Here is a 144,179-nt window from a genome sequence, read left to right as displayed (position 1 = left end):
GGAGAACTGGAGATGGTTTGCTGGGTTAGGAGGCGCAGCAAGAAGAAGGTGCAGAAGGTGTTATTGCAGAGCCTGGCTTATCTTCACAGCAACAGAGGCTGTTTGTAAAATCACCCTATCGGCATCAGCATACAGACAATTTAGAGGAGTCTCAAATATTCTGGTGAAAAAACCCCACCTTTAATTCATGTTCAGAAGGAGTTGCTCCACTGCTGATGTAAAGGATAGAATTTGCTGTCTTTGGGATGGAAATTGTGATGAAGGGCCTGGGGGACTATGTCTTCATCTTCACAAGGATTTTATGAGAGCCTGCTGATTCTCGCAGATGCTCCAGAAACGCTGACTGAAGATCTCTGCACCCTGCTTGGCTCTGTATCATTTCTGAGCAACTCATGAGAACTATGGCTCAGAGGACCATGCTGAGTGACTGATGGTTCAGACTCTCTTCTTAAATGTCCGGAGGTAGACTCTGTCTTTGCGTTGCTGAGATGTTTGCGGCAAACATGTAGAGTTGATCCTGCCAGGCACTGAACACACGGGATGGAGTCAGTAACGAATGTAAATACAGAACTGGTTCCTTTGACAAAATTATTTAAGGGCCTAACCCCACAATCAGACCCCTTTCTGGACTAAGCCAATGTACTCTGCTTTGGGTATCCCCCACCCAAAGATCTTACATGAAATATCAGTGCCCCTAACAAGCATGGTGTTTTTTTGGTCCAGGATATATGGGGGGAGATTTTGTAGGAGATGGCGGGGGTGTGGGGGTTCAGGGCAAGGAGATCAGAGGGATGAGAATTCTGGGTCCTTCTAAGCTTGAGGGGAACAATTAATTGAGAGCTCATCTTGAGAGAGGTCAAGTTGCTGTGCTGTAATCATCTTAGCAGGGCATCCTCCACAGCCAGGAGCCCATGAAAAATTAGATTGTCACTAGGGCACTCAGCAGAGGGGCAGGTCCCAGGGGCATGGGCCAGGTTTTTCTGATCACTCGTTACAGCCTATGCACCTTTCTTGAGGAGAAGGTACTAAAGTGCTATCCTGGTCTTATCCTTCATCCTTCCACATGTCCAGGATGAGCTACGCAAGTCATTTTAGGAATAGCTTTCATCTAGTGCTTTTCTGAGACAAGCAGTAGTAACAATTCTCATGGTATGCTGAAGTCCTCTGCCTATTAGTCAGGACATTTTCCCTTCATCATGAAAGTGCTAATTAATGCTAGCTGGGATAATCGTCTCTGTGAGAGCAGCGTGTCCTCAGTGACAGGTACGTGCCAAGCTGGGGCAGGATCAGCATTAGTCATCTTCCCTGACATCTCCTAGTGGTAGGAGTTGGATGCTGCCCAAGCCCTCCCTTGCCTCCTCTGCACAGGAGGGGAATCATAGAACAGTTTGGGTTGGAAGGGACCTTAAAGATCATCGAGTTCCAACCCCCTGCCCTGGGCAGGGACACCTCCCACTAGACCAGGCTGCTCAAAGCTCCATCCAGCCTGGCCTTGAACACTTCCAGGGATGGGGCATCCACAGCTTCTCTGGGCAACCTGTTCCAGTGCCTCACCACCCTCACAGTAAAGAATTTCTTCCTGATATTTAATCTAAATGCCACATCCCCTTCCAGGGCTGTGTCAACCCCCCCCAAACTTCCATACATCTCACTTGAACTCCTTTCAATCTGCTGTCCTAAAAGTTTAATAAAGGTAATGACAGTTGTCTGCCCCAGGCCACCCCTGTAAGCCGGCAAAGAGTGCTGTGATCTCGTAAATCAAGTTGTAAATTGCCTACATATCTCTCAGATTTTGTTAGTTTATTTGTTTCAGTTTTCCTCTGCAGCTCTCAGCTGGTGCCGGACTAGGGAGACCAGATCAGATCAGACCGACCACAGATTCAAGCCAGCATGGCAAATCTGGAAAAATTTCTCTTTTTTTTTTTTCTTCCCAATTTTGCAATACAGCAGCAGCAGCAAGTTAGCTTTTGAGCCAGCACCTCGCAGTCCCTTGTGACTATCACAGATACAAAAATCATGTGATGTTGCTTAGTAACACTCAGATGTGAGAACTGTACATGTCACAAGGACTGCACTGTATTTAATCAAAAGTAACAGATACTATATAAACACACCAAGTTCAGGGGCATCTGCTATTAATCCAACAGAGCAAGGGTAATAGTGCTACTCATAAATTTGAAATTCTCTACATATTAAATAGGAATTGCTGACAACATGGCACTTACCATACAATCTGTAAAAGTGGGGAAAAATACGATTTGCTGGCCATTGATAAATCAAAGAAATTAAACCTACGGAGTAAAATCAAGACACAGTGAAGGCAGTCTGTCAGAATCAAACAAAACAGCATCCAAATTAACCCGGGCAGGATCCAGACTCAGGCTATAGCCACAGATCAAAACATTCCTCTGCATATAAACATCCTGCCGTGGGGGCTGATCAACATCTCACATTAGTAATACTATATTCCCCAAGAAGGGCTTTCAAGGCACACATCAGCACAAAAGATGTGAAGTTCAAAGCCAACAATAAGAAAACAATTAGAAACAAACATCTACTCAAGGACTCCACCAAGAAGGGCAAGCTTTTTTATTAGCACAATAATCCCTGCAGTGGCAGAGGAGAGCACTCAGAGAAATCAGAGAAGAGACAAAATAGTCTGCAAAAATTAGAATAACAATATACTAGCGGACAGTATTTTATACTTGCAGAGGGGGGAAACAAAAACCAGAGAAAGGATAACACAGCAATAAATAAATAAAAAAATTCAGACTTTAACACCCCACCCCCAATGGGCTTCAATTTATCTTACATATTTTTATATTGCTCTTACCCCCAAATTGGAACACTTCACGGGTTTTAATGTATTTATGAACATGTAACCTTTCTGATAAAGGGATTATCCCTATTTTACATGCAGGGAAATGACATCTTACACAGGTATCCTGTGAGGAAGCAGTGAGTTGAATCTGTCCTTTCCAGTGTGAGGCCAATCTGGGATGGCTCTTCTTTTCCTAACTGTAGCTTTTCTCTAATCTCATGTCGTCACGCAGTATATATGTGTTTTAGGATGAAATGGATGTATAATGCTGTCTTATTCCATCAGGAAAATCTATTTCTTTCCGCTACAGATGAACCCGTCTGCATCTGCGCTTACACTTCAGGAATTCCTTTTCTCTACCCAGGCTTGCTTCAGCTCCCAGGCTTTTGCTGCAGCTGTTAGAGAGAACACCCCATAGTTACTGCGACGGCGCTAATCACAAAGTGTTAAAATAAACATTACTTCTTACATTAAAAGAAAACTATGCAATGGCCGTGCTGCTGGATCATGTTCTTTAGTCTTCCCTCTCTCTGTTTTCTGACAACTGCTCCATCAAGGGCTTTACCTGCACCATCCCAGCATTGCCCCCGTTACTGCTCTGGCTGCAGATACTTCAGACCGCTCTGGAATTAGCTTGTCTTTTCCAGTATTTACTGTTCTTGGGATTTTTTAGTTTGCTTCGCAAATGTAATCTTGGTGAACTGACACTGAGGAAGCACCAAGGACAGATGTTTGCTTAGAGGTTTCCTGTGCAGTAGTGCAATCCAGGAAGAGACACGAGGCCACTGAGGATGTCTCAACCACAGGTGAGACCTTCCTGGCAGGGAAACCCCAGAAAGTGGTTGCAGGAGGATATTTGCCCCATCTGAGCAGCAGCCCTGGAATCCTCCTACTAGTGCTTTTGCTGAAATGCAGCATCCACAGCACTTCTTTCAGATAGGGAAGGCAGTATGATCAGTCATCCCCAAATGTTCACTGTCTTTCCTATCAGCACTTTGATGTGCTGTGTCATAAAAGTGTTGAGGAACTTTGTCTATGATCTAGTAGAAGATTTTTACTGTTCAAAACTATTTGAACTATTGAGCCGGCAATGTGTGCTTGCAGCCCAGAAAGTCAATCACATCGTGGTCTGCATCAAAAGAAGTGAGGCCAGCAGGTCAAGGAAGGTGATTCTACCCCTCTACTCTGCTCTGGTGAGACCCCACCTGGAGTACTGCATGCAGCTCTGGGGCCCTCAGCACAAGAAGGACATGGACCTGCCGGAATGGATCCAGCAGAGGGCCACAAAGACTCTCGTGAGACCCCGCCTGGAGTACTGCGTCCAATTCTGGAGCCCCTACTACAAGAAAGATATGGACGTGCTGGAACGTGTCCAGAGAAGGGCCACGAGGATGATCAGAGGAATGGAGCACCTCTGCTACGAGGACAGGCTGAGAGAGTTGGGGTTGTTCAGCTTGGAGAAGAGAAGGCTCCAGGGAGATCTTATAGCGGCCTTCCAGTACCTAATGGGGGCCTACAGGAGAGATGGGGAGGGACCCTTACAGGAAAGAGGGGTAATGGTTTTAAACTGAAAGAGGGGAGATTTAGATTGGATATCAGTAAGAAATTCTTTACTGTGAGGGTGGTGAGGCACTGCCCAGGGCAGGGGTTTGGAAATAGATGATCTTTAATGTCCCTTCCAACCTGAACCATTCTATGATTCTATGATTCTATTTCTTCAGAAATATAAAGCAAGATGAATCTGAGTTAGAGGAGGAGGAGGAGGAGGAGGTATTTATACCAGAGGAATGAATCCTTGCAGCATTTTTCCTGCGTGAACACTATCCGTCACTGATGGCCAGCGTTACCTGCCGCTCTGCTGTCCTGTGCTCAACAGCCTGAGAGGAAAGGAAAGAATGGGTGGGGGAGGACCACGCTGCCCTTCATTTCACACCATAAGTTTTTTCTTAATTTCATTTGAGAAAATATAAATCTCTCTGGAGTGGGCTGTCAGCATGAGCTGGTTTGGGGAGGGGGGTTACAGAGAGATTGCCCTGGGGTAAAATCAACCTCCCCCTCCTGATTTGCTCAAATCTTTGGCAGCCCCTAGGAACGTAAACCAAGTAATTTTGTAACTGTGCCTTATTAAAAACAAGTTATAGAGAAAAAAAAGAAAAAGTTTTAAAAGTGAATAGGAGTGGTGATGAGTTCCAGACATGGTCCTGAGCGGCAGGTGGTTAACGGGAACCTTCCGAGGAGCTGCGCTTGGGAAGGTGCCCCAGGGACGGGCTCTGCAGTCGTATCTGTTAGCAATAATTTCTCCAGCAATTCTCTGAGCTTGTGAAATAAATATAGGGTCCAATAAAATAGATGGTGCTTGTATTTAATGATGACTGTGCTCAGAAAGAGCTTGCACTGAGTCAAGAGGGCCATAAGGTGAATGAAGAAAGTGGAATGTAACCTGAAGAATATTATGCAGCTATGAAGCTACATTTGGATCGATTAAATGGATAAGGAGAGGAAAAAATCAATGTGGGTCCTCCACTCTGGGATATGACTGTGAATGCATTACTCTTAATCCTCCAAGGACACTTGCCAAGCAAATTCCCATAAGGGCATTTCCATCTTTCACTAACTGCCCTCAAAATGAAGCCCATTCGATGAACTCAATCACAAGGCAAGATTTTCCAGGGAACCTAGATCCAAGAAAATCAGCCTGCTATAACTTCCAAGCACAAAGCACAGACATCAGCTCCGGCTGCAGGTCCTGCGTTCATTACCAGGGTTACTTGAGATGCTGGTTTCTGCACAGAGGTTGGGTGCTCCACCCGTTCTGAGAAAGAGTGGCCAATGAAAGGAACAGTGAATTTGGGACATTGTGAATGAAGCACGTTTCAATAATAGTGCTAACCAGCACCATATCCTTATGACACAAATGTTTAGACAACATCTGGTCTGCTAGAGTTCATTTCTATTAAGAAGAGAAAATGATCCTACCGTGAGGTTTTAATGTTGAACCATTCTGTTCACTCATTAAGGCTAATGAAACTCTGTTTCTCCAAAAGTAGAGAAACCAAATAGCAATCAGCCATTTCTTTGCTCTGAGTTTCAAGCCTCTGCCAGTTAAACCTCAGGCCTAGAGGTCTCCCTTTTAGCTTGTTCTGGGACCTATAACCTTCCACTTTTTTTTTCACTTTGCCATAAACCTTTGGGAAAGATAGCCAGTGACATTTCTGCATTAACATGCCATTTTGTTTTAGTGAGTTGTGCTACAGAAGCCACTGTTATTTCAGCTATTTGCGTTCATAATGGAGCGTAACTCTTCCTTGAAGGTATCATGAGAGGATGTCAGCAGTTTATACCCCATCCATAATGCTGATTCAATAGAAATGGCCAAAATACCTCTAAAGAATTAGCCATAAACTTTGTCATTAGTCAAGGTGGATTGCCAGGGACACTAACCCAGAAGAAGCACCCTAACAGTCACAGAAGTCAGTCACTCCATCACAAGTGACAGCAATACCTGATTAAGCAAAACTGGTGAAATATTTTAGAAGTCTCCTCAAGACAAGCCCAGTTCCAAGTTCTGCTACCCACAGGCTTCTGAACAGTAGATTTCAACTGAGATGAAGAGACAAATATTAGAGAATCCTCTTTTTTTTTTTTCATACCAGTAAATAAACCAATTTTTAAAAATTGGGGCAGTGCTAATTTTGTTTGTTTCTTTCTTTGAACTTTGTCCAAATGCAGTACCTTTCATTTTTAAGCTATTTTCATTGTTCTGTAATGATTTTGCCAGTGACGCTTGCTTCTCTTCTAATTTATAGAGCTGCTCCTGAGTGTTGGGATCATGGTAGACAATAAAATGGAAGCGTTAGCCTTCTTTTTCACTGTGCCCTCTCTTTTTCATCCAAGAGAAATTAAACTCTGTAAGGAAACCTGTAATTCTTTTTGCAGCCATTTTCAAATGCTGTATCTCATTCAATGTTTTCAGGTGGAATAATGATTCTTTAAGAGAATGCCCAATCTGTTTATGTGTTGTGAGGTTTTAATTGGACACCTTGAAGCAACTGCGATGAATCGCAGTGCACCGGCCGTTGCACGGGGGAGCAGCAGGTCTTGCAGCCAGGAGAATGCCAGTATGAGACCCACCTCCCGGGATGACAACGTGCTGTGTGGCTCCTGGAGAGCCACTGCAGACTGCCTGGGGCTGTAACACTTTATTTCGTCTGTAACAGATGAAATGTAAAGTTCCCTTTTGCAAGGAAGCCCTTATAACTCAGGTCTGGTTTATTCATTTGATGCTAAACTGCTCTGAAGGGTCAGTGCCTTATTGCTATGTGGAGCAGAGGAGGTCGGTGTGAAGGTCATGACTGGTTCACAAGGCTGTGTGATGGGGTTCATCAGGACCCACCAGCAACAGAGGCTCACACATGTGTCACTGCAGCACTGGCATGACACATGTCTACCAAGGGCATCGCCATCTCTGTGGGAGTGCTAACTGTTTGGCCACTTATGTTGACATATTGTTGGAAATTTAAAAGCAGATCATGCCCAAGGCAAGGTTCACCCCTGCAACAGAGCATCAGAGAGAGCCTTGAATTTGCAATAAACAAAGTCAGAGCTGCTGACCGGAAAAGCTTGTAGCATGCAGGCCTTCTCCAAACCTTTGGAGCTTGTGCCTTTTCCAGGTTGCCATGAAGCTCCTCGCAAATGCACCTGTGCCCACGTGTATGTCTGTGCTGCAGGTAAGAGCACGTGCCGGAGGCTACCCTTAGAGCAGCGCCACAAGTATACTTGAAGAAATGGTAAATAAGGGGATGGAAGAGTCCTGGAAAATGAATACAGGAGAATAGTACCTGGGAGAGGATGCAGAAAGGAAAACAGGGTTGTTCATATGAAGAAAACATGGTTTGGAGACAAAAGCACGAAAATGAGATGGAGTTGGAAGAGAGAGTGCAAATCTGCTGTGGGAAGCAATGGGGAGCTGGGAAAGGGCATGGACAGGCTGAGTATCTTTGTAACGTGCGGTAGTAAAGAAAGCCTGGCAACACCTCTCCTAGGAAATTAAACAGGCCTGGGAACATCCCCGAGCACTGCAACTTGACTGTCTGTACTAGCCCTAGCTGTTTATCGGGGATAGTTTGCAAATGGCTGCAGTTTTGGAGGCTAAGAGATCTACCTGTAGGCCACTCTGGGCCAGCTGGCCTTTCCTTCAGAGGACAGTCCTAGGCACATTTCACTGACCAGTACAGATACAGCCTTTTTGTTTGTGATTTTTAGATCACGTGCCATCTCAAGAGGTCCTGGGCATGGCTGAAGCGCCTGCAGAGGAGTGAAGCGTTGTCCTGCTTCATTAGGCTGGCAATGTAGAGCCTGGTCTCACAGCTCGTGTGAGGTGGGTTGTGTTGTGTTTGTCTGTAACACGAGGCCGGGTCTCACGGAGCAGGCAACGAAGCCCCAGTCGGAGCGTGCACAGCAGTTCTGGTCCTTGCTGCCCCTGCAGAGTGCTGGCTGGTGCGTGTGCGCAGTAGAAGCAGCATCAAAATGATGCTAGGTTGGCTCAGGGATTTTTCCAAAGAACAAGTCCTGCTCCAAAGGACTTAGATCTTACTGTTTAGAATAGGTTGAAGAAGTCAGGTTGGGAAACAGAGGGACAAAGGCTGCAAGATGCTGGATGGGATAATCAAAGCCCAACATGAAGGTGTGTTCCGAGGGATGAGCGGAGCCTCAGAAGAGCCCAGAGCCACTGAAGCATACACAGAAGAACAATCAAATATGCCAAAAGCTCCATGAGGTGAGAACAAGAATGTGAAGCTCACCAAAGACTCTGGAGGTTGCCAGCCTCAATGGTGCAGTGCTGACAAACAGTAACGTAGGGGATCAGGAAAGAACTGGTAGAGGCATAGGGGGACAGGTCTGGAAGAGCTAACAGATACATGGAAGAGAGATGGCAGGGTGTTCACCGCAGATGCTTTGTGAGAGGTCATCAGAGGCATTTTAAGAAGCAATGAGAAGATGCAAGAAAACATTTGTCTGATGATGTTGAAGAGGGAAGGCTTTCTCTGTAACAGCAGTTACCTGAAATAGCAGTGTGATACTGCAGAAACTATTCTGTCCCTCCCGTAACACATAGCCATCTGTTTATCCCTCCCTCCCTTCCTTCCTTCCTTCCTTCCTTCCTTCCTTCCTTCCTTCCTTCCTTCCTTCCTCCCTCCCTCCCTCCCTTCCCTTCCCTCCCTCCCTCCCTCCCTCCCTGCAAACACGTACAAACTGGAACGCTGCAGGTCTAAGGCAAGCAGATGGTTTGCAGGCAGAAAGAGATGTTCAAGCTGCCTGGCCCAGAGGCATCACTACACATCTATTCAGACCAGGGTCTATTTTGGGCCTGGCCCCCTCCTTGGCACAGTCCCGAGCTCCTCCTGTGACTCTGCCAAACTCTGAGCTGAGTCTCCTTTTTTTGACAGAACTGGCACATGTTGTTCTTCATTCACAATCTGTTTTTTAGAGACATTTTTACAGCAAATAGCCAAAGGAAACATTTTATTACATATCAAGACAGCCCAGAAATAGTGAAATGAAGGTGAGAAACGTGTTATCAGGAATTAAAATAATCATTAAAAAAAGATGTTTGAGAGCAGGTTAGCTCATGCCTTTGTGTTACTTTTTATGACTCCTACTATTGCATTGTCAGGTCCTGGCACAGCACCATGTCTGGAGCTCCAGCCTGTACTGCTGACTGCAAAATAAGCACTCGCTTTGGAATGCTTTTCTCATTTTGTAAATCATATTTCCCAAGAAAATCAATGAATAAGTGACCCAGACAGTTGGGTTTGCTCACTCCAATGGTGCTGCAAAGCCTGGGATGTCAAGGCCTGTCTGTGCCTGACGCCTGATGCTTCCACCATGCATTTGAACACTGGTTAAAAGGAGCAGGAACAAACCCACCTCCCCACAGCCTCCCAGCAAGGTGTGCAGGTGAGGGCTCCTCTCTAAGAAAGGCACCTGCCCTGCCGCCTGGTTTGAATGAGCCACAGCCGCTCAACTGCTGATCACAGAATCACAGAATGGCAGGGGTTGGAAGGGACCTCTGGAGATCATCTAGTCCAACCCCTCTGCCAGAGCAGGGTCACCTAGAGCAGGCTGGACAGAAATGCATTCAGGTGGGTTTTGAATATCTCCAGAGAAGGAGACTCCACCGCCTCTCTGGGCAGCCTGTTCCAGTGCTCTGCCACCCTCAGAGTAAAGCAGTTTTTCCTCATGTTGAGATGGAACTTTCTATGTTCCAGTTTGTGCCTGTTACCTCTTGTCCTCGTGTCCTTCAGGCACCACTGAAAAGAGTCTGGCACCATCCTCTTGACACCCACCCTTTAGATATTTATAATCATTGATGAGACCCCCTCTCAGTCTTCTTCAGGTTAAACAGTCCCAGGTCTCTCAGCCTTTCCTCATAAGAGAGGTGCTCCATTCCCCTGACCATCTTCATAGCCCTCCGCTGGACTCCCTCCCTGACCTTCTTGAACTGGGGATCCCAGAACTGTACGCAGTACTCCAGATGTGGCCTCACCAGGGCAGAATAGAAGGGGAGGATGATCCATATTTCCAGCACTGAGCTCTCCAGCAGCCCTGCAATAAACACAAAAACCGCTTCCACGTTCTTGTTCTTGAATATTTGCCACCAGTGGTTCCTGAAGTGGTTGCATATCTCCTGTCAGTCTGCACTGCTTCCGCGCCTCACAGATGCTCCTCTAAGTGCCTCTTGCCAATGACAGCTTTTCCTACAAGGGTAGCCATGGAGCAGAAGGGTTGTCCTGTGAGCCCAGGGGCTGTATCTGTGCTGGCACATGGGACATGCCCAGTGCTGGTGCTGAGGCCATCACTGAAACAACAGGATGCTTGCACTGAAATGGCTTATCGGGAATGCCTCCTGAACTGTGTCCAGTGACTGGGCATGGTGGGTTAGCTGTTCTGCTCCAAAACAATGCTGGGATTGTGCTATCAACAGGGCAGACAGCCTGGGGTGTTCCCAGGCACTCAGGTACAAACCAGGCTATCTAGCCAAGTGAAAGGGATGGCTGTGCAATGTCTTCCCTGAGTAATGGGGTAACCGGCCCCTCTGAATTTGTGTAGGGCTAAGGCTCTGGGTCTCTCAGAGCAGACCAGCTGCAGGTTTCCTAGTCTTGGCCATCCTGAAATTTTGCCCATCAGGAAACCGAAGATCTTCAATGAAGGTAAGAATGGGAAGGAGAGAGAAAATTTTCCCTCCCCAACTCATTCCTACTTACAGACCTTGTTCTGCAACAGAGCGCAGTGCTGGCATGGTGAAAGGAATCCTTCTCTTGGGAGGTTGTGTGGATGGATGGATGGACGGATAGATGGATGGATGGATGAAGGGATGGAGGACAAAGACCAAGTGAGAAAGAATATTTACAAAATATTTAAAGGCTGTAAATACAAACATAAAAGAAAGATAAAGACAACTAAAAGACTGTCTTCCTAGGACTATCTTTTTATTTACCCACCACAAGGCATACAGCAACACCTTCTAACTTAGGGACCCCTGCCCCAGTCTCAGCAGCTCTGGCCAGGCTCCTCTGAGGTCCCACAGAGAAATGCCCACTTCCAGCAGCCACATTACACATGGCATCCAGAGCAAGCACCGCACATTTGAATTTACTTGGGTTGGCTACTACAGACTAAACCTGTTTTTCTGGAGTCTCTCCAACCAGATTTCATGCCCACCTCTGTTAGGAGCGCATTTGGTCTTGGTGCCTGAGTAAAGCACATCTTGCAAGCATCCGGCAGATGACCTTTGGGGCCAGGAATGTAATGCTCCTGGGCTTTGTAGGCTGGCTAAAGCTTGTCATACACAGCCATGAGTTTCCTCTCACCGCTCTGTAGCAGCCACCAACACACTCAGTTTGCCCAGTCTGGCTTATGGGAGGAGGCATCTTCCTACCTGAGAACCCTCTTCTAACCACAGACCCCAGGTAACTTCCAGCTATGAACATGTAAACCAGTACCAAATAGGAGCGACTACTCTTAAAGTCATGGGAGCCATTTTGCATGTAACAGCAATTATTTTTAGCCTAAAGCTTATCTTCCCTACCCTTATATGCCCATAAATGTTGTTCTTCATAAATGCAGACACAGGCAAGTACTGGTTTTACACAGGCCTGTTTAACACATACATCAAGAGAACTAAAATCAAGGGCATGCTTTCACCTTCACATGTTTTGTGGGAAAGACTAACATAAAGTGAAGTGAGTACTTTGCAATGAGCACTGCATAGATCAAATACAACATGTTTTGTTACAGACTGACCTTGGCTAGACTGGAGTTTTTAAGAAGGTTTCAAATCTCAATGAACTGAAGAATTGCAAGGACAGCTGGAGAAATTTTAGCCTCTAATTTTCCCGAGAAGTGTCCCTATTAGGAATTCAAAGTTCACAGTTTTGCCCACGGACAGGGTGATGTATGTGGGAATTCATGTGGTATACGCTCTAGTTCATTAAAAGAGTAATAAAACCTAAATCTTTCTGCAGTTGTAAAAAACTATGTCTCACCTGAATCACCGCTGTAGAAGGTTGTGAATGTTTTCAACTGAATTATAATTGTAATATAAAATGTTATTAAATCAAAATAATTTGCAACCATGTTTGACACGTGTACACCAATACATCAGCATTACCATGCATGTCTTGAATTTCATCCATGTATTTCCTTTGCCTGTCTTTCATAGAATCATAGAATCATTTAGGTTGGAAAAGACCCTTGGGATCATTGAGTCCAACCATCAACCCCACTCTACAAAGTTCTTTCCTACACCATATCCCTTAACACCACATAGAAACGAGTCTTAAACACATCCAGGGATGGTGACTCCACCACCTCCCTGGGCAGCCTATTCCAGTGTCTGACCACTCTTTCCATGAAGAATTTGTTCCTAAGGTCCAGCCTAAACCTACCCTGCTGCAGCTTGAACCCATTCCCTCTTGTTCTATCGCTAATTACCTATGAGAAGAGACCAGCACCAACCTCTCTACCATGTCCTTAATGGGACAATGTCCTTAATGGGACAATGTCTTCTCTTTTTATTTCTATTATTAATTATTAAAAAAAAGAAATCTAAGAAAGTAAAAAGAAGTGTTTTGATTTCATGGGACTTTGCCTACTTACCTGCAGTTCTCCCACAGCAGAAGGAATACACACTCCTTTTTCTCTCTGTCTCATGGCTTTCAGCTTTGAATGACCGGGCTGCGTTTACTTGTGGTTGCAAGGAACCATGTCCCATCCTCCTCTCTTTCATAGCAGTTATGTGAATAATTTAATTGGTGGTGGCAGGACTATTCCAACAGGTAAGTGCTGGCCAGCACAACTTTTACATGACAATCTACAGAAAAATATCCTGTGCTCAGTAGCTGGATTAAACTGAACTCTCCTCATATAAGAAGTTATTAAATCATAAAATCAATTAATGACCTTATTTTCTAACTTTGGATATTACAATTATTGCTCCTATGAAACTACTCCAAACTGATAAAATAAATTTTAAAACATCTTTACTTGCATAATTCAAACCTGAACTGATTTTTTCTTAACTTCAAAATCTCATACATTTCTGGCTGGAAATCTTGCCAGACAAATCTCTTCTTTGAGTGTTTTTCTTTATTACTAACTTATAAATTTCAGAAGGTACGACAGTGTTTCTAAATGTTAACATAACCTTAACTCCAGGCTCCAACATGACATTAGAATATTTATTCCTGTGGAGAAAAGTAATATGGAAACATTAGAAAGAACCAACATAATGGCTAACTCCATGCTTGTGCAATTAAAAAAAAAAACCAAACCAAGAGAAGGTGAAGCATAAAATGCTTCTCTGTTTGCAACAGAAGCTGTCCCATACCTCAGCGAGCTTGCCTGTGGTGACACAGAGCCTTGCAGTCTTCCACAGAAGAAGTGCCATGGTGGTGGGCTACCATAATGGTCTGAAGCATCCCATATTGCCACCGAGTAGACCATGGTCAGAAGTAGACCAAGGTTTCTGTAGTTGACATGAACTACTACTGGGTGTAAGTAACCCAGGGCTGAGCTTTCCCTCAAACCCAAGAACCTGCCAATGCTTCAGACAGATGGTCGGACATGGGAGGACCTGAACCTGCCTGGTCCTTTGCAGCAGGCTGCGTCCGCGCTCCCATAGCCTCCGGATTGGGCAGATCTTGTGAGCAGGGACAACACATCATGACCCATCTTTGGGACCCAGCCAATTTTACCTAAAATTGGCATTTTACTGGGGGGCTGGGCAGAGATTGCCCCACTGCTGAGCTCTTCCATGGCCTTCCTTGGTGGCACATGAAGTGACTTGTACAATCTAGATCACAAACAAGATAAGGTGAAGCCGAGCACCAGCTAGACAGGTAGCCAGGAAGGGCCTGGCCATGGTTCAGGATCTGGGAAGAAGGTGGGGATGGTGGAGGCAGCAAAGGCAGACTAAGATTACAATAAGGCTTTGGTCAGTGTTGCTTTGAGGCAGGGCTTTTCCCTGGGGGAGCTCTTCCTCTCTCAGAGCTTTTGGGCAGAAAAGTCCCCCAGTTGACAGGGAAGATGGCAGCTTCCATGCTGGCACTGGGGCTGGATGTGGTGGTGGGGAATCAGGTGCCACTCCTGTACCAGATGTACTTCTTTGCACAGCAGGAACACATCAGGACAGAAATATGTCTGGATGCCTGCAAGTCAAGCCCAGAGCATCTGCTTGTTTATCTCAAACTCTGGATGTTTTTGTTCCTTCCTCTGACATACATGACCGCATCCACATCTTCCAATGCATGCAAGCATGTTGTACTCCCACTTTGTGCATTGCTCTACAGAAACATCAGGACTGGCGTTGCTGATTGGATGTTTAGGGCAGAGCTGCTGTGCTTTAGTGTTGTGTACTGAGGCGCTGTGCTTGGAAAAGACTGGGATGTGAGAAAAAAAAGGCATTGGCTGAATCCTGCAAACATCCCACTAATCATTCACAAGGCTGCCTGGCAGAAACCCATTAACAGCCTATAGTCTCATAAAAAAGGCAATTACTCTACATCTGTCTATATGCACAAGAGACAGAAAGAAGATCCAAGATGCATTTTGTCCTACAGAAGATGAAGATCTTACATTTTGTCTTTAGTCCTGGGAGATGCTGCTTCTGTCTCTGCCGTGGTCCTGAAGTGGTAAAGGCTTAGCTGATGCTTTCAGGATCAGGCAGGTCCTCTTTCACCCCAGGACTGGATTGCTGTTCTCACGCCTCTGCGTTCTCTAATGAATTTCTTTGTTTTTAGGAACATGTTTCTCAAGTGCCATCATGCTGGGTCTTAGCATGTGTTTGGGCATGCAGTGTAGCAACCACAGCGAAGCTGAACAAGCAGCTTGGCAGCAGAACAGGATCCCTAGGACTGCGTGCAGCAGGCATCCCTGAAAGAATGGGAACGAACCTCACGCTGGGTGAGTGGGAAAGTATTCAATTGCTGGGAAACAAGCTGAATTTAACGAATGAAAATTGCTCCTTCATTTGGATAGCACAGGCTGCCAGCTTCTCTCAGTATCCACCTGACAATCAAGTCCTGCACCCAACATCTGGCATGCCACGTGTTTTCCAGTTTCTTGACTTTTACCCCAGCCTTTGACAGTGCTTCTTGGAGACATCACTGGTTTCTCTAGCTTCTGTTTGGTGTTTCCCTCTGACTTGAAAGGTGGATGCCATTTCCAAACCTACTGCCACAGGCAGTTGACAAAAGCTGAGCCTCTCTCAGACAAGCATTACCTAATAGCTTCCATTTCTTATAGCTGCTATCTTAGGAGGTAAGGGTCTGGCATCAACGGCAGAGTCTTCTCTCAAGCTGTCTGAAATGTCTCAGCCCTCCTGAACTGTGCTCATGTTAAAACCTTTCACTTAAGAGGTTCATGCAGAACGATACTCTTGGAAAAATATGTCAAAGACAACCCCGTGATTTTTCCTACATCTTTTCCATGCATTTTCCTTCATTGTAGTGCTTCACCTATCTCCTCATACAATCCGCTGTAGATTAACGTTGAAATGGAAACTTGTATAACGTATTTCCTAACACAGAAAAAAGCAACTTACTTACATTGGTACTTGACATATCAATGTGTATATCATCCAGAGAAAACGTCAATAGTTGGGACCAGCAATTTCATCATAGGGAATGAAATTAAAGTGAGTAAATGTAATTGTAGCTAATTTCCATTCTCTGGAAGAACATGCTATTGAAGTTTGTTGTAGGTGAAAAAATAGCTTAAATTGTGAATGCTAACAGGCAGCAGATCATTGAGGGTGTGTGTGTGGGCACGTGACTGTCCAATATTGAACTTTTGAATGCTGAAGCAGAAACTTGCTACTTGCTAGCTGTGACTGGGATGGTTGGCTTGCAAATTTTGATAATACGTGAGCTAAAGAAAAGCAGCACGACCTGAATACTCCAGTTAATAAAGAGCTGTGAGACAGAGCCACCAGGTAGGAGGTTGAGGATGTGCCAGGTTTCTGCACATGGACCATTCGGGTTGGTAAAACCAGGGGCTTGGCGTTCTGGAGAGAAGAGCTGGTCCCAAAAAAGAAGGGTGTCTGGCCATAAGTGATCTCAGGAAGAAAAAAAACGGAGAGAAGATCCTAAAAGTGGGAGAAGATCCCAGAGGTTAGGAAGATGGGTGGAACAGAGGGCTGAGGGTGTCTGGGGACCTTGGCCAGGAGGGTGCACAGCAGGACCTGACCCAGCTTTCTGCCTGAGCATCGTGGGGCAGCCACGACCTGCCTGCGAGAGGGACGTGGGTGTGGGAGGTGATGACAGAGAGAAAGAGCTCAAATCGTGTCAGGTCTTAGATAAACCCCAGTGCCCAGATCCATTATGTGTTGTTCTTTACTATGTCTCAGTCCTGATAAAGCTGTAATTAAACCTTGAGAAGAGGAGAGAGGACTCCATAGATGAGTAATGTAAGGATGTTTCATTTAAACAGGCATCTGTGGAACAGAAAGGGGAGAATGTCTAACTGGACACTTTCTTTTATAAATAAATTTTGGGTTTTTTTTGAAATGGGAAACAGTTGGGCCAACAGCTGCCAGTTATTTGACTGCATAAGATTTGCAAAGTGGGATGAGCATATTTGGAATACATTTTTGCTACACTATTAAAAATATGTTGGCAGGGGAAGAGATGCTTAAAAGTACTTTTTAAAAGTGTACAGATATTGTTTTCTACATCTGAAAACATTCTTATCTTGAAAGAGTCCTGTCTGAATCTGAAGCAAGTTGTATGGCAAGCAAATAAAGGCAAAATGAAGAACGATAATCCTGTGTCATAGAAAATGTAGGTGTGTGAAGTACAGTTTCATTCTGACAGGTCAGAGAAACCGAGCTGCTCACACAAAATGAGGCACCCCTCTTTTCTTCTGGGCAGCTTTACAGTCAAAGAGTGTCTAGTTTGTATAAGATTATTACTCATTATTTTTGCATTGAGAAGACTTGGGAACACCATGTAAGAAGATTGGTAAGCCAGGTAATAAGATATTCCATGCCTCAGAAAACTCATAAACGTGGAAAAGGAGGCAACCAGGGTAGCTAGCCACAGCAAGCAGGAAGGATGCTGGCAATGACACAGTCACGGCTGGCATGATGAACGCCACGTGCATCTCCCAGGTCGGCACATTTCTTAAGTGCTCCGGAACATCATTCACAAGGTGGGTTGATAGTGCCTAAAGCTGTACATAGAATCATAGAATTGTCAGGGTTGGAAGGGACATTAAAGATCATCTAGTTCCAACTCCCCTGCCATGGGCAGCGACACCTCCCACTAGATCAGGTCTCTCAGACCATCCAGCCTGGTCTTAAAAAAATCCAGGGATGGGGCTTCCACCACCTCTCTGGGCAACCTGTTCCCCTGTCTCACCACCGTCATGGTGAAGAACTTCTTCCTAATGTCCAGTCTGAATCGACCCATCTCTAGTTGTAATTCATTACCTCTAGTCCTACCATTACCCAACATCCTAAAAAGTCCCTCACCAGCTTTCTTGTAGGCCCCCTTAAGATAGTGGTAGGCCACTATAAGGTCTCCTCAGAGCCTTCTCTTCTCCAGACTGAATAACCCAAATTCTCTCAGTCTGTCTTCATAGGAGAGGTGCTCCAGCCCTCTGATCATCCTCGTGGCCCTTCTCTGGACACGTTCCAGCATGTCCATATCTTTCTTGTAGTAGGGGCTCCAGAATTGGATGCAATACTCCAGGTGGGGTCTCACGAGAGTGGAGTAGAGGGGGAGAATCACCTCCCTCGACCTGCTGGCCACGCTTCTCCTGATGCAGCCCAGGACATGATTGCCTTTCTGGGCTGCTAGTGCACACTGACAGCTCATGTTGAGCCTCTCGTCCACCAGCACTCCCAAGTCCTTTTCTTCAGGGCTGCTCTCAAGCCAGTCACTGCCCAGCCTATATCGGTGCTTGGGATTGCCCCGACCCAGATGGAGGACCTTGCCCTTGGTCTTGTTGAACTTCATGAGGTTGGCATGGGCCCACCTCTCCAGCCTGTCAAGGTCCCTCTGGATGGCATCCCTTCCCTCCAGCATGTCAGCCGCCCCACACAGCTTGGTGTTGTTGGCAAACTTGGTGAGGGTGCACTCTATGCCACTGTCTATGTCACTGATGAAGATGTTAAACAAGACCGGTCCCAGTACTGATCCTTGAGGGACTCCACTTGTCACTGGCCTCCACTTGGACATGGATCCATTGACAGCCACCCTTTGGGTGTGGCCATCAAGCCAGTTCTTTATCAACTGAATTGTCAGTCCATCAAAGCCAGCTTTTATCAGCTTGGAGACCAGGATGTCATGTGGGACAGTGTCAAAGGCTTTGCTCAGGTCCAGGTAAATGATGTCAGTTGCTCTATGAAACATACACTATGAAAAGGAAGAGGCAGGGGAAAAGGGCTGAGGACCAGCCCATACTTAGCACGCACCCTGGCATGGTACTAACCTGTGACACTAGAGCTGTCCCCAACAATGTTTGGTGGCTCCTGGTGTGCACCTGGGACATGCTCACCCTGTGCACTCTGAGGAGCAGCTCAGCTAGAAACTGTGAGACCGAGGAGATGGGGGGCTGTGCAAGTGTAAACCTCTGGCAACACAAAGTACAAGCCCAGCAACCCACCCAGAGCACACCGGCTCTGCCGCCCGCAGCTGGAAGGAGCAACTGGGAGAGGTTTCACTATGGTTTGTAATAAGTAAACTTGAAGAAGTGCTCCGAGCTTGTGCCAATATTTGCCTTGTGCTGGATTACAGCATCTTTTTGCATGAACTCCCAATGCCTCAGCAGCAGTCAGCACGGCATCACTGAATTTTGGAAGGTGTCTGCAGAGCGACACACTCGTGCGCTGCTGTGCCATGCCACCCGTGCTTTTTGTCTCTTGGGCACACTGAGGGGTCTCAGGAGTTGCTGGGGCAAGTGTGAAGGTAGGTTTGTATAGCCTGGGTCAAAGCCTCAGTAATGCACAACTCCTATTTACGGTGTCTGGTCCAAGCCCTCCTTTTGCTGCAGTTAAGACAGTAAAATTGTTGCTTTAAAGTTATTATCACTCTGTTTTACTATCTGCCCAATGTTTTTTTCTGTTCTCCTCTTTAAGCAAGAGGGTTTATGTTTTTAAGTGAGGAAAACTAGATCTGAGCACCAGAAAGCTCAGTTAAACTTCCCCAGGTTTTGCGGTGGCTCAATCTGCTGTTGCATTAGTGACCCCAGACATCTGCACTTTTCCCCTTCTGCTGTTGATCAGAGGGGTTGGAAAGAAGCGTTACTTAAAATAAAGATCCTGCTGCTGGCTTTATGTGCCATTTAGTCTTGTCATTCTGGATTTTCAGATGGTAAAGTTGATCTACTCTTCACGTGCTGGAAGCCCCCCAGACACCCCCAGGAAGCTCCAGCTCCGCAGTGACGAGCTTAGGAATTTTTTCTGTTTTGGTCAATAATTTCTCCTCTCTCCTCCTCCACCATTTCCCACGGCAAGGCTTATGCCAGACACAAACAGCACCGCTTCTCAAATAACTCGACTCATAGAAGGAGGCGAGCTGTCTTTTATTTTATATCTTGCTCAAATAACTCATAATCTGAATGACTAATTTACCCTGTGCTTGGAGAAGGACAGGAAATATCAGGTTAATGCAAATAAACAGACAGATTTTGCAAAGCCAACCTTCTGGCGGGCTAGCGTTCTCCATTTGCATTAATGTCCTGTCTGCCCCCTTCTCTCACTCCCTACATCCAGTGTACCCAGAGTTTCTCTCCAGCCTCAAAATGTTTTTGCACAGCTATGTGCCAGAATGTGTCCTGTGGGTTGTGCTTCTCCTTATGACGCTGCTTAAGTGCTACCAAAGTGGTGCTCAGGCTCTGTGCTGGCCCTCTGGTTCCCCTGCCCCACTGCAGGGGACACCGGGCAAGTTTGCCAAGCATGTGCTCTCAGGAGCTTGGGAAACCAACATTGCTCACGCAGAGAGACCCTGCAAATCTGCTGCTACTCATAGATGCTTTAATAAGCTGGATGAATGGCTGATTAAAGCCTTTGGTTTGTTACTCTGCTCTGGTGGTGCCTTGGCTTGAAGAAAAGTGCCTCCAGCAGCTCCATGGGGAGCCCCGGCACGAAGGTGTCGCGTCCCGAAATGTCAGCAGGGAAATGAGCAACGATTTTTCTGGCTCTACAAAGATGGTTCTGCGTGTACTGCCTTGTATCACAGCAGGAATGGGCAGATGATAGACAGGGCTGGTGGGAAAAGCTATTTTCTCCTGAAGCTCACAAGGCCAGAGAAATCTCATGTCACTCCAGCCAGCTAGCGTCGTGCCAGCTCCTCAGATAAAAATCAGGTCCTTGATTGTGGGCTTTGAATAGCCCTTAAAAGGCATCACAAGATGTAAGAAGATTAAGGTGCTTCATAGCTTTCACTCGCTTGGAAAGCTCTTGGAGCTTTCTCTCTCCCATAAGCCATCCAGCATCCATGGTGGTATAACGTCTTCCCAGCAAGAAAATACATGGAGTATCTTGGAATCATTCCTTCTAACAAACACTGCTGTACATCTTCACAGCCAGATTTGACACCAGTATCTGCCCTGAAGGCAAGATCTAATTCCCCTTCACACTTTGAGCTCAAAAATTAACTGCCTCCTTGATGTTGGCTCCAGAGTGTATCATTCTGGTAAGCGATACTGGCTTTCTCTTTATGTAGTTTTATAGTAGAACGATTCTGTTGGATTCAGTATTGAACCTGAATTTACTTCCACTTTAGTGAGAGAAAAGCTGCCCCTTCATTTTTGAAAATGCAGCTTTTGTTTCTTGAGTTGGCACTGCATATAGTAATTAATGTTATCAGTCATTTTACCTATCCATCAACTGTACCTAGGTGTGCAGACACACACATCCATATTCAAGTGCGATGCGTTTAACCCAGTGCTTTTACCCGCATACCCCTGTGTGAGTAAAGCCCTGGTAGCATCCTTCCCTCCTCGCTGCCCCTCCCTCAGCACATGGGAAGGCTGTGCCACGGAACAATCATAGAATAGTTTGGGTTGGAAGGGACCTTTAAAGTCCAACCCCCTGCAATGAGCAGGGACATCTTCAATGAGATCAAGTTGCTCAGAGCCCTGTCCAACCTGGCCTTGAATATTTCCTGGGATGGGGCATCTACCACCTCTCTGGGCAACCTGTTCCAGTGTTTCACCACCCTCATTGTAAGAAATTTTTTCCTGATATCTAGTCTGAATCCTACCCTCTTTAGTTTGTCCACAACTCTCTCAGCCTTTCTTCATAGGAGAGGTGCTCCATTCCTCTGATCATCTTTGTGGCCCTCCTCTAGACCCATTCCAACAGGTCCATGTCTTTCCTGTGCTGAGGGCTTCAGAGCTGTATGGAGTACTCCAGATGAGGTTCCATGAAAGTGGAGTAGAGGGGCAGAGTTACCTCCCTTGACCTGCTGGCCACGCTTCTCTTGATGCAGCCCAGGACACGGTTGGCTTTCTGGGCTGTGAGCGCACATTGGTGGCTCATGTCCAGCTTTTCATTCACCAGTTCCCCTAAGTCCTCTTCGACAGAGCTGCTCTCAATCTCTTCATCCCTCAGCCTGTACTGATATCAGGGGTTGCCCTGACCCAGGTGCAGGATCCTGCACTTGGCCTTGTTGAATTTCATGAGGTTCACACAGGCCCAGTTCTTGAGCTTGTTCAGGTTGCTCTGGATGGCGTTGCATCCCTCAGGCGTGTCAACTGCACCACTCAGCTTGCTGTCATCTGTAAATTTGCTGAGGGTGCACTCGATCCCACTGTCTGCGTCATTGATGAAGATATTGAACAGTACTGGTCCCAAAACGGACCCCTGAGGGACATCACTTGTCACTGACCTCCATCTGGACATTGACCTATTGACCACTACCCTCTGGATGTGACCACCCAACCAATTCATAATGTGGTAACGAAGTGAGAATTTTGCTCTGAATGAAGACCCATTTTCTGGATGCTGTCCCCACCCCCAGCGGTGACTTGGGGACAGGCCAGAGGTGGACACGCTCTCCACTGCCTCTGAGGATGCCATGGGTAAAAGGCAATGGGACACGATACCTACTACAGGCACAGAGGTTGGTCCTTCACAGGGAGACTCTGACTGTGGAAGATGCTTGCGCATATATGTTTTAATTAGAGCTGGTAGTGTCTCCTGCTGATAAGTCACACCGTTTGTGGCCAGCACAACGGGGGCAATCCCAGGGTAACACTTCAAAGCAGTTTCTACCAGGATCTAGTTCTGTTTTAACACCCAAAAGGGTAAATTTTTTTTTTTAAAATATCGAAAAAAAATATGGTTCATATTTAAACAGGCAGGTGCGGTTCTCCCGAGGATTAAAACCATGCTAAAATGTGAAAGATGGTGACTGAAGTGACAGCTATGTCAAAGTGAAAACTGTGATTACAAAGATCGCTGGAGGTGGACTCAGACTCTGAGCATGGTCTGCCTGCTTCTTAAGGGTAACAAGGGACACTCCTTCCCAGAAAGATAGCAACTTAATTCACAACAGCTGATTTTTTCCCTATGGCAGTATTCTTGTCTTGGCAAAGCAAAATGAAGAAGAACTAAAATCCCACCACAGCGGCCACCCTGCCCCTGTGCTGTGCCGTTGAATGTATTGTAGCAGATGTCTCTGGTGCCCTCTTAGAACATAAGGACATGATTGTTTTCAGCAGAGCTGAATCCTTAATCGGAAGAAGAGAGCACAGCGCAGTGGCTGTGGGCTTCATGAGATGGACAGAGCCAGAAACAGACTGAAAAAAGGCAAATGCCACTCCCGTCTTCACAAAGGGCAAGGAGGAGGCTGCTGGGGATTGCAGGCTGGTCGGCCTCACTGCAGCTCCCAGGAAGGTTATGGAACAAATCCTGGAAGCCACATCCAGCATGTGAAGGAGAAGGTGGTGACATGGATCCACCCCGACTGGGCTTACCAGGAGCAAATTGTACCTGACCAAACTGATTGCTTTCTACAGTGAGATTTCTGTGGTCAAGAGGGACTTGTTAGAGATTTCAGAGAGAGTGGCAGAGCCCGCACAAAATTCAATAGAGACAAATGCAAAGTCCATAGCTGGGAGGGAATAACCCTCTTTCACAGTGGAGGTGGGGTCCACTGGCTGGAAAGTAGCTTTGCAGAGGAGGACCTTGGGATCCTGTGGACAAGAAGTTGAACATGAGCCCTTGTGTGCCCTTGCAGCAAAGAAGTCTAATGGCATCCTGGGCTGCATTAGGCAGAGCCTTGCCGGTGCATCGAGAGAGGTGATCCTTCACGTCTGTTCAGTCCCGATGAGACACATCTGGAGTGCTGGGTCCAGTTCTGGGCTCCCCAGCACAAGAGAGACATTGACACATATGAGTGAATCCAGAAGGGGCTACCAAGCTAGTGGGGGACTGGAGCACAAGGCTATGAGGAGATGCTGGGGGAGTTGGGCTTGTTCAGCCATCAGAAGAGAAGCTTGAGAGGGGCCTAACTGCATCATTAGCAACCTAATGGGGATTACAGAGAACATACAGCTGGACTTTTCTTGAAGGTGAACACAGAAAGACAAAAGGCAATGGAAACAAGTTGCAACACAAGTAATTTCTCCTGCATAAGGAGAAAATCTTCTGAGTGAGGACGAAGATGAGAACATGGGCCTAGAGAGGCTGTGACATCTCCATCCTTGGGGGGTTTGAAAACTCATCTAAGCAACCTGTTGTAACTTTCAAGTGGACCTTTCCTTGAGCAGGTGGTGGTGAACAAAGGTAAGAGATCTTCCCGCAAAGGGGAAAAAAAGTTTCAAGATTTTACCAGGAAGATACTACAGCAAATGGGTCCTATAGTTTATCAAATAGAGTGCTAATAATTTCACCTTTAATATTGTTTGTCTCCATATTCTCAGCAATGCAGAGATTGTTAGGGGTTTGTTGTGATTCACTTGGCTAATGTTGCCAACAGAAAGCAGAGCATAATGGTGTGACTATATGACATGGAGCTTCCTGGTTAACTCTCAATCCTGTTTTGTTTTTAAGGCAAATCCCATTTCTTTAAAAACATGTTCCTTTATTTACTCTTCTTTCCCCACCCGAGTTGGGTGACACAGGCTCCTGTGGAGTTCCACATGGTGTCTGTTGTCACTAATGGACAAAAATCAAATAACACAAAAGGAAGGGCCATTTCTGCTTTGCATTTGGCTTGACCTCTGGTTTCCTCAGCCATTAGCATAACTAATGTATGAAGGAAGGACACATGCACCCAGTGTACTGACTTCACACATGTCTGACACAACCAGGTTACCAGATTTGCCCTTGCATTCAGAGAGCGACTTGGCGATGTTGGCTTTGAAAACAGACATGGAAAACACAGATCTAGCTCTAGTACAGCTTGAAAAATCCCATATCGTGGGGACATTTTGTACTGATGTCAAGTCTGCTCAACATCAGTGCGGGGGCGTGAAGGCGACTGTGAAGCCTGTGGTTGCGAGCCGGGGCTGCGTACCCAGAGCGCGACGGGGAGCTGGGGAGCGAACCTCCTCCTCGGCTGCTGCAGCAGCATTTCTGCACTCCTGGGGCTTGCCGCCAGCCTGCTCTCAGCTGTGTCCTGCCGGCCTCCTGCCCGCACCTCCAAAATTAAATTGACAAATCACCAAAACTAAACATGTGCAGCTTGACTTGCCTGTATGGAAATAATTGAGCATCTGGATGAAGGAGTGCATTAACCCTCTGACGTCCAGGGGTGTCTGGAATTCTATCTCCTGCAGATGAAAATTTCCTGGGGATTCTTGGGCTGATCACGGTGCTGCTGGGCTCCAACCTATAGAGCTGAACAGGAGCTTGACTCTGGGCCATCAGTTAACCCAGCGCATCCTTTTATTCCAGTAACAGTTGAGCACAGTCTGTTTCCTATCGCACCCTGGCCAAAGCAGGAGGGACACTTAACTTTCAAGAAGGGCCAATTTAGCAAAGCTGAAAATATTTATCAGAAACATTGACTGTAAGGAAAACTGACCCAGACAAATGTGAGCAATGTGTGGAAGTTAAGACCATGTTATTATGTGGCATAAAACAGCGATCCAACAAACACATTAGACACCTATAGAGGTAGGTTAAAAAAAGCATTGTGGTGTAGAAAGGAAGAGAAAGAGAGAATAAATGAGGAAGGATGGAAGTCAATCTACCTAATTTAGACACCTGACTGTAGGCAAATACCAGACAAAGCTTCCCTTGGCAAATCCTTGAATCAACCTATTTCCCACTGCTGGCTCGGGGGGACCCTTAGGCACCTACTCCAGGAGGGTTTGTTCATTCACTGCAAACTAGGGGCCTCATCCGGGCACCCCACTGGCTCTCACTGCCAGAAAACCAGTAAATGTTTAAGAGGAAGGTTATAGCAGTGAAGATATAAGCAGCAAAGAGAACGACAAGAGAAGCAAAAAGAAGCAGTGAAGGATTGGTGTCCAGTAAGCACAACAAGGAGGATGCCCTACTGAGGCCCCTTCCCGCCTGAGTGGTCCTGTCATACTATGACCTTAAACTTAAAAACACTTCAGGGAGGACCTCAGTGCAGTGCTAGACCACTGGGACACATGATCAATAACAACACAGACAGGATGCACGTGCTTAATAAACACTTCTCCGTTTCATTTAGATGATGTTTAGCATTAGGTAGTGTTAAGGAGTTACTTTCTATCCACTGAAAGAGATGTTAAACAGTAACTGCTAGCCAATTAAAAATCACTGATCAGTATAGTTTATATCCAAAAGATTGTCTGAGGTGCGCTGGCACTGAGAGAGCAGATGTTACCCTTTAATAAATCTTGGACACTGGAGGAAGTTCCGGCACATGGCCAGAAGGATGAGGGTGATGCAGTGTTTAAGAGGGGGAAATAAACACCCGAAGTAAGACAGGCTTGCTAACACCACATACCCCTCACGCAAAATGATGAAATACCTGCCGCCTGCTTGCACTCTCCAAGCACGCAGTAAGGAATACAGAAATACCAGGGAAAATCACACAGGCAAAATAACTTCTGTCCAACATTGTTAGTCATAGCAGTCACCATTCCACAGAGCCAAGGCTCAGAAAACAGAGACCTGTGGGGCTGCCTGTATCGCACAGCGGTGCTCCTGGGGCAGTTTCGGGAGCCCCTGTGTCACCAGGAGCCATCCCCTTCCTTAGCAAAACAAGGGCGTAAGAAATGACTGCAGTTTTCTTTTAGGGATATGAGATGGATCCAAGGGGATTCCTAACTGTGTCAATCCTTTTCTTCTAGGACTCCACTTTAAGCAAAGGCCATGGCACAATACGACCTTAAAATAACGTTGATTTCACTTGTGTTTGTTAACATGTATTATTCCGTACTGGTAGTGCAACATTAGTTAAAATGGCCAAAGCTCAGTATTTTGGGTAATGTTCTTTCCTGGATGCCCCTGGTACTAGCTTCTTTACAAACAAATATTACATCGGTTGTTTCTTGACTGCTTTTGTGTACGGGTGCGTTTTCTGGGTGTTTGTATATTTGGATCCTATTTTGTTCTTTGTGTCCATTTTTAGAAAGCAAATATACTGTTTAAGCCAAATATTTCCATATTCTCAACAGAGACATTTTAATAGTGATTTGAACAACTTTCTCAAGAGAAAGAACAGTGTTGAGGCTGTTTTATGTTAGAACTTTCAAACACAGTTGTTTAACTTCTTTTAAGTGTCAGAAATTTATTCTTTAAATAAAGGAGAGTTACAAAACCCTAATGGGGACTAGACAAGTACTTAAGTGTACTGTTTAATTTTCACCTGTTTCCATTACGCGCATTGCAAGGAATCCGTGCAGGCTTTCCAGTAGCTGTGGTTTTTGTCTTGCGGTGCCACGCGCTGGTATGACACGGGCGTGAAGGCTCCAGATTGCAGAGGAGTTACCGTGATGTTTTCTAGAAGGACGACGTGTCTTGTAAATCACAGCATGTACTTAAAGATTGCAACTGTGCATTTCGGATGTCCTCAGTGGGTCGCCAAGTAGCAGCCAGCCAACAAAATAAAAAGCAGAAAGTGCCTTCAAAGAAAACGTATTGGGGTCTGGCCGACCTCTGTGCAGAAGCAGTTGTCCTTCCCTGCTATGCGCTCTCTCTCAGAGGGCTGCAGCCTTTTCATGGGTTGGGGTAACTCAATGTCCTCCAGTTTGTAATGGGCCCTCGGATGTGGCTTCATGAGCTGGAGCAGGTAAGACCACAGCATATGATGGGGACAGGCTTTTTGGACCTCGTCAACACACAATGCATTCTCTCGTGGCTAGGAGCAGTTCACAAATTCACTCTGTGCACCATTCAGTCCTAAAAGCTGTGAGATGTGGGACTGCTCTGGAGAGGCAGATACAAGATGGACCTCCCTGAAAAAGCAACTGCTCAGGGACCTGCCGGGACACCACTGCGAATGGTTCTCACCCTGGCTGCCCCACCAACAGCAAAGAGGGGTAGGGAGGACATCTACCAAGGAAGTCTAAAGTGATGAAACACCTAATTTCAAGTGTTCAAATTAAGTGCTTAAATTTAGGTGAGATGACTCTGGTCAACAGTACCCTTATTGCAAAATGCAGGGATTTAAAGATGTAAAGGACATTTTCGGCAATAAACCCCATAGGAAGTAACACTTCCCATACCACAGCTGAGGGCCAGAGCAGTGAGCTGGGCTGTCTGTAGGTCTTTGCTGGTCAGGGGTCCCACCTCCAGGCTGAAAGGCTTTTTCAGTGTCTTGGTGACTTCCAGCTCATTTTGCACAGCACGTTAATTTAAGAGCAGGTTCTCATACTTTTATTCTTATTGAGAAACATCACCCTTCACATGCAGCCCTGTAGAGTTACCTTAAATCATTTTTGTTGTCATCAGTCTCAGTAGGTTTATCAGAGACAGAGCTAATTCTCCTGTTTATATGCTACTTCCAGTTTTAATCTAGCGGATCTGCTGACATGAGCTGACATAGGATATGATTCTGTCCTTTGTGTATGTATATCTCCTGACTCTGCAGATGCATCAGTCTTGGAAGCTCCACATACCATTTGATTTTGCATTTTTCCATGTTATCAGTGAATTTTCTCTGGCTTTGGAAAAAAGGTACCAATCTTGATTCCTACTTCCACCCCATGGCTGCTGGGGCCCGCGGGCAGGAGGCATGCAGGTCCTGGAGAAGAGGCCAATGGCTACATGCTTGCTGTACCACCGTCTGCCTGATACAGACCAAGACCTCTTGACTTCTGTAGCACACCACAAACTCCTTCTCCCCCCTCTTGCCCCTTGAGAAGTCAAGAATGGGAAGCAACGAGAGACCCTGATGTTTTTTTCCTTTTTTTTCTTTCAATCCAGACAGTCTTGTCTGTGCTTGATAGGTTATTTTGAAAACACACTTCTGGCAAACAGTAGATTTGCCAGAAAGTGTGCCCTCACATCATCCGGTAATGAAGCATAAAGCTAAACTGAATTCACTAGAGGGTTTAACTTTGAAAAATATTTCTCTAGTTAGGGCTTCTGTAATCAGAGGGCAAGACGCCATGTCTCCTTCATCCTAGGGCTCATTGCATTCCTCTGAAATACCTGAAGTCTATAATTAGTGCTCCTTGCAGCCTGAGAGATTTGAACCCTGCCCAAAGGCAGCTGTCTGCAAAGCGTAAGGTAGGAGGCATTCAGGGGCATCCCGAGATGACGTGCTTGTTCTTGGTGTGGAACATATTTGACCAGTGCCGGGAGTAGAAAACCAAAAGCCCATGTCTCCTCTGAGCACCCTGCTCCAGCATGGAGCTGTTCTGGAGCTCCGAGGTGGGTTGGTGGGACGTGGCGCTCCCCCGACTTGGGTATCCTGTGGCCGTGGCTCCTTGTGAGGGGTGGGAGCCCTTCACTTCAAACCATAGCCTCCACTCCCAAGAGAGGGGCTGCCACGCTCTGCGAGATGTTCATCTCTCTGAACATATTTGCAGAGCCGTACCTTGCCTCTGCTGGCCAGCTGCACGGTAGAGGGGTTTCAGAGTTACCTCGCTGCGACCAGAGCGCTGCTCTTGAGCATTCACTCCTCAGTCCAAGCAGGAGAGACAGAGGCGGGGGAAGATGCATCCCTAGCTGGGGTGGGAAGAGCTGTACAAACACAAGCAGCGAGGAGTGGAGGAACAGAACTGGTGGCCCTCAACCCCTCAGTGATGGACAGGTGGGACCTCACTACTGGCCTTGGCGTTGAAGAAGTTTTCTCCTACTTACACGTGTGTCAGGGCTGCTTTATTTAATTCCTGAGGGCAGCTCAGGGGCAGGCAGCAGCTCTGGCTCAGGGTGGGCTCCTGACAGCCTGTTTGGTACCTCCTGCACCTTGTTTCTCTGCCCTACGCCTCTGAGCTACCTGCAGAAACCGCACCAGGGTGCAGAGCAGCCCCCACACGATGCCCTGCTCCACCTGGGATGCATGGGGAAAGCCGGCAGAGCTGCATTTCGTTAGCACCCTTCTCAGAGAAAAACTGCTCTCCATTCACCCGGCAAGGTTTAATGGGCAAAGCAATGACACCCGCGTGAAAAATAGCCGCTGGGACTACAGCGAGGTAAGCGCGGCTGGCTGCAGCGAGTCACTTCCCACACCTCTGCGACGCTGCTGACTTTAATGGAGAGCCCTCTGATTTATAGCCGTGTTGGCGGAACGAGACTCAGAGCTAACATGTCTTTATTTCTTCCCTTTGGTCTGCTCCGGGTGCAATCAGCGCTCGCCGCTGCGGTCGGTGCAGCAGAACCTCAGTCTGAGACGAACCTCAGCTCGGCGCTGGTGGTGACCAGCAGCGCCAGTTGATGTAACTCTTTCTATGGAAGCTGATTTTACCCCCTCAGCTCCCTACCCTGTTTCAAAAATATTCAAGAAAATATAAAACCTAAGGTGCTGGAATGGCAGAAAAATCTAGAAGCCAAAAAAAAAAAAAAAAGAATAAATGCCAGCTCTTCCAAGAGCTCACCCACAGCTGCCACCACCAAAAAAGAGGGCATTAAACCAAACATCTTCAGCAAAACCGTCATGCAGAACTGACCTAAGCAAGTGGCGTAAACTCCTGAGGAACCCGCCTAAAAGAAATTAAGCTCCAGCTCCAATAACCACATAAACTTTTCATAAGCAATTTAAAAAATGTTCCTTTTCCTTGTTTTGTGAAGATGACGAGCTATAAAGCTGTCTGCTACAGTAATTACTGAAAGATGGCCTGTTTTGTCTGATATAAAACAACACACAGAAACGGGGTGGAGGTGATGAAGTCACCCACAGTTGGCCACAAACACATCCCCCGTGTTGAACGAAGGAAGACTTGGGGATCCAGCAGCATCCCTTGCCTGGAGTCCGTGGGGACGGGTGGTTGCCAAAACGCCTAACAGTAAAAGAGCTCATTTCTCCCATGCTGTAACATAAACAGGAGTGCACAGGGCTCTAGGAGCTGAGAAATTGTCCCAGACCACACATTTTCCGTGTGCTGGATGACCCATAAGCTGCTTTGAGTGAAAACAAACATCAAGGTAGATGTGTTCTCACCAGAAAACAGCCAAGGAAGGAAGCACAGAACGCCCAGGAACAGCCCCATTTTGGTTATGATTTTCAGGTTTATTAAATCAAACGGGGTCCTACCACAGGCTCACTTTGCTCCTGCAGCACCCTCATCATGTGCATGTCATTAAAACTTACCAAGCAAAGATAAAACCTGATGCTGAGAAGCCCTTTTAGCATGTGTTTCATGTAACCATATCCCTGGGAATGCCTTTCCCTTTAGATCAAAGTCCTGCCTTGACCTGTCGAGGTGAATAATGAGGGGCAGGGAAGTATTTTTAACTCTGCATCGGGAGCTGCAGGCGCATCCCAGAAGGGAGATGCGGGGTAGCAGCGGCACTGCTCTATAAAAGGGGCAGCCAAAACAGCCTGGCCTTGTGCTCGTGGCGCTGGGGGCAGTGACCTGGCTCTGCAGAACCCCCCTCAGCCCACTCCCCAGACAGGGACAATGCTGCGGGGAGTGAAAGGGATGTTAATTTTCAGATGGGGAGCCGATGCAAGGCCAAAGTCAGAGGGCACTGGGGAGGTGATGTACATTGGATGGGGTGTGGGCACGCTTCCCCTGGCAGAGGTGGTGGCGTGGGGTCCCGCCTCTACCGGAGTCTGGGAGTCAACCGCCTATGCAGCTGGTAGCCAGCAGTGACCCCCTCCTGGCACGGCAAAAACGGGGACCTAAGGCCAAACTTCCAATTTCATATTTAAACATCTGAATACATGACCCGGCAAAGTTCCTTTGGAGCTGCCTGTTACTCAGCATCCCGGAAAACCAGATTTAAGTGCTGTTAGTATGAATTATGAAATTACTGTGAATTTAAGGGCCTAATTCTTGGCACCCAAGTTATGAAAATCTAAGTTTTCTGATCTAATCCATCATGGAGAATTCTCCTTTTCAGCCTTTGCCAGCTTTCTTTCCCAGTGTGGCTACATCTGAACAATGTCATATATTTCATTTTAATTTGTGAGACGCTTTGGGGGGCTAAATGTTACTTGCTATTAATATGGAACTGAAATGCCAGGAGCATTTTTAAACCAAATATTATGAATAGGAAAAGGGAAAATGGGGAGTGAGGGAGAGAGAGAGTGGAGACATGGCATTTTGAGCAAAGCAAAAATGGAAACAGTGGAGTATATATAGTTTGTACTGTACTTATTATTAATTGGACAAATGAAATGAACTGCAGACGCGCTTCCCAAGGAGCCCACTGTGTGAGTCTAAGAGCGCTTTACAAGTACACGCGTTTCTCATCCCCCGACATCCTGGAGATTTGGGGATCGGTTGATTTACAGCCTCTGACTCAAGATAATTCTCTTTCATGGGCTTTATTTCAGTAATACGGGTAGCACTAAATTCAGTCTAGTCATAAATCCTGTGCTGGTAATTCAGTTATAAGTGACAGTGCTTTGTCAGCGCTCTCTGCGCGCCCTCCCCAGGGCCCCCACGCCATCCCGCACCTCCAGCCCCCTCTGCCATCACCACCTCCCTCCTATGCAAAAACAAAGGTCCTGGGGAGGGACCCCGGCCCGCCGGAACAGGGAGGACACTGCTGCACTCACGACTCAGCTATGTTTTAGTGGAGAAATGTTTAATTACAATATCGTTCTCACTTAGCACGAGAAACAAAGTCCCTTAGGTGGGAGCGATGTCCTGAGCACGGCCCTCCAGCTGCCCCTGCCGGAGCGGGAGACAGCAATTTTTTTCCAAGGGACCTGGCTGTGGAACACGTTGTAGAAGGAGATTAAGTGAATTAAAAGCTGTTCTGCCTTTAGGAAAAGCTGCAACACCTTCCTTACCATCGAAACACCACTCATCTAGCCCCAGGCGCAATTCTTCCAGCACCTTGTCAGAACAGTCGCCGTGGAAAATAATGACAAAGCAAAAGACTATGGCCAAAAGAGGGATCCCAGGCAGAGAGCATATCCTGAAGATATGTCAAGGACTCCATGAGGTCTGTCCACCTTTCATGCTTCATTTCACACGAAAGACGCTCAGCTGCGGCAGTGGTGGAGGGCAGCGGGAGGCACGGATGTATTCAAGCAGTTTTGAAGGAAACAGCGATGTAAAATGGGACAAAGTGACAGGGGCTCCTTCAGATGCCCAGTCACTGACGAAAGTGTCTCATCTAACATGGGCCACCCAAAATGTACACCTCGCGCCTCCTGCTCCGCCGTGGTCGGTGTGGTACCGCAGGCTCCCCTGGGGCAGAGAGGGGTTGCTCTTGGGAGATGCCGCGCTCCCTCCGGCACCAGATGGTTAGCTTGGAAATGTATCTTTAAATTTATTACCTTGCCGTTAATTAATTAATTAAAGTTGCCTTTACTAAAGAGGCAGCTAACTTTTTGACATTAGATAGCAGTTCACATTAGATGAGATGAATCTCTCCCTTGCTGTGTTTAGCTCAGATAAGGATACTGCAACCCCTAAAGAGTTAATATTTACAGTAAGCTGAGAATGAGGGCTTCCAAGACAACAATCACTGCAAAAGTTTTAAGCACAGTCATACAAAGGAACGGAGCCATAAATAGAGCGGCAGACTTTCCCATTTGTGGCTGGGGATAATCTTTTTTTTTTGGTCTTAAAAAAAAAAAGGAAAGACCAACACGCAACAAATTTCTTCTCTTTGATGAGATGTGAGATTACATTCCTTTTAACTTCAAATTTTATGATATGCTGCCACGGCAAAGGGGTGATGAATCTTCTGTGTACAAACTGTTCCCAGCTGTTGATAAAACCGTGATCGCCAGCAGCTTGCCCCGGCCGAGCGCTGTACACAGCCCCTGCAGCCAGATTTAGAGGAAAGGAGCTGCTGCTTTTGTCCAACTGGGGAGGATGGTTTTACTGATGGGCTTTGCTGGGGCACGCAGAGAACTAACTGAATTTAACCCAATCTACTAGTTTTCTGGAGCTTAGTTGGGGTTCACCTAATTTTTAAGGCTTAATAGTTCACACTTAATAGTTCACACATTTCTTTGAACATTCTTCCTTCATGTTCTCCTTTGAAGTTGCATGAGTACAACCAAAGTTATTCTCTGCAGCCCTCGCTCCTGGTGGCTGCTCTTTCCTGGGGTAACACAGAAGATGGGTTTTGTAGCCCCTTGTTTGATGCAGCTGATGGAGAAGGAAGAGTGGGATGACCTTTTTCATTGCACTCCTCTGTTGTAGGGGCTTGGTGAAGGAGCTGTGGTGGGTGAGACAGAGCAGTGACACCACTGGGGACAATGGGCAGTGCTGGCTGGTCGGTTTTCCAGGGTCTGGCATGGAGAGAAACAGCATAATTGCTGACACCCTATTGCTGGCACCCTACAAAAACTTGCACCTCTGCCTGCTCTCACGCAGGGCAGTGCCAAGAAACGTCACAATTGCTTTGCACAGAAGAAGCTTCTCAGGCTGAAAGGGCATCCGTGTCCACAGGGGACAGGACAAGAAGCTCTGATGCCTTGAAAGGCATCAGGGGCAGTTTGGGCTAGACGTGCAGGGCCAGTTTCTAATAGCACAGGCAGGGAGCAGTGGAGATGCTGCCTGAAGACGCACTGGCTTGTCCATTGCTGGAAACTTTTAATTAAACAGGCCAGAGGAACATATTGGGAGCAGCAGTTTCTCTCCTAGGGCAGTGGGACTGACTAGGAGGCAGCAGAGACCACAGATGCCCAGAAAATATATCTCCATAAAATACATCACATGGTCCAGAAAACAATGTTTTTAGGGTCACTAATGCATCTTTCTTCTCCACTGAGGCCATTGCAGCTGTGGGTAATAACTGTGTCTACCTAAGTAAATGACTATGCTTGATTTTATTAAGAATTGCAGAACTGGGAGGACAATGTGAGATGTAAGGGGCTGTAGTGTCTTCAGTTTAACTCCTCCCTTAAATTGCACCAGAACACATTTATGCTGTTAACATCAACCAAAAAAGCCAAATTATTTATTGCTCTTTGAGTCTTTCTGCCAACAGTAAGACCACATTTCTTTTCCACCCTTTTGGAGCGATACTCTCTTCACTTTTAGCTCTCAAGTTTTACCGGTCGTAGCTATTTTTCCAGACTGTCCAGGCCTTTCACAGATGTCTATAGGCAGGTCACACACATTTCAATGACTTGAGACTTGCCTACCGAGGGATAACTGCTGGAGATGTTTATTTTAAAGTAATAGAAGGCTGAAATTCTGCAAAACATATTAGGAGCTCAAAAAAGACGAACACATAGTACTGCCATAAACTGGTTCCTCCCATTAGTGGGAAACCAAAGCAGGCTGTATGTTGAAGTTTCTATACTACTTTTTTAATATTTTTGAACAGCAATCATATTTGCAAAACACCTTTTGCTTGCAGTTCACTAACAGCAACAAAAGGTGCGTGTGTTGTGGGTTAATTGTGTATTCTGGCCACCCTGCAGTGGACCTGACATCTCCATTGTTGGGTGCTGGGGATCTTTGACTTCTCCGTTTTGATAAATGCTTTCTGACAGGGGAAATCTGAAGTCGGTGTGTCAGAAATTCGTCCCCTGGGACTCTTCTGAGGAACAGTGGCAGAGCGGGGAGTCCAAAGTGTGTCTAAGTGATTGCTGACTGATGAAATTTATTCAGAGCTCTCCAGCCTGGAAAAGAGGTTAGACATGTCATGAGAACAAGCTGTTCAGTTCTTACCCAGCTTTTGGCCTGGCCAGTAATAATATAAAAACTCTGTCTTACTGTATATAACCTTATCTAGTCAACCTGCCAAGGCATGTGTGCTGTGCTCATCACCATGGTATTAGAGTGCTTCGGCTCAGAAAAGAGTTGTGGTGGTGTCACCAGGAGAGCCTCAGCGTGCAGGGCAGGACATATAGGAAGAGATCATAATATCTTTTATTAGATCAACAGACAGAGCTGGCAAAGTGTGCTCCCAGCCCATCCCTGGCTCAGAGCTGAAAGGGGGCTGGGGTCTTCCCATCTCTTCTCTTGGTTACATCCTCTGCTCTCCTGGATACCTTTTTCTGACTGTCCGACAGATCACTATAGTCAGACTAAACCCAAACCAGTCATTCTGGACCTTCATCAGCTCCTTCTGGTGTGGCAGTCCTAAAGAAAGCTCTGGTTTCCTCAAAGCTTGTGTTCTCCAACTATGTCCATCCATCTAAACAAGGTATTAGCTCTCCCTTCATTTGCCTCAGAGGGGAAAGCCACTCCAGGCCAGAGAGGAAACCAGGGCAGAGAGAGCAATGGGAAATTAAAGTCACAATATACAGTAATATTCTATTCAGTGTCTAGACCTGGTACACTGTGATTTCATCCCCTGCCTCTACTTGCAGATCTCTTGACCTTGCACAGAGCAGCAGGCAGCTCTTCACAACCTGACGGAGGCTTAACCTTGCCGGTGGGTAAATTCAGGGTTTGCTGGAGCACTCAATGCAGCCCAGAGTCCCACCGGCTTCATCAGCCCACACTGCAGAAGTGGCTTCGGAGCACGTGTGGGTCTGGGGCAAACCCTACCACGCACCCGCACGCTCCCGGATGGGCAGCAGCCCCGTGTGGGCTCCGGGATGTGCCGGAGGGATGGGAAAGGCACAGACATCCCATCCCGCCTGTCCCCAGGAGAGCTGGCTCCTGCCTGCAGGCAGCAGTGACAGCTGAGTGTCTCCGTGAGTCATCCCACCGAGCACCCAGATCCCTGGGAGCTTGCACTGGCAGTAATAGAGGGCTTTATTTCAGTAACCGGGTTGTGCAAGTAATTCCTCTAAGAATTCCTCTTTTCTCCTTGTCAGTTTTCAGGGTGTTTATTTTTTCTCTCTCAGCTGTTCCTTAGACTTTATCCACACAGTTTTCCCTACTGATTCAGACATGGATGCTAGGACGAGCCATTAGGAGATCAGCAGGAGCTTTCATTTTGCTACAGCTGTATTCACATAAATGCGGTGACAAAGCACAGGGCTGTAGTGCACTGCAGTTACGCTGCTCTGCAAAGCAGACGCCTGCGCTAGTCTCTGCCAGCACAGCCCTATCAGAGAGTCTCACCCCAGACCGACGGAGCTGAGATACTAATGACAACTCATATACAGCCTGCGCAGGCAGGACAGTGCTGTCACAAGCATAGATTATTTGATCCGGGCGGAACGGGTAGCAAAGACAGGAGAGAGTATAGATCCACCTGCTGCAGGTCTGGAGTGTAGACTGCTAGCAGTGCACTACTGCTTTTTACACTGGCCTGGCGAGAAAGTGATCCCCTTTTGAATGAATTTGCTTACAGCACTATGAAATTACAGTTATTCCAGGAATACTGCCCTGAGCTCACGCTCCCCAGGTGACACGACGGAGAAATGCCTGCGGGACCATACCAGCACCCACCACTTGGGGAGCAGAATCCAGCCCAAAGCGTTTGGGAAGCTCCAGCATGGCACAAACACCTCTGCCAGCAGCAGAAGTTACTGGAAGGACTCTGATTCCTACGTAAACGCACATGAAATTTCATACTTGTGTATATCTGATGGCAATACCTTTATTTACTGCAGTGGGTATTGCATGCCTTGCTGGTTCCTGTTATTCCGCCAGAGGTCTGAGTTCTGTTTATCAGCATTTCAGGCCAGAAAAAAAAATGTTTGTTTTTCTGTTTCTTTATCCAGTCTGTCTGTTTCTTTAAGCATCTGTTTCCCAATTGTACCCCTCTCGTTCTGCACTGGGAACTGGCTCAAAACTAGGTAGGAGGTTTGATAGATACATTACATCCAGATCTCTCATTGCAGAAAAAAAAATTGAATTGGGGCTTGAAGGTGTGAGCTGCCTCTAATCAAAACAGTGTTTAGAGGAGATATGGCCAAATTCTGGCAGTGCCTGTATCTGGGAGAGGAAGGATGGCTCTGGTGCAGCTGTGGGAGCTGTGCAAGATGGGTTCACTTCCCTCTTACACGTGGGTTTTGTAGCCTTAGGAGAATGCTTTGCCTCAGTGACCCTATCCCCATCAAACGTTGGTGGGTGGGTTTTAGCATCAAACACTCATTGCCGAGATACTGCAAGACTTCATTCATCATTGCTGGCAAAGTGCTTGGAGTAGACAGCGCACCAGGAATGCGTAGATGCATCTTGAGGTCGGCCGATGTTTTAGGCAGAGAAGGTAAACTGCATCGCTCTTGGTACAGCCCCTGGTGTGCACTAAGTCCTCCTGCTTCCCCATCCACCTCGCTACAGCCAGGCAGGCCAAGATTCAGTGCAATTCTTTATGGACTGCCAAAGAAACAAATTATTATGCACTGCAAAATGAAACTGGCATTTTAAATCTAAAACACATGACATCAGCATTACATGTGGAACCAGATACCATCAAATCACACGCCACCTCATAAATATTCAGGCTGGTGGGGCAAAAGAAATGAGAGGTAGATTGCCGGCCAACAATGCTCCCCGGGGTCCACTGCTTCGTAAAAGGCTTTTGAGCAATATGAGGAGCGTACATACAGTCCGCTTTGAATAACCCACAAGGAGCTGACCCTACGGCACTTGCAGGTTTGCTTGGGAGGCTGCAAGAAGGGGCCTTTTTGCATCAGAGCACTGGGGTGGGGGGGATAAAGCCAAGAAGCCAGTGGCAGGAACAGAAGTAATATAAAGAGCAAAGTCATTTGAAATCCCGGAGTGTGTTGCTGTTCAGCAACCTGCCGGTGCGTGCGGAACTGTGTGAAGGACTCTCTTTGCTACCCCTTCCCCAGAGCATCCTTCAGAGCACAGAGGGGCTGCTCAGCTTGTCCCAAAAAGCAACACCTGTGGAACGTGCTGGAGGAGGACAGGCCTTCACGTTCGCCTCGCCAAGGGCCCAGGAAGCTCATGCAGTAGTTGGAAGTTATGGTTTGGTTTCCCAGAATCAGCCCCCAGCGCAACCCCTCCCTCCAAAGCAACTTCTTGGTATTTGAAAGCTAACCTGAATAAACTTAGCATCTGATTAAAATAAAGCTCACCGATTTTTCTTTCTTTTTGGTGGCATTGGAAAAATCTTCGTTTTCAGAGAAAGAACTCATCCAGACTTCAAAATAGCTTGGTACATGAGAAATGCGATTCTCTCATTATGTCTCTGCACAACCTCCGTGAGAAACTCTATTTAACTCACATTTACATAATTCTAAGAATAGACTACTCCGCTCTTAGTATTCGTCCATCCTTAATTTATTATGGGTTCACCAAATATTTGCCCTTTCTTTCTGAATGTAAAAAGGATATGAATTCAGACAAGTCTTAAAGCATAACTCGATGCTAAGCTTATGGAAGATTTGGAAAGCATACTTATTATAAGGCACTTAAAAATGGCTCCTAAGGGTGGTGTAGGAGGGTCTTCCAGCATTTCTGTAGTAACCCGTATGCTGGAAGCAATATACTGTAGTTATAATAACTGCTTCCTAATTTTTATGCTTTACTTGTAAAGGACTGTTCCCCAAACTCAGAGAAGACAAAGAGAGAGGGGACGAATTAGGGTTTTCTTTAGTCCTGCAAGATCTCTATCGATCGCTGCCACGAGCCGTGGAAGGGAACGATCCCCCTCCAGTGCTCCTGGTCACCAAAGAGAGGTATGGACGACGTGCGTTCCCACTGGATGGGGACGAGAGGGGCAGGGTGCCGCAGCTGGGGGACCTGACTGCAGAGACCTGGCAGAGTTGTCATATCCATGGCACTCCCACGCTGTTTTTGGCTCCAAAGGGGAAAGCAGGGAAGCTTTGAGGGAGCTTTCCAAACAACGGAGCTGTGTAGCCTCTGCAGCCCGACATCTTCACGCAGGGTAAACAGTGTGTTTCCAACAGCTCGGACATTGGATGGCGAGCAGAGCTGGGCAAAAGTGTGGTTTGAGCTAAAATTTAGTGCCAGAAAAAATGTTTGATTTCACCTTGAATGACCTTGCAGACACTTCTGCTGTCTGTGTGTGTGGCTAGAGGACAAGGAGTGGTGGTACCTGATTCTGTAGTGGTGGGCAGGAGATCCCTGTATGAAGCCAGGCTCTGCTTGGATAGGACCTTTATGTGGGTTTGAGGGACACGCTTACCTGTAGAGTTAAATAAATAGCGTATGCAGCTGCACTGTGGGCTGCAGGGGAAGCCAGGGCGGAGACAATCCTCCTGGCATTGCCCACAAACCAAGGTCCTCAGGGGTGTTTCACCAGAACCAGAAAGGGGTGTCACACACAGCAGAAGATGCCTCAGCTGGAAACACTGGAAGAATGAAGGGTGGTTGTGGTGGCCCAGAGGGGACTGCTGCTGGCCCTGGGCTGGGGTGTGCTGCGTGTTTGCCGTGTCCTGCACAGCCACGGCCAGGAGAAGGGCGGATTTCATTTCGCTTCTTATAAACAGCAAATTCCCAACTACAAGGATTATCTGGAAAACGCAGCCCTGCAAAGGGTCAAACACCAGGAGGCGGGAACAAGAACCCGTTATTCATAACTTTTATGATATTTAGGGCCAGCCGGTGGCTGGGCGGCAGACCCGCCGTGTTTGGACAGCTGGGGCTGGGAGCACCCCCGGCCCCGGGGGGATTCAGCCCCACCGCAACAGCCGCCTCTCCCGTTCTAAAAGTGCACTCTCATTCATCATTAATAAAAATAAGGTGATTAAGGTGCACAGCAACAAACGAGAGAAAAGCAAGCAATGAACTCACTACTAGAAATCATTGCAAGGCAAAAAATTAAGCTCTCTTCATTTACATTTTACCTTTTGGTTCACATTTAGTTGGCTTACAAGTGCGGGAAGGGTCTCTGTCTTCTTCCCGCCTCCTGGTATCATTTTTTAAAAGAAAATGTTTTTCCCTCTGCTACAACCCTACAACAAACCTCTGAAGAGGAAGAGCGATTGTAAATACAAAGAGGTAATTAGATGGCTGCCAAGAGATAGAGGCCTGTGTGAATGCACAAGCTCGGGGCGAGGGGGGGTGGGGGGAAGTAGCAAAGAATAACAGAGACTTTTACTTCTGCCTTGTTTTCTTTTATGCCGAGCTACGGTTTTATTTGTAGCAAGGGAGAGTATGCAATTTCCAGACAGAGACATGGTAATTTTTAAATTGACAGTGCCCTTGTGAGTACTCAGTTGTATTTCTAACAAATACATTTAGCACAGATCAAGAGAATGGAGGTGAATCTTTTATAAATATGGGTTTTGCTGTTCCCACAGACCTCTGGCTTTTATCCTTTTCCCGCAGATTGAAGGACGGAGAGTTAGTGGCCTATTTTCCCCTCCCTGCTGGTAGGACAGAAACCAAAACAGAAATTTTATTTAAAGAAAAATACTAAATGGAACAGAATAATATATAGTAAATTGCCATCACATTTAACAAGCGCAGAGAGGATTACAGAGGTTAATAAGGACATATTTTAGAGTGCCTGCTTATCCTGAGCTCCACTCGCAGTCAGTTGATTAATTCAAGTGGGAAGAGCACGGCCTGTTATGATTACAGACGATTAGAAGAAGCAACAGGAGAAATGCAAGAAACAACAAGATATATGCTGTGCTACAATGGTTCTGTTTACCCTACTGCTCTATTGCTTGCTCTTGACAGTGCTTTCCAGCACTTATTTCTTAGGCCACATCTACAAACTTGCTTAACCATGGTTTAGACCCAGGCTTTCCCCTTTTCCCTGCCCGTGGGCACTCAGAGGCTGCTCAGTTCAGTTCAGGGAGGCTGTGAGCATATGATTTATGGCAGCTCCCCAGGTTGTCGCCTACTTGCTCGGGCACCGAAGCAGATGAGCTGCAGCTCATCAGGGGCAAGCAGAACATTTGGTGAGAGGACCCGTGCCCCAGAAGTGTCGTTCCTACAGGAGCAGCTTTGGGTGAAGCCACTGGCAGCGTTCATACCACGGCATGTAGCTTGCTGGGGAAGGGATCCACCCGTCTGAGCGCGGGTGATCCCCACCGGCGTCACGGTGCTGACCGGGCTGTCGGCAGCTCAAGCCAGGACCTGGCTAACCCTGCCCTTGGCTGGCCCAAGGGTTGGGTAAGGTACAGGGACAATGGCCTGCAAAATATTCCCACTTGGAACAAGGGTAGAGAAGCTTTCATGGCGCTCGGGAAACATGTCTGCATTACTGATGGTGCTAAGGGAGCACACAGCTGAAGGCCGGTGCCTGCACGCTGTCACTGGGGAAGCTGTAATTCATGACCCTGAGTATAGACGCCATTATAATGCAAAGGGACATCATCAGTCTACCCCTCCGCACACACACACGCACACCGTCTCTATTTCCAATGACTTCTGAAACAGAGAGTGTCTCTGAAAATTCAGGCGCGGGGTGAGGCGGTGGCTTCATGCTATGGCTGAACCAGTGGAACCTGATGATGAAAGGGACAGCCCGGCCCTCTGTCCCCATCCCAGCCTGTTCCTTGCTGTGGGAGAGGGGAATGAGGAGGAGCGGAGGAGGGAGAACTGTTAGGCTATTAACAGCTGCCAGGTTTTCTATTTAAGCACATCCACAGCTTGGTAACACGGCATGGTGGGTGCTACTAGAAATAAAGTCCACATCCGTCTGTGGCAAAATTTACTGCAATACTTGTAATATTTCCATTTAGCAGTGATGACATCACACATAGGTGGTATGGAAAATGTGCTTTTTTTCCTAAACTATTCCATTGCACATTGGTCCACGGAGTGCCTGACCATTTAATACTGGTGGGAGAAGACTGCAAGTTTCACTCAGAATCTCCTTACTTTTTAAGCTACTACTAGGTTCTTAATTAAAAACATCTGATGTTCAATTGTCACTGGTCCAAGTGACCTACCCACCCACCTTTATTGAAGACTTAAATTGTTCAGATCTCCTTCAAGATTTGTTTTCATTTATAGACTCATAGAATAGTTTGGGTTGGAAAGGACCTTTAAAGGTCATCTAGTCCACCCCCCCTGCAATGACCAGGGACACCTTCAACTAGATCAGGCTGCTCGGAGCCCCGTCCAACCTGACCTTGAATGTGTCTACAACCTCTCCGTTCTGTTTTTCACACAAGTCTTTCTTGCAGAGGATGATGCAAGCACAGGGTGAGCCCTTCTCTGGACATCTCTGCCTGAAGCACAGGGGAGTTTTTCTCTTTTTGTTGTCAGATAGAACAATTTAAATGGATCTTAGTTTGAGGTAAGGGATCCTAATTAGATCTTGATCTTCAGGATGGGTCCTTAGCCAGCTCCAGGAACTTGCCTCTCCTGTTCTAACTAGCACGGGATATATGTATATATAAAATATATATATATATATTTTATATATAGATATATGATATATTTTTATATATATATAAAGATATATATCTGTATAATATACATGATATATAATTACTATATTTTATATATTATACATTATTATATATTATAATATATTCTATATATAGAATATATTATAATATATAAAATATCTATAATATCTATTATATATAGATGATATATATGAAGTATATATCTATATATAATACAGATATTTTATAAATTTTTATATTTTTATATAATATATATTCTATATGAATAATACATATAAAATATGTATATAATAAAATAAATATATATAATGTATATTTATATATATTTTATAAATTTTTATATATAAATTTATAATATATATTTTATAGAGAGATATATAAATTTTATATATCTCTCTATATAATATCTATATTCATATATAGATATATATTTTTATATATATTATATATATATAATAAATTTTTTTATATATATATATCTATATAATATATACATCCATATGTATATATCTCTCCCTATATATATATACCCTAACAGGCAAAATTCTTCTAAATTAAAGAATGTTTATTGTTATTTTTGCCTGATTTCTTTTAATAAAAAGGATTTTTAAAGTATAAGATGTTGGTCTAGTAGTGCTTTGCCGTTGACTTCAGTGGGGAAAACAAAGTACCTGGCATTTGGCAGCTTCAACAGGTGTTTTCCAGGTGTAAAAGCTTCTCAGAAGTGACAACGGCAATCGCCTGTCTTACAAGATTTTTACTTTCTTCATCAAGTGATGAGGTTGCTCATCACCTCCGTGTCTCAGTGCACCAGACGCTTTCTGGATGGAAGTTTCACATTGGGATAGCTACAAGACAAATCTCAAAATCAACTCTAGCAACGCGTGATTCATCCCAAAGCATCTCATCAGTGAAATGAATGATGAGGCACAACTGGTACAAAAGAGCTCTCTGCGTGGTTACATGTTGCCTAGAAAGAGCACAATTTCCAAAACAGTCGTGGACCTTAAAACTCCGGAGTGCTGGTGTTTCTCAGACATGCTAAACTAATTACAAATATGATAGCCCTTGCTTCTTCTCTTGATTTAGCTTCAACACTGACCTTCCCTTAAGAATAGGATACCATGCGTAGTAAGGGTGAACATTTTAATTCAGGGTGCACTGCTCAGGGAAGAGCCATGATTTTGAAATCCTGTCATTTGGTTAACATTGCAGCAAATTATGAGCTAATATCCGTTGTTAATGACCAATTAATCACCAAGAAAAATCAATCAAAAGGAATTTAAACTTCTATGCTAATTTTCAAACCCCAGTTGGGTTGTGCTATTCAAAAATCAGCATGTTGCTCAGCTCCAGAGCTGGACGAAGACACCTGGGAAATGGCACGAGCTTTTTGGAGTTGGCTGCTGTGAGTGTTTTAAAACTTTCAGATTCAACTCTCTGTAATTTTGGTAGCCAAGAAGCAGTCACACTTCAAACTGTGATCATTTGTCTGAATCTGAATGCACAACAAGCATCCTAGATGTAACAACCAATTCCCCAAAACTGTCACATTTTTTCTCAGAAAAGCCTTACCAGTGAGCATACCTGTTATTGAGCCACAACCCTCAGCTCCAAAATGAGTTCAAAGCATCATTATTGAGGCCTGTTTTGATAATAATTATTCACATTTTGGCAGTGGAACATTGCACCTTGTCAGCCCAATCATCGAGACCGATGGTGGCTGAACAAGTGGCAGTCCCAGACAGACGGGTTTCCGTCCTTGCAGCTTCCAAACTTGTGTCTAATAGTTGTTTCTGCAAATTGCATCCCTTCAAATTTCCATCCATCCCATCTCTCATCCTGGCCTACCAGAGGGTTCCTCAGTTTCTGTGGCTTCTATTTTCTTCAATAGCTTCCCAACACCCACATCAAGGTTCACGATGTGACTCTTCAAGTTTGCCAGAGACCTCCAAAAATATTCTGTGACTGATGGAATAATCCTAATTATCCATGAAAAAACAGGTCTTCGGTCTGAGATCCTGTGGGGACAAGTTAGACTGTTTGTTTCTAGGATTATTTCAACAAATCAATCAATCCGCAATCTTTAAATTAAGACTCCTGAACTGTCAAAGTATCTACTTTGTACATTTGCTGATATGTGAAGCCATGATTTCCTTAGTGAACCAGACCACCTCCACCACTCCCAATGGGCATGAACCCGTCAAACAGACTTTGCACCTAAAATATTTTGAGGGAGACTGGTATACTTGGTCATCCACCAGAGATATGGTGAAGCAAAAAGATCCCAAGGATCATTTCAGCCAAAATCAGCTATCTGCTCAGTAAATGCACAGCCCTTTCCCTGCTGGTTGCATTTGGTGACTGCTTTTGGGTAAGTGGTACCCCGGCTGCCCAGCACGTTGGGTGGTGTGGGAAAGAGGGAGGCCCGCCAGGACAGGATAGGGCCATTGGAAGAGAGACCAGTGTCCCTTTCTTGCCCCATTTCTTCTTCCCAAAGTAGGTGTCCAGAGGCTGCCTTCACCTTGAGCCAGTACAGTGCTGTAGGTGCTGCACAGCTACAGTCCTACCAATGTAGGTGTGGGTTTGTTACCTTGCTCTTATTACTCTGGTTTTGGCCACTGGGTATTGGGACTGCTGTGGAAGATAAGTGTTATGATCCATTTTTATCTGAAGTGGCTCACAATCTCTTCACTTTTGGCTGGCACGCTGCAAATCAATCGAATCAATTGAATATTCAGAGCTGAGTGGTCTCTGCTCAGGCCAATGGTTGCTTTACCCATCCATGGGCAGAGGTCAAGTAGGTAGGATCATTTTTCTTATGTCCTATGACATTTATGACATTTTTATGTCCTATGTCATTTCAGACATTTTCTTATGTCCTGTGACTTGTATTCTTTTTGCTACTGCACAAGGCTGCTTTAGCTCTCTTGGTCTGCCTTTCCCTCTGAATTACCGGAGTACATGCAAGCAGCCTGACTATCAGAAAAGACAGATCACTGCAAAATTGATGAAAACGAGACGTGAGTCAGACCGACTGATTTGATTTAGCCTGCTTATCGCAGTGACTTCTCCTTTGGGCCTTACTTTAGATGTGACTCATGTTGTACCTGTTCTTGCAAAAAGCCTGCCTTGAAAATATTTTTATTGGGTATCTCAAGTAATTGGCAGATTTCTGTTAATATTGTGTCCTGCGAGTGCCAGCTGACCTTTGCAAACACAGTTCAGAGCAGGTAGAGAGGAAAAAGAGAATTCTGATTAAATTTGCCAGAGATGAAATACATGACACCAGCTGACGCAAAACTACCGCTGTGCCTGACCAGCTCCATGTTGTGCTTCTCCTTGTGAGGACACCTTGTGCTGTAGAAACACAGCCTTTCACAAGGTGGGCATTTTGGCAGTTAACAAATGCTTGATTAAGATGAGCTACTACATAATTAATTATAAGCCTCAAATTAAATGACCGGGGAATTGATTCAGGTCAGGAGCTGTGAAGCTAAATGAAAGTTACTGGGGTTACGAGCACTGATCTGCAGTGGAAACTGTTCAGCGCAGGAGGCTGGAAATCAGCTTGGTGTATGAGATCCGAACATAGCACATCTCAAATCAACACGGTTTCCAGGTGAACATAACTGAAATTTCAAAATGTGATGATGAAGGTGATCCGCAAGCGGTAACCATTGGCGTCCAGTGAACTGAGCTTCTGCACTGATGTCCCTGGAGCAACGCTGATTGCTGTTGCATGAAGATCTGATGCCCTGCCCTGCTGTAATCTTCATCATCCTATTTTACACTCTCAGTTGGCGTTTCGCAAGTCCTTCAGCCTTATGAAACGACGATAAGCTGTGAATGCCTGGTTGCAGGCACCACACCCGAGGGTCACCGTGCCGCTTGCTGCATGGCACAGTGCAGGGCACGGCCGCTGGCCATCTGCTTGCACTCGTTACGGGCAGGTTCTTCTTTTGCAAGGGTCTGAATTTAATAAAGGAGAGCAGGAGAATAGAATATCTGGTCTCATAGTTGGTAATCCATTGGCCATCCAGAAAACGATGAGAAGTTGAAAGCGGTTCAATAAGCAGATCTTACCACACAGTGTTCTGCGTGGCTGGAAGACTAGTTTTATTTTCCATAACCATTTCCCCCAAGTGTCCCCAGCCTTCCAACATCTCAGTTGTTTAGGAATCATAACATGCGAGTTGCTAGGGTAACCAAAATCTGCCTGACCCCCTATATCCAGCTGCCTGGGAGACTCCATGTTCCAGGACGTAGATCAGTCCTGGAAAGAAACCTTGGCCAGATGTGCCATGGTTTCCCCGTCACAGGCTCTAGCAAGGTGCTCGCAGTGAGCTGAGAGCCGTGCATGCAGAATGCGAGGAGGAGCACGACATTGTGGTTTCTGGCCAGGGTGAGTCTATGGGACAGCAGCATTTAACATTTGCACTCCTCCACACCACAAAAAGGCATGCTGGCTCTTTCCAAATGGTCATGAGCCCACAGCATGAAGGTCTCCCTCTCCTGGGTAGCACCTTGTCACCTTGTCTTTTGTTTAGGGTGATGGCTGGCAAGCACATCCCCTACAGGGAAGAGTAAGCAGGACCTGCCCAGCTTTCTGAAAAGCCTCTGGGGGAGCAGCTGATACGTGCATCCCATCAGCTCAATCCACTGTAATTTCTGCAGGGTGCTGGCTTTGGCCACTGTTTCTTTTTATTCCTGCTTTTGAATCCATTCAAGTTTTAGAACCCATAAATGTGATTTTTGGTCTGGACTCTGGCTGCTGTGCTAAGGATGCATGCTCAAGGTTGAACTGAACTATTGCAGCACTCACTGATTGGAGGGGGTGATACTCTTGACAATATTTGGTATCATTTCACTGTTTAAAATTGCACAAGTCTCTGCTACACACCTTAGGAGATGTGTCCTTGGAGACGCTGAAGACTAAACCAGGTACACCAACAAGCTGTGTACTACGTAAGTCATCACACTGTGGAAGAGGACAGGAGACAGCCTACCAGATTTCCTCCCATGAGGTCACTGCGCCGTCCCTCTGGAAGTTTTATTGCAGCTCAGACAAACCTGCAGGAAAGGACCTTCACTGCGCTGCTGCCCGGCACCTCTCTGGTGGTGGTGGTGGTGGTGGTGGAACCACCTTGTGGTGGTTTCAATAGATAGGGGTTTTGGCCCATCCTCTTTGAGAGCTCTTCTGGACTCAGCGTGGACCTCCAGCTCTTTGCCCTGCCTCCATCACGGGGCCTGACCTCCATGCTGTCCTCCACATACTTTCCTGTTTCAGCAAGGAAGTGTTAGCCTCATATGAGAGATGGGAACACAAATGCTGGATCATTTGCACAAGACACTGAAAAATGTCTCGTAGGTAGGGAACTGAGTGCAGGGAAATCCTCAAGTACAACCAAAATCACTGGACCCTTCTTCTCTCAGCTTCTGATCAGTGCTCAGAAATGAGACTTCTGCAAACTCAGTAGGAAAAGGCATTAACCATTGGCTTCTCTGAAGTCTCTCAGAGCTTTATTTAAGATTTCATTGGAACCATGGGCTTATTCATCAAGATCAGTATTAACCAGTACTTCTGCATATAATGGATCCCAAAGCATAGTTAGGTGTATCATCTACAGTCATTGCATAATTTTCTTAATTTATGTTTGGTTTCTAAAGCACAGATGGATTTGTGAAAAGAGAGTCCTACACAGTCCCTACCTAGGAGGTATGATGCCAGGTGGCACTGCTGACCCTGCAGCACACCCATGTCACCTACTTAACCTTATAATGTATATCTCCAGATACATCACACGTCATGTCAGACCCCTGTCCTATTATTCTGCCCCAAAACCATTGCTGTTTCATTACTGGTAGGCTGAATGCTCACATAAATTTGGCAGATAGCGGCTAGCCTTTTTTCCTGACAGATGCAAAACTAGTTGCACATGTCCTCTCACCACAAAGCGTGGCCCATCTTACAAATACAAAAGCAAGTAGATGAATTTTATCCCAGGAACATATATTTTTTTAATCTCTGTAATCCTTCCTACCATGAGCTGCTAAACTATAAGGCACAATGAATAGAAAGTTTAATTTTGGGGGGCAGAGGGCATGAGCTGCTCCCCTGGTGTCGGACTGGACCCTGGTGGTTTTCGGGACCCCTTTCCTGGTTGTTCTTTCATGCATGTTTTGAGCTGTAAATTCTGATTTGGTGATTGCATGTTGGAAAGTTTCAGCCTGTCCCCTGAAGATACTGTGCCCAAAATCTTCTTCTCTCTCTGATTTTCAGAATTGATGTCATCCTGGTCCCTCTTAATTAATCTGATTGCTAGTGCTGTGCTACTGCTTTCGCAGTTATGCCTATAACGGCTATTAGAAGTGTGATGAATCATTTGTATTTTCCTGGAAATGTACTTGAATCTTCTGCAGAATTGTCTCCAGTCCATCTTCTCACTTCCTGTCCAAAACACAGCATATGTCTCTGCTGTGCTCCGTGGCTGGAAAATGTTTCTGAGTTCAGGACTGAGCTGCTCCGAGCAGAAATTCTCAGAGTTGTTATAACAAGATGTTCTTTCGAAAAATAGTCATTTCCCCCACTTCCTCCAAAAAGACGCAGTGATAACAGGAAAAATGTGAGTTCCTTGCTCTGGATGTTTGTCCTGCAGGAGCATTTCAGCAGGCTGAGGGCCCACTGCAGCAGGTATTGTGTAAGCACGGTGCAGATGGTCCTAATCCAAAGCGCTTACAAGCTAATTGCCGTGTCTCTGTACTCATTAGCGTGTGGGCACTTTTCCCAGTACGTGGTGCAGGGCTGTGCGTACGTCTGGCCAGCTGATCCAGCTAACCACACGGGTACTTCTCTGCTCTGCTCTCTGACCGCAGCCGCTCGCCATGCTGGGCTGGAGCTGCCAACCCCCAGAGCTGTCTTCACAGCTCCTCCACCGCCCCCGCGCCGCCTCCTGCATGGGGACCTGTGAATCCTCACCATCCCCAACTTCTGCTGTGATGCTCGTCAAACCAGTCTTCCTGGGACTGGGCAGGCAACGTGGCCATGGGGACGGCCCCTGCTGTGCTTGTCTGACCTTGTTGTCAACAGCAAGAGACACTTGAGAACTTACCTAACGGCGTGCAGACTGGCCAGGGCAATGCTCTCTCCTGTTATTTCCCCTAAAAACATGCACGTTACTGTAAGCAGTGCTAGCAGTAAATGATAAATGAGCCTGTGTTTACCTAAAAGGCCAGTTCTATGCCCATTACAGATGGAGAATAGGTTCTCAAGATCCACTTTCCCTCCTTTTGTGGCTTCCTCCTGCTACGAGGGCTGCCCTGTTTATCTCTTGCTTTTTCATACTTCTAATTTACTTTCTCAGAAAAAGATCTGCAAGTAGTTAAACGGTGCTAATATATATCCACCAAGGGGTGCTGTAAAGTTTTTAAATGGTGATTGGGTGTTTGGCAGGCAGAAGGCGAATTGCTCTGTCTTTCCATGATCTCACACATCACATAAGGGTGAACAAGGGATTTTCTAAAGTGCAAAGTCCCAGTGCTGCTGTCATTCCGCAAATGCTGGAGTCATACATCGAACAGCTCCTATTTTTATTGGAAATATTTCACTACAGTAAAAGAGGGTTGAAAACCAGAATACCATCCAGTTTCTCAGCCCCAGAGGTGGTGTTCTCCAGGTCAGGGTTGAGTGGCTCTGGAGGATGCTACGGTTGGGGAAGTTTGCACTGCTGTGCTGGGTGGATATGATTAGCACCAAGGTCTTATATTTTCCCTTTTTAGTGAGATGTGTTACGCCCTGCAGGGATGGAAGCTGTCACTCTTCAGTGCCTTCATTCCGGTACTTTAAGAAAAAAAATCACACTAATAATATATAGGAATAAATAACCTCTCTGTGTTGCATAGACCAGAAAGACCATAGAATCATAGAATGGTTTGGGTTGGAAGGGACCTTAAAGATCATCTAGTTCCAAACCCCTGCCATGGGCAGGGACACCTCCCACTAGACCAGGCTGCTCAAAGCCCCATCCAGCCTGGCCTTGAACACTTCCAGGGATGGGGCATCCACAGCTTCTGATACTGCCACACAGATTGTCATGTCCTTGCTGTCACCTGTGCTACTAAGTATCACATGCACATCAAGCAAACAGGAAAATGCGATACGTGGTGATCTTTCACGTGCTTTCTGCTCTTAGCTGCTTCCATGCCGAGGGATTTCTCTTCCTTTTTAACCTGCACTGAAATAAACTAGCAAGGAGTTGGGATAGAGTGGCTGTATTTCAGCGGTTGTGGCTGGAACAGCTTTATGTTTATGCTGAGCGTATGTTTACATTAATCACAATGACGTGTAAGACTCATACCTACAAGGAATCACATCCAAATTAGTCCCATGCATAGGAAGCCGAGGGAATTACTCATTGTGCGTAGGGATAAATGTCTCCAGCAGGACCTTGGCTGGCAGGCCGCAGGGTGCGTCGCAGGTGCAGGCTGCGTGGTGATGCTGATCCAGGGCATCCCGTCCCTCCGCGGACCCTGCTGGAGCTCCTGCGATGTGGTTTTGCTGCCCAGAGAACAACCTGAAAGGGCTCCCCCACTGCCAAGGCCAAAGAAGAGCTTTCTGCTGCTTCCAGAAAGCTCTGTCTTGGGTGCACACCCAGTAGCCCATTTGCTCCAGCTTTATTATTGGCATGGAGTTACACCTGCTTCACCAGTTGCTGAGCTGGAGCTGCACAGAGCAGCACCACGAGCCCGGGAAGCTTCCTGAGAAACCTTTGCTTGCTGCAGAGGGGAGAGGGTGAGAAGGGGGAACGTCACATCAGATGTTATTTCCTGAAGGTTTACCTAAGAGTGATTTCTTGGAAGGAGGGGAAAAAAAAGAACTTGTTTTGTCTTTTTTTTTTTTTTTTTTTTTTTTGGAAATGTAATCTGGTACATAATGTTCCAAGTTACCAGTGCCTCATATTGTGTGTTGCTTCATCCACTCTAAATATCATCTCTTTCTGCAGTCTGGCTTGACATATTCCTCTTAGATTATCTCATTTTGCTGTGTACAGATACATCTGTGGCTTTACCCAAAATTACAAAGGAAATATCATGAAAATGGGTTATTCAAGCAAGAGCAACCAGAAACTAAAGTTTTTCTTTAGTGTCTAAGCACAGATTTCCCCATAAGTACCTTTGGTATTAGAAAGCCAGTTTGTTCAAACTAAATATTAAATGTGGGTCACGATTCATCAAAAGACATTCTCAGCTTTTGGTGCACGGCTGTTCCTATAGGTGTCCAGTGAAATACATCGGGATGTGCTGAAAAACCTATTGAAAACATCCAGAACTTGGGGGTGAGTGCCTTTTGTGCCCTTGCTACTTGAGTCTAAAATAAAGGCAACATAGATCACAGCTTTTAGCTTCGAAAATGGGTTGCTGCATAGCTACCTTTAGCAGGCAGGGTGCGGAAAGCCGTGAAAGCCTGGATGCGCAGCTGCAGTGGACGGCAGCTACAGTAGTCCCACACTATACAGCCTGTAGTATCACCGACACATCCTGCCAAACCCCACGCTGCAGCGTTTCCAAGGAGATATTACATCACGTTAGCGTCTCGTAGGAGTTTGAAACCTGCTCCATCTGACTTGTTATTTAATATTTCCATTAATAGAGGCTTTGTGAAACTACCTATTTCTGGTCAAATTTCTCTCAGGTCAGAGACCAATAACTGCCCTAGCACATGGATGGGAGTTTTGGTGTTTACACATTAAAGGATGCAAAAACACCTGGGAGAAAGTGGAGAAGAGAACTTCAAAATGTTTTGAGGTCGGAGAGGCAACTTGTAGTGAAAGTCCTGAGCCAACTCCTTGGTTTGAGAGGGACAGGAATGAGAGCAGAGACAGTCAGAAAAATCAGGGAAACGAGTTTGTTCTCCAAGTACTTTCCATCAAAAATGGAAATGTTTTGTGAAGGCAGCACTTTGCTCATCATCGGTTTTGGAGGGAAAATGGATAAAACGTTGACTTTTGCTGTATGAAGTTCAGTTTTTATTTTCTCAACAGTGGCATCACATTGAATGGTGATGAGCACAGAATATACAAGGGATGTGCCCAGGCAGGTTAGAGAAGCAAATTCATCTCCTGAGCCCACGGGAGAGAGACGAGTGGCGCGGCAGAGCTCACCTTCACGCTCTGAGATGCTAATTCATTTTCCCACCTTTCCTTATCCTCCAGAAAACGTGACTGTGTCAATAACAGTTTCACTGGTGGGGCAGTAATGAAATCCTTACTTTGGCCTGGATTTTGACCTCGAACCTCAGAGCTCCTCTTATCCGTTGTTACATTACCCCCCTGGGGAGCAGTCTGGCACACAAGAGGTAATCAGCTAAATTTGCAGCCAGAGACACTTAATTTTAAAGCTTTCTAATTATAAGGATAGTTAATGATTTTTTAAGGCCAGGTCAGAGAAACACCCGTCAGGGATGGGCTGTATGTCTTTCAGCCTGTTTCCACGCCTCCTGGTTGGGTTGGGTGGATGCAGCCAGCTTGGCTCTGGACGCAGCGTCCTGCCCCACCAGCTGTGCTGTGTAAGCCTTTTTCTGATGAGGAAGGTGGGGAGGGTCTCCAGGTATGAGAATGTTAAAAGCAAAGGTAATCTCGCATTGTGAACAACAGAGATGAATTTCTTCCCATCCATGCCAGAACAACTTGCGTGTCACTCCGTTGACTTTAATTGTACTCTTACTTCACCCTGGAGAGCAGGACTGGGTCACAGACAGTGACCGCACCTGGAGTACTGTGTCCAGTTCTGGGGTCCCCGGTTCAAGAAGGACAGAGCTGAGATGCCTTCATGCAGCTCCTCTCTGTGCTAAGGAACTGAGCACCATCTTAATTTAGATGCTGATTTGCTGGAGAGGGTACAGCAAAGGGCTACCAAGATGATTAGGGGATTGGAACACCTCCCTTATGAAGAAAGGCTGAGGGATTTGGGTCTCTTCAGTCTGGAAAAAAGACGACTGAGGGGGGATCTCATCAACGCTTATAAATACTTAAAGGGTGGGTGTCAGGAGGATGGGGCCAGGCTCTTTTCAGTGGTGCCCAGTGACGGGAGAAGAGGTAACGGGAACAAATTTGAACATAGGAAGTTCCACCTAAACATGAGAAGGAACTTCTTTGCTTTGAGGGTGGCAGAGCACTGGAACAGGCTGCCCAGAGAGGTCGTGGAGTCTCCTTCTCTGGAGACATTCGAAACCCGCCTGGACGCGTTCCTGTGCAACCTGCTCTGGGTGACCCTGCTCTGGCAGGGGGTTGGACTAGATGATGTCCAGAGGTCCCTTCCAACCCCTACCATTCTGTGATTCTGTTATTCTGTGACTGCAGAATTTGACTGCCTTTAGTAAACCCTTTGGACTGCATGCTTGTGTCTTCCAGCCTTGCGAGAGGCTCTTGTGTGAATTACCGTCACTCTCCAATGAGCAATCTAGGTCATACCTGATAAATGTGTTTACTGGATTAGTGGGTGAGGGGGAAACAGTAGGCATGGTTCATCCAGCTGCCAGGGGGGCATTTAATACCACACTGCATGACAGACTGATTTGCAAGGTCAGAAAGAATAGCATAGAATAGGCAGAAAAATACTGAAAGGGATTAAAAAATGGCTTAAGGGCAGAGAAAAGGCAATGTCATTAATGGGGAAAATTTTAAGTGAGTTATCTTTGTTATTGGACCCCTTTTTTTTTGCTGTCAGACCCCTTGAGGAAAGTACTGGGAAAATAAAGAAGGGGGAGAATGGTCTAGCCTGGGAGGACAGCAAAGGACGCAAACACAGAGCTGAGATGCCTTCACGCAGCTCCTCTCTGTGCTAAGGAACTGAGCACCATCTTAATTTAGATGCTGATTTGGCCCAGAAAGCAGAAGCTGATGAGAAGAGGAGTCAGTTTGCTTCTGTGGGATACCAAGGTCCTGCTCGCACACGGGGAGCCACAGAAGAACTGAGGTCTTTCCTCTTCACTCTCACATCTTCTCCCCAGGGCTTTCCTGCTGTTTGAAAAAGACACTTAAGCCCTTGGTTTCAATTCATCCAATAAATAAATCTTCCTTCCAACAATGCCCAAAGGCTTGTCTTTGCCACCTGTGTGGCCAGGCCGGCCAGCGCTGAAGTGCAGAAGAGTTTGGGAAGACCCTACAGAATGACCCTACACAGCTCCAGCTCCTCTACTTTGTCAGAGCCTTTGAAAAATTGGTTGTCATCTGCCACTTCGAACATACCCGGGCTGTAGCCCTCTTCGAGGAGTTCTGAGACCTTCTTGGCTTGAGAAAAAACACAGGCAAAAAGGTGAAAATGTAGATTCCCTGCAGTGCCATCTTGCCTCATTATTACCTTTCCTGACATCACTTTCAGATCGACTTCTGCATGAAATGGTTAGGAGGCCTAATGTGGCTTTTGGAAATTTAGGGCTCTTTTTCTTTCTGCTTCTTCCTACTTTTTAGGTTTAACACATTTTCTTTTTTCAGCTATACGCTAAGTAACATTAAACTGTAATGAGAGAGAATAATTTAAAAAATAACTTAAAACAGAAAAGAGTTATAAAAATAACAAATCCTGTGGGTAGCATCCAAAAGACTTTCTATCATGCTGACTGATTAGAAGGCTCATTTAATTGTCTGTATGCAAATTTCATGTCACCAATTCCTGACATTCAGAAATCTTGAGATTTTAAAATGTAAAGGTTCACATCACTTTTATTTCACTTTCAGCTGATTTTGGGACCTGCAGGCTCCATTGTTTCGATGTAAGGACTTTTTTCCTGAAAAGCTGAGGAAAAGGTGCATTTTTAATTCTTAAAAGCAAGCTGAGATTTGCTCACGTTCACTAGGTTTCAAGAACTGTGGTCCTAAAATATTGCAAGTGTTTGGCATGCCACAAAGGCTACAAGGAGCTATAGGAGTTGTTTGTTTTCAACATAAAGAAAATACACAGATTTCAGTTTCAAAAACTCCCTTTTCCAGTATTAACACATTTCCACCAGGAATTGGACTGACTGGCTCCCACTTGGCCAGCATTGTGAAGTGGACAGAGCTTGGTAGGAACAACAGGACACACAACACGATTTTTTAAGGGCTGCATCCTGGAGGATTTAACATCTTGGTTTCACAGTCTCCTGAAATGACTGGAAAGGGTCTCACTGCCCTCCCCTGATTCAGGTCCGCCCATCACTGCTTGTCATACACTCCAGGAAGGTGCCCCATTTCTTTACAGTAGACTTTTAGGTACTCAGAGGGTGTTGCCACCTCCATCCCTGTCCATGTCTCCTGTGAGCATTTCCTGCAAACCTGGGCTGGACTCTGTTGGCTTCTACTCAGATGGGGTCAGGAGATGGACCCTGGGGAGAGCTGGGTTTCCTGGGGCAGATGACGCAAGACACACGGTGCTGGCAGAGCTGCAGCGTGGGAGCTGGACCCCCACCATAGCGCTGGTTCCTGGGGCAGAGGCCTGAAGCTCTGTGTGGACGTTGCCTTCAGGGAAAGGGATTTCAGGAGCACCGTTGCTGCAGTGTGCATTTGTGGAGACCAGATCTGCCCAGGGTCAATATCTCGAGTATTATGCAGAATTGGGAGCCAACCAGTTTATCTCCTAGTTTTTTCCCCTGTAGCTGAAGACATGCGCGTTAGCCCAGGGTGAAGAGTGGTTGACAGAAGCAGTCCCAGTAGCAGTTAACTGGGACTTTCTTTAAGTCCATAGCCAAACTTTCTTTAAAAGTTTATTATCCCCTTTTCAGAGGGTTTACTTAAGGCAGGGTCCTCCTTGACCAGACAGGTGGTGTCTGAAAGCTTGAGAGCCATGTAAAAGTGACTCAAGAGGGATAGAGCTGGTACCAACCATGGCTGGTATCAACCCTGGTACCAAACACGGCTGTGGCCATAACTGAGTTTTGTGTATACCAGCATTGATTAAAAATGGCGCTCAGGCCAGGCTCCCCTTGATAAAGAGCAGCCAGATGGATGCTATAAATCAGTTGGAAAACCCTGGGCCAAACTCCATGCTCAGACTGATTCAAACAGCTCCTTTTAATGTCACAAATGCGATTTGTCCAAACGGAATCCAGAGCAGAATTTGGCCTTTCATGTTTGTTTAGATTAAGAAATTTGGACAGTAAAAGCCCGTTTATATTCTGGCTAGCAGGCTGGGTATTACAGCGCTCGAATAGTGGGAAGCCCAGACAGATGGCTACATGAATCACAGCGAGGCAGGTCTGATTATCTTGATATTTTCCACGCGATAAAGTGGAGGGACGTGGTGCCATATGGTGGAATATGGCTGAGGGACCCTCGGCAGCTGGGCGGGATGTAAGCACTTTCCAAGGCAAGTGGCAGAGCGAAACACCCGCTCCGGCGATGAGGGGGAGGGATGAGGACGGGGTGGCTCTCTGGGACAGCCAGCCATGCTGAGCCACTGGAGCAGCAGCATCCTGATGGGAGGATGGGAGAATAAAATGGGACAGGTTGGTCAGGTCTGCCAGGGCAAAAGCACCTCAGGATGCGGGGAAACTGGGAAGGGAAAGGTAAATATGTGAGGGTGAAGAAGGGAAGCCAAAGGCTTCTGTGGGGCTGAGTGTCTACAGAAAGTGCAAAGGGAACAGGAGAGCGGCCCTGCCCGTGGGGAACAGGTCTGCTCTCTGTTTTGAAAAGGCTGCTGTTGTTTTGCTGGACCTCACAGTTATTTCTCACAGGCTACCCTGGAATAGAAACAGCCTATGGTTTGCTGCTCTGTCTTATCCTGAGAACTGCAAAAAAAAAAGGAAATTGCATAAAAGAACTGGATTTCCACAGACGTCTAAGAGATGTTTTTCAAAGTGAACTCATGCACAGAGATCATTTAGAGCCACTTCACTTTCATAATCTGTTGACTGGGGTGACTGGTCCAAGGCTTTCCATTTTGCGTGTGGGAAATCTATTTGCAGAATATCACATTTTAGAAAAATATGCTAGCTGAAAGAAAGGAAATTTACTCTTCTGAGGTAATCAAAGGATACAATGGGTTTATCCTTTTGAAGCCGAATGATAAGAGCTTTCCAGAAGATAGTGGCCAGGGCCAGCGGTGCACCAGGGCTGTGGGTGCCGATGGTGTGGAGAGCATTGAAAAGGTGCCACAGCGCCACGGGAGCCACCAGAAATAGCTCTGCCCTCACATCGGCACTGAATCCAGAACACAGCCCTAAAAAACGCATTCAGCAGTTAAAAAAGATTTTAGCAGCAGCTCCTTGGTTAACCAAGGGAGCAAGGGGCTGGTCTCCAGGGCCTGGGCAACCAAGAGGAGTGGTGGGGGCATGTGGTGCAGAGAGATGTGCAATGCCCATCGCAGTGTTTGCCAGAGACCAGCGTTTGCCAGAGAGGATGGTTTGGGGTTTTTTTGCAGGGTCTGGCAGGAAAATCTCACATGTTTAAATTGGGGAAGTGTTGTAGATGTTGTTTGGGTCTGGTCAGGGAAATGAGGAATGAGTTTTCTTTTGTTTGGGTTCTGCGGTTTGCTTGCTGAAGCCTATGGCTGGCTGTATATTTAGCAGACCTCAAAAATACGGTTAGATACATCATCAAGCAAGTGGAAAAGTACCGGGGAGAAAGCACGCGAGGGCTGTCTGCGAGACGCCACGTGGGCAGGCTGGACTGCAGAGCGGGGGCACTGAAGCTCATGCCCCACAGCGCTGGATCCAGACGGGGACACGAACCCCACGGGACGGAGCGTGTGAGCCCCGGTGACGTTGTGTCGGTGGCCGTCCGCCCCCAGGCCCTCCACTGCCAGGAGCCAGCCCAGCCTGGCAGGACAAACTGGAAAGGCAGTGCTGGAAACCACTTTAAGGGGCAGAGTATCTATAACTTGAGCTGTAAGAAAACAACAGAGTAGATGACCCTAGCTAGAAGTAACTGGGACAAACAGTTTCAAACCAGGTGCCTAACTTACAGTCACGTGTAATCCGGCATGCAGGTAGCTGCTCTGATTTATTGTCATTAACTGACGTTCAGCAGCACAATTCCAGAGCGAAGCCATAATTTCCACCTTTTTTACAACTGTAGACCTCTCTGTAAAGGCTGCTGGGAGTACACGCGCAGACAGTGTGGCGACAACTTTTAATGTTTTCAGAGTGGAGTTACATGTTGCCGTTTCATTCTAAGAATAGGAGAGGACTGTACCTTATTGCTGTAAAGTCATTACCCCAGAAAAGGCCTGATTGCCTCCTGTGTGCTGAGGAAATAGCAAATGTCTCCTTTTTTGCTGTTAGAAGATCAGATGGACAAATTGCACAACAGAGGAACTGGGCCCTTTGCATGGAGAAGTAGCTGCGTGCAGTAAGTGACGGCCTTTTGAGTCAGCAGACGTCTTTGTCAAGAAGTATGGGGAACATTTTCAGGGACGTACAAGTGCCAGCGCTTGGCTAGCCTCTTACCAGAGGCAGTTAATAAGAGCAGCCCAAGGGAATGGAAGTGGTGAGGAGCAACCTTGTTATGCTCCCCAGGTGCGGCTTGTGTCACGGCGCACCGTGTGAAAGGTAGGAACGATTAACCTTGGTTGTCAAAAAAGCAGGATTTAGGGTGACGAAAGGGAATTGATATCAGATTTAGTGTCTGAGGCATTTCGCAGAATGACTCTGGCAATTTGTTAGCCAGATCAACATATGATTTCTTACCTGGAGAGGAAATGTTCATCTCTGCTCGACATGCCAGTGTGAGGATGGATGTTAGCCGAGACAAGAAAAAGGACCAGTTTGCCACATCTGGCCTCCTTTTCCAAATGTCTTCACTCTCAGTAGTTTATAGCTTCCATCTCCTCTGTGTAATTCAGAAATATCTCCAGATAAGCCCCAAATTCAGAGGCCAAGCCATGAAATCCTGTGCCAGCAGTGACCCAGCACGCAGCAGACTCGGGAACCGGTCGGTGGCTGGTCCTCTGCTGCTGCCATGGCCAGCAAAGGCACAGCAAGAGGTGCAGGTCTCCTACCTGACCTCCTCTGAGCTCAGGGACAGGCGTTTGAGGGATTTCGGCACACTCCCAGCTCACGGGGTCTCACGCAAACCAGCTGCCTGGCCAGGCTGCGCAAAGCCGAGCTCTGGGCAGCCAGGCTAAAATGGTTTCTTGGAAAGCGATGCGGACTTGCCACTTCGCTGAAGTTGCTGCGACTGCACTACAATGCCACGTGTGCTGCAAGCAAGCGGCAGTTACCTGGATTCAAAGCAGAGGTCACTGTCTTTACTGCCAGGGATCCTCCCTGGCCATGAGTCATGCAGTAAATAATAACATCCATCCATCCTGCGAGTCCAGCGTGCAAAGCACAGCTTCTGAGGTTTGATTTTTAAGATGCTTGCCTTTACCCAGGGACTGCAGTAGCCATTTCCTGGTGGGGCTGCTCTCCTGCTCATGCTGACTGGTGTGCTGGACTCATCTCAAACCTGTGGAGAGAAAGTTGTGTGGGTTTATGAAGATCACATTGTTTGGATGGTGTGATGGCTGGTGGATAGTTTTGATGGACATCTCCTGTCTCTGCAGGCTGCCGGAGGGCTCAATGCATGCTCTCTTCATGGCTGGAAGCTGAGACCACCCGTTTGGCTCCTGTTGCAGCTGCCCATGGTGCAGTTGAGCAGGAGGAACATGAGAGGGCTTGCTGGGAGAGTGGGTTGGGAGCTTGCACACTGGGGCCATGCTGCCTCGTGGGCAGCCAGAGCCCTCAGCTGAAAACTGCAGGATGAAACCAGAGCAGGCGGAGGGCAGGAAAGTAATGAGACCATGTAGGCAGGTGTCTGTGCACATGAATGTGCGAGGGGCTGAGGAAGGTGCAGAGCCAGAAAAGTATGCAAGCAAACCCCCCAGCACATGCAGAAAGGATTACAGTGCCTTTGATTTGCCCAAAAGGAGATCCTCCTGTTGTGTCATGGAGAAAAGAAACATGTTGTAACTGTCTTATGGCGATTGAGGTAAAAATTTGTCCATCTGCCACTGTAATGATCCAGAAAGCTTGAGCTGATCTGTGTTCTGACAGATGAAGAGAAGCGAGATGAGAAATGCCTGAACACACCATGCTGAGGAGCAATCACACCTAGAAAGGACAAGGGAAGTGGTCCTGTCTTTTCTCGTGGTGGGAAGTGGGAAGCTCACTATGGACAAGCGCACACAGAGAAGTTATTTGCAAACAGCTTGCCTGTGGATGACAACAACCACAAAAACCTGGAAAATATGTGTTTCTTTAGTCTTCCACACAAATATCACCTATTTTCTTTTCTGCATTTGCATATTCATCTCATGTTCTTTCACTCACCATTTCAGTACATAGGAAAGACATCACCACCACCACCAAGTATTAGACCCCACTGCCAAAATTCTTGGGTTTTACATAAGAAGCTAGATAGTCAATAATAATCACCTTCTGCAAAGCAAGTTTAAGCAGCAGAAAGCTTGTGGAAGGGGTTTGAATTTACTTTTTTGCTTGAGACACAATCTTGGATAATAAAAGCAAGTTTCTAGAGTACTGTTTTTACAGAAATAGGTTTTTGTTTGTTATCTTGTGAGATTATTTACCTCAACAGCCATCACTGAGATGAGAAGGGGCTGACTCACAGCATCCCTTGTCCGGGCTGTTCCTGCAGGTCTCCAGGGACGGGGACTGCAGCGTCGCTGGGAATGGTGCAAAATGACAACTGGGACTCATGACTATTGAAACGCTTGTGCGATACCTTAGCAGAATACTTGATATTTCGGTTCTTTCTGAAGATTAGCCAAGACAAGCCATCAGAAGGTCCATGCATTTTTGCAGCTTCTACCTATGTAGCTGAATTTTATGAATTAAACTGTATTTTATTAAGTTTCTTAACTAAAGTGATCTTCAGAATCCAAAACATTTTAAACCTTGACCTGCTTGGGCTGGTTTTTTTTGTTTTAAATAATGTGTTTAGTGAGTTAGATTTCCTTCAGACTTGAGCCTGATTCTCCTCAGTTACTTCCCCTCCCTTGACATCACCCCTTCATTTCATAGAATCACAGAATGGTTTGGGTTGGAAGGGAGCTTAAAGATCATCTAGTTCCAACCCCCTGCCATGGGCAGGGACACCTCCCACTAGACCAGGCTGCTCAAAGCCCCATCCAGCCTGGCCTTGAACACTTCCAGGGATGGGGCATCCACAACTGCTCTGAGCAACCTGTTCCTGTGCCTCACCACCCCCACAGGAAAGAATTTCTTTCTAATATCCAATCTAAATCTCCCCTCTTTCAGTTTGAAGACGTTACCCCTTGTCCTATCGCCCCAATCCCTGACAAAGAGTCCCTCCCCATCCTTCCTGTAAGCCTCCCTGTAAGCCCCGGCTTGGTACCACAGGTTTCCCATTCTGCTGCTTCTGACTGCAGCCCTGTGAGCTGAACTCACTTATCGGAGTGTTACCGTTTCAGAACAGAAAACAGTTTTGAGATAATTTAGAGGCTGACTCAGCAGTTTTCCACAGGATAACTTTATTTAGAGGTGGGATTCGAATTACCCATCCCCGAGGTTCTGAAAAGTCTCTCACAGGTGACTCACTCCACGTCCCAGTGAAGCCCAAAGCCTGCCTATCCAGGCACGTGGGATGGTGATCAGTGTGAAATTCGGTCTCTCTGCAAGTGCAACGAACTCAGTTGAAAATATTTCTGGCTAAACTTACAAAAGTGCTGAATTGCAGACAGCTGCTGTCCTTGCCCACAGGATGACTGATGTAAAATATTGGTTTAGCACAGGCTTGTCTCTAGTGAAAATCCCACAATGCCGAAAAGAAACAGTTTCTGTCCCAATGTTTGGTGTGATTATTGCTGCGGTGCCGTACAGCGCGGCTCTCACCTCGCCTTGTCAAGTGGATGCCACAAACTCTAAATCAAGTAACATTATCTCTGACATCTTGGCTGTTATAGTACCAGATCAAAAGATTTATATCTTGCTCAACATAAAGTTGTTACAGCTTGTCTCCGCTGAGGAAAAAGTCACAAACGGAATTTGACGTCATTAAAAAAAATTCAAACCCTGTTTATTATGGTGATTTAATTCAACCTATCTCCTGTCCTTACCGCCAGCTGCTCAGAGATGCCTACTCAGCTTTCAGCTAGCGAAATAAATCTCTCTAGCAAGTCCCACCAGTGTTTTCATGTTATCAAGGCAAAAATAGAGACTCTATTTGAAGAAATTCAACTTCAGACATATCAGAAATACGAGCCACCCCCTTCCAAACAACCAGTTCATTTTTATGTTACATACTGAACACACGTCTTTCATCTCCTCAAACACGTTTGTAAGATTTCCAAAGACAAAACGTGTATACATACATTAACCCCCCCAACTTTCATAGATATATGAAAATATAATTCATTTACTTACCCCTGTCAGTTCTCTATTATGTATATATGAGTTTATTTCCAAGCCTGCTCTCCTTGCAGTCAGTAGTAAATTATGCAGAAGTAGCCAAGTATACCCAAAGTGATCAAAAACTCTGCAGAGGGAAAATTTTGGGGTTGAGATAACATATTTAAACCTCAGAAACTTCCATGCGTATGTACTTTGCATTTTCAGAAATGTACATATACCTAAAAGAGGATCAGAGGTCTATAAAGGTTAACATTGAAAATATATTTGACAAACTTGGACTAGTCTTTGTCAACATCCAAATATTTCCCAATTGTTACCTTTTTTCTACTTGCTGGGAATCTTGGAGAATAATTTAAAAAAAATGGAAATAAATAGAAAAGGTGAAAGAAACCGGGGCAGCAAATCTCTCCCACATCTCCCCCTCCCCGCCCTAAGCACGGTGTTTTCAAATTGGCCAAGATTTGGTTTACTGATTAAACCAATTTAGCTCTCTGCTAAATTGTGGTAAACTGTGGCGTGGTGGTAAACCACAGCTCTGCGTATAGAAAGCTCTTGAAACCATTACTGCGTTGGCATCGCTTGTGCATTTTACGAGTATTAGATCTGCGACGCAAGTTATGAGAGCAATCTTCTTTGGTTTGCGAAAGTAATAAACATCTGGGGAAAAGGATGACCTTCTCACTGAGAATTAATGATAAAATAAACAAACAGCCTAAACCACATGGAAAATAGCATAGCTCCCTTGAAAATGTGCTCTGCGTTATAGGAAATGTGTATATGCATAAAAAATGGTTGGTCAGGTATGAAACAAATGTGTCTCTCCCCCTCCCCTCCACGTTAATGTAATATTAAGATTGAAAATATAGTCATGAAAAATCAAGAGGGCAGCGGAATTGTGTGCAATAAGCCACGCGTTTCTAAATAAAAGATCTTGCCAGACAGTCTTGATTACATTTTATGATGGAGTTTTACCATTGCTGGACAAAGGCAATGACGTAAAGGAAATATTCTGGGATTTTAGTAAAGCAAATGATAGGGTATCTCACACCAAAGAATAATAATCAAAACTGGCCTGGAAATGAACATTGTCACATGGATTGAAAGCTGGCTGGAGAGCTACAAACAAAGTGCTATGAAGGATAACAAAACATCTAGTAGAGAAGCCTCACGAGGGACCAGAGAGGCCGGCCTTTGATTCATTCTTACAGGAAAACTGGGTCCAACAGCTAAGACCGGGGGTTGCCAACCTGCAGACTGGGGCGATATCCTGCCCAGGACAAATTATCTGGCCTACAGCCTGCTTTCTGCTGCCAGCTGTCCTCAAAGTCCTCCAGGCACAGGCAGGATGTGAGCACCTCTGAGAACAAATGACTAATGCTAGCAGCTACTCAGAAAGATGAACAAACAATAAATTGGGATGAAACAAGGGAAAATATATTTTCTTTTTACACCTGGGAAAATATTCCTTGCTGTAGGTAACCGCAGAAAACAAAGAGGAAGAGGTGATTATGCCGAAAGAAAACTTTAACTTTGAAATCAAGTGAAACCAAAGTTCTCAGAGGTTTTTGGATACCAACATCCGTGTCATCCCTCACATGGCGCAGCTAAGACACCAGTGACTTTATACGAGCCACAATTATTCTACTGAGTTGCACTTCATTTTTTGTTTTATAATTATCACCGTCCTGTGAGGTTTTGTAGAGTATTATGAGAATATGAGCTTTTACTCCAATAACTCTTTGGTACCACTCGGAAATGAACATTGCAACTTTACCGGTCAATATGAAGATGGGCACTGCAGCTGATATAATGCTACAGTCTGGGACCTGTAAATTTGCAATGCTTTCTGCAGGGAGCTGAGTGGCATTTGAGCCAAGAAAGCTCCTGGTTGGGATGATGTCCACTTGACATCAGTAACAACTAGTAGACAAAATGATACCCACTCCACATCGATCAACATATAGACCAGAAAGAAAATCAGTTTTAAAATGGAAATCCTTCCACGATGTCATTTAGGTATTAATTTAGCAGCAGGATACTATTATTCCCTAACATGGCATTTATTTTACCACCATAGTTTATAGTATTCAAAGCCCTGAGTAAAAGAAAGAGCTTTCTCTGATCAGTGCAACTTTGCAGTGCTTTCAGTGCAACTCTCTGGAAGGGTAAATCATTGTTATTCCCATTGTTATGCACATTATTCATTAGCTAATGCTCATATGCCAATTACACATCAATTCATATATGCCAATTAAGCAATAAAGCAACCAAAGGAGCGGGCTGGCAAGACAAGCTCACCTTTGTTCCTGTAGTCTCTGACAGGGAGCTCAAATAAAAACCTTTTTGGGTTGGGTTAGGCAGCAGACGGAGGCATAGCTGAGGCAGTTGTCATAGAATCATAGAATGTGTTGGGTTGGAAGGGACCTTTAAAGGTCATCTAGTCCAACCCCCCTGCCGTAAGCAGGGACATCTTCAACTAGATCAGGTTGCTCAGAGCCTCATCAAGCCTGGCCTTGAATGTCTCCAGGGATGGGGCCTCCGCCACCCCTCCGGGCAACCTGTTCCAGTGTCTCACCACCCTCATTGTAAAGAACTTCTTCCTAATGTCTAATCTAAACCTACCCTGCTCTAGTTTAAAACCACTGCCCCTTGTCCTATCGCTACATGCCCTTGCAAACAGCCCCTCCCCAGCTTTCTTGTAGGTCCCCTTCAGGTACTGGAAGAACGCTATAAGGTCTCCCCGGATCCTGCCCTTCTCCAGGCTGAACAACTCCAACTCTCTCAGCCTGTCTTCATAGGAGAGGTGCTCCAGCCCTCTGATCATCTTTGTGGCCCTCCTCTGGACCCACTCCAACAGGTCCATGTCCTTCTTGTGCTGAGGGCTCCGGAGCTGGACGCAGTCCTCCCTGTGGGGTCTCACGAGAGCAGAGTAGAGGGGGAGAATCACCTCTCTGGATCTGCTGGCCACGGTCCTTTTGATGCAGCCCAGGATGCGGTTGGCCTTCTGGGCTGCAAGCACACATTGTTGGCTCATGTCCAGCTTTTCATCCACCAGTACCCTCAAGTCCTTCTCCGCAGGGCTGCTCTCTATCACTTCATCCCCCAGTCTGTATTGATAACGAGGATTGTCCCAACCCAAGCGTAGGACCTTGCACTTGGCCTTGTTGAACTTCATAAGTTTTGCTTGGGCCCACCTCTCTGTCTTGTCCAGGTCCCTCTTACTTCCCTCACCAAGTGCGGTTTGGTCTATAGTGAGCAGCGACTGCTCCAAAACCCAGGCTGCGACACCCCAAATTTTAGGGGATGGAGGCAAGCGGAGGTGGGGATGGGGTCTGCTGGTACCGTGGGGTGGCCATGGCGGGCTGGGGGGTGAGACACCACCATCAGCTCTCTGTTTTCAGAGGGTTTGAAAGGGTGGAGAGGCAGGCAGGGTCTACAATAGTCTGGCATATCTTGGTTCTTCAGCAGGTTAATGAGTCTGCAGGTGACCTTGATCTGCTGCATGGTGTGAGGAGATGGGGTTTAAGTGGTGGGCTTTTATGTTACAATTTACAGAGTGGACATTAAGAGGTCAAGACTGAGGAGGCACAGGAGCGGCTCCTGCGCCCTGCAAACCACCACATCAGCTAGTGAAACACCCACCAAATTTCCCCACAGAGAGCTGCAAGGCTGCAGCACAGCTTTGCATCCGCGCTCCGGCCTCCTCCTGCTCACCCAGAGCTGGAAAAGGGGTCTTCAATGAAAGGCATCTTTCATGTGATGTGAGGAGTCTTTCACACCGCTGGAGCGGTGGAAAGGGGCTGGCAGCAGATGGGAAGCAGCACGGCTCCTGTGTTTTGGGACCAGGGCGGTAGAGCAGCCAGGGCGCTGGAATTTGCAGCGTAAACTCTTCACAAGATGTGATGGGGGATTTTTTATTATCCTGCCAATAGAAACTTTTGAACTGAAGAGAACGGGAAAGTGCTTGCACTGATGTAATTCCGAGGGTTTCCACTGATAACACGGGAGGTATGTGAACGTCCATCAGGCGCAGTCCTGGCCCCGGCTCCTTCTCAAACACGGTGCTATGCTCAAGTCTTCATTAACGTCAGATTATAAACCCCTGTTACAGAAATGCGATTTATGAGCATCTTGCGTGTGAAGGCAGAGGTGGACGTTTCCTGGCCCAGTTTTAATGGGTTTGCATTCAGGTGAAGGAGAAGGAACGGTAAACGAGGAAAGGCCTGGGCTGCTGATGATGTCCTGTGTGAAATAACCTTCATCTGGCAGCTTTTTACTTTTCCTCATCGATCCAGTGAGGTAATTGTAAAATTATGGCATCCAAATAACATTGCAAAGCATTAAATAAAGCATAAGGCCAGAATATATTGTAGAATAAGTGGATAATGTGACATCAGTGTCAGTTCAACCTTTTGAAACTAGCAGAAAAGTTCCGAGGACATAAAAATATGTGCCATTATGTCATACTGCAAAGCACTAAAAATCCTGCAAAACCTAAACTGTACATTTATACGCATTTTAATTTCAGTTCATTGAAATAGGTTTTTTGCTGCCTTGGTTACCAAAATTGGCCTGGTAAGCACATGACTCGGCCAAACCCCATAATTCACTCATTTTTCTTGACAGGCCTCTCAGGATCAACAGTTTCCACTGACCTGAAAGTCTTCAAGCCAACAGCAAACCTCTTTAGTGCAGAATTAAGCCGTGAACCTTGAACGGCAGCATGATAGTCCTGTGATTACTATTTCAGGTTTCTTTTTAATAAATGCGCAGTGCTCTTCCTGACACTAATTTTAGCCTGTTTTTTTTATTTTTGTGGCCAAGTACACATCCTCACAGCCAACTATGTTTTGATAACTGCAAATACATAAGATGTGAAGCTGGTAGGCTTGCATGTCGGACTGAGAAGGTGGTCCCCAGGCATCTAATTCTAATTATCTATGCTATGTGTTTTATTTTCTCTCCCAGTGGCCTATATCGCAATTATTTTAAAATAATTGTAAGGTGTTCTTGTAGCTATATTGCTGATGCTATACTTTATGGTCACCAGCTATCCAACCCCACGCCTGGGGGTCTTCCAGAAGGAAAGCCCCCCTGAGAACGAGATCGTCTCAGTGCAATATTTAAAGGCATCTGGTAAAAAAAATAAATCATGTTCCTTTAAGAAAAAAGCATAGCTTTCACTGAAGTCATTTGAACATGCCTCACATTAATTAGTTTTTTTCCACACTGTACCCTCGTAACAGTTATAATTAATGCATACACAATATTTATGTTGCTATTTTTAGATTGCGGGAAGATCCAGTTGTTCCTTTGCCAAGCTGATGCTGCTCCCTGCTCGCCGGGGGGGCCAGGCAAAGTGGTCAGCAGCCATCCCATCCTCTCCATCCAGGTCACCAACCCTCCATGTGCCCGCAACGATCTCCGTGACAGCAACCCAGCCAAGGCCACGCGGCTGCTGGGCAGACACGCAGGGCTGTGCCCGTGATGTCCCTGCCGCCCCCTTCTCCGCTCTTGCTGCACATGGAGTTTCTTGACCCATCAGCACTGCGGCTGCCAGCTCTGTGTCCCCTCCGCCCTTGCATCTCCTTACCACCCCTTCAGGTCCTCTCCGTGCTGCTCTTCTGCCCAAATTCCTCAGCACTCATGGCAATGAACTTTTTCCACCATCCCAAAGAAATTTTTTGTCTGAAATAGGTTAACTATTTTTTTCCAGATTATTTTTTCCCTACTTTGCGACTGAAAAAGTTTAAATTTTAACAAAGTTTACAAAAAACAATTTTTGTTTTTAAGGGTCTAGGAGTTATTACAGTAACCTTTTTTTTTTTTTTTCTCAAGCTTTAATCCTAAAATAATTCAAGCCCAAAATTATCCTATGGCTTAGGTTTCCATCCAAATGTACGCACTTCAGTAGCAATCACCTTTCTGTTAATTTAAAAGCAATAACCATTTAGCTTTGCTTGATAAGCAGGGCCCGCATCGTGCTGATTCAGGAGAAATGCTGGGTCACAGCTTTCATATTGAGAAATAAGTGTGATAGGAATATCTGCTGGAATCTTATCTAAACTTACACTATCCAAATATTTTAATAGCTCTACGTATATTTTCTGGCTTACAGCAGTTAGAATGTAATTTAGGAAATGTGAGACTAATACATTTTTCCTTGCTAAATCGCTTTCCGCGTCATGGGGAATAACAAATGTTTTTGTAAAATATTAAGGATGGACGGCCAACCTCCCCATACCCTCTCCCCACAGCTACACCTTTCTTCAGCTAATAAAAAAGCAATGAAATGTTTGTTTTGAAGGTGGGGTGTGAAAGGAAGAGAAACATGTGCACATCATCCTTACAAACAAAACATATCCCCCTTTGGAAATTATGATTTAGAAAGGAAATGTACCAAATGGAAAGAATTCAGAGAACAAGACTGATTGGAGGACCAGGAATCATCAACTGCAAGGGGAAGCTGAAGGATTTGGTATTGTTTAGTCTAGAAAAGAGAATTGTGGGGACATAGTGTCCAAATATGTAGAAGGTAGCTTTAAGGAGGAAAGAATAAACTCTTTTCATATCCCCTGGGCTTAGGACAAGTTGTCACAGGCTTAACTGAGGAGGAGGTGGTTTCAGTCAGGCGTCAGGGAAAATAGTTCCCGAGTGTGGGGACGATGCAGAGATAGGATCACAAGGGAGGTCATGCATCCCCATCACTGCTCATTTCTAAGAACAGGTAATCCAGGAGGCCTTTAGGAAAGACATAGGTAACACTGCTTGATGACGAGGTGAGGTGATCTTCCGAGGTACTTCCTAGATCTGTTTCTTACAATTACCGTGCTGGAGTCAGTAACAGCTTGGATACACCGCAAAACCATCACTTTTTCTCTTAAAACATTAGGATGCTGGAAGTAGTGCTTGAGAGGTGGAGTGGTGGTGGTGGAGCCTGGCAGGGACCGTGGGCGCTCCTTGACCCAGCTCTCAGTGGCCGCCGCTTCCCAGCAATTAAACCATCTTGCAAAAAGCCAAACTCCATTTGGAGGTCGACAGTCCTCATTGTCCACATCAGCCAGAAGATTCATGAATTTCAGCCCTTGTATAACAGACCATTTAACCTGTAAACCGCTAGCTGTGTGGTTAGAGGCTGGGACAGGCAGGAGAGCCAAGTCCTTGCTCGATGGAGTGCAGTGAAGTCTGGGCTCCCACCTTGGCTTACAGAAGCTGAAGATAAGTGCACCAGGTTATACTGAGTAACTCAACACTGTGTACAAGAAAAATAGAGCTGTTTTCTCTTGGAGACCCAGTCAGCGGGAGGATGTTGAGCTCACTTTTTATTCATCTGAGTCAGTTTTGAAAGCGTCCCACTCTTGCAGTGAAAAATTTTGCAGTGTGTTATGAAAGGACAACGAAAAATCTTGGCCATGATTTTTTTAATGTCTGTCATTCACAGCTTGACAGTCCCACAAGTTGTTAGGAAAAGAGAGCTCTCTATGGCGAACGGAAAATAGTAAATCCAGGGAGGGATCAGAAGTGCAATACAATCCATCAGTGTGTTAAAAACACAAACTGACAAAAAATATGGCCCTCTGGGTTCTTAAACACACTCGTAGTAAAAACTGTCTAGGTTGTGAATTAGAGACAGCGAAAGCGATGCCTGAAATGAATCCAGAGCGAGGATGATAATGTGATAACTTTTACGGATGAGCGCATGTTACACTCGAAAGGGTTCCCTGTTCATGGGAGCTTCCTTCATGTTTCCTAAAGAGCCAATGTCAACAGGCCACTTTCTGCTTGCAATAAATTTAAGTCCCATCAGCCACAAAACAAAGATGCTCTATTCTTAACACAGCCCCAATAACTTCCCATTCTAGTTACTATAAACGTTCCTGCTATGAATGTATAATTCTCACTGGGCACATATATGCCAACCTGACTCACGTTACCTCATTTATCACTCTGTGCCTCAACCCACTGAAACGGGAATTCGGCTGTCTACGTGGCCAACGCTTTGTGGAGCTCCAGGGAGTCTGTCAGCGCAACACCTGGCTGTAACACAAAAAACATTACAGGTTATTTATGATCTGTATGCTGATAACCATGCTTCTCAACCGCAATTTTGGGACAAGCATCTGAAAACACCCTCTCATCAAATTTTAGGTGATAGGGTGGGTGTCTTTTCTGAAGAATATGTTGATGAATAGAAACCAGCTCCGGTGTGGAGCATCACTGTGAGTGCTGTGGACTGTGGGTTTTCCAGGAGTCAAGTAGTGTGATGGGTACAGTGAGATCCAAGGAAGCTCAAGCTTGCACAGAAGAGATGTGTGTCCTGCACATTCCTGAACACTTGGTAGATGATTCCTAAAGTCTACCTCTCTTCTCTTAATGGCACCTCCACCTTATACTCAGGATTATGCTGCAGATTCAGTTCTGTGCATTTCCATCACTACCCACCTACTTGAGAGCAAAGTTAAACAGCTCCAGGCGCAAGTGCTCAGATTTAGTTCAGAAATCTTGCTCACAAAGGGAAGAGATTAGGCCTTATCTTAAATTAAATTCTATCCTTTCATGTCTAATACTTAGCTCCTATGTGAGGTCCCTTGTGGATGAATATCCAGTTACTGACTTTAAACTTTGCCTTGCAATTTGCAATTGAAAGGTTGAACTCTGGACAATGACCGTAAGAAAATCTTCAGCGAAGAGAAACCAAAAATAAACAATCTTCTGAGCGCATTAATGTGAACAAAAGAAATAATGCATAAAAATCAGAAGTAAGCTATAGGAAAAACAGAGAAAATGTGAATGGTAGGAAAACATGAATGTTGCTTGCTTATGGTCGGTGTTGATATCAGGTCATATGCACGTTGAGGTGCTTACACCAGCCGCATTTGCTCACAAGCATCGTACTGGCTTAACTACACTGATTATAAAATCAAGCTTAATTAAATCAGAGCAATGTTTGCATGCAGGAAGCATGCAGCCCTTCAAAGGCAAAACTTCCCTTTGATGCGCTGGACTGAATTTCACACAGCATATGTAATAAGGCTGACAGGGATAATAAGAATTGGTAGGATCCTTGGTAGGTTCCTCTGTAAGGCTGGGTCGTGAAAGTCTGCCCTCATATCTGGGCGGCAGGTGGGGCCATGGGAAGATGGCTCGAGCTGGCCAGAGCGGTGATACATGTGGAGAACCCAATGCTCAGATGCTCCCAGCACTTGCACTGCCCCAGTTTCTACAGCAGTGTTGTCAGCTGGGGTCCCCGTTCCATGTGGACACTCGTCCCTGCTGCTGGAAACACGCCACATGCTGCAAACCCGGACTCCACATTCACCCGGGGCCACCCTGTATTTCTGGGATAGAGAGAGCACGTCAATCTTTGTTTATTTGACAAGCTTTGGCAGAACTACCCAAGTGAGGTGTTTCTCAGCGCTTACGGAGTCTCTGAGGCAGAGCATCTGGCACAAAAGGCCCCACAAACCTTAGAGTGTGGGAAGGGACAGAATTGGGTATTTCCTGTTAATGTGAACCTATCTGCGCAAAGCATTAATAACTGCGGTGGCCTGAATCCCAGGACATTTCTGAATTCTGCTTAGCAACTACTCACACAGCGTTTAACAATTTTATTAGCAAGCTGCTATCAAAACAGAAGGGCAGGGGTCGGTACCTGGGCTTTCTTCTGCCATGGAGCGTGGAGGATGCTCTCAGCTTACTACAACCTTTTTGGCAAGGAGCAGCAGCAAATACTGTGAAGATAAGCAATGAAGGATTCACACGGTACGATAAATACCTGCCAGTAGAGCTCCTGTGTTGAGTTCCAGCATCCCTTCCATCCATCCTGTTCTTCTCCAACCTTCCCTTTCAACTCAGCTTTTCCCCATCTGAGTAGCTCCAATCTGTCCAGGCTATGGCCCTATTTTTAGCTGCTCGCAGTGTCATGAGCAGCATGAGATTCTAGGTACGGGGATATTAAACCAGAAAGTCATTGCATCAGATCTCATTGAAATACAGCTTCCTCTGGAGTTTCCAATTTGTATCTACTGCTTGGCTCTAATGGCATGAGGCACTAGCGAGGTTCATAAAATTAGTGTTCAGGCAAATGTACCCTTTTGGGGCAGATTTGGTAGAATTGCATTTATTCAGTGGAAGTTCAGCACAGCTCACTCATTTCTAGCCTCGCATAGTTCCTCGGATATCATGATTTTCTTGGAAGGGAATGTCTGCTAGTGCTAACGTGTTTGGAAAGCTCATAAAAACTGGAGGTAGCTGCAGCCTGTGCATCCAGCGTTTGCTAACAGTTCGCTGTGGGCTTCCCTAATGTGGCAGATTTACAGGGGTCATATTTCCATCTGGATGGGTTCGTCCATGAATAATTCTCCTCTGTCTTGTGCACAAATGTGATTTTCCTACAACACCCATATATTTCTCTGTCCCAATCCCCCCTCCATCTCCCCAGTATTTTTCTTCACACAACACTGTGGTCAAGGCAACAGCAAGAAAATCTTTCTACGAAGGCTCATGTTATTTTCTGAGCCTTGTGCATCTTTTCTTAGGGCAGGGCTCAAGCAGGATTTTAGCGGGCGGTGCTGATAGTTGGGGCAGTTTAAGGATGGTTTGGTGTGATTATATACCTGGGCTTTTCATTGTTCAGACCGACATGGGTCAGAAATACCCAGGCTGATGTCAAAACCCAGGTGGTGTTGGTGTTGTGACAGAGCGTCCCTGCTCTGCGCTGCGGGGTGGCAGGGAATGGGGTGGTTTGGGCAGCAGCAGCCCCGTCCCCGTGGCTGGCTCTGCAAAAGCCCATGCAGGAATTTCTGCATCCCTGGTCAAACAGCGAGGGAGAGCTGGTGGTTTTCCCTTTGGGAATCTGTGCACAGAGGCAGGCAGCAGTCGGGCAGAGGGTGCACTGGGGATGCTGCAGTCTCGTCCTGTCCCCAGCCTCCATCGCACCACCCATTTTCAAGGGTCTCTCAAAATCCAAACTAAAACCAATAAACAAAGTCCTGATCTGCCAGAAAGAAACTGCTGGTTAAGCTCCGAACAGTCCTTTGGGAAAACCTATTTTTCCTGTTTCCCGTTTTTTGGCAGTTCCTAGCGAGTTCGCTTATTTATTTTTACCCTTCTGAGATTAATCACCGTAAGGCGTGGGACCCGCTCGCTGCCAGCTCCAGCCCAGAGGTCTTTTTACAGGCAGGGTGCTCCAGGCTGCCTGTACATTGCTGCTGCACCCGCGTTCCTCCCTCCCTGCCGCCATCCTTCTGCTGCCTCCCAGTCACTCCTGTCAGCTCGCATCTCCAGCGCTAACCTTCCTGTCCGCTTTTCTGGCGGAGCAGGTTAAGGAACGGTACGGGAAAGTTAGCACCAGGAAAGCACTGCCACTAACAAAAACTTGATGGCTGTAATTTTGCATATGCAAACATATTTGTGCCACGCAGAGAAGAAAGCTTCTGCCATCTTGCTCACCAAATTGCAAGCTTTAAATCTATTTATCTCAGTGAGTAGGTGAAAGAGTCAGTATTCAATGAAGAGTGTAGGAAATGTGCTCATGGTAGTAGATAAAAGAACACCTCTAAGCATGTGCGAGCATTTCGGAAAGTTTATGTAACGTTTCCTTTGCAAAATAAACATATACTTACCGCCCCATTTCCAAAATGTCACCAAGAATATCATCACTTGCAAATGTTTCTGGGGAGGAGGCTTGCCAAATTGCTAAATATATTCCAGGCTTCGAATAGACATTTGGTACCGCTTCCTTTCTACCTGGATAAATCCTTTTCTTAAACCCTCTCACAGGAGCTCAGAGACCTGCCTGGGAATGGCAGCCCACCGGGTCGGGTGCCGTGCAGGAGTCACCGGAGACTCACACCCCCATTTTATAGTGGTCGCCGTGCCAGGGGAAGCCGACGACTCTGCTTTTTCTCCACTTGCCGCAGGATCGGCGCCATGGTGGAAGGAGAGGAAACAGGGATACAACCAAGGGGATGGGAGCGGAGGGATGGGAGACCCTGTGAGGGCAGAGGGGGAAGGTCCACACGGCGTGCAGGGACGGTGGCTCGCCACCTGGCCTGACACGTTGCCTGCACCAAGGATCTTGGGTGCAAAAATTAGCTGACATCATGGCTTTTGAAGACTTGTGCTTTAAAATTTCGGAAGGTTTTTTTTATACGCTGGTTTGCTTTAGTGATGTGTGTCCATCTGTCTGTAAACTACTGCAGATACCAAGAATGCCTCATTTCAAGGTTTCTACACTTCAGCTGAAAGACCACACAAATTCAATGAACAGGAAATGGTGCAATTCACGACACATTAACATACATAATGCATACAAACCTCTGCCCTAACCTTTCATTTCTGTTTCTCAAGGCTATCACGGGCAGCCTGGTGGGCTTTCTGAGATAGGACACACAGGCACGGTGTTATCCAATAGCCATCTCCTGGGGGCCTCACGGTCATAGATGAAGGAAAAGTGGAAAAGTTAACAGTCGGACCCAGGAAACCCCAGTGCTTCTGCATGAGGAGGCAGAAACACATACTGCATCCCAAGCTTTAATATTTCATCTTTCCTTTACTTACACTTAAATGATTCCGCTGACTTGCAGAAATGAGGGTGCAAGGAGAGGGCAGGTGCCCACATCAATCTCAACAAAGAGATCACTGAAGCACTATCACATGGACATGCTGGGCCTAAATCATCTATCAAGGTGGCCACATAGCACGGAACCAAATATCATAATTTTACTGCTATTCCAGTCATACATGGCAAGAGCAGCTGCCACCAAGTCATGGAAACAGCACACACATTTCTGCACCCAGGAGGACCAGCCTGGGTTCTCCCGATGAAAAGTAACCTTATAAAAGCTGGATCAATTCCCAATCCAGTTCATCACAGGCATGTTGAAACTCTTCTTCTGGCAGAAGAAAAGCGGCAGGTACGAGAAGATGCATATGAGATAGCAGGATCTCTCTTTTTCTGCTTTTTTTGGTGATCAACACGGGAGAAATTGCATGTAGAGCCCGTGACAGCTGGAAAGGCTGGAGATAAAAATATCCCTCGCAACGTGTAGAAAGACAGGATTAAAAAGAACCTCCTGGGCGATCAGGAGTAGCCTTGCTGTTGAACACACCGTATTTAATGAGGGTATACAATAATGTATGAACACGAGAGCCATGCCAAACCACTGCCAGAGCTCTGCCTTGTGCTCCTGGCTGGCGGGGCTCCTCCACAACCTGCTCTTCCTACCATCAGTGCGATGATCAGCGCGCTGTCTTCCCATCCCCAGCCGACATTTATTTATAGGCAATTCACACCCGCTTGTTCCCGAGCCAACGCCATCCCTTAGCTCAGCTAGTGCTGCCTCCTCCTCCTTACCGCTCGCGGTTTTCTGGAGCGCGATGGCATCCCCTCGGCCACCCCTGGGCTGCCCCGGGGGGCTGGCAGCCTGTGTGGCCACGGTCACCTCCTGGTGGGACCCCGGCACCGGCACCCACACCCACCCATCCTCGGATGGGGACTATCCCTCGGGAGGGCTCTGGAGGGGACAGTGTCTTGCATTGACCTGCCTTCTGCGGGCAGGTCGGGCGGGGGGGCAGGATAATTCTGAGACTCCGCAGCACCCCCCCATTCCTGGGACACCCCAACACCCCCCCACCGCTGAGACCCCGCAGCATCCCCCCACTCCCGGGACCCCGCAACCCCCCCACCGCCGGGGCCCAGGGGCTCCCCGCTGCCGCCGTGTTTCCCCCTCCCTTGTGTCCCCCCCGCCGCCACCGCGGGTCCCGCCGAGCGCTGCCCCTCCTCGGCCCCGCAGCGCGCGCAGGCGCAGGCCGAGGGCGCGCGCCCCCTCCCCAGCACGAGCCCATCCTTCCCCCCCCTCGGGCTCCGCAACTACCTCGTTGGCGCATGCGCGTCGCCTTCCCCCCCACCCCCGCGCACAGAGCCGGGGCGCGAATCTGGCAGTGGGGGCGTGGCGTGGTCTGCTGCGGGGGCGTGGCCGGCGGGCGGGGGGCGTGGCCGAGGGGGGCGTGGCGCGGCGCGGCGCGCCCTGTCCATGGTGCGGGCGGCGGCGGCGGCGGCGGCGGCGGGGTGGGTGTCCCCGCGGCGGGAGGGCGACGGCGCGGGGCTGCATGGACGTGATGTCCCCGCAACAGGAGCACCTCGGCCCGGGCCGCTCGTCCTCGGTGAGCGGCGAGAGCAGGGTCTTCGCCGCCGCCGACAACAAGAAGGTGAGGCCGCCCCTACGGAAGACCCCCACGGGAAAGCGCCTCACGGCACACCCGACCCCCGGTCCCGGAGCCACCCCCGCGGGTCAGCGCGTCCCAAACGGGGCTCGTCGCCCTAGGTCCTGCGCCGCAGCGGGCCGGGCGACATGCCGCCACCGGGGCCGGGGGGAGCCGTCGTGGGAGCTTGGGGGGGTCGTCGGGAAGGGCTTGGTCCCCGGATGCCCCAGAGCTCAGGGGGCTCTGCCGGGTGGATAACCCCGGGGACCTAAGGGGGGTTGCTGCACGGATGTCCCGGGAGCAAAGGGAGCCTGGATGTCCATGGGTAGGTAAGGAGCCGGTGTCCTGGGGAGGCACGGAAGGGTTTGCCGGGGGGTGTTCACTGGAGCCAAGGGGCTTTGCTGCATGGATTTCCCGGTGAGCTGGGGAAGGGGGGGGGGATTGCTGCATGGAGGTGCTGGGGAGACCTATGGGGAGGCTTTGCTGGATGGATGTCTGGAGGTTTTGTATCGGAGAGAGATGGGGGGAGGTTTGCAGAATGATCATCCAGGGGAGCTCAGGGGGATCTGCTGCCCGTGTGTCCAGGGGGAGCCAGGGGAGGGTTTGCTGGAGCTGGGGGGGTTTGCTGGCTACCCTCGCACGTGCTTTGTACAAGAGAAATGTAAGAGCAGCTTCCCAAGGAAGCGCCTTGTGCTCGCTAAGTATATCACAATTGATAGCCAAAGAGCATCATCCCAAACTGGTTGTAAGATCTGTTTGATGTCTCAAATTGCTTTTCAGCATCTGACACGATCAAGTGCAAAATGTTCACTTCTGCATGCAGACAAGCACTTGTTTCTGCCTTCTATTTTGCTGTAACGAGCGGGCTGTAATAACCACATTTTTCCCACTGTGTAAAACAGGAACTCTTTTTTTCTTCTTGGTTCATCAAGTGCTGTAGTGTTTTTTCTATCCAAAGTCGAGCCGGTACCTCCCTGCCGTACCAATTTTGCCTGACAGTGACATGTAAATGTATGCGCTGCCTTGTCTTTAGAGGTGCACAGTACTAGTGACTGCCAAACAGGCTGGCAGGATTAGAACAACTGGCCAGGTTACAGTGTCCTTTACTAAATCTGTCCACCTGGTGACATGAATTGAGGATGCGTGGTAGTACAGGCTGAGCTTGTGTCCAGTCCTGTGGCTGAGCGGTGGCTGGGGCTTTGCTGGCTATGGCACAACGGTGCAGAGAAGAATCATGGTCCCTCTCCTCCCGCCAAAGCGTCTCTTCAGGCTGGGGAACGACACTTTTCATTTCCATGGGATGTGTCTGTGTGTGCTGTGTCCCACCAAGGCACATAGCACTCCAGCCTGACCTCAGCCCTGGGGACCTCTTCTCATGGCACCCGCTGCCAATGGTGAAATGGTTGTATGGAGAGTGTTTGGCCAAGATTTCCACCACGCTTTGCTGCAGTTAATACCTGATCGGTTTCTGAAGAGGGAGTGTGATACACCTACGCAAAGTGGTGGAGTACCTTCTGCTGCCTAGCTGGACAAAGTGATGGTTACTCACCTTCTCCAAGTATTGCCATCTAAATTGAGGTGGCTAAATGTGCAGCTTTGCTTTTTCTTCTATCATTTCTTTCATTTTTGCTGAAGACAGAGTACCACGTACCTTCCAGCCTGGCAGAGCCCTGATGCCAGGCACCCGCATGAAATGAGAAGGAATGCTCAAGTACTGTGAAGATGAACATTTTTTTCTTACAAGTCCTACTTCATGATTCAGCTTTCTGAGGACAAATATTAATGGTAGCACTTGTGTTTCCCATTCCTGCTCCAAAGAGCCCACAGTCGAAGGAACACAGACCTTGTTTTTGCCAGCACGGACAAGGGAGCAGGGATATTACTTTTTAAGGATCTTGGCAGCCCTTTTGGAATTCCTCAGCGTGGAGGCACATGCGATGGGGGTACAGATGGACATGCTCCTGTGGAGGAGCGGCTTGAGACTTGAGACCCTGGCTGGGCCACGCAGCACATGGCAGCTCCACACACCGTGCGCAGCTAGCACAGGCAGCCACCGACATCCATCCAACCACTCAGCTGCTCGTCCACCATCCTGGTGCTCCCTTGAGACTACTAGCACCCCATCTCTTTGTGTCTGTCTGGGGAAGAAGATGCCTACCTTTATGCTTGTGCAGCAGTGGGCTAATCCTAATTGTGCCTGAAGCTGGATCTCAGTGACAGTCTGACTGTTTTTTTTTACTACTTGGGTCCTATGGACTCTCTCTATACCTCTGTTTTGCCTTCCACTCAGAGCCCAAGCATCATATTTTTTTACAATACAGAAAGTCTTTCTTACTACCGGGGAGATGCCACTGCTTGTATTGGTTGCATACAGTTAAATGGAAGAATGTGTTGTCAAGAAACCAATTTTGATACTGGTGACGCAGCATGTCAAGTTGAACAATTTTGTTACAAATACGTATTTAACATCAACGATTTTACTTTCTGGCACAAATACCCCCAAATAGGGATGCTAAGTGACCACTGAACATTTCTTCCTTTTTATTATCACAACTATACCTCTCTCAAATTAAATTTATTTAGGTGAGATTTGCTACATTGTTCTGTGGTTGTCTGAACTCCTACTTCATCTTCCACTTGGCTGAAGGATCACATGCGTGACCACATCATAGGACCAGGAGACAGAAATTGTCTAGGACCTTTTTTCATGTATTTTGTGTGACCGTTTAAACTATTTTCCTGGAAACATTTCCTTTTCTTTTCTTGACATGGAAAGTGGTTTGAACTGCTAACCTGCCTCCCAGACACTGGGAGGTTCTCTCCGTTAAATGCTTACAAGGCATTCAAGACACCCTGATAAAAGGTGACTTTGCAGTGCAGTGTTTTAGTTAATGCTTTGGGGAAATTCTGGACCAGATTCCCTCCTTACTGGACTTACCGGAGTCACTGGACTATGTGTGGTTGACCTACAGAGAAGTTTTGTACTGACTGTTTAGTTTAGTAACCAATAGCAGTAAATTGATGCAACTCTGAAGTGGATTGAAGTAACATGAGTAAGAGTGATTATACTGATAGAGCTTATTTCTACAAATTTATCAAAATAAACTATGCAGCAGAGACATCTTTTATGCCCGTGTAACTGTGTCAGCAGTAGCAGCTGTGGTCATTTAACCATATTTATAAGTTCCTGGTGTTTCACTTTTCTCTTTTCTTAGAGGGGCTAGATTCCAACCAACCCTGAATATTTTACACAAGACAATATTTGGTAACATAAGAATTCACTCTTAGGATTTTTTGCTGCCTCCTTGAAGATTTCAAGTGACTACTTATAATTTTTTTGAGGCTCAGCAATTTTTTTATGTTTACTCATACAATGTGCAAAAAGTTAACCATTTTGCACGCTAAGCAAAATAGTATTTATGGTTTGAGACTTAAAATATGTTGTTCTATCACCATAAAATGTGTTTCTTTGTGATTCTGATCACATACACAGCAACAGTTTACTGGTGGGCAAAGGGGAGTTGTAGTTTTCCCCAAAAGTGTATTAAATAGATAAAATTCAAGCGAATTAATGGCATTGGAAGAGTAAAGGTAGTCATACATGTTCTTCAGCCCTTCATCTGTCTTTCTCTGCAAAGATGAATCAAGTATGTATTTGTCATTGTACCTGATGATACCTTGATCTCATGTCCTTATATATATATATGTTTTTTAACATAAAGCTCCTTAAGGAAGAGATTTCTTCTTCCTGCGAGTCTCTGTGCTCTCTACTATGATCCTGGCTGAGGATCTGGGGGCTTGCTGTCAAAATCACAGCTGGTAATGCTAGGCATCTTGGCTGTCCAGGAACACTTATGGCACTGTTTAGTGAAGTGATGGACAATTCCTCTCATCCTGCAGACATATCCTGTAGCAAATTTATCTTTCATGAGGACTGAAAAAGCCCCTATTTTAATGAAGTCATCCACGTAGTTGGTCCTTAGGTTGAAATCACCTTGGCAGGCTGTGCTGGTGTATGGTAACTTAGTGTAGTGATGTGCCTCCTGATACTGCTTTAATTACAAACTAGCTTTAGCAATCCTTTCACTGTTTGTCCATGAGATAAATTGAAAATTATGCATAAAACAATGTGTTCTAGTTCTCAAGTTTCATAGTCTTGGGTGGTTTTTTTTGTCGCTCATGGTGGCAGTAGGAAAGAGAGGGACTTGGCATGTCATGTGGGATCTAATATCCCAGGACTGCATATATCAAATCATTGCCTGTTTACTTAATGCTGCTTGAAGTATCCATGTGGAATGGGGGGTAAACTCCTCCCCCTGTCATCTGCAAACTGCTCCTATGAAAGCCTTGCTGTACAGACACTGAGGCGGAATCATGGCCGTGTGTTAACCTTCCCGCTTTGTGTTTGGCTTGAAGGGAAACTTTGGGCTTCATCAAAACCACCACAACCAGAGTCGCTGGTCTGAGCACTGTGGGTGCAGTGCAGCTGACAGTAGGACCCATGGGCTAAATATGTTATTCTCCCCTCCTCCACATTTTTCGTAGTCTGCCGCATCTCCGTATTTTGATGTAAATGGGTGAGATCATTTGAACACCTCGGTATCAGTGCTTCCAAAGATTAGTATCCTTTGGGAGGTAGTTGGTAGAACATCTTTTGCTTGTAGTTGCTTTTGTCAGTTTTTCTTTCTACTCTGAGATGGCCTTTAGTGTCCGTTTTTGCTGTGCTCTCTAGCAGCTGCTGTTCCGTGGTGATGTGCTTTTACTTCCACTGTGTCGATAGCTCTTTCTTCTTGTGTCCCTGTGATTGTTTTCTCCCTGGTTATCCGTCCAAAAATGGCTTTCTTTTTAGGAAGGTCCTTGTAAGTAAAAGTATTCTGCCAGCATAAACAAAAGCACATACTTAGGTCACCTGCTCTGCCTTTATGGTAAATGGGCTCTCCATGGGACCTAGACATCTCTGCTGCCTGAGCCAGCAGCTCAAATGCACTCATCTCCTCACCCTGTTTATAAGGGCTCAGGATTGTTATAGGTCAGCATAGGGCCATTTCTTGCTTTACTAAAGTGTAAAAGATTCTTGTTACTTTTGGTATTTTTAGACAACCCTATGCTGTAAGTCTAACAAATACTGGATTATGGCATGTAGGAAAAAATGATTTATTGCCTCTCGTAAGTAGCCCAGTGATGGAGGGGGAAGAGCCATGCCCAATTGTCCTGGAAAATTAACTGCTAGGTGCTGAGGATTGTTTTGATTTTTTGATTGTCGGGCAGTTAGTTGAACTTTGCCTTACGGTTTTTGGTAAAGGCTTGTCTTCTGTGCTTTGGTTCGTATCTCTGGTTCAAACCAGAAATGTATGCCACAGATAGGGTTTGTTGCTCAGACAACTAGAACAGAGTTTGCATGAGTGAAATCTCTCATGATTGTTAACTTAGATTGGGCTTTGTTAAAATCAGACTTCTTTTTACGAGAAAAATAAAGCAGTGAGAGGGAGAGCTTAGCCACTTGAGTGCAATCCTCAGCTCAAGGTATTGGCACATCTGAGTGTTGTCCCTGTCACCCAGTTAAATGTCCCAGGCACACGTCCCAGCCTTGACCCACTTCTGGACCCAGCCTGTAGATCAGGAGCCTGAAATCCTTTCATCTCTGGGGAGGCTTTTACAAGGGTATCTGCACATTGCTGAGGAGGCATTTCTGCCACCCTCACCTGTCAGTCAGGAACTGAATACATTTTTCAACTATTTCATATACGAATCTCTTAAATAGGCATCAGGTAATATAATATTCTCATCCTAAGCTCAGACCACTCTCTGAGAAGTCAATTGTTCCCTGTGTTACTGAGCTCACAAATTTGTCTGTTCCCTGTCCTTTGCAAGATAGCAGGGAGAGAATTGAGCTGATTAACTCAGTTTTCTTGGGCACCTTAGTTTTCTTTTACCATCAGTGAAGGAAATCAGCACTTCTAGGACAAGATGAACTGTGCGCTAAACATGTTGTTTTCTCTCTGTTGCATATAAAAGGAGCAGAGGGCAAACAGCTCAGGTGTGCATGTCTGAGGTTGGGCGAGAGGAATCCTCCCGCACGTGTCTGACCATCATCTCGGGTCAGGCACCAAAACCTGGCGGCGTGGGCAGTGTGCTCCCGGGGATTCGTGGCACAGCCCCTGCCTTAGCCCACCTGCTGCCGGCTCTCACCTCCTACACCTTTGCAGCAGCTGCAGGCGGGTATCGGCTTATTGCACAGGTTTTCACTTCTCTGGGTACTTGTAAAATACTACAAAAACTGTATATCTGTTACTTAAGTTACTTGTCGTCACAAAAGAAATGGATTTAAAAAAGAAACATATTTAAAAGAAAGAGATTTAGGTTAGATATTGGGAAGAAATTCTTTACTGTGAGGGTGGTGAGACACTGGAACAGGTTGCCCAGAGAAGCTGTGGATGCCCCATCCCTGGAGGTGTTCAAGGCCAGGCTGGATGGGGCTTTGAGCAGCCTGGTCTAGTGGGAGGTGTCCCTGCCCATGGCAGGGGGTTGGAACTAGATGATCTTTAATGTCCCTTCCAACCCGAGCCATTCTATGATTCTATGAATAGTATTTCAGTGAAAATGAATTTTTTCACACATTCTTTATTTAATCTATTCTCTGCCATTCTTTTTCTAAGCTTGATATAGTTAAAAGTGATACACACAAAGTACAAGAGAGCGCTTCATCTTTGATTCCCTTTTTTTGAGGACATCATGCAAATGCTGCTGTATGTTGCCCTTTTTCACAGAATGGGAATTAATATTTTAGCTTGGCAATATTAATTTACATAAATTCCATTATCCACCTAAACTGCGAGTCAAAATTAGCTGAATACTGGCAGTCAGGAATAAATTTTTCCTTCAACCAATGACTTGTGAGATACTGCTGAAAGTTTTACTGTAATCCTGCAATCCATAGGGGTTATGATTTCTGAGGAGAGACAGCATATTTTCAGTGATGGTTTGCAAGGTTACTGTCCTTGGCATGGTGGGCTGATCTGCTCATAAACCACCTACCATCACAGTTTACAAAATAGTTTTTCAGAGTGTGTGTCTGATCATTATCTGGTGTAAATGAATTCTTTTGAAATCTGTAGCCCTATGACTGTTTATACCAGATGAGAAACTAGCCAAATACTAACACGTACCACCAGTCCAACAACTGAAAAAGCAAAACTTTTTGTCTCTGTTAAAAAAGCAGTCAAGACAACCACCACCAGAAATGCAGAAAGTATGAAGTTAAACCTGAATCGGAGGTGAGGGGGGCGGGAACTGAAGCTTTTGAACGTGGGGAAGGCAAAAATAACTCTAGTTTGTCCTGACTGATACGAAATTATCATCTTTGCATCTGGCACACTGTAAACATTCATTATGGGTACTGATTTTATGATACATTTCACATGGGTGTGACTCAGCCAGCAAGTACGAGGATGTCTCTCTCTGTGTTGACCTTTCTAATATTTACATGAAAAAAATGGAGGTTTTGATGTGGGACACATGTTGAGAAATGCTTCTCCGTGTCCCATGCTTAAATAATTGGTCATTGCATCTCCTTTTGCTCCCAAACATCTGCTCTGGCTACAGCTGTCCAGGATGTATCTCCGCATTGCCAGGGTGACATCTTTGCACGTGTAAACACAGTGAAACTGAGGAGAGCCGGCATCTGTGCCCAACTTAGCCAAAAATGAACTTGTTCTCTTCCTTCTCAAAGTAAATCAATTCTAGTTATCATGATGGTCACTTATTTTATTTTCTCAAACTCTGTACGTAGCAAAATAAAAACAAACCCTCCCTTTCTGTCCGTAGTCAATGTCTCTGTGTAATGTTTTTATTTGCATGCAGCTGACCTGACTCACTTCACTGTTGCTGTGAAAATTTTCCTTTTCCAAATCTCATCAGTGGTCTTTTTATGTTTTAAGGCTCTTTTATTTTTGTTAAGCTTTGCTTAGTAGCTGTGTTAAAAGGTTGCCTGGAGAGGCTGTGGAATCTTATCCTCGGAGATAACACAGACCTGGACTGGGGGCGGTCTGGAGCAGCCTGGTCCGACGGGTCCTGCTCTCAGCAGGTCCAGAGAGGCTGGACCAGAGGCCTTCTGGGATCCCCTCCAGCCTGAGTTATTCTGTGACTCTCTGCCAGTCATTTGAGCTCTTACTAAACTTGCTGTACTCCTAATCTTTACTTTGGCCCTCAGATATTTAAGTCAAGACAGGAATCTCGCTGCCACAGGCACTATTCAGTGCTGCTCACCCAAGCATGAAAAAAATTGCCATAGTTGAGGGAGATTTTAAAATGCTGCATTTTTTTCAGTGGCTTCCTTTTCAGGCCTGAAAAGCCAAGGGATCTAAGATAACCAAACCTCCACTGCATTCACAGGGGCCGAGATGCTCTAGTTTTAACCACCCCGTGAAAGCCACCTGCCCAATAATCGGACTTGCAGTAGATTTCCAATTGAGAGTTGATGTTTTATATAGAGTCCTACAAAATGTAGCTTTTCTTCTGTATTATGTTAGACTGCATTGTGATACAGGTCTCTTTTTGCCTTCATATTTGTAGATATGCTGCTTTTTAAAATGCTAACAGCTTCTCAGATTTGCTAGCAGTAAGACAAACTGATTCCATTTGCTAGAAAAATTTAGCAAAGTATTTTCTTTCTTTTTTGTTCAAACCTAGCAAAAATGGGCATCTAGGTTGTTAGTAATCTATTAAATTATTATCCAGTTATTTTCTGATGAGATAGAAGACATCTAAAAGTTCACCGGCTTAATTTATCAGTCTTGAGAAGGTTATTTTTTGATGAAAGACAGAGGGAGGAGGGGATATTTTTTAAAGGTGAATTGAAATTACACATTTGAATTTATAACAATTGCTGCACAATAGCTGTAACTGAGTATCTGACAAAACAAACAAGCGTGCTCTACATAAATAAAGGGGGAACCAAAAAAATGACACAATAACAAATGCGCTGCAATGAGTAGGAGAAATAACACTTGTCAAAAGCAAGTAAAGCACGTAGTACTGTAGATTTTAATTTCTCTGAGGGGAGCACGCTGTGCACCTGCTCAAACAAAATGTGTGCCACATGCAGCACTTGCATTGGCAGAAGAATCAGTTGTTCCCTAACATATCTGTTCCTGGTACTCAGTGGTTATTTTTAGTATAAGGAAAGAAAGTCTTGTTTTGCGATTAACTGAGAACAGAGACATCATGGCTGGCAAAGGTTCACCTGTTTGTGGGCTCTCAGTGGTGTAAGGGACCGCGCCAGCATTGGAAACTGTCCTGTCAGGGTCTCAGGAGGAGTTCAACCCTGGCCCTTTTGTTCATCAGTTTATTCTGAAAAATATTTGAGCTAAATAAGGTTACAACTACCCTTCTGGTGGAGGGTGAGTGAGAGGAGAGGTCATGCACCTTGGCAGCAGGCTGCACAACCGGTTCTAGAGAGCAGCTCCAAAGTTAGGGCCAGGACTCCTTAGTCCTGCTTCTGGCTGCAGGAGGGAGAGGGTACAGTGGAGAATACATTTCTGTTCGGGGAAACGTGCAGTTTTGTTTCCTGCGGCTGCTTTTGAAAATTTCTGCCTCTGGGGAAAGCGGTGTTGTTTAGTTGCTCAGTATTTTTACTGTAGTGTTCAACTTCACTCCATGGGAATCCATGCTCCCTTGGTAGCTACTGACATTTTCATCTCTTCCCTATGCTTTGTTCTTTTTTTTTTCCTGCTGCATACTCTGTCTTTGAGTGTCTCCTTTTTCCCATTCCCTTCCTAGTTCTGTGCTAAGAACTGCCCTGCCTCTCACTTCCTTATTTTGTCCCATACCTAATCAGGAATGACAAGAAATGTCATTATTGACTACTGAGAGACAAGACGTAATGCTCCAGCTAAATTAGTAGGAAAGGAAAATGCCCTCATCTCTAAAGATTTGGAAAAAAAAGGGTGGCCCAGTGCAGTGTGTAGGGTTAGGTGGGTAGAATCCAAACCTTAACTTATGGTAAATGTCCAGTCTGACACAGAAATGTATCAAGCATTTGCAATCTGAACCACGATGTGAATATTTGATAAATTTAAAGTGCAATAGATTATTAAGGCACACAAAGTAGTTGAGGACAAGCTCTAGGTGTTTACTTCATGGGTGCAGTGTACCTCAGGTATCTGTGTATAGACACTAATTATCAGCTTTTCTTTATCACTCTCTTTCTGGTCGCTCCTCTTTTTCTCAATATGTGGTACTTTACAACCGTTTTTCCCCCTCCAGGGTTGCTGATGGCAGTAACTCAGCCTTTTTCCCATGTGGAGTCTGGCTGTGACAATTCTGTATGCATGCAGATATTGTTCTCAGTCTCACCTATGATTTCATTTTGTTTCTCTTTCCAAACAGAAAATGAAGAGTTTGGCCCAAAGACGCCAGTCTGCACCATCTTTGATCTTTGTCAAAGCACTTAACAGATCTCGATCGGTCTCGAGGTGAGTCAGTGAGTTTTTCCTGTTTTCTGCCTTGTACACTTAAGCAGCACTGGGCATAACTCAGGAGTGGTTACTGTGGGATTGTACAATTTAATTTGAGCTAAGCTTCTGTCATGGACTGCTGCATGGTAGAGGCACTCTGGGGCTCTGGAAGCACCTGCAGGTTTAGGACAATGCTGTGGGCCAGGATCTGGTGGTCACAGTCTTCTCCCGTCCAGCATTAGCAGCTTGTGGGGCTGTGTATGTGGGTGTGCGTGGGTGTGAAGCATTCAACGTTTTTTGTCTTCATCTTCTGCCAGGATCAGCCGTTCCTCCTCCCTCCCTACACCAATGTAAAGCTACCACAGAAATGGGAGTTTCTATGGAGTTGGTCCCCTGTCCAGCCCCAGCCCTGACCTGCCATTTGAACCACTCTGCATACATAACTTTTGTCTTCCTGCACTACAGTTCATTGGACTTTAAACTTACAAAACATAAGTGTTTATCGAGAAGTGAACCATCTGGTAGGCTGTTAATGCTTCCAGCTGTGCAGAGCTCTTTACGAAGAAACATTATTGAGGGAAATTAAAGGATGGCTTTGTAAGGAATATTTTTTCCTACTCTGTGGTGTGTTAAGTAATCAGTATGTGAGCTTCGGAAAGTTCTTTGTGTTTGATCTAACTAATACCTGGTTTCATATTTGTCATCATGCAGAATTCCACAGTATTTCAGAAATCTGTGAAAGTATTCTGTGAAAACATCAGAGTTGCAAAATAGGAAAGGAAAACGAGTTGAAACTACTTGCAGGTCTTTTTGCTGGCTATGAGATAAAAGAGGAAACTTAGAAATGAATTCCTAGAGGCGTTTGCACCTTTTTGTGTAGTCTAGTGGCATGAGCCTAGGACTGAGAGCCAGCAGCATGTGTTCTGGTTCTGTCTGTAAAATTTCTTCTGTGGCCTCTCTCCGACTTTGTTTCCAGGTCTTTAAAATACGAAGAACGGGTATTTTGCAACCCCTTCATGAAAATACTGAAATTGCTTAGATTGTCTGTACTACCATATTTATTCTTCATTTACTATTATTTCTTCATTGTATTTGTCGCTATGTTCATAATTGTGGTACCATCTTTTGGGCATAGCTGGGCATATTCATAACTGAGGTTGTGAAATTAGAGACGGACTATGGAGAGTAGCAATAACTGGAGAGTACAGGGCGCAAAAGATGCGCTCTCTCAGCCCTTGGACAGTAGGGTTTCTTGCAGTTCATACACCTATGTCTCCATAATGTCTTCCCTTCAAGCTGTCTTAAGATTTGCTCCTTGATATTAAGAGGATAAACTATATTTGATGCTTATATTTCAGTCGTCTGTTATTTGCCTGCTGGGTTCAGACATGAACATTTTTCTTCAATTATACTTTTTTTTTGTTTGTTTTATTGCCTGCTCCATAAGTATCAGAAATTGGACATAGCTGGAGAGCCACTGAGTGGGATACACACTTAGTAGGTACATTCTCACCTGTAAATATGTCTTCCTTGTATAGCCCGGATCGGAATTATTTCCAGACTGAGTGTGTGGAAAGACTTTTTTTGGGAAGGCCAGTTGGCAGAAACTTTGTGGTGGAGAGGACCGAAGAAGGGGAAACGTTGCCGTGTTCTGCAGCAAGGGCAATGCTTTGCCTACCCGACGGGCCCTGATGCTTTCACAGTTGGTGGATGGATGCTGCCTCAGTCATGTCTGTCCCCTGCCTGTGGCATGCAACAGTTTATCTGCTTCTGTTGTTTTGAACTGAAGTCTGTGGCCGTAGTGAGAGGTACCGTGTGAAGTCTGAGGACCCCGGAACCAGAGCAGGTGATTTTGTAGCTTCAAAGTCTAGCAGTTAGAGGGTAACACTTTGGATGGTGTTTATTATTGTTCACGGGAGCAGTAATTCTCACCCGTGCCCGACTTCCTTGTTTGGCTGTGCGAGACACATTCCTCTTCATCACCAAACTGATGGATGAGTTTGAACTTTCCACTCAGTTTGTTGTGTAAATGCTTAACTCTTGTGAAGTGCTTTCTCTTCAGGTGAGCTGAAGAGCACCAAAATGACTTCTCATGTTTTCTAATCTCCTCCAAATGTTTTATCTCAGACCTGTCTCAGCTCTTAGTTCCCCTTCTCGTAGACACAGCCAGCCTGCAAAATCCATTATTCTCCTCTGGCAGTGAACCTTAATACTGGGACTCCATAACACTTACTTGTTAATGGTTGATTAATGACTTGTAGATAATAAAGCTCCTATCTGAAGTTAGCAAACATCTGTGAGGGATTTATATGAATCCTCTCACCTCAGCAGCTGGCTCACCTCAGCATTTGTTGAAATTAATGAGCAAGTGCAAAGTTTAAAAGGGCAGGAAATACTTAAAAGCACAAGTCAGTTTGTATTTTTATACCACTTTATATGTCAGGTGTCCTTGGTTTATATACAGGGCACTTTCATAAAATGTGATGGCACCCATTTTGGACAGACTTACTTTGGGGCATTTTAAAGTTTATTGATGGTATTTATTCAAAGAAACCACTGTGACATCTGGAGATGGCTGTTCAGCATTCAGATGATTAAGGGTTTTTAATGGTAGTGGTGTTGTGGCTCTGATGGCACAAGGATGCAAGTAAGGCAAGATGATCTAGCTGGAAAAAGCTTGTTTGTGCCATTGTCCTCTTCTTCAGTCCTGAAAGAGATGCAAATCTGAAATTCTTATGTGCTTAAAAGCTTGTCTTCTTTTTCCCCAGCTATATCATTTGGTTTAATGAAAGTTAATCCTTCCTTACAAATCTTGCCTTGCCATGTCAGTCATATAAAAGGAGTTACAAGATACTTGGCCTACAGAAGACTTGGGATGGCTGTATGGCACGGTGTTGTACAGATGTGCAACCACGCTGTAATCCCTGCCTCACTCAACCGTAACTGCAGGCAGCGGAGGAACGTAGTAAATAGTACAGGTATTATAGTGGAATTTGGGCCCTTACTTCCAAGAGATGAAAATATGCAGACTATTCATTGCCTCCTGTTCTTGTTTCTCTTCCTTTTTTCTGTGCGGTTTCTCTTTCCTCACAAAATAGTGATGAGTAGGCATGTAAGGACTGCTTCACATCATCAGATGTCCTCTTTGGAAGCACTTTGAGCAAAGTTATTCTAGAAATACATTGGAAAAGTAAGCTTTTGATGTTTTTCTTGGCTGATACTCACATGCAGGAAAAATAAGTTTGATTGTTAACTCCATTAATGTGTATGAAAACAGCAAAGGATTCAGGTTAGTTATATTTGGCCCTGGACCTGTTCCGTGGTTGTAATTTTCCTCTTACTTTTTCTTGGTGTCCTTTAATGAAAACTGCACAGCTTACTTAATGATATACCTCCATGCAACACAAATTATGGGTTTGAAACAGAAATGTCTGAGGCCTGGATTTAAGCATCAGGTCTTGTCATCTCAAAATAATTGATATAGAATAATAAAGACTTGTTTCAAGCCAAATTTTCAGCCTTTGTTCTGCTGCCCCTCAAAACAATTTTTGCATGTGACAAAGCCCAAACTCCCAAGTTTCTCTTCTGCGTTGGCGGACTTCTGCTCGCATCTCGGCTACTTCACAGGGACAGCCAAATCCTGTGTTGCCATCGCTGGCAGCTTCTCCTTTCCTAATGCACGCCTCACCAGATCTTTGGAAGTGATATTTTTACATGCTTAAACTTATTAATATAATTTCAAAATTTCTGAGTCTTCATGACCATTTATAGATATGTGTATCTACACACTAAAGGTGCTAAAATATTGGTAATAAAATGACTCTTTCTTACAGTGTCAAGCATGTTTATGATGTTATTTTGGTGTAAGCTAGAAGCAGGGGCTGTTTTAAAAAAATTAAGCATAAATTTAAAAAGGTTTTATGAACAAATCTTTAAAGAACCTGAAAAGGAAGGACCTAAAAACTCACCCCCACCCAATTTTATTATGTGGCTTTTATAGTTGAAGAAGTTAAAGGTAAAATATGAGGATTTCACAAGTTTCCAAGGTGGTTTTTCCCTTTTGTACATTTAAGCAGTGTTGTGCCATTCACCGAGAGGCTGCTCTTCCTTCTCCCAACACACAGTAAGTGATTCTGGCATGTTATCTTCCAGGGGTCCCGTGCCAAATGCTAAATATCCCAGATAACGAAGATCATATGTGTAATCTAGTAATACATTCCACTTGGCACTAGTCAAATACAGAGTGTTCCCGAAGTCTTGGACATCATGTTTTCAGGGTTTTAGTCAGAAGATATGTGGATGATCCAAGCTATGTGACTAGATGAAGACAAAAATAGAGACTTTTAATAAATGTAAATTGCCAGAAGGCCTTAACTGTCTCTTTTTCACAGGGAAGATGAGTATTTGGTGTTTCAGGCGAATCCGATTGCAGGGAGGAAAGGAATGAAAGTTCATTGCAAGTAACTAACTTGTTAAGTAGGTGTTTCGGTTGTAATCGTTTTGCTCATTCTTCACTCGTTTCCATGGTAGCGAATAATTTCACCTAGCAAAATAATCTCTGCGAGGCGCGTTTGGTTGGTGAAGCTCAGCACTTCAGCACATCGAAGCCGGGGAGCCTGCCACCCTGTCTCACCCCACAGCCATTTTATTTGTCGGCTGTCACAGGACCAGGCCTTTATGGGCAGTTGAGGGCTGTCCCCTCAGCCACCATGTGCCACCCCGGGCACCATGACAGCATTTGCTGGAGTGTGGAGGGGGAGATGGCACCCACCGGGCTGAGGCCACCTCGCTACCGGGGTGCCTGTCCCCATCAGCCACCACAGAACCATGCTGCGCAGAGGAGCGGAACCCTTGGCCAGGGCCACCACAGCCTGGCCCATCGATGGTGCCATTGCTGGTGGCATGTGGGGCATGGCCTAGGGTCACCCCGCCGCAGGGCACAGCACTGGGATGGTATGAGACAGATGACGCCTCGTGGCTAAACCTGAAGGGGCCGCCACATTGTGCGTGTGTGTGTGGCCATTTTTGTGTGTGCCTTACACCTATGGTCAGGGTGGGGTTTTGCCTGCGAAGCAGTTACACACCACCAATGGTGGTGGTGTGGGGAGAGATGGGCTCCAGGCCAGGACGGGGCCAGGTACTGCCCCAGGCTCCTTCCATTCCGTTATGCAGGTATCGCAGTTTGTGTGGGAGGGGGTTCCCTTGAAGGCCGCAAAAGGGAGGTGAGGGGGGAGGATAATGGAGTAACAAGGTAACTGTAAGATTTACAGTGTTTGAGGCAGATACGGCTGCCGGGCGAGCCAAGGCCCTGCTGTGGCCCTCACCCGCTGCCCCATGGCTTGTGAGAGGCCGACTCGGGTGGCGGGGGGGCGGATAGCTAAAACGCTAGGCATGCACGGGCACAACTGAAACAACATCTCTAAAGCCTCCCCCAGTGCCCTCGGCCACCCAAATGGTGTGGTCACAAGAGATGAGCGCTCTTAAATGCCTTCATTCACCTTAAGAAGGGGCATGCCGTGGAAGGGAGCCCTTGCAAGGCAGTCTTTCTGAAGCCGCAGGGCTTGTGGGTTTTTTGGGAAGGGCAAGGGCTGTCGCTATTGTCTGAGTGGTTCCCCCAGGTGAAAATCAAAGTGGCAGCACCCTGGGGGCAGCCCTGTGTCCTCCACTCTTCATCTTACAGGCCTTCGTCTCAGAGACCCCAAAACACTCAAGAATACAGAAAAGCCATTTTATGAAAGAAAGGGAGAAAAAGGGCAAAATCCCACAAAACAGAGTTTCCCAATGTGAGGGATTAAGTATGGGCACCGCTCGCTTTATCTTGACTTGTGGTATTTCATAGCTTTTTCCATAAAGCTCCAGCTCCGGGAGTCATGTGATTATAAAAATCACAGTTTCATTAGAAATGAAGTTTCTGGTCATCAGGATGGAGGGAAAATGCTGGTCCTAAAGACCCAGTCAACAAAGCAAATGAAAAGTTCTTTGCTTCTGGGTTTAATTTCTAGATATAATTTAGCCTCCACACATCTGGTCAGGATTTTATCTGAGATTTTCCATTTCGTAAGAAGTTCTGATGTTGTAACATTTTATGCTTAATCTGAAGGGACAGAAATTTGAGAGAATTTCCCCAAATTTCTCCACTCACTATGTCACGTTTCCTTATGTACGATAAGGAAGCATGAATTATTTTTTTTTAAACCATTATTTTGTTTCAAATTGTTCTTCCTTTTTAATGGGATTGCACATAATTAAAATAACTTGTGATGGTATTGTACAAGTTGTAATTTTAATAGTATTTTTAATTCATGCTTGATTTAAGCTAATTATGACACTGGAGTATTGTTTCCTTAAACCACGTGCTTGAACGCAAAAGTTATTTTTACATAGTAATAGCTGGGGATAAAATTTTATTAACTGTTAACAAGGAACAAAGTGAACTTTCTGAGGCCTCAAATGGCCTTTTAACTAAGAGATTGGCATTCCTGTCCCCCTGCTGTGCTTATTCTGTTTGTTTTGTGTGTGAGCATGTGTGTGTATATGTGCATATGTTTGTTTTCGATAAAACCCATCAGTTCTTCATTTATGACATACAAACTGGCTTATAGCGGTGTTTGTACATCTGGAGATGGAAATGAGCTGCGGCTCTCAGAGATATGCTGCCTTTTTTATTAAAAGAAAAGGACTAGAGGTAAAAAGGAGGAAGGCTTGGAAGGGGGTTTTGGAGGGATTGGAGTTTAAATGAGGGAATAATTTTATAATAAATGACTAATAGTTTAACACTAGCGCTGTAAGCCGATTCCCCTTTGGATAGAGTTGTGACAGTTTTAAGGCAAGACAGTGAGGGGCACTGCTCATCGGGATGAGCGCAGGGCCCTGCTTGTCCAGATGTCTCACTGTCCACATGCGCTTTTGGCTGTGGCCCATTTTGGGGGCTTTTTGGATTAGGCCTTGAGGTCTGGCAGAATGCAGCTGTTGTCCAGCCATTGTGTATCCCTGATTTTAGACAATAAAATCTCTGCCAAATGACAGTCTGGCCAAGCAGTTTGGGCAGCGGCATACCTGAGGAAATCACAGACTGACTCGCTCAGACTGCTTTGCGGTCATTTATCTTGTGTAAACAAGCAGAAAGCCTCTAATGATGTGCAGGCTGATGTGCAGCCTCTGGTGCTCTCACTTCTTACATGGGCCAGCATTAAATACGCATTGAACTCACCTCCTGGGTGATACAGCATCGCTTCTCCTGGTCTGGTTCCTTCCTCATGGTGCACAATACTGCTGGTGAGGAATTTTTAATCACATCACGGGAGTAACAGTCTGTCTTTAGAGTCCTTCTGTGCACATGTCTTAAGTGTTTCAGTACTGGGGGCTAGATCCAATAAAGGATAATTAGCCTCAAGGCCAAGACATGGGAATAATTTAGGTACCTGAATCTAAAACCATGACTTAAAAAACATCATCTCAGTGGCTGCCTGACCTCCCAAGTGCCTCTGCTCTTTAGGCACTCTCCTACTGACCAAAGAGCTTCCCAAACACCTCAAGTTGTGCTTTTCCACATCCCAGTACGGCATGACTGTTGGCAGCACTGTGCAGGTCTGTGTTAAAGAACTAAACACTGCTTTGTGAGATGCTCACGGGAAGCTCCATCCACTAGTCCACAGACCCTATTTAACCTGCCTGGGCAAGGCCCTCACAAAAGCAGTTGCAAATGTTGATGTCTTTTAAACCTCTGTCCAAGTCCCCTTTTCTGGAGTCTTTTTTAATAATTGTTTAGGGCAGTGGTTGCCGAACATGCAATATCAGGGCTGACGTGGGAAGAAGCCTGGCTCATTGGATATTTGGCAGGAAGAGACTATGCAACCAAGGTTTGTGCCATCTAGCAAGCTCAGTGTCAGCTATGCTAGGTGTTTCTAGCATGCTCCTTAAGCAAGTCCCCACAGACCACCACTGCTCTTTGTGAAACTGCTGGCCTCAAAGTTGGTGTGCTTTCGATGGATCACCCAGGTTCAGCTCTTTGCCTCCTTCGGCAATTCATATTCTGCTTCCCAGAAGAGGCATGTAACTACTAAAGCAGAGGGTAGTTGGAGTGAGTGGAGGCTTTCCATCTCCCTCCCACAGTTGAAGGTGGGCCACTATGGAGAAGGACACACAGTGTTCCTGGGACCAAAAATCTTGTGTTCACAGGAGCAAGCCTGGCTCTGTACATGAATGGTAAAAGCACTTACCTGGGAGGCGAAAGGCCTACATCTGTTCCCAGGATTGTTTTTGCATATCACGCACTGACACATCCGTGTTCAGCCTGTCCTGTCCCCTAGCTGAAAGTGGTTGTAAGTACTGAGATGAGCGTGCTGGTTTGGACCTTCATGCAGTGCACAGACTGCATTCAATGGGAGTAGGTATCTCAGTACATCTAGGTGCCTCCTTGGTCTTCATGGCAGCATTATTCAGAAAATGCAGAAAAGAATGGTAAAGACCTGAATGAATAAGCAGAGCTGAGGTGTTTTCATCCACCTTCCTTCCCTCTGCATTTTTTTCTGGTAGTGAAACTGCATCCAGTATTTTGCAGGGCATCTCATTTGTTAGCGCTCCTCCGGAAACACGTTGGGTTGCTGAGCCCCTCCGACCAGGCATCCTCACGCTCATTCCTCTCAGTTCTGCTGTCCAAGAGCAGGACACGTTTCCTGGTGAGTGGTGTGTCAAGTGTGACATGCATTTCTACAAGGAGGTCACTAACCAGACACGGGCAAGCTCTTCTGGTATATCAAAGGCTCAAATAAACATGGGGAAAATTGTCATCATGGGAAAGGCTCTTGTGTTTCTCCCTTCTCCAGGCTGCCGTTCCTTGCAGGTAACTGGCCTGTGCCCGCTTCTCCCTTATGTAAAGTAATTACCATCAGGTGCAGGGATGTGGGGGATCCTCTAACGGCTTTTATCCCCCACTCAGATCGCTGGTGGAATAGAAACCTCTGACAAACCTGCTGGAGTAGCTATGTGAAAAACTCATTGACTATGTAGGCAGTTAGTTACAGGACAGCAAACAGGTGCATGTGGCTGTGTCCAATTTGTCTGCTGGCTGTTCAGAAGGAATCTGGGTCATTACAGTTGCAATAGCTGGCAGTGGCGGGCGTATCAAGTAATCTCTTCACTGTAATAGGATAATTCCTTTGCTGTAGTACTAGTATCAAAATATGGTTTAAAGCCCTTGAGGCAAACCAAAGCCAGATTTGTTCCTGTTACATCTGGGACAGGTGCAGTGAAGTGACAATCCCGTCTTCCATGCGACACCCGCATTGGTTGTCCCTCACAGGGAAGTGGTCCTTAAAAACTTAAGCCAATATGAGGGCTGAGCAGATCCTCCCTTCACATCTGCGGTGGAGCTTTATGGAGTTCACCCCACATTGTCCCACAGTTGTGGGCATACAGGCAAGGCCGGGCAGCAGCAGCTTCAATGAGAGCTGCAGCTTGCGGAGGATAAAGCGTGGTGAAGGGGCTTATCTTTTAAAGGCAGTACTTGCAGCTATTTATAGGTCACTTTGTATGTGATTACTTTGTTTACAGTCAGCAAATTTTCTCCTGAAAAAGGGCCATCAGGGAACAGCAGCTGGTGGATTCCAGGTTTGCTTTACCTGGCCACGTATTTGAAGCCTTGCACTGTTTTGAATGCATTTGTTTTTCTTAAAACTCATTGTTACCTAACTGCAGGCTCTATCCAGGTGGCGTGAACTGAGGGGGGGAAGAGCCTGACTGAATTACTTCTTGAAGAGTGGGAAAAACAGAGGCTAAAGAGGATGACTGTTGAGCAATGAGACTTTGAGAGACTGTGAGAAGCCCCCCTGGTATTGTGTGAGGTGACTGACAGGCAATAAACCTAGGCAGTCACCTAGAAAATGCGATGTTTCCCTGTTAAAAAGACACAGTCACACAGGTGCCTTGTTCTTGCCCATCTACAGCCTGTGTAACTTGCAGGTTCAGACAATGGGGTGGGCAGATACTCACACGTGGGCTCACTGACAGCCATACATGATGGTCCAGAAGGGATTTCTAAAGATGCCCACACCAATCTTCTCACATCAACTTGAAATAAATGATCTGTTTCTACAGAGATCTGCAGCATGTCCTGGCTATTTTTGGTAGCCCAGAGTTCCTGGCTGTTACATGACCTGTGCTGAACTCTTGTAATACAGTTTGCAAGAAGATATTTGAAACACCCTTTTGAAGGAAAGGTTAGTTTCATCCATGAGGTAACTCAAAATCAGTGGAGTTGAGCAAGGCTTTTAAATGTCCCAGTTGTGATTAAGTGGGATTAAATGTCCCAATTGTGATTGCTGCTTCCCCAAAAAGTTAAGGTAGGACAGAAACCTTACTCCTTCAGGCTACTAAAATAATACTGGATCCTCCTAGGGGGACATGGGTGAAACTGAGATCTCAGAGTGCTCCCCTGTGTATGCCTCCTTGGAATGGGTAGGAAGGAGCTGAGGTGGAAGTGGCAAAAGAGGCCTCTGTACCTCCAGACTTCTTGTAGGCCACAAGAAGCTCCAAAAGGCCCAGACAACCATGGTGCAGAACCACAGTGCTGGAGTGTTAGTTCTGGCCTTTCTTTGCCCTCTGTTCATCCTATTTTTTTCCTTCTCCACCCCCCTCCAGCTCACTTTTTTTCTGACTTTTTTTTTCATCTGAACAACAAAATCTTTGTCTGGGTAGACAATACCTGGAACGCCATTTCCCTGGTGCAACTGGAAGGGGAGAGTAACTCAAAGTGGTGGTGCTACGTCACTCAGTAAAACTGAGCGGGAACTGCAGTGGGGAATAAAAGATTGATCCTTCCCAAAGGCTAAAAAAGGTTTTACTGGCTTCTGCACGTGAATATGTGCTCCCCCAAACTTCTCCCCTGCTCAGGGAGACTTGGACCAAAACCCCTTGCTGGTTGCTAGCAGAGCTGTATAGCAGGACTGGAGGACACCCACACTGCAAGAACTTTTCAATAGGATTTAAATAACTTGCACTAAATTCTTTTCTGGTGGAAATAGGCAAAATATGACTGAAACCTGCGCTGCTAATTTATACCAATAGTGAATTTTGCCCTTGTGCTAAATTTTCAGAGTAAACACCTTGCAGCTGTTTGTTAAAATAAAACAAAAAACCTTGGAAGTAAACCAAACCACAAGCATGTTTCCTGTCTCCAGCCACCATGCTGTAGTACATATTTGCTTTGCAGAGGATATTGTCCTTTTGGCTATGTAGAAATTACTTAAGTGTGGCTTGTTTTCAGTTAAGCTGCCAAGCTTCCATCCTGAAAGGTGTGAAGATTTTTTTTTTAATGATGCATTTTGCCCTACAGCTATGTGATGTTTTACTGCAAGTCGTAATCATTAGTACTGATTTTTGGAAGACTACAGAAAAATAATAGTTACAGGCCTTGACGCTTTGAACATTTAATATAAATCATGTTGATTCATCATAATAATTTCTATTACTGATTATTATCTGAATGTTACTTATAAGTAATAAGTATTAGTGTTATATATACTTATAAGTATTATTATGTTACTGATTATTGCTTATATTATCTGAAGGATATACTTACTATCTGAAATCATCTTTGCGTGATGTCAAAATCTTATTGAATGATGTCAAAATGATGCATGATGTTAAAATCTTATTTTAATAAGATTTTGACATCAGCAAAGATCATTTCAGATACTTACAAAACAGCTTTTAGAATTCTAGAATAATTTAAGTTGGAACATTTTCTCAGTATCTTTTGAATTAAAATGTGTACATTGAGTTTTAGAAGCCGAGAAGCAGTACCTGATTTTCTAAATATGAGGTAGCCCTGCTTTCTGCCCTAAAATGTAAATTTATCGATTTATCTGGGCAAAGCTTGCTGCCAGCCTCTGTTAATATTCATTTTCATTCTGTTGTCCAGGCTTGTGCTTGCGCTGCCTCTGCTGGAAGGGAGGCTGCCAGTGCATTTGGATCCAAAGGCTCTGGGACCCTGGTGGGACTCACTGGTTTATCCTGGGTGCAGTGTTTTCAGCTGCAGCTTGATGAGGTCCAGCCGCTTGCACGGGTAGAGTGAGGACAGCCCTGTGCTAGAGGCTGTGAACTGGGGCCGACGCATGCTCCGAGGCAGAGTGCGTTCCGTGAGTTCCACAGGCGCAGTCCATGAGGGAAAACGCAGGGGTGTGAGAGGTGACTGCCTTGGATTTGTTCCAATACATTAGTTGTAAAAAAGAAGTGGCAACCAGTAAAGTACACTTGTGAAGTAGGAGCAGGCGTTTTAATACTTAGAAAGTAATTAATGCTCTTTGAAAAACTGAGCAGATCTCACTTGCTTCATTGTGCAAAAGCTACTGTACGCGATGGTGATGGCCTGGGGCACTTTAATGGAGTGCTGGAGAAAATAGACTTGCTATTTCTGGAATGCTGCACCATTTTCACAAAGTGCTGCTTCAACTGTATAAGATTTACCATAGATAACAGCAAGCAAACATGCCCAGCATCCTTAGAAAGAAGCTCCCTTAGCATAGCAGGGATCAGGTTGACAGCAGATTTTCAGAAATGGGTTGGCAGCCCATGTGATTAAGAGAGTTTTATGCTTGTCTCTCCAAGTCCCTTCTATAAATAGTCAGTGTAAAATTACAACAGCATACTAACTTGGCGTCGGCCCATATCTTACCTACCGCCTTCCTAGAAAACACTCCTACCCTCCAGGCTGATACATTTTGTGCTTCCTTTCACCCTTCAGGTATAATTATTAGAATAAAGTGCTGCATAAATTTAGATGAAAAGCACATTCTGAATCATGAGGTGTCAAAGTGGGAAGAAGCACCAAAGACCCTGAGCACGCGGGTGACTCCCTGAGAGCGCCGGTCATGGCTGGAAGGCAGTGACAGTAGTGAGTGGTTACCACCATTAAAAATGCAGAGGATTTTTTTATATAACCTGCCTGTCTAGATAGAGCTCTGAGCCTGCAGATTGCTCCGTGTGAGTGAGCCTTGTCTGCCTGGAGCCTCGTTCATGATGAGAGGAGCTGCAAGTGCTCGGCCCTGAAGCCAGCAGGTCTGTGGGTGGCCACACCAAACAGGCAGTGGGGACAGGGCAGGCTGGGACAAGCAGCTCTTTTCAAACCATGTGCTTTAATGAGCTCTCGGTATTATAGAGGCTAAATTCATCAGGAGCATAAGCAAGACCATATCTGTGGTCTTGTGTTCAGTCCCAAGCGTAGGCATTTGGTTTCAGTGTACAAAAAATGGTCTTCTTTCACTTAGTTTTTCACCCTTCTCTTTTCTCATGTGATCCATTATCATGATATTTTCAGGTTGGCCAGGATGAGGTACAAGTCACGTCCAAACTATCATTTATTATGAAATTAGATACGTGTTGGAGTCCTGAAATGTTAATATTGCACTTGACTGCACTATAAGCAGCCCTGCAAAGGCAGATCAGTACTCACTGCTGTGTTACAGGTTTGGGATTTTTTTCTACTTTATCTCAGGGGAGATGGGGCTGCACACCAAATTGGAGCTCTTTTATTTTGGTTGGTTAAAGAATAGTTCTTAATACCTTATTAAGTTAATTACCCTGAATGCAAAATACCCTCCAGCCACACAATATGGGTAATATGTGTTATGTGATAAAGGATTTCCAGCAGTAAACCATCTTGGCTTCCAAGCTCCAGTTAGCAGGGCCTGCCTCGTTAGCAAAAATATGAAGCAAGCATCTATTAAGGTGCTATTGAAGTTCCTTCTCACAGGGAGTTTTAGGAGCTTAAGGGTCTGAGTAGGAGGCACGGAAAAAAAGTACAGTTATTGTTACCTGATTTCCAATATAAGCTCTATTAAGAAAATGAAGGAACTTGACATCTAGATCAGGCTTGCTTTTGGGGGTATCTCTGCTGGTCACAAATCACATGTTGTCCCTGGCTGATAAATCCATTTTGGCAAAAATCTGGAATGTGGGCTGGGCTGTAGATGTTTCTTACTGTGCAGATAGCTGCTGTTTTCACTATCCTTGAAAGGGTGTGAATAGCTCCAGCTTCTCTCAGTGGGTTGCTTTAGCCCAATGCTGTGACTCAGTGATGATACAGTAAATGCTTTGCTGAGAGAGACTGAAGTTGAAAATTCATTGGCTTTATTTTTCCTGAAAGATAAATTGCTGGTTCCTTACAGCCATCCAAAACTGGCCTTTGAGATGCACAAAATAAGCCTCTGAGCACCATGAGGAGGGTTGCCTGGTGCTCTGCTTGGTGGCCTCCCTGGCCTGTAGCCAAGACAAGGTTAGGTTTATGTGGCAACCTGCAAGGTCTGTGTGTGCAGGCACAAAACTGGAAAGAGCTTCTAGTTCTCACCTGGGCTTCAGCACCGGCACAAGCATGCAGTATCTTTGCTTATCGCACCTATGATGTGTGAAATGACTATAGGCTAAGTTGGTCACTGTGAGAGGAATTTGGAAAGGTATTGTGTATGTGTAAGTACTGGACAGACCATGTGCAGCCCCTCAGGTGTCTGGGCTGAGTCAGATTTCAGCCTTTTGAATAGCTGCCATTTGACTGCTCTGCTAATGAAAAGGTGCATTTCTCACCTGCCTTTTGTGAAGGACTTCAGAGGTTAAAGAGCAAAGTGATATTTTATTCCAATAGGTATCAGTCGTGCAAAGAGCATTGGTGCTGTATCATTAGAGGAAATCAAGTTCTATGGCTGCAGAGATATCATCAGTGGAGAGAAGTTCTGGCAGAGAACAATAACTGAAACAACAGAGTGAGATTTAGGATGGAGCATGGGCAGTCTGTGAGAGGGATGTCATATACCTGAGATAGATACCTGCGATAGCTCATTCCAGCTTAGGTACCTTGGAACAGATTGTTCCTCTGAGGCATCTTATAGCTTAACCTAAATCATGGATAGGCTGAAGTCATCATCGACTGAAATAAAGGGAAAGCTTCCCATTGGCATAAACGATGTTTGGATCATGGATTTAGTAACCATGTAACATGGGCTGTTAAACTCTCCTTTGGAGAATATAATTTTTTTCATTGTTTTCACTACAAATAGAGAATAAAGCTGAGCTCTCCATTACACCAAGAATAAACATTTTGTGGGTCATGCCATTCAGGTATTAGTTGTACTGAGAAACTCCAAGGAAGGTCTGCAGGGGGAAGAGGTAGTATCTTTTGTGCTTTTGTGGTTACTTTTGGGGTTGGCAAAGTGAGCAGTGATGTGTTTGCTTTCACACTGAATACAACAGGGATGTATTTGTCAGTGTTTGGCTGACTACTTTGGATTTCAACTTCATATATTACACCTACAAAATTGAAGAGTTCTTTTAAATCATTGTGTCTTTTAAATAGGCATAAAATGCCTATTCTGATTAAATTGAAAAAATAATAGGTGTAAAAATTTAGACTCTGGAAATGCCAGAAGAAAAATCTTCAATTATCTTTCTAGTACTTTCAGCCAGTACAGTGATTGTAGTCTTTTCCTGAATAACTCGAGAATACCTCTGTAGATATTCTCAAGTTACAGAATTTACTCCTTGGTTAAAACCACACATAGAAATTTCAGACCCCAAAATAGCACATTTGGGAAAAAATGTCCACTTGAGACTGGAGAGTTAGAATGGCAACACTATCTAAGCATCAGTATCAGCCTTGCTGATTCCACATGAAGTGGAACATGGCTGATTGCTGTCTCTGCAGGATATCCCCATCTTTTGGAAATCAGTTCACAGTTCCTTCTTGACAAACTTGGATGATGGCTTCTTTTTTTTCTGACAAATTGGAAAGATGTTATTTTGTGGGATTTTTACATGTGCTAATCATAGAATGACTTTTAGGGGAACACGGAGAAGACCCTATATTACTTACTTTTACTTTTTAAATTATATCAGAAATCACGCTGACTTAAGTACTGATTTTTGCGTAATTCTATTAAAAGGAATTTTCAGAGTCAGTATTTGAGAGCTTAGCACTTTTTCAAAATTAGACATGTTTAACGGTCAGAAAAATCAGTGAGCCATTAAAAACTGAACTCCAAAAATACCTCTCTCATATAAATCCCTATGCCTGAGGGTATAGCTGATCTGCATTTTCTTCAGTGTAATAAAACAGGTTTCATTCATGTCTTGTAACAATGGAACATTAATTGAGAGGATCAAAAGCATGCTTTCCAAAAGGCATTTTTGTCACTGCTGGTGAATTTCCTCCATGTTCCTTCGTCCTGGGGCTTTAGAAGGTTCTGGTTGAATTAATGGCTTTGATTTTTTCCACTTTGTTTCAAAGGAAGAAAATATTTTCACTTTTTTTTTGATAAGGCTTATCAGATAAACTCTATTAAAGTATGTGAGCGTGCTTGTCAGAGTTCAGATGACAGAGAAGCTTGAAAGGCATTGGGTCGAAAGGAATCGGGTCAAAATGTAGATTTCACTAAAATAACTGATTTATATTATTGCATTTTCCTGTTCTAAAACCAAGTTTAATTTGCTTGACCTCTGCTGGCATTAATAAACCTACTGCACCTTCCTTTGCTTGCCTGCATGACAAAGATCTTGCTTAGTTTAACTTGGGAGGTTCCGGGGCTTACAAATCAGGATGTAGAAAATGGACAATCAGAGTTGCCTATATGGGGACATACGAGCCTGAACCTACAGGAAAGACAGTAGGGGCAGGCACTTCGGTATGATTTTATGAATGTTTCTGCTGATTTGGTTACAGCGGTGTAACATGAAAGGGCTTTTTCTAACTATTGTTGTTACTGGGTTCAAATATAAGTGAGTATTTCCCTGACTTAACCTTTGAGGTAGAGGCCATGCATGGCTTTCACACAGACGGACTGGTCATCATTGCTGATTTCTGCTTAAGTTTCTATGCCAAGTGCTGCTAGGGAGTTTATGAAATCAAGTCCCAGTAACCTATCAGGGACTGATGAACTGGTGAATTGGTGAATTCCCAGTCCCACAGAAGTGGCAATGTAGGAGAGATGCTTGCTGTTCCCCTGACTCCTGTTGCTGGCCACACCGCATGTGTTACTGTTGTATTGGACCAAAACTCCTCTTTCTGCTTTAACCTCCGCACTCCTGGGCAACCCTTCTGCTGAGGAACGATCAAATAACTTCAGGTTTGCATTATTCCTTCTGAAAGTCATTCCTCTTCTTTATCTCTTCCCTGAAGAGGCAGGTAATGAAAGGCAAGATTAGGACATGGTTTAAGATGAATTAAGTTGAGGAATTCTGTCAAAAACTCAGGCTCCCAGACAGAAAGGGGAAACCAAGGCCAAACAGGGTTCTGCCCAGCAGGCAGAGATCCTCACCAGCTCCTTACAGATCAGTGAAAGTGTGTCCTGCTAATGTAGGCCAATCTCAGAGCTTATCCTTTCTCTCCCAGCTGTCAGGATTTCCTAAATAATTTCCTGAGTAATCCAGCCACAGGCATCAAGGAGAGGAGGGTCGGGAATCATCCAGGCTCTAAGAGAGGTACAAGAAGGTTTATGACCTTTTTTGAAGGTTTTCTCTGCTCACTCTTGTTTTCTTTCGTATCTCTCCCATTTATTTTGTGACTTTCACTATATAGAGTCCATTTCTTCTCCCAGCAACGTCGTTAGGTGTTTGTCATCCATTCCAGCAGGACCAGGAATAAACTGTAATTGCAAAGCTGCTCACTTCAGCCTTTCCTTGCCAAGCTGGCCCTGCCAAGTTTTAGCTTCATTTTTCTTTTTTAACAAGAAAAAATAAGTAAATACATTTGAATAAAAATCTAACTGATTCATTCAACCAAAGGGAAATGGTGCATTTGGAGGCACCTCTAGGGAAAGCAAATAATTGAAAAACTGCATTTAAAAATAATGAGTAAAGATGCTGACGGGTCCTGGTTTTAATCCAGAAATTCATTATTTGAGGTACACCAGGGTGTAGGAGACCCAAGTTCAGTTCTCTCACCTGTCTGGGAGAATTTGAAGCCGTGTCTCTGGGTTTCTAAGGGAGAGCCTGACCTGCAGCCAGCTTCTGGAGAGCCCTAGAGGAGGAGTGTCCTCCCCTCAGACCCTCACATTCATTCAGCGTGGCAATATATAAATAGACATTTGTGCTGCAGTAACTATTCAACTACTTTATGTCATGCAGAATAGTTATATCAGGAGGGCTGAGAGAATCAGGTCTCCACCATCAGTAACCTTGGATTTCAACTTACTCAGTATCTCCTTAGAAAATATCAGTGTCTTCCAGAAGGGAGCCTGATCAGCCCCCCATAGACCTGGATTTGGATTATCCAGCAGCCTCTACACACCACAGCCACAGACCAGCATAGCCGTGCTCCAGTCACATAGGTAAACCCTGCAACGGGGGCTTACTTCAGTGTGGGTTGTGTGCTGGGAGAGGGACTGAGCTACTGCTTCTCATGTTGTGTCTAATACATGGTCTGTCTTTAGCAAGGTTCAGTTGCACCTTATGTTTGTCCTTGATTCTGAATTATTTCTGTACGTTGCTCTTGACCCCAAGTATGAGTCTCCTTCTGACCAAGGTGGGTGTGCTGTCATCCCTTTGTCATGCATATGTCTCCACTTTCTTTATGGAGAGGCTACAGAAGGTGCAGTATTTTCTCTATGACTTCAATACAAAAGGAGCTAGACAAATAGACAAAATAGAGAGGGATGTATTTAAATTTTGAGAGATGCTATCCATGTGTTTGGACTGTAATTCAGTGAAGAGAGTCCCTAACAGATTTTGTCTTAGAATCAGACTGCTGGATTATCTTTATTGTCCCTCTCACCTTTCAATAACATGTGGTCAAATAAATTGCTTTTTAGCAGTAGGTGTGGGAAGTCACTGCCTGGTTCTCACTCACAAGCAATCATCCTATTCGCTTTCCTTTATTCCCTTTATTTCCTTTTTCAGGGAAGGCTGCTTCTCCCCCATCAGCCCGGAGGCATGTCCCCTTGTGCAGTCATTCATGTGCCACAACCGAATGTTCATCCTGGATGGCCATGTGCAGCTGAAGACAGGTCTGCAAACCCAGGAGCGACACCTTTTCCTCTTCACAGACCTTCTGGTTGTTGCCAAGTCCAAGTGAGTATTGCACCTCAGGCACTGCTCCTACAGAGAAGCCTTTTTTTCTCAGTAGAGCATAACATGGGTTTACATAATGCTTTTTTAGTAGCAAATCTTCCCTAAATCATAAGGAAGCTTTTTATTTGGTCAATGGAAGTTAGTCGCCTGACCTCTTCAGGCACCTTTGAAAACCCCATAGCCATAGAGGAGTTCCAGGAACAAAATTTTAGAGAAGTATTAGATGTTCTTTAATATATTGCCTGTGTTGTATCAGCTTCCCTGCTTTGGAAGCTCAATGTCATAGAAAAGACTTACTGGTGCTTGGCTGTGTCCGTTGAGCTGCTTTCAACTGACTGTTGTGTTTTACATAGGTCATCTTCAGTCCTATGGGGTGTGCGTAACACTGGTGGCCATGTTGCAGAGGGGTTAGAGGTCTTCACGCTTACCTGGAAGCTGCTTTGATACACATCAGTGACGAGCAGCTGTATAAAACCAGAGATTGCAGGCAGCATCATGGTGTTTGTCTCTAGGTTGTGCTGTGCCAGGAGGAGTGTGGGGAAGGGGAAGGAGAAAGAAAGCGATGCTGAGCAGTCTGGGTAGTGTCCATGTGTAATCAGGCTTGCTGCTGAGCTCTGATTATTCACTCTACCATTCACAATTAAATCAGATTTACAAGCTGTGTCTAGCATGCCAGCTTCATGCAGCATTTGTGGTTTAAGGCAATTTTAGATGGTGCTTTCACTTGTTGTTATGGGTTGTGGGGAAATAAAAAATTGTGATGCAGCTTCATTCTCTGTTAGGCACTGTGTTTGTGGTTTCACAGGGTGGGTGATCTCGATGTGAATCCTGGGCTTTTGCAATGTGTCTTTTCACTTAAGCAATTGTTTCAGAGGCTGCTGGGAAAAGCCAGGATAAATCTGTGTTTTCTGTAGAAATCTGAGCTGTGTCCGTTTGAATCACACATAGTAAATGTAACCCCCCCAGCTGTACTCCTTCACTTGATGTAGCGTGACAACGCAGAGGATATTTTACCCAAAACATGTTCCACTACGGGTGGGTGGTGAACATAAGGATATTTAGGGGGAAGTCTTGCTATTCTACTGGCAGTACTAGTAATAGCATTGTTACTGTATTTATGTATGTTTGTGTCACCTAATTTAAGCTTTCAAACGTTAAATATTTGCAACTTATCGAGGCTTCTAGGCTCCTTTTATAGTCACTGAGGGAATACCAGCACCTTCCTGCAGCAAACTCACCTGACCCTGAAAGAATGCTGATGGTGGGTGAGGGGGGTCATGTTCTTGAGGGTCTCTAACTCTGTCCGCTGGCTATTCAGTGAGCATAGTCTCACTAGCTTAGGTCTAAGCTTCTAAATTGTAGAACTAAAATCAGATGAGATGAATCCCTCCCTCCTTGGTCAGTGTGCTGAGCAGAAGCAATGTTACAACCCCAGGCTGAGCTGCATATTACTGCAGGTTTGGCTGGGTCCCAGTGGGACTATTTGCATAGTAAAGCACTACTCTGTGTAACCACTCCAAAATCTGGTCCCCAGGGAGTATTGACGGCTCTTACAGCATTTGATTTAGTGTGGTGAAGAGTCCGCAGGAACAGAACAAATTGTGCTTCTGCATGTGAAAAAGGGGGAGGGGGACCAAGTCTTTGCTAAAAATAGTAAAACAGTATTTTGAGTGATATTGCTTCATGTATTTTAAAGAACTAATTGGGATGTACTCTCTGCAGCTGCCCTGACAGCAATTAAAGCATCAGAACTGTCACTGATGAATACTACTTAAAAATCAGCATTTGTAAAGATGTCTCAGACTAAAATACCATTGCTGATTCCTAGAGGGAAAACCTGAGTGGTGTGTATTGCTATGCAGCCGTGACTATTGATTGTTATTGACTTTTTAATAGCTGATGCAGAGTCAACACAGCAGGTCACCAGGGCAGAATTAGTGATACAGTTGAATCTGACTTACCTTCAGAAGGTGCTAAAAATGTGTAATACTCTTTTGTGTTAGGTAGTTTTTCAGCTTGGGGCATATGAACACCTAAGATATCTTAGGTACACCTCCGCGCTGCGCTGGTGTCAGCTCAGCTGCAGGTAGCCAGTCACTGTACAAAGGGAGCTCATGTATAGACTCGTTATGATCAGCAATTGGGTACAAGTTTTTCCTAAAGAAAACAACAAGTATCTTGTGTCCTCTGAGCTTCCTGAGTAAACTCCTGTACGGCACTGAGCTCCTGGTTAAAGGCAGCAAATTGGCATTGCTCCCATGGAAATTTGCAGGTGGTAAGTCCTCTCTACAACCCGTCTGTGTATGACTTTGGATGAAGTGCCTGTAGGTTTCTTTTCTGCTACTTTCTAATCGTTTTTTGGAATGTAGACTGTTATCTTTTCAGATCATGCATTATCCCAGCTTATAAAAAATAAGAATAATACTCACATGCTGTGCTTCCCTCTCTGCAGCCCCACCTTTTGCTGCTTTCATGTGAGCAGTAAGTCAGAAATGGATTGAAAGAGTTTTTCTCTCTAAACCAACATTAAGTATGTAAAATGTTACACTGTTTTCTATATATTGATTACCTTCCTTACAGAAAGCATGTGTTTTAATTTGGCAGAGTAAATATTTCAAGGATCTGTCAGTTCAATGATCAAGGTTTCTTACAAAAGTTTTTGTGTGGGAGGCACATTTTGTGTGTGGCTTTATCTTTCTCCTTTGTAATACATACGTGCATGTATGCACGTACATTTTAAGGTTATTTTCCCAACCTCGCTGGCCATAGAAATTGATGGTTGAGTACATACATGGAACTACGGTAGCAATCTCGCAGTAGATCCATTAATGCTTTTGTCAGAGGGTCCTATTAAGGAGATTAGCAAATCTAGTGAGAAGTTAATCTTCCATCTGTTAACAGCTGCAAGGTATCCAATTGCCACTTACGAAAAGCAAAAGGAACTGAGTTTGCTCTGCAGAGGTGGCACAATTTGGGGTGCGTCAATACCTACACCACTGATGTTCGTGATTTTTCTGTGGACTCTGGATCTGGCTGATATTTACAGTGTAACACTTGCAAGGGGACTTACTTCCTTAAAATATAAATAAAATCTTTGTTAGATTGTTACTCTTTCCATTTTTCACATGTTCAGTCATGAGGCTTCCTTAGTCAGTGATGATATATTAATTTCTAGAGGTAATGCTTTGTCACTTAAATAGAAGACCCACATTTCACAAATGCTGGGAACCCATGGACTGCATAAAGGACATGGCAGATAGAGATAAAATTATACTTCAGGCTCTTTAGATGTTAATGGAAGCTACTGTTTCAGTGCCTCTGGAAACCAGGCCACTTGAATACTGATAATAGCTGAGAGCTGTGAGTAGGCATGGCAAACAGGGTAAGAATATACATCAAGCATGATTCGAGAACATCTTTGTCCTTGTGCCAATGCCCTGACGACACCCGCTAGTGGCACTGTAGGGGTCTGGCTTTATGAACAGCATGTAGAGAGTTTACTGTACTGGGTAATGGGAAAAAGAAATTGAGGAGAAAGGGAGAGTCAACAGATTGATTCGGTGGAGTCAGATCAGGCATCCATTTATTAACAACTACATAAGAATTCACAGCTGTATTTTTTTGTAAATCTACATTTTCACAGTTCATTCTGTGGTCAGTCAGTTACAGTTATTTCTCTATCCTCAACAGATTTTACTTGTTGCATCACAAACTAATTTGTTGATGAGTGTGTTGAAATGTTCTATACTTTCTCTTTGATGGGGTAACAAAACATAGTAGAGTAGAGAGAGGTGAAATGTATAGATGACCAGGAAACACCACGGTATAGTTTAAAAAAATGCATGAACTTGAGATGGTATTTGACAGTATTTTGTGGAAATCTAATTGAAGTGCACCTTTTTGCCAGATGTGATATGCACTGATGGTCCTTTCTTGCCCACCACTGTAAACGCTGCTGGGTTATTAGTGTTGCTCTACCCCACTACACCTGTTGGCATAACACTGGCTGGAAACCTCAGACCAGTCAGCGTACTGCAAGTTCATCTGTGTCCACTTTAAAGCCGCAAGGTTCAAGTACTTTTATGTTTCAGGCTGTATTAGTTCAGTCTGTCCTAAATCAAATACGTTGTAAATGAGACTAATCTCAGAGAAGGTAGTCCGTGTGTATCAAAGCTCTAAGAAACTGCTTACCTGGCATATTTATTTATAGAGCACTAATCACCACGGTGCCTGGCACTGTCCCCATCCACATTTGCAACACAGTCTTGAGCTGACATGCTCTTGCTTGCAGTCCTTTGATTAGAAGGGCAAAATATTTTCAGGGAGGGGATGCTTTTCCTCCAGCCTTTCCCTGCTGGCCCAGAAGAACCGTAGCTCAGGTAATTCAGTCTGCAAGGTCTCTAGTGCAAACCTGCCTTGAAGTGAGTAGGTTTTGTATTGCTACAGAGCTGGACTGACTTCGTGAGATTTTACTTGTTTCTTATGTAGCACTGGTGCCCACCAATCCTACAAAATAAGGAGATGTGGGAGAAATTAGGTAGAAGAAAATAAAAAAAGTGAAAGTCTGTAAATGTGACCTTTACTGTATTCTAATGTTTAGTAGGATAAAATACAGGAAGGGACAAATTTTAAAAAATTGGGGAAATTATGTATCTTCCTTGTAGGTGACTAGACGTTTTGAGAATGCACAAAGTCCTCGCTCATTCTCCAAGGGGTGTGGGCTTAAAGCTACTATGCAGCTAGTTCGTGGAGGTGATACGTGACCTGTGCTGTAGTTAACATGAATGGCAGTTTTCTGCTTGTTCTTTCTTCAGGATTCCCTAATTGTCACTGCTTAAACTCACCATAGTTGTTGACCCAGGGGCTAAGCAATCCAACTATACTGTAAATTCCTCAATGGCATTAAGTCACTGAAAGAAATCCAACACAAATGGCAATCTTTGCCTCATGGTGAAATTTGGAGGGGAGCTCTAGACATGGGCAGAAGCTTTCCCAAGAAGGGGGATGCCCAGGGATGCCACAAGCAGCCTATTTATTCTGCATATAAGAAATCTGTTGATCCCATTTAGGTGAGAAATTTATATATTTTTATATGAAACCCAAATAAAGCATTGTTTTCTTTAACTAAAGCATAAGTGCTCCTTCCATCAGCTCCAATGCAAGCTTTGCTGTTTAACCTGCCTCGCTATGTTTTCATGTTTGTGACATACCTGTGAATTTCTTCTGGCAGGTCGCACTCTCATTTCAAACTAAAGTGCCAAGCACGTCTCTGTGAGATGTGGACAGCATTTTGTACAGAAGAAGTCTGTGAAGGCAGCACAGACCCAGAGAGGTCCTTTGTTTTGGGCTGGCCCACCACGAACTGTGTGGCGAATTTCAGGTAAGAATCGAGATGTGTTTTATTTACTAAGTTACTTAAATGTTTTTAGGCTGACAAGTAACAAGACTAGCACGGATTCATTTCAGCACCAGTGAAGGTGGGAAGCAGGAACTTACTGATTCTTAAACCAATTCCTTCTACTGCTGTGAGCAATTCACTTACCTTCCATGCCTCATCTTCTGTCTGCAAATGTGGCAGTGATACTTGCTTATCACTTAAAAATTTGAGAAAATACATGATTTGACAAAGCACTGTCTGTGCTGCAGGCTTCCTCAGTGGAAATTCTCTTTTTGTTGGATGTAATTTGACAAACACCTTGGCTAATTAATAAGATGAAGTACAAATAGTAAACAGCCAAGCTAATGAAGGGATCAAAGGGACCCTCGTAGGACACTTTTAAACAGAAGAGCTTGTACTGGAAGTAGCAGGAAACATACAGTGAAATATGCACCTTGTCTTATTTCTCTTTTTAATTTAATTGTGCCAGAGAAAATGTCAAAATTCCTCTTAAAGTGGAATCTCTGAATTGTAAGAGAGTGGAAGATTTTTGGTCTGTCTTTGCAGAATTGACTGTAGGACACGTAAGGGCTGTAGAGGTAATTTCAGTGATTAGGCTAATTTTAGTCTCAGCGGGAGGGCTCTGTCGTCACTTTGGATAAAGGAGGGCACCACCCCCCTGAAATCCCAGCTGCTTAGCCACAGTAATTTGGCTAGGTCTTGGAAAATGCATTTTCCTCTTTACCAACAGAGAGCAAAAGCTGACGCATGCAGCTTAATTTGTATGTCACATTGTCCGTATCCAAAGAGAATGCTGTGCACAAACTACTCTCTGTTGAGCTGGTTGTGCTGTTTATGTTTTTTTCACTTAATAGTCCTGAAACAAAGCTGAAATTTTCTATTGATTTTCAATTGAACTCTTGCCAATAAACATGAGCTTTGATCTAGAGACAGTACATGATCCTTTATAGCTATCAGAAAGTAGTTGGATAGGAAAGCAATAGCTTCAATCAAAACAGAGTCAGAGATTTTATAGAAGTAAAATTATTTTACGTCTGGAGGTAGACAGAAAAATCTAAAATGCCATGCATGAGCCCGTACATGCACATCCAACAGAATTGAAGCAGACAAAGGAGAATCACATTTTTAATGTTCATAAGGTGCATTCCCCTCCCAGCATCATTAAGTAGGGTTGTAGTTCTCTAAATGCCTGCTCTGAAAATTTGAAGAATTTGATTTGCAGAAGCAGCAGTGGGAATAGCAGTTACTCCATCTGGGGCAGGATTTAAATCAAGAAAGTTGAAGGAAAATTAGGTTAGATTCCGTGCACTGTCCTATTATTAGCTACATTTAACTGGATAGTTTGTATCCTTGAAAGTGTAAATGAGACAGAGTTAGATGAGAGAAACCTTAAAATGTCCAAAGTTAAACCCTACTAAGTGCAATGGGACCTTTTTTCATTGTGGCTTATGTGTACTTTGTAACATGGTGATGAACCAAGTAACAAATAAGAAGAGAATTAGAATAGTGAAAGTGGGAAGAAGTCTGTGTACCTGAGGAAATACCTTTAAACATTTGAATTAAGCTCTTATTTTAAAGTGCCCTCCTCTTCTATTTGGACATTAGTTTAAGAACTCAACACATTTCCTACTGAATTCACTGGTAAAGCTTCAAGTTCTGTGGTAAAAACTGGTTACTGGGGCTTTTGATCTCCGTGGCAGGCTCTTCAGTTGATTTTGCAGGCAAACAGATTTTTTGTTAGAATCTGGAAAAACCTTTCAGTTTTTGTAGGTATTTATGGCAGTTGCAACCAAGAAGCAGTCCGTTCCACCGCAGTTTGTACAAGGGCAGTTATGCTATTAGGGTGATGGCTGATTTGTCCCTTTTTTTCTATAATCCTTGCAGGTCTGCAGAACAAAAGGAAACATGGCTGTCTTTTTTGCAAAGGTACTTTATTATACAGTCTTTGTATAATAGTCCCAGTCATCTAAATCAGTGATTCCCAAGCTGTGATACCTATGCCATCATGATAGATAAGCCTTTTCAAAGTGATATTAAGAAAAAAACCATCTCGTGTCTTCTCCCTGCAGAAGGTGGTATGTGCTGTTCATGGAGTGATCACTATGCAAAGAGGGAAACGCTTCCCTGTGCCTGAACATGGCTCAGTGCAAAACTGGAACAATTCCTATCACACGTGGTCCCTTCCCTATGCAGCTGTAGGAGCCTCTGCCACCATTGCTCTAACTGAGCCTGGGGCTCTTTCCATGGTGATGGCATCTAAGCAAGCCCAGCTCAGGAATCTCTGCTCTAACCTATCAGCAGATAGGTTAGAGCCAGCTCATGGCTGGCTGTATTTTGGCCTTACAAAATGGACCCCAAGTTGGCGAGTGTGGTGGGAGGGTTTGCGTAAATAGAGCTCTCTTATTTCAGTTGGTGTTTGGACAGAAAACTACTCGTGGTGGTTTTGTTTTCTGGTCACCTAGTTCTGCTGGTTGAGGTTTGTGTCTTTATCTGATTCTTCAGAGTTCCTGGGGTTGCTTAAATCATCCTTGCTGGGGATGATTTCTAGTTCACTCTTCTCCTGTTCAGTCCTTTGAACTGGTCTGTACACTGGGATGTAACTGATTCCAGTAGGAGCCCATACAGTGCAGCTGAGGCATCACAATGATGGGTGGTTTTAGCTTGATTTTTTAAATCCGGTTTCTCTGCTGCTTACACTGATTTCTACAATTAACTTTAATACAAGAGAGCTTACTGGGGGACACAGTCAGCATCCCTTACAGATATTGCTGGATGCTTTCTTGTCCTCAGAGATATTTTTACTGCAGTATATCTTCAAACAATCTGCTTCTTATCCAGTTATTGCTTGATTGCTATTTAAATCTCCATCTTGCTATTTATGTTTACAATATTAAAAATTTACTTGTTTTGTACTTGTTTTGTCAGTCGAATAAGAGAAGAGAAGGAAAAAGACTATCCTAAAAGCATTCCTCTGAAGATAATTGCAAAGGACGTGGGAACTTGTGCATATGTAAGTGCTCTTGAGCTAAAGGGGGGGTCTAAATCCGCATCACCTATGAGTGCTAGTCACCTGTAAATCCTTTGGATATTGGGAGGGTTCCTTTGGATTGCAACCTTCTTTAAGGATCCAGCCCCTTTAAAGATTCGGCTTACACAGCCCTGAAATGCTTGTTTCCTGTGTTTAATACATGAGTTCCTTTTTAAAGACAGTGTGCTTGGTGAGAAATACTGGTTCTGGCACACAAACTAAAGACTGTACAGTGTGAAGTCACAAAAAACACCTCTAGCGGAACTTATGCATAAGCATCTTCAGAAATGCCAGTACAATGTACCCTTTTTTTGCTTGTAAAACTGATCTAAAGTCACAGCTGCCTTCATTCAATTCTGCAAAGTTGCAATGTGTTTTATTGTTTGTAATGATCATAAGTCAGTAAAGCTATGTATACGAACACCCTGAAATTGCCTTAAGCACATTTTTCATCAACTAAGTGATGTTGGTAAATTTACAGGCACAAGGTAAATCGGTAAAGAAAGATCATCCACAGGGTGATTTGCACCTTTTTTACTAAGTCATTCTTAACCAATTTAAACTAAATTATTGTCTGTAGCCAGTTCTCTAGGGATACCCTAGCATTCAGTAATAATCCGTCTATTCTTCCTCTGCTTCGTGTACACTTGTCCTTTCTTTCTGACTGTGCTTTTAAGATCTGTATTTCATGCTCAGAAGCCTAAAGAGCATTCGCAAGGACACAAGAAATTTTTGCAGAAGATAGACTTCATTGGAGGTCTTTGCCCAACAGTGAATCTCCACTTATTTAGAATTCTATATTTGCATAGACCTAAGCATAAAGGAGTCTGCCTTTTTTCAGAAAAACATTATTAAGTTAAATGATAATAGTTAGAATTGCCAGGTTGCTAAGACAAACATTAATAAACAGTAACAATAATTGTGATAGTTCAAAAGCAGGACTGCAGATCGAGGTGTGCTCAGGCGTAAATGTCTATAAATAATACATGCACTCAGGTGTTGCTCTCTTGTCCCAGGGTTTGTTTGGGTTTTTTTTTAAAATGTCTTTTCTCCTTACTTATAATTAGCTTACGTGCCAAATATTGTTTCCTGGTCCTGACAGTCCTGGAAATGACACACTGTAGTTTAACTATTATCAGTAATAAAACAGTAGAGGAATAGTGGAGGAGCAGATGGAAACTTTGTGATGCAAATTGTTCTTATGGCAGTGTGGTCCCTGTGCTACAGCAGCTGGAGATGCCCAGGAATTATTTCAGTTTTGGAAGGTAACGAAGGCTGAACACAAGGCACAAAACATTTTATTATATTCTAGCCAAGAGCAAAACTTATGCAAATGTGCTGACCTACTCCTGAGAGCCAGATGTCATTGCTTCAGGCAAATGTTAAATTTTTTATGGTATGAGCTTTCAGATATGTCCCGAAGCGAGATATACAGTATTCTCACTACTTTCCTTTGATTGCCATGGCAGCTTGTTACCATCAGGGACTTATACAAATGTACAGCTCAGATCTTTTCTAAATGCAAAATGTCAGGGGGTTGTTTCACCTGATCATCCTATGGCCAGTATAAAACTGATACGCTACACAGGGTAGCAGGGTATAGCAAACTGTCTTGGGACTGGCAGTGAACATTTACATCCCGGCTCTGCCACCTTCCCTTCTTTGGGCCATTGGATGCGCCTGGGCGGTTTGTCGCAGTGGGCATGTGTTTATTCTGCCAGGGCTTTAGGTTGGCCATGAACCAGCTGCAGTCCAAAAGCTGTGTAGTAGTCTTGTTATCAGAGCCAAACTAGCACGCCTCTAAAGAGGGCTTAGTAACTTGTGCTTGATGTGTAGGAGCTGCCTGTCGGCTGGGAAGTGAGGCCAGGGTAGGTGTGATGGTGCAAGCAAAAACCACTCTGGACATGCTGTCCCCATTCGGTTTTGCCTCTGCAAGGTGATGGCAGCGGTGCTTCCACATCCCAGCGGGGCTGAGGATGGAGACATTAATCCTGGTGTGTTTGAAATGTGCTGCCCTGCGTAAGAGCAGCCCGCGGTGCGGAGGTACAGAGCACTGCCCAGCTGTACGGGAGTCATACTGGTGCCAGGCAGCAGGTGCTGAAATCTCACACTGGAAAGGCTGCCTTGTGGAAAGAGGCACTTCCTCCAACACAAAGCTTGGCATTTCGTGCTGGTCGCCATAGGTATGTAGAAAGCAGTGTTTCTGATGATCCATGCTTTTCCGTACTGCCAATTGGCAGATTCTGGAGGATGCTGGAGAGGTAGCACTTTAACGGGATGAAAGATTACCAAGAGGAAGTGCTTCTGGTACAAAGCCAAATCTAGCTTTGAGAAATCTATATAGAATGTGGCAAAGGATATAGAGATGAAGCCTGTGTACCGTATTTTCTTGCCAGGGAGATCTTCAGTAGGAAAGGATAGAAATTATTAACAATTGATATGAGAGCCTCGTAGTTCACTGAAAAAAATTACTGAAATTTTTCATTTTTTCAAAGAAAACTTGCTTGCTTTTAAATTAGTCAAACCATTACATCTCCTTCATGCAGTGTCTAAAGTACGGTTAGTGACTGTGCCTTTTTGCATATTTTAATGTGGAGGTCTTGTCCCCAGTAATCATGGCCCTCTCCCTTCTGATGAAGCCGTTGGGGAAGCAGGGAGCAAATACATAAAGTATGCGACAAAGCAGAGGAATCAAACCCCGGTCTCAGACACCTGGATTTTATCTATGCAGGATAACTTATTTATCAAGTAAAATTTTAACAGGATACTCTCATTTTTTCCAACAATGAATTATGCAGAGCTATTGCATTTCAGGTACTCTTTGCAAATCCAAATTTTTAATGCCACTTCCTCCTTCTCCTTTTTTCTATTCACAGTCAAAAACCCTAAGTATAACCAATGTTGATACAGCAAATGATGTAATTCTCATGGCCCTGCAGCAGCTGGGAATTAACGTAAGTCCTTGCACCAGTTTTAATGAGTCTTTTTGTAGTCGCTTTTAGTAATCAATTCTTCTCTTGCACTTTTTCCAAGTTTTAGGATATGAACATTAATTAAATCCTTTATCATAGTAATTCAGTGTTATTGAAATGAAGCAAAAGTGCCTTGTTAATATATGGACCTCCAGAGATCATCAAGTTTCTTAAAAGTTTTTAATAAGTCTCTCATCCCTGTAAGGGATCCGTCATGTTTGAAGTCGCTTTTGAATCTGTTTTGCTGATGCCTAACAGGATATCTTGACACAAGAAGTGAGAGTTTGATACAGCTCCTTTTGCATACTTCAGTGTGAACAGGAAACCTACTGACCTGCTTGTTAGTTGGTTTCAAAATGTGCAAACGTGCATGATCGGCTGTGTCCCCAGATTACAAGTACAAGCACTGCTCTCAAGTGTCCAAATCAGTCACTCTAAATATCCACGGACCTTTAGTGTTATGCGAGATGTGAATGTAACTGAGTGATTGCACAGAATCTGAATGCACACAATTTAAGCAATGTCCTGAATCCGTTTTGGAAAAGGGCTTTTAGAAGACTTACAGTAATGCAGGGTAGTGCACCAAGTAGATGCAGCGATTCCTAGTAGCTCAAGTGCTGCCCCTTTGCTCTAAACCAGGCAATGTAGTGCCTCAGGTGTAGTAACGAATCAGTGCCAGGGACAAGAATTCTGGCTCCCTTACTCTGTTTCTCTCATTGTTTTACATTGTGGCTCCAACCAACACCAATGGTCATAGAAGCTCCTGGGTGACAGCTTTTTAACTGGCCTGTCAGTCTGCTGTTTGGGTAACAAGATTTTTTAAAATGTCTTACTCTTGATGCATGTGTTGATCTCATTGCATGGAATCTGACAAGTCTTTCCTTACCACAGCCCTGAGTGTGAAGAGTCAATATGACCAAAATGCCACTCTTGTGCTTCACTGGGGCTTCTGGAGAGCCCTAGCGAAAATTGGAGTAACCTGAGAATTTGCCTTCCCTAGCATTCATTCTGTGTCCAGGGGCTTATTCTGCTAACTTGTTATTTCCCAGGCATAGCAATTTCTTTTTGTCCATCTTGTTATGGCTCAGACATCCCATTTACACCAGGGCTGGGGCTCTGCTCTGAGATCACGATCCACCAGTCTGTCCATTTCAGTAGCCCTGGAGTTGATGGAGGGACTGCAAGGTGAAAAGGATAAGATGTGAGTTAAAATTACGGATTTAATTGCAGATTGTCACCCCCAGTCTGCATCAAAAATCAAGACTCTCTATATATGCTATATTACAACTGCAAGTCTTTATTATTATATGCTTCATTTTTACCGATTTTTTGGGTGTCATTTGCGCGTCCTCATTTTGTGTACAGAAAAAACAACAAAATGGTAGTGTTGGAAGAGAATATTTTGTTTGAGACGAGCAGGAGGAGGAGCTGGTTAGGTTTCAGCTTTGTGCTCTTTTGTATGTATCACAATCAAGCCTTTCCTCCTCTTTACATTTTTATTTTGAGTGGAAAAAGAATGAAAGCCATCTGAAAGATGTAAAATCTTGCCTGCAGAATTATTTGCCCAAGTAATATACTACATTTTTTCACTGCATCTTCATAGCATAAAGCCTTTTTCATTAGAGGCGTAAGATTAGCAATAAAATCAAACAAGTTAAATAAATTAAGCTGTAGCCTGTGTATCAATCAAGCACCCAACCCCCTTGTAGGATTGTTCTGACTGCGAGGATACTTTTCCTCCTGTGCTGTCATGAGGTTTTTTATTTATGTCCAGAGAGAACCACTTGAAAGGAGCTCTACGACTTTTCAATGGCAATTATAAAAACTACATTTCACATGTTGCGTGATTAATGGGGCTATTACTTTGGCTGAGTTCACTCTGGTTTAACGCATCAGGGTTTTTCCCTCTGTGGTTTCTCTGGTAAAATGACAACTAGTTCGTGCAAAATGGCATTGATCATCTGTTCCAAATTACCAAGTGGGGCAGAAAGAAGGGCCTTGGGTTTCCCAGCTCTGTAGGCACGCTTGCTGACTTTTCTGGGACAGTCACATTTATACTGACAAATGGCCTCATAAAGCCCATAAAGGACGACATTTGCAATCGAGAGATGAGGAGCCTGCCTCCTGAAACTGCGCCTACCAGCTCTTCCCCTTCCCCTGCTTCCCCTTCACACCAACGAACCCTTTCATATATATATCTAAAAGGAAAAGTAAATACCCTTTCTTGTGCTCCTCAGCTGTATTTATTTGCTCCTGGCTGCTTGCCCTGAAGCATCAGAGATGTCTCCAAAGTCTATTTATTTTCCTTCTGCCCCCTGCTAGCTAACTTAACAGCAGTGCTAATATGGGCCAGAAAGCTCTGTCAGTCAGAGAGCAAACTGTGAAGGCTTTTATGGAGTGTATCAGCATTACACCAGGTGCGTGCGGCAAGTAGAAAGAGTCTCAAGAGCTTTGGGGACACTGAGTGAAGGTCCAGACAATGCAGGATAGTAGGCAATTCTCTTTAAAAGGAGATAGGATTTAATTTCAGAGCTTAATAAATAAAATAAATACTGTCATGAGGCATTTACCACCTTTTGTAGCCAGAAAACTTATTTAGCAGTGTCACTGAAAAGGGATTTTAGGTACAATAGATCACTTTTCATGCAGTGTATTTATCCACTTGCTATTACCTTTTGTCCTGAGAGTGGTTTATATTAAATGTCATTCTTTTTTTCTCTATTGTCTCACCATTATATCTGAAATAATGTACTATTCTTCAGTTAAACTGCAACATTGACTTGTATATTTATGCTACGGGCAATATTTAGATTTGCTTTCAAATCAGAGATTTTACACAGCTCTTCCCAAAGATGTTCACATTTTCCAGTCCTCTGGAAATTGTCGTCTTTGATGTAAATTTATCCTCTCCACTGTAAATTTCAAAAGAGGGCTCAGCAGTCTTAAAACACCATCCAGTGCTCCCAAGCCCTTCCACACAAAAGGGCTGCACAAAAGGGCTGACGGCAGCCCTGTGAGGAGATTTTGGGGCAGCGCTGAGTGCCAGGAGCCCCTTGGGTGCCATCCTCACCTTGGCATCATCAGTGCAGGCTCAGGTCTCCGGTGAAGGTGCCCCTGCCCTGCTCTCCAGTGCAGGGCATGGGATTCTGTTGTTTGGCAAGCCTGAGCTCCTTCTGCTTAGAGGGAACGTAGAGGAGCTGGGAGAGAGCAGAGCAGAGGTCTCCGGTGTGAGGCTGGAGGTGCCTGTGTGCCAGAGCGCGTCCTGGAGGATGCAGTTACCCTGGTTCTCAGGACAGAGCTGAAGGGTCACCTTAGCTCACAGGAACTGCCCGCTGTCTGCCACATGCTCTGCAGCCAGGCCTCCGCTTCATGCTGCTTATCTGTAATCTCTCCAGGGGATCAGACCTGTCTCTTCTTGGGGTTGGGTGCTGCTCAGCGCCGGTGGGGAGAAGTGGGGCACAGAAGGGCTGGGGGCCAGGAGCAGCACCTGGGGCAGGAGGTCCCCTCCATGCTGGGGACTGCCTCATTTCCAGCCTCCTGGCAGCGGGGAGGCATGCAGGCCAAGGACTGGCTCAGCCACATGGCATGGGGAGCTCGCGTCGCTAATGCATTGGTCTGTCCTCAAAAGCAATCCTGAGTCCTGGCAGTCTGTGACCTCCATCCCTCTGTTTCCAGGAGCACTGAAAGAACTGGGGCAAATCTCACCCTTTTCCTTCAGAAAGGACAGGTTCCTGCCCCTCTCACTGCTCAGAGCTAGACCCTGGTCACCTAAATCACATTGCACATAACAGACACAATTCAGAAGCTTTGCTGGTGGCAAATTTGGGCACTACAGGAGTAAAAGGGGTTCTTTTGACCCCACTGGCAAGGTGCAGAATACCCTTATATTGTGAGGAACCTAACACAAACCTGTTCTTAATGGCTGGCAAACTTATTCTTAATTTTGGTTTTAAAGGGCTCCGAAAAAGACTACAAGCTGTGGGTGATTTCAGGAAGAGAAGATGCTCCTTACCCTCTTATTGGTAAGTTCTTGATACGATTTTGTTTTTCAACATTCACTCAGTTTCTAGTGCTGAAGGAAGCAAGAAATACAGAGAAGACCGAAGTGCAGTTCCTCTTTTGTTTTGTTTTGTTTTTCCCGTTTTTTCTCTTACTTCCCTGTCACGCAAGTTTGCCTATTTGGGGAGCTAGTCAGATGCTTATCCTTTGTCTTGAAGAGCAATTGTCTGCTTGTGTCACTTAGAGGTTGAAAAAGTTCATTTATTTCTGCCCCAATTTTGCTGCATGACCCTCGGTCTTTCTACAAAGTCAGCTGCTCCACTCACTCACCTCTTCTCCTGGAGCTGGTCCAGCTTTACCATATTTCTTCCTACACTTCCATAACATTGTTTACTCCCCTCCTCAGCAAAACTCAGCAGAGTTTTGAGAAATGTTCTGTTCTTCCACAATTCAAGTTAACTGATTCAAGAGGTCCTTTCCAATCCTGTGTTTCTCTTACTGGCTGACAGCTCCCCTCTGATTAGGAGTAAATTATTGCTTATTCACTTTCTGAAATGCTTTCCGAAACATTTCCTCCCCAGGAATCGACCCAAAGCTCAGAAGTGATTGGATGGAGTGATTTGATTTTGGCCCATGATTCACTGAGAACAAATCCCTTCCTGTTATTAAGAACCTTTCCCTGTAGAAGCCCAGCATTACTTGTGCTGTATGAGTTCACAGATGATTAGAACGAGAAAGATCTGTGGATTTTCTGTTTTTCTCCTGCAAATCTAACCCCAGTAAATCTTAGCATTCCTTCTTAAAGCAGCCTTAGCTACAAATGCTTTGCTGGAGTCAGACAACATTAATATTTATACAATGTCTAAGTTGTGCACCCTATAGACAGTGCAAACTATTTTGTCTTTGAAACATACCAGACTTTGTCTTTCTGATTATTATGTGTAGCTTCTTCAGAGAAAATCACAGCTATGGTTTTAAACATAGAACCAGAGAATTCAGAAATGGGAAAGGCCTTTCTAGTTGATTGACTCTCTCACTGCAAATTCAAGTTAGAATCCTTGGAAAAGAAGAATCTGATATAAAACTGATGCTGTTCTTGATATTTAGGCAAAGGTTTATTGGATAAGGACAGCTTTTATCATAGGTAGACATCAGAAGTTTGACTGTGCTTCAGCTTCACGCTACCTATAATCTCAAATAACATCTCTCCCCTATCAGTGTTCAAGTCTAAGTGCAAATTAATTAAAACATCTTAACATTGCGCCCATATTTAATGTATTTCAACTGCCAGGTCTCTAGACAAGTCCAAAAAATATCTTCCTGGTGGCATTTTTGAAAGCTTCTCCAGAAATGAATTGCCTCTGTGTAGTCCCCAAAGATGCTGGTTAATGCTGAGCATAGCTCATTTGCATTAGCCCTATGATTAACGTTTCCTTCCTGTTTCAGCCTCAGACGGGAACCATAATTGTGTCTCATTTGACTGAGTTGATGGCTGTGCATGGAGAGGGAGGGAAGATCACTTTCACACTGGATTTTTTGGTTTTGCATGCTCAGCAAAAATTTGACAGATGACTGCTCCCAAAATCTCATTTCTTGCCAGAACCACGTGAGCAACCAGTAGCTAAGCTTCAGTGTCACAAGTAAAGCAGTAGAAAGAATAAACACTGAATTGAGAAATTATCACTTGTATTTTTTCTGGTGGTCTTTTGTGTGATGCAGCTGTAATAGGTCTGATTTTACTTTTATGCCTGTTTAACTACAGTGAACACAGTAACTCCATATCTGCCAGTGTATGATTTATGCCAGTGTAAATATGCAGAAAAGCGTCAATTCTGAGAGTACTGAGAGAGAAAGTGCCGCAGGCCAGCATGCAAAATCTGCTTTTCCTCCAAGGCAGATGGAGTTTTGCAAGTCCCCAGTCAATCCAACACAGATTATTATGATTTGTCTTTGAACAGGACATGAGTATCCCTTTGGAATTAAAATGAGCCACATTCGCGACGCTATGCCCCATGGATCAAAGCACTGTGCCTGCCCCCGGCAGCTTCAGGGGTCCTTCTTGACGGAGCAGCTGCCCCAGGAGCTGCAGTGCCAGTTTGTGCTGAAGCCTAGCCGCCTGGCTGTGTGCCAGCAGCTGAACGGTACGTGCCCCGCTTGCCCCAGCATCGTTCGCCCACAGCCCCGCTGCCTCCCAGGCTCTGCTGTTGAAAGCGAACAGGCTGGGATGGAGGGGGCTGGTGGAAAGCAAAGAGGAACACGCAGATGGACCTTTCCAGCTGCACAGGGGGGTTTGCAATGTAGCTCTCCCTGATTTGAGTGTGCTGTTGTATGTGTGTCATCTTTGTGAGTTATGTTTTGACAAGCTGTCTGTCAAATGGTTGTTCTAAAACCAGCATAAGAAAGACAAGATCTCTCCCCTGCAATTTTTGTAAGTCTATTAGCTGAGCTTCTCTCTGCAGCCCTTGCCGTGCTCTGTAACAAGGGAGGTTTTACAGTTCAGGAGTCAAGGCTTGACTTCAGCACAGAATTCCCATGCAGCGTTTGTCAGCATCCTTTATCTCAACAAGGTACTTAGGACTGTACACCTGCCTCACTGGGACCCTCACGTGGCAAAGCTTCGGCATGTACTTGAGTACCTAGATGAAGTGAGCAAATGCAACTTCTTTATTTCAATTCTCTTTGAGTAAAATGAATACAGTAATATTTTCTTCAGCCTTTGGCTTTGATGCTGCAAATATATCAGCACCTGCTGTCTGTTTTGTACTCTGTTGTCAGTGATGCAATGACTGCCTACTGCTCATGAGTAAAACAAACAAGGAGATCTTTACAGGATTGGGGCATTAGACTAAAAACTCTGTAGGGCAAGGATGCATCACAGGGTGTGTTTTTATTGTGCTTAACACGCTGGCATACTCGGCTCAATTAGAAATTCTGCCTTACTTCACCACTAATGACCATTTAATAATAAAAATAACATATACACGCTGTTATCCTGTGCACTCCCCAATAGCTAAGATCTCCCACAATATATGAATAAAATCCATTTGTAATGTTTTTAGAAATTAAATATAGTGAGGTTATACCAGTGTCTATTACAAATTATTCCAGAAATTGATTGCATTTTATATAAATCAATTTCCTTTCCACACTCCTTCATCCCCCCTTCCCCAGTAATTTGTATCATATATTACTTCATGGCATATTTTAAGAATGAGGCAATCTAGCAAAGGGGTGTAATTAGGTTTACAGGCCCCGCTTGGCAGCTGACGTTGACTGGCAAGAGAAAATAGAAATGCAAATCAGGCCTGTAAAGTTCTAATGCAGATGTGTTGTCAGCGGTGCTGCGCAAGCCGCAGGAGGGGAGGAGAGGCTGGCTTTGGGGCAGCAAAAGCCTGGGGCAGCCTGCAAGTCATGATCAGGGACTGCGCTAAGTGGGAAAAAGGGGCTTTCAGTCCGTTCGCCTTTCCTGCTTTCATCAGACAAAACCTTTTAAAGTGATGCATAGGTCTGGCCGCTTACAAAACAGATTATCTTGCATACAGTGCTGTGTGTTCCTAACTCTTTCTCACCTATTTCATTTTTGGAAAATGGCAGAGTGTACCTGTGTGCAAGCCAAGGCTATGATGTGGCTTTGGGCTCATCTACAGATCAGCAGGCCAAAATCTGTGCTGTTGTTAGGAAACCACTAGGCACACCACCGCTTACAGGGCAAATTTACAGGGAGTGGCGTCTGTAACCCCACATTTCACTGCCACATGCTGTGCTGTCCTCCCTGCCGTCACTTCCTGCAGCGATATCGCTGTGCTGGGCACGCTGCCCCTTCTGGAGGCAACAAGGGGTAGCTGCCCAGTTGTACCAGCACGCACCATGGTTAGGCAGCTTTGTAGGTGTTGACAGGCAGACATGACTGACAACTGGCCATCACATCAAATAAGTAGCTGCGTGGACGCCGGTTGTGGTGGTGTAGCTGCATCAGCTGTCCTGGCAGGATGGTTAAAAAAAGTACAGAAGAATTTACTGTGTGGAAGAACTGGAGTGTTTCTGTTGCCTGTCCTGCAGCCTTTCAGCACGTAGCAGGAATGGTCACCTACCAGTTAAACATAGCCATTAAGTAATGCTCATGAGCACATGTCTAAAAAGTATTGTACATACTGATTTGCTTAAAGTTTAACTTGAAAGAACTAATTGTTGTCAGTGACTAGGCTGTAATCCAAATTGTTATTTAATTGTCTGTTAAAAGAGAAAACGAAATTTCGACAAGTTGGTCTCAATACAGAAAGGAGGTCTTTGGAAATTGTTTGACAGTTAGGGGTTTGATCAGAAAGGATGCTACACTGTTAAACAGATCTGAGGTTTTATTTAGAATTTTCTGATTAGTTTGCAAGAAGGTGAAATGCCACTTGTATGTCTGGGATACTACCTATGTATAGAAACTCCCTGCATGTAAAATATAAGCAGAATAGACAGGGAGCAGAATGAGCTCTGAGCAAGATCTGCAACCAAAGAAGTATTGCTGTTTTTCTGATTCTGCCCTAGAATAATCCACCAGAACAAGGCCCTGGTGTTTTTGTATGGAAGTACTTCTGCAGAGCAATAATTGGCATCTGTCTTGGCTGAGAGGAGGCTGGACTTCTCCTAATGTTGTAACTTTGCACAGGTTCAAGAAAAGAAAGTGTACCTCCTGCTCTTCTCATCTGCTCTTTACCTCAAGACTTCTCAACCCCCTTAGAAAGGGGGATATGACAAGGATGAGTTTTCTGGTTGTTCAGTGGACGTTAGTTTTGTAAGTGACGTGGCATTTTGTTGCCGTACATCATATGTTGGTTTCTGCCTTGGTATGCTGGAGGACACTTACTAAGATTTCCTTCCTGTCCCAGCAGAGCGCTGCAGTTAATCACAATTACCCCTTGCTCACATTGTCAGTTTGGGCCATGGCTTTTAAGAGTGGAACAAACAGTGAGAGACTAAGAAAAGTTCCTAATTTAAAGACCAATTTTTTCCACTTCTGCTATTCCTTGTTCTCCAAAATAGCATTTCTTCTTAATTTTTACTTCCACTGAGATCTACAGGGTCGCCAGAAAAAAACACCAATTTGTATTTGCCATTGTGTGAAAAGAACTCCAAGTGATGCAAACCATATTCATGTGCTAATATCCAGCTCATCTGAAAGAAAAATTGCCATTTTGAAAGTTATAGGTTAGTTACATTCTCCCAAAACATGATGTGTCAAGTAAAGCCTTAGACACTGCCAAGCTTGTATTTCATGAAGCTTTGGACTGCTTAAAATGTATATCCTCCTTATTATTTTTTATTAAAAGAATTTTTCATCAGGCTTTCACATTCATATGTTCACATTTAGAGTTAAAATGTAACTTTTCATCCTGTAAGCCTCTAATGAAAAGACTTCCACCCATTCCCAAAGGGAGCATGATCTAGAATGGAATGACGTATAATGAAAATCACTATTTGGGCTAAAAAACAAGTGTATTAAAGTATAGAAGAGAAAAATCTGGTATTATACCACAACCCTTAGTTCTGTGAGCCTTGCTTCTACCCTTTGCACTCCACAACAGCAGAAAGCAAAATGTTTGACCAGATTGAAGAACGAGCTAATAGAAAGGTGCACAGTGTAGATAAGCTACTAAATCAAAGCTGACTGGCTTTGAAAACATCTAGAAAAGGAAAAATATATCAGAATAATTTTTTTCTGGTTAGCACTTTCATCATAAACAGTCTCAACCCACCCTTAACAGTAGCCTGTGCTGTTAAGAACCATTTACGCTGTCTTATGTTGAGAAAGGTCATATGAAAAAAGCCCTTTTTGTATCCTAATATCAGCATTTCCTTCTCTGTGCACTGCAAATAGGAGCTTCAATTAGATATCTCATGAAATACATTAAAATAAATGAAGACAAACCAAGCCCATCAGTGTGTTAGCAGCATGCTGAAATGCCATCTGGAAGGCACTGATTAAAGGGCAGGCCATGGTCCGTCCCTGGGCCATGGTCAGCAAATGCTTGGAGCGAGGGCACTAATGATACGCTTGCTTTGAGGGGAAGAGAGCAACATCTCACCCCATTAGTTGATTCTCTGGTGTTACTTGTGGGGAGAGCAGGTGCTCCCCCGCATTGCCAGAGGAACCGGGATGCCTCCGGACATCAAGCCAAGGTGGGGGCAGTGGTGTTTATAGTTTATATATTATTTTTTCCCAAGGAAGGTCTGTGGTTTTGCACCTGTGGATGGGCAATGAGTTATTTAGCACAGTCCAGCTCCGTGTGAAGCTGGTGGGCTGAGGTTTGCCATCCCACACTTAGCAATAAGTGCTGATGCTGTGGTCCAGCAGTGCAGTGCAGATCCTGGTGATCCTCTTAAGAGCGTGGGTAAGGCAGCACATTCTATACACACACACACACACACACAGGTATGCGCATGGTGGATTAGGCTGAGCCGGATGCCAAGGAGTTGGTTGAGTTCATGACATTTTTTCCTTTGAAACCATAGCAACCACCACAAAACAAATACTGGAATTAGAATTGAAATGCATTTCTTCTAATAAACACCTTTCTCTTTTCCCAGACTTAAGCCAAAAGTCATTTAAAAGGAAAAGATCTATCATAAATTGGGCTTTTTGGCGTGGCCCAGGCACTCACTTGGACAATGCACCCCTCTCCTCAACATCTGCTGCTCCTGGGAAGCTCTTTGGCCTCTTGCTAACAGCCATCTGTGAGGATGACAACCTGCCCAAACCCCTCTTGGTGAGTCCTAGGCTCAGGGCTGGCTCTTACAGGGGTGGAATTTCTTTGTGTAGTGAATGAGAACATGGGGACACTTTGTAAACAGGGCACTGGAATTACTGAAGCAGAGAAACCAAAAGGAAACCTCATTTGTGGTTCTCAGCAAGAACTTTGGTTTTTAACATATGCTGTGGTCAGGCCTGGTTAATAGTAAGCAGCTTGAGAAATATATGTGATCGGTCTGCTGCTGTGGACTATTTCTTTTTTCTAGCCCACGCTGTAATGCTGGTTCCCTAATCCTCACTTACGAAGTGTAAATAAATGCCATGTTCGCACATACTTTTTAAACCACTCCCAAGATCTCTGTAAAATCCCCAACTCCATAAATGTGGCATCTACTGTCCCATATAGACAGCCCACGCGTGTGTACAAACGCTACTTGCCCTTAAGTAGACAGTTTCAGTGCCTTTCTTGAAGGCATCCAAGGACAGGCAAGCACTTTGGGTCCTCATTTTTGATCTGACAGCACCACTGCAAAAAAAGGTGGGCAGACAAAGGCTGCAGGAGCATCTTTTCGTCCTGTCTCAAGGGAGTGCTAGTGCTGTGGGTGCTCTCCAAACCCATCCAAGAATATGAAAAAGGTAGTCTTAGAGCGCAGTCCTAGCCATAATTAAGGCAGAACGTGTGGCATTTTTGGTCAGGACTGAGGGCTGCCCTGTTACTGATGCAGCGATTGAAATCTTTACAGATGGGGGGTGAGCTCTGGGCCCCTTGTCCTAACAGCCTGACTTTCGGCTGGAACAACTGGCGAGAACCCCACTGAAATCAGCGGGATTACACCAGTTTACAGGAAGAGATGGTTTGTCTCCTGAACTTGTTCTCGATGTGCAGTTTTATCGCTGCCTGAATAGTGAATCATACCAGGACTTTTCAGGTCTTTTAATAGTGTGGGTTTGTTATTTTCTTTTCAGGCGGAAGTGTACATTTTTATCATTTAGGTTATTTAGATAAGCCCTTCAGAGATGAACTGTGTAAGAACCTGGTCTCTCATACTTTTTGTCTGAGACATAAGCCAATTCATAAGCTGCATTTCAGAAATTTCTCCAAAACATAAATATTAGTAAATTTTTATCTGAAAAAAGCCAAACTTACTAAGCACAGAATCACAGCTTGGTAGACTTTGTGCTTTGAATCTTAAACACTGTGGGTTTGTGCCACAAAATATAACTTACTTTTGATTTCATGCAGCATCTCTAGAGAATGGAATCCTGCGTCTGAGGGACTGTGTGGGATTTACCTGCAAGAGAAGGAAAATATCAGGGATGAATGCTGCAGGCATGTTTGATATCTCTGCTTCAGAGCTTCAAACTTGCTTTTACAGCTGTAGGGCTCTCTTTTAGCCATTGCCACGCTGGATTGTCTTATACCATTGGCTTCATTCATGTAATTTTGTCTGGGTTGACTACTTCAAGACGGGCTTTCCAGTTTTATCTTGTGGATATTTTATTCAAAATATATTTTTGAAGCATTTGTTCATGCAGTAAGATCCTGTGCTGTGGGACTCAGCCTGTTTTGACAGCAGAGCTCTGAATCCCTGCAAAGAAAATGGAAATGCTGACACAAATCCTGCTGTCATGAAAGGTGCTCCTCCAAAGTGTCTGCACTTACATGAATGCTTGGCTTTCAACTTCTGCAAGAGTGAGAAAGAAATGTTAAAGAAGAAAAGTAAAAATAATAGTTTCCATTAGACTCATTTGCATTGCTGTGTGTCAGGAAGGACCTACCTTACAGCCCAGACTAGGAAAGTCACCAAAAGCCAGTGCTCAGCCATTACTGTTACGGTAACTTGGTTTAATGATGACAGACTCTCCCCGAGTGTCCATTTTCTTGCCATTTCTTGTGATAACTCGGTCCTGTGTGCATTCAGGTAATTCCAGAGAACGTCTGTCTGTGTTTCCCCCTCGGAAGAGACAAACATGACACATTCCACATCACTTGGAGGAGGCCTGGGGAGAGGTGACCAGCATGTCTGAGACATGAGGAAGGGATCTGCTTGTTTTTTCTTCCCTTTTAAATATCTCACGTAGTGAGCTGCCTACCTGTTTACTCTTTTGCAGCCTTGTTGGCTTCAGAGGGGCCATAAGCCAAGCTTTAGCCCCCTCTGGGTGACCTCCCAGGTGGGAACACCATGCCCCAGAGGTGGTCCCACTAACAGCCCTGAGCTGCTTGCAGAGTGTGATACTTCTCACAAGAAGTAACAAAAGGGTAAAAATCTGATTCTGATTTGCTGTAGAAGTGCAGATAGATATCAACAAACAAAGCACTTTCCAGATTAGATAAAATCTCATTTTTTTCAGACATCGGGCATGGAACAGAAGTCTTCGTCTCTCGTCGATGATAATAATAAACACACTGATGATCAGTGAGGGTTTCATATCTTCCTGCAAGGTGGTGTCCGGCTGAGGCCACTGTCAGATGCAGAGCTTTGGATTGGGTAGACCACTCTCCTTTTCCCATACCGCATTGCTTATATATTTATATGACTTGGCTAAAACTTGCACAGATCCTGGAAGATCATGCAAGAGGTTAGTGCTGAGCAGTGGCAGCACAGTGTTTCTGAGGGGATGTTTTCTAAAATCAGAGCCCCAGATCACAGCTTTGCTGCACAGTTTGGCATGGTTTGGAGGGTGAGCCTTGACTTGTGTTTGATTTGTGAGGCTTTTTAGGACTCAGAGGTTTTCATCTGCAGCAAAACTACATTTTAATGGCACTAGACAATAAAATACATTTCTGAGAAAGCATCTCTGCCCTTTACTTTTGTTTAGGACATGCTTTCCCTCCTTTACCAAGAGGGCCCTTCCACCGAGGGTATATTCAGACGCTCTGGAAGTGCAAAAACCTGCAAAGAGCTCAAGGAGAAGCTTGATTCAGGCGCTGAAGTGGACCTAGCCTGCGAATCCATATTTGTGACAGCATCTTTGTTTAAGGTATGTGAAGAACGTTCCTTTCCCCATTTTTGGCTGAGAGCAGCGCAGATCCCAGGCACAAACAAGTAGGACTTTTCCCCAGGGACAGGCCCAAAGAGGACTTGGTGGGCTGAATTGAGAAGAATGAGCTGGCACATTAACGTTGAGAGGATCTCCAAAAGAGGCTACCACTGAATCAGGACGGGGAAGAGGACTAGCCAGCTTGTGTTGCTGCCAGCTTTCCTGAGGTCTCAGCTACAACCTGGTCCTGTTATGCCCTTTATCTCTGCTTATAGTCAATGAAATACTAGAAAGGCAGGTTTGCAGAGCTGTTTCCTTACTTGTCAGTAATACCTACACTGCAGACCCTAGTGAATGTAGTGTTGCCCAAAATATTTGGATTAATTTTTCCATGCATTATCTTTTCTTACAGACTCGTATGTTAAAAACAACGTTCCTTGTGCAAAAAGCATCCCAAGCCTTCAGTAAAATTTCAGCTACAAGGGACATCAGCCAATTTCTTTTCACATTTTAGTACAGTGCATCTGTTTATGTGTAGTTGTTGCTTAAAAGAAAGAGTAATCTCCATTCTCAAGCAAGCATTGCCTCAGTAGAATGTTTTTATTGCAGATAGCCATTCCTCTTGCATGCGAGAGGTTTTCATGGGTGAGACTTACACAATTACTTTCCTACTGGTGGATTTAGGGATTGATTAGGGGAAGGAAGGTAGGGGTGCCTTGGAGTGCTTATGGTCTGGTGGTATTGGAGCTTGTCAGCTAAGGAGACGAAACGGGGACTACAGATGAAGTTAAGTGATAAGTAAAGACAGACATAATGCAGCATCAAAATAACTGGTCCCACTGCAGATTTTTTAGTTCAGCAATAGCAGATGAAGCATCCAAATACCCCTATTTTGACAGGAAAGGGTGAGGAAAGGGCAGGAAAATATTCACTTTAAGCATAATCCAAAGTACTTCTTTATCTCAGATGATTTTCTGCTGGTTTTGGTTGCTGTGTGGAACAAGGTGCTTGTCAGCTAGTGCTGTCCCATTGATACATCCTGTTGTATCTGCATGTCTTATTCCTACTCCCTCCTGTGCTCCAGAACAGCTGTTCACATGTTTTGTTCTTCTTTTCTCTTGATAAGGATTTTCTTCGCAACATCCCAGGCAGCATTTTGTCATCCCAGCTATGTGATAAGTGGGTCTCTGTGATGGATCAAGGAAATAATGAAGAGAAGATAAAAAGCATCCAAAGGTAGAGTTACTTATATTCTCTTTATTCTTTTCCTATAAATTTATATCTCAGAGTGCAGAATCGCAAATATTCAACTTACAACTTAAAATTAATTTTTTAAAAAAATATCTGTGTATATGACAGAGCATTCAAACTTACATATATACTTAAACAATTGCCTGTATGGGACAATTTTCTGACTCTCTTTTGTCCTGCTTTTCTGCCTTTTGTGGATACCAGTAAATAAATAAAATACCCTTTCATGAAAAAAAAAAAATTATAGTATTTATAAATACGCTGTCCAAGATCTGGATTTCTGCCTGATAATGAAATGCAAAATCATCTGCAGGGAACTTCGGGGTCCTGGGTGAAAGGGTAGCTGAAATCAGTTCCTAATCTATTCCCTCTCATTCATCTCAAATGTTAGTGACCATTTTGAAGCCAAGAGGGAATTGTAAATGAAGTACTGGAGTGTAGTGACAAGGGAAGTCTCCACCCTTGCAGGTGATATAAAGCAAAAAGTGGGCAAAGTTTATGTCATGAGAAACAGAGCTCTGTACACTAGCTGACCTCACGCATACTTACATACATACATTCTTATGGCAACTAGACGGCATGGAGTGAAAACTGAACTGTTTGGTTAAGTGAATAGTGAATTATCAGGCAACTTAGGTGAAATACAGTTTCATGTCATACGTTGTACTTGGTTTCTTAGTTTGACAGAGTGTAATTTTGTGTTAGAGTGTTTTCTGTCCTCCCAGAAAACTGTTCAGAGATGTGTCACAGTGAGGGAAAGCAGCCGAGCAAGAACACGTCTTTGACACACTCTGATTTGTTTAGTGGACCATGTTACCCTGTTCTGTATTTTCATTACCTTGACATGTGTGTGTCTATGGAAAATGGTTTTATTTTGTCCAGTCACTAATTTGAAGATTACATTTGTGTATGTTTTCAGGTTAATAGAGCAACTCCCCAGAGCTAATGTTGTTCTCTTACGTTACATCTTTGGAGTACTGCATGGCATAGAAATGCGATCTGAAGAGAACCAGATGAATGCATTTAATCTGGCTATCTGCATTGCACCTAGCCTGCTCTGGCCTCCTGTTTCCTCCACTCCTGATATAGAAAGTGAATTTACAAAAAAGGTAAGAGACACTGCAGTGCAGTAAAAAACCAAATGGACCTTCATCCTGTTCAAACCAGGCTGTTGGTTACAAACATGAAAACAGTCTGTACCTCTTCAGATCAGGACTTGTCCTCTTATCAGGGCTCCAGAAACATTCATCCATCCATTCTCATAATCTGCCTGGAGGAAGGAGGAAGGTGAGAAGATCATAAAGCAATACCCAGTGTCTTAGCAAAGTGCTTCTCTCATCAAAAGGATCTCTGGTTGTGGTGACCTTGGAATAGGAGTAGAAGTGGAAAAGACATAAACAAGCATATATACGGGGACATTTTAGATGGGCCTGGCTGTTTTCCTCAGGCCCGGCAGATCAGAAGAGGAGATCCTGGCTGTCGGGGGGCACATCGTGAATGGGCAGTTTGCTCCCATTCCTCATCTGTATGGTGAGCGTGCTCTGACTGAAATAATGGAAGATCTGACAAGACATCTCTCTCCCATTGTTTTGTTGCAGATTTCTAGTCTGGTACAGTTCCTCACTGAGAATTGCTGCAGGATTTTTGGAGAGGAAATTAACTCCCTCTTTGGAGAAATACTGATGACATGCAAGAGAGAGAACAGCTCAGGTAATACAGATGATTTTTTGATCCTGTTAGACAGCTAAACTCATCCAGCCAAAAGATCGGTATATTCCACAGAAAAATGCTGTTCCCTTTTCATGTGGTGTTCCCAGATAATGCTGTTCTGTATCTTTTGCCCAAAGTATTGGTGATAATCACTGATCCTACTTACCATAGACCTGAACTATGTCACAAAATGCTCTCCCAAAGAATCCCTTGCTCCTATTCCAGTCATCTGAGCCACTATGTTAAAAAACAGAGGGGAGAGAAAACAAAGAAAAAGAAAGAAAAAAAATCTGGAGAAAGAAAAAGAAAGAAAATAATCTGGAGAAGGTTTCTTCTCAAGTCTACAATTTTTGCCCCAGCCTATTTTTTCCCAGAATATCAGGAAGCCAGTGGTCATAATACAGCTGTCACACCATTATATTAGGGTAGGGTTGAAAGCATCTATTCTTCATTACCAAAAGAGAGAGATCTCCAGAGTTTCAGTGGGAAGTGCAGATTTTGCTCCTAGCACAGAAAAATCATGGAACTGGGGACTGAAAATGTCCAACAGACTAGTTGGCAGAGCATTCCAGAATGTTGTTAATGCTCTTTTTCTCTCCAGCCCTGTGATAATGTTGATTTTGACTGGAGTTTTGGGTCTCTCCTTAAAATATTTCTAAAGCAGCGTTTCTGTAAAATAAATTCTGTCACAGTTGGCCTGTACTGAAAGTGGTGATGGCACTTGCTTCGGCATGCCAGACTGACTCAGTGTGGCTGTCCCGAACTCCTTATGCTCTGCCTTCAGTGAAATTTGGTGAAATCCTGTGAAATTTGGCCTGTCTCCTTCCCAAGAGTGGAAGCACGTGGGATCTGCCGTGCTGGAATGTGCTGGGACTGAAAGCTCAGACCCACGATAGGTTACGGCAGCTGAGCAAGTTTCCAGACCTGCACTGAGGCATGGTGACTGCTCATGCGTGAGCTCTGTCTCCTGCAAATGTGAGATAAGTCAGCTTAGCATAGCCCAGAGCAAAAGAGATTTAATGTAATTCCAATTATCGCATATACAGAACAGGGCCCAGGTGCGTGCTGCTCAGTGGAAATGAGGTGACTGTTTAAACCGAGACTAGAACTTTCTTCATAGTGTTGCTCTTAAAAATATTGTAAGACTATGAAAGCACGAAGTATGCCCTGTTTTCTTCATTCATCTAAAAGAAGGAAAGAAAGATTAAATGTTGCTTTCAATATTCAATAATGAAAAGAAAAATTCAATAAATTACTGATTTAATATACTGTGTGTAAATTCTTGTTTGCAGCTGGGTTACCTACTACTGAAGTTCCCCACTTAAAAAACCAAAACCCAACACAAAAGACCCAAACCATTATTTGTGCCATTATCCTGTGCCTCTTGACTGAACTGCAACTTAGCATTCATTTCAGGTTTTCCATTTCAAAATCAGAGAGTAATTTTTTCTGAAATTATTGGCATTTATGCTTGAAGAATCTTTAAAGGGCGAATGCTCTTGAAAGGAAACGATACTTGCCAAAAAAAAATAATAATGCAGCTGCTTGTCTGCAGGGTGGTGCAGTCACCGATGTATTAACACTTGGTTTGTCCTTGCAGATGCTGCCTCCCTCCATCTGAATGACTCTTCCTACGACAGCCTGGAAAATGAGGCGAACGATGAAGCCGACTCCTCTTCCAGCGACTGGATTAAGAACAGAGATCAGGATAACAGGAGCAGGGAGTCTGTCTTCACTCTGAGCGACGGTGATTCGGAGCAGACGGAGGTAGATGAAATCCAAAGTAAAACCAAATCGAAACAGTTGACGATTTCTGTTGACGTACACCATAAGTTTTCATCACAAGAAAACTCGGAGAACGAGTCTCTCTGCTCCAACGCCCTGGGCTTCTCTTCAGCAGCTACCTCAGGCACTCTCAAAGCCTTGAGGAGATACAGGCGCTCCTCAGAGCCAGCAATTGGCCTCCTTGCACCCAGCTTTGCCCGCATTCGTGACGGTCATGAGAAGGCAACACGCAAAGCTAGCTGTGACATTGTCCTGTCTCATGAAGACGAAGACTATCTCCGTCAGCTTCGGTCATTGCAGATGGAAGGGCAAAAGCTTATCAATCAGAGCTTGATTATAGGGATTAACGTTGGTAAAAGTGACAACACAAACCAAAACGTTGAAAAGAAAGACTTATCCCATTGCCTCCTGCCTCCAACGCCAGAGGGATTAAATATTTGCTCAGGATTTAGCTCTTCTAGCCTGTCTTCTCCTGCGACGTCTCCGTCTGTGTCGTCGATGAGCTCTCTCGACAGTGCTTTCTCTCAGTTTTCAGACCAATCTGTGTTTACCCCAACTGAAACCTCCTCCCCTTTTGATAGCACTTTTCAGTCACTAAAGAAACACGAAGACACTGCTGCTGAAGCGGCTGATGACTATTTGGTTACACCCACCAAGGTGCCACCATCTCCACAACCTACCGAGGCTTTGGCTGAGGGGGGCTTGCTAGAGCCCAACAGCAGGCCAGTGCCCCTGAAACCTACTGACGGAGTCGACGGCTATTTGATTAAACCTGACATTCAGCCATTACCTCTGAAAGTCGTAGGAAGAGACAGAGTTCATGATCCAAGGTCAAAGAGGAGGTCTAGAAGAGCATTACAGCAATCCAAAGTTTGAAGAGACTGACCAAAGCTTTTTTGCGGAGGAATCTTAACACTTAAAATAAACACCATAAAGAAAATGCCTTTGGTGTTAATGTGTGTTCATTTTAAGTTTAATAACCAGGTTGTTCAAATTTAATTGAGCAGTCCCCAGATTCGCAGGTTTTCCTTTTTTAGGAAACTGTCTGAGTAATGTTCCCACATAAAGCTTTGCAAGAACATTGTAAGAATAATAAAAATTGCTGAAAAGCAAGCAAACAGAAATCTCACGAAAATCTGGAAGGGTCCCAGGAGGTGACTAAGAGCAGCGCCCTGTTCTGTGAGCCCGCCAGGGCAGCGGGGGGCCTGCTGGGCCTCTCCCCTTGACCACTCATGTGTTGAGCCTTGCGGATGTGAGTCCCAGTCCTTTGTGGTTTTGATGTAGCGTGAAAAGTCAGCATAGATTCCATAACTGTGGTATTAAACTACTGTTCTGAAACTGATAGGTATTACCTTCATTGTCCTCCAAGGAATAAGTGTATTGTTTTCTGTATGTTTATAAGGTATGTTCGATAGGTGTAGTTATTTCTTTCACACGTCAAAAGAAAGAAAAAAAAAATAAGCTCAAAAATATGTAAGGAGAAACGCTGAAGCTTGTAAGTAACACCTCGCAACTCTGTGTGTTTCATTTATTGTGCTTCGTTGGCTGTTCTGTTCGTGTTTAAGTTGTGAATAGTTTCTTAACACTGCTGTAAATGGCATTATGTATTATTGCAAGCAGAACACATGTAATTTTATTATGCAGCATCTAAAACATCATATAATATATTAAAAGTAATGCATTATCTAAATGCTTTGAGTTTGTATAATATATCCTGATAAATTTTGCTATTATATATGTTCTGAAAAAAAATGTGTATTTTTGTACTTGCAAAAAACTGCTGCTAATTTTACGAGTTCTGTTTTGTTGTTACAGCACTGGTATTGATGTGTATGCATTCAATGCTATGTATTAAATATTATTTGTTATGTCATAAATTCCATTTATATTCTGTGTAGTTTTTTTTAGGTGTCAGTTCTACAAGCTATTGCTGAAGCAAAAGTCCCAGTGATGCCACTGCAGAGGGCACAGTGAGGGGGGACTGCAGCATTTTTCCTCCTCTTTGGGTGGCATCGTTCATACTGTATGTCGTATCACAGAATCACAGAATCACAGAATGGCAGGGGTTGGAAGGGACCTCTGGAGATCATCTAGTCCAACCCCCCTGCCAGAGCAGGGTCACCCAGAGCAGGTTGCACAGGAACGCGTCCAGGCGGGTTTTGAATGTCTCCAGAGAAGGAGACTCCACCACCTCTCTGGGCAGCCTGTGCCAGTGCTCTGCCACCCTCAGGGTAAAGAAGTTCCTCCTCATGTTTAGGTGGAACTTCCTATGCTCAAGTTTCTGCCTGTTACCTCTTGTCCTGTCACCGGGCACCACTGAAAAGAATCACCTTGTCATCATCTTGTTAACTTTTGTAACTTTGGGAATATTCACACCAATTCCTACCCTTTTGCTCTTCGTCTAGAGAGAGGAGGATGTTTTCAGCGAATGGGGTGAAGTTAACATGGAGGTGGGGATACAGATGATAAGGAGGAGCAGAGAGATCTTTGCTGGTAATAGATACTGGTGTTGGGAGCAAGGAAAAGAGGGGAGCAAGACACTGGGTGAGAGCAAGATTAATACAGGGTTAGAGAGAAGGCAAGAAGGAATGGCAGGGCTGAAGTGAGCACCCCGGGGCCTGTGTGCGTGCACACAATGCTGCTGAAATTGCGTGGGTTCATTCGTTTGCTTTCCGTTTTCAAAAGCCCTCCCCCACCCCAGTTAATACTGGCCAGTACTGGAGTTTCAGCCCCTGTTCCGCTGAACTTCTCTCTGGTAAAGGTGATTATGCTCCTAAGTCACTTCAATTTCCGACGAATGTAAACACTGTCTAGTGCACTAAGCCATTTCCACGTATTATCAGTGTAAAAGGGTTTTTAGCTCTGTATCAGACAGGACGGATACTCCCCAGCAGATTTGGAAGGGGGATGATGTGCGTTAACAAAGTTAGAAATACTCTTACTTGAAAATATAGAATCAGAGGGTTATTATTTTGGGGCTCGATCCCTGCAAACGTTGTACCTTTAAGCAGAGCTGCATCTGTGGAGACCCACGTAATGCAATAAGCCCTCAAGCACTCAGCACTGCATCGGCGTGTATAGGTGAGTGCCGGCTCAAAGACTTCACTGCAATTTGTTCTTACTCATATTTCTCGTATTTGGCTATTTCAGTAAAAATGGTAATATGGAAAAATCTGATCTGTACTGGTCACCTTCCAAAGGTAAAATCCTTTGTACGTATTTTGAGACGTGTCAACTAATAGCCCTACACATGCACCTCCTTGAAAACAAACAAACACAAAGATGCTATTTTGAAATAGAACGGCTACTCTGCACTTCTTTTCGAAACGGTAAAAAGCGTGTTGCCGTGCTGCCAAGATTACATCAAGTAGCAAACGCTGATTCATTGCAACAATAATAAAGCTTTAGAAAAATCTCTCCTCTCTGCAATATAAATGTTCTGTCCTACAAATGCTGTCTTCCAGCAAGTCATTTATCTCTGCTAGTCTGAAGGAAAAGTGTATCCAAGAGTGCTTCGAGGTGAAACAAATTATGCGTCTGCTGTTGAGCTGTAGCTAATGCCGGAGCGCTTTCCTCTTTAAACATATGGCCAACGAGCTGGATGGGGACCCGGTGCAATTTAAAATGCATTTCTGCCTTAGAAGATGTACACCCCGCTGCTGCGCCAGGCGCATTCCGTGACAATCGCCACAAAGGAGAGCGCTAATGGAGAAGGTCAGTGTCTGCAACCACTCGCCGAAGGAATTAAATGCTGTTAAGAATCCAAAATCAGTTATATTGAACATTTTCAGAGTGTCAGATGCGACCCTGCAGACTGCAGTCTTCTGACTCCAAGACGGCAGCTTGAGGTGCGCTGTTGTTGGCAGGCCAACATTTAATGTCCCTGCTGCTCCCTTCCCCTGGCCACCTCCACGGGCTGGGACGAGATCTCTGGCCCAGGGAATATTAAAAATAAAGAGGTTTTGTAACTTTTTTTTATAGCTCTGCTGATGGCCTGTGAGAAGGTGCTGGGGTAAGGCTGGCTGAGCCCCTCCTCCTGCTCTGGGTGCCCCAAACGCTGGGGTCCCCGGCGAGGTCCTGCCCGGGTCCTGGCCACCGCAGGACACCACATCTTCCCCAGCCACCCACTCCCCTCGACTGGCGGTGGAGAGTGGCTGCTTTGGAGGAGTTTTAGGGACCAATGGCAAGTGAGACGTTTTCCTCTTTCCTGGAGCAGCAAAACCTCACAGAAAAATAATGTAATAAAAAATGCCTGACTTTGGGGAGAAACAGTGGCAATGACTCCCTGTTCACCGCTATCAAGCACACAAAATGACAGAAACTGACAAATTACCTCTCTCACTTGGACCTGCTGTCCCACAGGGGTTCATGATGTCACCGTTAACGAGCATCCTGCCTCTGTTTCACGAGGACTAACCAGCATTCCTTTCAGGTAATTTCAGATATTAATATAATGCAAATTTAGAGTAATTTGTTCTGAACCTGCGTTGAAAGTTTTTGCCTTTTTTTTTAGCCCTGGTAAAGGGCGTATGTGCCTGAAATTTCATCTTTTGGGTTTTTTAGTTGTTGATTTATTTTTTTTTTTAATGGGCCTTTCCATTTTTCTCCACCAGTCTCGCGAACGCTATTGCTTCATCCCTGCAAGCTTTATCTCTCCAGCACAGCCCAATTCAGGAAGCAGGAAGGCATGTCCCATCTATTCTCTGCTTAAAACAGTTTGTAGAGTTCAAGCAAAATAGATTATAGGTCCCGGGGCCGAAGCACAACCTTTAAACTGAAGGTTCCCCTCTCTCCGTGCCTCCAAATCACCAGGTTTCTGTTAGTACCTGCTGGTCCAGCTCCTTTCTTGTTCTGGGGACATGAGTGGCTCCAGGACCTGGTAGTCGACACCTCATTTCCAGCTCTGCTCCTGAGCTGCTGTATGACATTCGGCAAACTTATTTGCTTCCTCTGCTCCCTGCTTTGCACCATTAGTTTTTTTTGTCTAAATATCCCAATTTTCTGGGAGAGGCTGGTGGTTGCTGGTGTTTGCACAGCAGCAGCACAGGGCAGGGAGCTGCACGTGTGGGGCCTGGACAATGGTGCTGCTGCACAAGGAGCAAGGTGGAACCCGCTGGGTTTATTATGACCACAGTGACCTCTGCTTTAGGTGGGGAACTTGCTAACCAAGTTACTTGGTAGCATGGAGCTGTTATTTAACTTTCTACTGCGTCCACAGCCCCCTCCCATGACTACACACAAACATAACAGGTTGGAAACAGTTTCCCAGAGAGGAGGTAGATGCCCCATCCCTGGAAACCTCCCAGGTCAGGTTGGATGGGGCTCTGAGAAACCTGATCTAGTTGAAGATGTCCCTGCTCATTGCAGGAGGTTGTACTAGATGGCCTTTAAATGTACCTTCCAACCCAAACTATTCTATGATTCTATAACTATTCATCCATGCATAAGCAGATGTGATGGAGATTGGGAGCTCAGGAGGTGTCCAGTGCTTTTGGGAAGTGCACACATATGTGCACTCATACGTACATGCACACGTTGAGGCTGCCATGACCCAGGCACACGGACTTGCTTCACATGCCTTGCAGGCTGACCTGGGCATCTACAGCACATCCAAGACAACATCAGTGAGCCGAACAAATCAACCTCACAGAATCACACAGAATCACAGAATGGTTTGGGTTGGAAGGGACATTAAAGATCATCTAGTTCCAACCCCCTGCCCTGGGCAGGGACACCTCCCACCAGACCAGGCTGCTCAAAGCCCCATCCAGCCTGGCCTTGAACACTTCCAGGGATGGGGCATCCACAGCTTCTCTGGGCAACCAGTTCCAGTGCCTCACCACCCTTACTGTAAAGAATTTCTTTCTAATATCCAATCTAAATATACCCTTTTCCAGTTTGAAGCTGTTACCCTGTGTCTTATCACTACACTCCCTGATAAAGAGTCCCTCCCCATCTTTCCTGTAGGCCTCCATTAGGTACTGGAAGGCTGCTATAAGGTCTCCCCAGAGCCTTCTCTTGTCCAGGCTGAACAACCCCAACTCTCTCAGCCTGTCCTCATGGCAGAGGTGCTCCAGCCCTCTGATCATCTTCGTGGCTCTCTGCTGGACCCGTTCCAACAGGTCCATGTCCTTCTTGATTTGAGGACTCCAGAGAACCTCCTCTCATTTTCATCCATAAAACCACAGGAACACAGGATAATTACAGCTGGAAGAGACCTCAGGAGGTCTCTGGTCCTTCCTCCTGACACAGGTTGGATGTCCATGTAACTCATGTCTGGAAAAAGGATAGCAATACCCCAGCGATTCACTGCCATTCTCCATGGATGGGAAAATTTAGCAAAAGGTCGCTGGCTCAGGCAGCTAAATAAAATCTTTTGGAACAGATGATGATGACGATTTTTTTGAAGAACCCAGAAAATGTCTAAGAAACCAGCAAAAGCTGTAGTCTTACACCCAGTCTTCAAGATCACTTTTATATTAGGAACAGAGACTATGATAATAGGTTTTCCCTCAGCATTTAGCATCTCCCCATATCCTGGATCCAAAATACTGGAATAGGCATAAGGAGATAGCCTTGGTGACACCACTGGGCAAATTTATGCACTCACAGCGTTTTGAGGATTTATTTGAGGAATCATCGAGAGGAGGACCCAAGGCACTGGCCACACTTTTCCCTCGCCAAGGGCTGATGCGGGAAGAGGCCGAGCGAGCGGCCACGTTGAGCCTCGTCTTTGGCATTTGTGCAAGGCCACTTCCCCTTGGAAGAGTCCTTCGCTCCTGCCAAGTGTAAGAGGCGGTGGAGCATGATGTCTGCTGGCTAAACGGAGCCCTACATAAACACCAAGGGAAGCCAGCCAGCTCCTCATTCACAGAAGCGCTTGCATGATTTCACTAACTCTCAAGATTATTTACCAACGTCTCTGTATTGAGGCCACCGCCAAGCTAAACTGATTGACCTGCTAGTGTCCAAAGGGAAAGACTCTTTGGTTAAAGGTGTTGAATATTTCTGCTGGGACATGATTGCCACACAGGACCTAAAGGTTTTGGGCATCACTTGTGTTTTATAAATATGCACAGTGCACTTTCCTTCATACTAGGTTTGCTCCAGGCCTCATTTTGTCTGGGTTTTGCGGTGGCTTCACTGCAAATGTCAGCAGTTCCTCGAGGACAAGCGCTCCGGTAGCTGCTGCCA

At 45.0% G+C, this 144,179-nt stretch overlaps 1 protein-coding gene across 2 annotated transcripts; it reads left to right on the top strand.

The window, feature by feature from the left end:
• The first annotated feature begins 77,470 nt into the window (after nucleotides 1–77,470).
• Nucleotides 77,471–138,862, top strand: ARHGAP20 (Rho GTPase activating protein 20). 2 transcript variants are annotated; one of them, XM_054187944.1, is made up of 15 exons: nucleotides 77,471–77,623; nucleotides 88,004–88,089; nucleotides 106,951–107,121; nucleotides 112,352–112,501; nucleotides 114,404–114,445; nucleotides 115,445–115,529; nucleotides 118,424–118,501; nucleotides 122,475–122,541; nucleotides 124,477–124,659; nucleotides 129,095–129,273; nucleotides 132,078–132,239; nucleotides 133,366–133,475; nucleotides 134,410–134,599; nucleotides 135,089–135,200; nucleotides 136,801–138,862. In XM_054187944.1, the coding sequence occupies exons 1-15, from the start codon at nucleotides 77,525–77,527 to the stop codon at nucleotides 137,859–137,861; spliced, it is 2,775 nt and encodes a 924-aa protein (XP_054043919.1). In that variant the 5' UTR covers nucleotides 77,471–77,524; the 3' UTR covers nucleotides 137,862–138,862. The 2 variants fall into 2 exon arrangements, with proteins under 2 accessions (XP_054043919.1, XP_054043920.1); XM_054187945.1 differs by lacking the exons at nucleotides 77,471–77,623; nucleotides 88,004–88,089 and adding an exon at nucleotides 105,986–106,382.
• The last annotated feature ends 5,317 nt before the right edge of the window (nucleotides 138,863–144,179 follow it).

The sequence above is a fragment of the Rissa tridactyla genome, chromosome 1 (genome assembly GCF_028500815.1).
Source record: "Rissa tridactyla isolate bRisTri1 chromosome 1, bRisTri1.patW.cur.20221130, whole genome shotgun sequence".
In the NCBI taxonomy this organism is placed as follows: domain Eukaryota; kingdom Metazoa; phylum Chordata; class Aves; order Charadriiformes; family Laridae; genus Rissa; species Rissa tridactyla.
Note: the sequence above shows the minus strand (reverse complement) of the source record. Positions and strands in the feature narration are given on the sequence as shown.

What these genes read in the sequence shown, in the direction of transcription:
- ARHGAP20 (XM_054187944.1), top strand. Translation starts at nt 77,525, where the DNA reads ATGGACGTGATGTCCCCGCAACAGGAGCACCTCGGCCCGGGCCGCTCG. An exon ending in TGCTCCTTACCCTCTTATTG is followed by an intron (nt 122,542 to 124,476) that starts GTAAGTTCTTGA and finishes GTCTTTGAACAG; the next exon opens with GACATGAGTATCCCTTTGGA. An exon ending in CAAGAGAGAGAACAGCTCAG is followed by an intron (nt 135,201 to 136,800) that starts GTAATACAGATG and finishes TTGTCCTTGCAG; the next exon opens with ATGCTGCCTCCCTCCATCTG.